Here is a 144,179-nt window from a genome sequence, read left to right as displayed (position 1 = left end):
TTTAGTCACGGCTATAAATGTTGTTGCACATATTACTGTGAAAGAGAATGCTCAGCCGAAATTTTGCTGTTCCAGAACTGCTGCTGAACTTAAAGAATTGCACGGTAGCGGAGCTATTGCGCCCATACAAGCTAGTCAATGGGCAAGTCCACTGGTTTTGCTCCCCAAACCTTCAGGTCGCATTCGCCTCTGTGTTGATTTTAAGTCTACAGTCAACCCACAAACTGTGATTGCTACTTATCCATTGCCACATCCAGAGGAACTCATGGACAGATTAGGCTCTGATCGCTACTTTTCAAAAACTGATTTGCGCGATGCATATCTTCGAATACCACTAGATGAAGAACCGCTTCCACTAAATTTAGTTAGTATTAAGATTCTTTTACAGGGAGTGCAGTGGAGCTGACGCTGAAATCATTAAGTATTTGGTTATATCATCGCTAGTCTCACTGAACTCTTCTGAACTCTACATGTCATGTGTGGTCTGGCGTCTCCTTACCAGGCAACAGGTCCCAGGTTCAAACTAGTCAATTCCCTAAAAAAACACGCTCAGAGCGTCGTTGCGCGAAAGTGGTAGGGAGACACGATATAAAACAACAGACCACGCAGAATGTTAAACATTAATTATGTGATCTACCCATCTAACCTTCAGCATTCTTCTGCAGCACTACATTTCGAAAGCTTCTATTCTCTTTTCGTCTAAACTGTTTATCGTCCACGTTTCACTTCAATACTTGGCTACACTTGTAACGTCCCCTTAGAAAATTTAATGAATTACTGTGCTGATAAACCTCTTACATTATTTTATTTTACAAACAGTTGAGTAGAACTGAACGTACTCAGACATTTCGCTCTTTCCCTATTCTGATAAACACTAAACTGACACACAATATTTTTAGCGCAACGCAATCTGACTTTCAATAATCCCTACAAAAAAAATGACCCTGACTAACAATAACCTATGCGTTTCACAAATCACTTACCTCACAAAAATCTTCGTTACTCGAACTACTGCAATACAGCGAGCGCCACTACTGCCAGCTAAATAAAAGATTCAAACTACTGAAGGCACTAACTACTGATAGGCATAGTTAGCAAATGAAAGATTCTGATAGAGAACAAACAATGTGTTTACCTTAATAGTGTTCAAAAGTAATAATATATGTATATAGCAGTTCACGGCATCCAGTCTTACAAATGTAGAAGTAGTACTAGTAGTTTTATTCATCCGTAGATCTCTTTTTACAAGGATATAGGACATGTCAAAATATTTACGAGCTTAGATCAATTTACAATAAGCTAATTCGTATACACATATATTTACAGACTTCTAGTTAGAGACAATCATTAGATTTTACTCCTGGTATACAATAATTTATTTACAAATAACTCATTAAATAATGTAATGCCACACTATTCACTCATATTTCACTATCAGTCACTGCACACACTATACACACATTGTTTCATAACACTTCACTCACTACATACACACACACACACACACACACACACACACACACACACACACACACACACACAGGTGATCCTTGGGCCATTTTCTGTACTGCAAGTTCCCATTTGCTATCCTGAAAAACTGAGTCAGCATCCCTTCATAATGAGTGAGATGTTGAGCTCAGAAAGAGGAAGAGGTGTTAGTATTGTGCTATGCATAGCTTGAGGGGAGAGTGTCTCTAGAAAGGAAAAAAGAAGAAAAATAATAAAGTGAAGGTGTTATGTGGAATATTGGATGTTTTATAATCATCATTATTATTATTATTTGTTTGTATCACATTTTTTTATCAAACCCCTACTCTGCTTTATCTAAGTAATCCTTCAATGTATAAAATGTATTGCATAACAGGTACTTTTTAGCTGCCTTCTTAAATAAGTGTATTTTTGAAATTTCTTTAATCTCTTTTGGTAATTTATTGTACAGTTTTATTCCTTGGTAGAAAATGCTGTTTTGAGTTTTATGTTTATTTTTTCTTGGTAAATGTAAGTTGAGTCTATCTCTTGTTGCATGGTCATGGACAGAGCTGTTTGTGCAGTAATTGCCAATGTTACTTTTGATGTGTACAACTGACTGGTAAATGTGTTCACATGGAGCAGTTAAAATTCCCAGTGTTTTGAACAGATCTTTACAATGAGCTCGACTACTATTTCTGGTTATTATTCTTATGGCTCTTTTCTGGAGTTTGAAAATTGTGTTCATATTTTGTGGATTTGTTCCCCAAAAAAGAATGCCATAGCTAAGAATTGAGTGTACATATGAATAATATGTAACTAAAAGACACTGCATGTTACACACAGATGATAGAATTCTAAGGGCATAACATGCTGATGACATTCTGTTTGCAAGTACCTTTGTGTGTTCGCACCACTTCAGCTGAGAGTCAATATTCATTCCTAGAAATTTTACATTTGTTACACAGTCTATAGAGGTGCCATCTACATTTAATTTAACATTGTCATTTTTCCTCTTCAAACTGAAGTTCATGGCATTAGTTTTCTTTATGTTTAATGTCAATTTGTTGCTTATTGACCAATCGTAAACTTCCTTGAGAGTTTCATTTGCTTTCTCGGTAAGGAGTTCTCTTGTTCTCTCAGTGACTATAATATTGCTGTCATCAGCGAAGAGAATTTTCTCACCATGAGTAACACTACTGGGAAAGTCATTGATGTATATCAGGAATAGTATTGGTCCTAATATGCTACCTTGTGGAACCCCTATATTAATATGTTTTGGTTCTGATAAGTATTTTACTAAATGTTTAGATCTATTTGAAGTATGTGTTATCTCTACTCTTTGTACCCTATCTGTTAGGTATGATCGAAACCAGTCATTAGCTACCCCTCTTATTCCTAATGCTTCTAATTTATTTAATAGAATCTTGTGGTCGACTGTATCAAAAGCCTTAGAAAGATCCAAAAATATGCCTGTGACACACTCATCTTTATCAAGAGCATTAAGTACAACTTTTGTGAATTCTACTATGGCTGACTCCGTATTTTTGCCACTTCGAAAACCAAACTGTGATTTGCTTAAAAGATTGTATTTATTCAGATAATTCATTAATCTGTCTTTCATAATTGCTTCTATTATTTTTGAGAATGCTGACAGCAGGGAAATGGGCCGGTAATTTTCTATGTCTTCTGCATTACCTTTCTTAAGCAAAGGTACAACTCTTGCCTGTTTTAGCTGCTCTGGAAATGTCCCTGATGTGAAGGATTCATTTATTATATTTGTTAATGGGCCTTGTATAATCCCTATGCATTGTTTCAGTACACACATTGGTACATCATCTAAGCCTTCTGACTTTTTATTTTTTAGCTTTTGAACAGTTTTATTGACTTCATTCTCTGTGGTGTTTAAGTGTTTGGGAGGACTTCTTAATACCTGCTGTTATCCATCTGTTTTTGTGAGATGTTGATACAGTCATGCATACTTTTGGAAATGCTGTTTCAAAGTTCAATTTAAACAATGTGGAGAATTTGGAGAATTTCATATTCACATTGGTTTCCTTATACACTTCATCCCAGCTTTGTTTTTCTAGTTCTTTTGAAAAATCTTTTATTTTGATTTCTGATAGATGTCGTTTATAGGCTTGTAGTTTAGGGAATGATTCGATGCCTGATTTTACTGTTGTTATTTGACAGAGATGGTCTGATAGTCCGAGATCTTTTACAGCTACATCACATTTTTCCCTGTCTATATTTGTGGCCACATGGTCAATTACTGATGCAGTCATTGTAGTAACCCTTGTTGCACTATTGACCAATAGGGACATGCCAAAACTTTGAAGGATATTTATGAAGGTGCTGCTGGATTCATTTATGATATTAGTGTTGATGTTTATGTCCCCACACAGAATTATGTTGACCTTTGTACTTGAGACTTTATCTAGAACTTCTGTTAATTTATTGAAAAAAGTGTCCACACTACCACTGGGAGATCTATACACACACAAAATGATTAATTTCTTGGTGATATCGAGCCCTGATAATTCAATAGCTGATATTTCAATGTGTTTGTCTTCACTTACTGCACTGAGGTCATGTCTAGATTTGAACTGTGTTCCTTTTCTGATATAAATGCATGATCCTCCACCCCTTGAAGTAGTTCTGCAGTAAGAGTTTGCCCTTTCATACAATGATAATACTACATGTTGGATTTCTGTGTCTCTACACCAGTGCTCAGTAATACAAACTACTGTGCAGTTCAAAGATTGGAGCTCAACTTCTAATGCTTGTATTTTATTTTTTATTGATTGCATGTTTTGATGGAGGATTGTTAAGTCTGTGAAATGCCCCATGTTACTCTTTCCGATGGTTTGTTTTTCTTTGTGACATCTGGTATGTGTGATTTTTGAAGGGTTATAATCTGTCTTGTGAGTGATTGTTTCAGTATTTTTTGAACTGCTAGAGATACTCTTTAGGCAGGGGAACCTGTTGTCTGGATTTATCCTAAAAAAGACCTACTTTTCCTACCTATGACAACAGGTATTTGACCATGTGTGGCCCGAGATCCACCCCCTATACTTTCATGAATCAGCTGTACCAATCTTCCCTTCCCAGTCCTGTTTAGGTGTAGGCCATGCCTAGTGAAACCCCATCTGTTGATAGTCCCGACGGGCACCAGAGAAACATGAGCAAAGTTGGCCGTCCTCAGAGCCATCCCCAGCCCCACATTGATTCGCCTCACAGCTCCATCTAGGCGTGGCTGATCATGACGCCGGAACAGCTCAACAAAGTGTACATTGGTGCCATGAGTCAGGGAAGCTATCTTGTCCAGGTCACCACCTATTTCATATGCCCCATCCCTGTCCAAACTGTTTCCCGCCCCACCCACTATCACTACATGGTCCTCTTTTGTAAAATCCTTACATAAAGACCCTAGGTCCTCTATCACATGACTTAGCCCTGCATTTGGTTTGAAGATACTGGTGGCCTGGTACGCTGCCCCTAAACTTTCCTGTAACTGAGGGCCTACACCTCGCCCATGGCTACTACCTAGCAGCAGCACTTTCTTCTTCCTAACACTTTGTACATTCCTAGGCTTCTTGGCCTCGGTTGAAGTGTGCTGCACATTTCCTGCTCCTCGTTCTACCTGAGGCTCTTCTCCACTTAACTCTGGCAGTGGCAGATACCTGTTTTTGGTGTTGATGATAAAACTATCAGATCGCGTTCTCTTTCTTCCTATCCTCCTACCAGCTGCCAGTTCCCAACCACCCTCCTCCCCCCTATTTCCCTTGATCCTTATCAGTTCCTTCCTTGCTTCCTCCAACTGTGCCTGAAGGGCACAGATTTTCCTTTCCTGCTCCCCAATCAAAATGTTCCTACTGCATACTCTGCAGTTCCAGGAGAGAGCCTCTTCTGTTCTCCCAACATTCTCCCCACTGCATCCCCCCCAGTGAAAATATTTCCTACAAGATTGGCAACAAATCCCTCTACTCACTACCCTATAACAGCTCCCACATTTCTCACTCATGGTCAGTTTCGAAAGAATAGTTAAGTTTAAAGAATGTTTTAAATTTGTCAAGGTCGCGAGATTGTATGTCTGCAAGCAAAAAAAACGACACAAAGATCTTATGTGCGGTGGTTGTTGTTTTTCTACTGATTTAGAGATACAAAAACAGAAGAATGAATTTGTAATTACTTTGCTTTTAGAGAATTTAAGTTATCAGGCGTGTTTGGTCAGGTTTTTAAACGTTTATAACTCGGAAAATTTAGACCTAGATCGCGTCTATCTAACTAGTAAACAATACGAAATGTGTTAGTTAAATACGATTTAGAAATGTTTAATTACACTTTTATTGCGACAATAGACACTGATGAAACTAGTAGCTGTCTTTTTTAAACGATTTTTGCACTATCAAGAAAACTTGAATAGAATTTGTTGTGTTTATGTCACGCAAAATTACGGGTTATGTCGCGATTATCGGGACCACAGCTAAAGAACAAGTTTTTTCAAGAACAAGCTCTGCTTGGACGCTAATATTCAGTTGTGTGACAAGAACGGACACTACAGCAAGTAATAAAAACAAAGAATATTTAAACTTGGCACTATTTCCTCTTAAATAAGTTATTTTAGCGGACGAAGAAAATACCTGTGATCTCACTCGGCGGCCATCTTGTGTACTCTCTCTGATGGACACACGTTCATAGTGGGTGGTGCTATGCCTATGATGGGATAAATGATGTCTGTGGGAGTTGGTTTGAGGCATCCTGTGGCAATACGTACAGTTTCGTTTACGGCGACGTCAACTTGCTTAGTGTGAGCAGAGTTCCTCCAAACTGGCGCCGCAAATTCCGCTGCTGAGATACTCAGCACCAGACCCGCGGTGCGCAAAACATGTGGTTGAGCTCCCCACGATGAACCTGTTAGCTTCCGCAGTATGTTGTTCCTGGCACAGACCTTTGTTTTGGTGTTGCGACAGTGCTGCTTAAAAGTAAGTGCTCTGTCCAATGTTACTCCCAGGTATTTTGGGCTGTTTGTATGTTTCAGCTCTTCCCCTTGCCACATGACTCGGAGTTTCTGTTTGGCTTGTTTGTTCCTAAGATGGAAGGCGGATACTTGAGATTTACTAGGGTCTGGTTTGAGATTACTGCCGTCTGAATAGGTAGCAAGTTCGGTTAAGGCTCCTGTGAGATTCTCCTCCACTTGTTCAAAGGTTTTATCCTGTGTGGCCACTGCTGCATCATCAGCATATATGAACATTCGTGTCTGGTGGCTGATGGGAAGATCACTGGTATAGATGTTAAATAATATTGGAGCCAAGACACTACCCTGTGCAAGTCCATTTTTCTGTGTCCTCCATCGGCTGTTTTTAGATTGTAAGGTTACATAGTAGCGTTTGTTCTGTAGCATGCATTTCACGAACATAGAAAGGGTGTAGTCCTTAGTGACATTATACACTTTCTGGGTAAGCACCAAAAACAAAGATGACAAAACAACTCTCCGAAGAGTAATCAACATAAAAAACCTAAACAGCCTACTTACAAGTGCGTTGTGAACATTCATTTGGACTTGTTTAAATATTTGCGTTTGCCTTTTGGCAATGATTCCGCACCCGCCATTTTCCAATGGTATTTGGTACAGCTGACTGCACACAAGTACCAAACTGTTCAATCTATTCAGACGTTATTGTCGTAGCAAGTCGTACGCCAGAAGAGCACATTGCAAATTTGCATGCTTTGTTCTGTTTCTTATCAGATCCAGGACTAAAGTGTAGATTGGACAAATGTGATTTTTTTAAAAAACATGAGTTGCAGTATATTGGTCATGCCATAAACAGTCAAGGTGTTGAAAGTATCTAACCAAAATTGTTTCTTTTTTTTTAATTAGTGAAAGTATCAATGAGAAAAATTGTTCCAAATTAATTATTCAACAAACCTTCATCTGAGAACTTGTTTCTTGCACTCCTCCATTTTTCCAGTAACGAAACATGTATTTGACTCAGCAAACAAGTTTAAGAGGATGATGCCGTTTGTGCAATGGCATTAAGATGGTACTGAATAATTAACTTTTGACCCTGATGTTTACTTTATGAAATTATATATTGCCTTGAATAATGCCAGTTGTGCAACGGCATAAAATTTTTTATTGAAATAGCTTTGCTCTGATAACTCTGAGACATCCCCTTAGAAAAATTTTAAATGACTGTGCTGAAATACCCCTTACGTTATTTGATTTTCAAACAGCTGAGCAAAACTGAATATGCTCAGACGTTTCTCTCTTTACTTATTCTGGTCATCAATAAACTGAAACACAATATTTTTGGCGCAACTCAATCTGACTTTCAATAATCCCTACAAAAAATGGCCCTGACTAACAATAACCTATACCTTTCATGAATCGCTTACCTCACAAAAATCTTCGTTACTCGAACTACTGCAATACAGCGAGCGCCATTACTGCCAACTAAATAAAAGATTCAAACTACTGAAGGCACTAACTACTGATAGGCATAGTTAGCAAATGAAAGATTTTGATAGAGAGCAAACAATGTATTTACGTTAATAATGGTCCAGAGTCATCATATATATATATATATATAATATATATATATCAGTTCATGATAACCAGTATTACAAATTAACTCGTTCTGACGGACACATCCAGATCGTCTGCTCCCAAAACTCCGCCATCTCTCTCCCCACATCCACCACTGCTGGCGGCTCACCTCCAACTGCACAACGCTACGCGCTGTTCACACCCAACTGCCCAACACTACAATAGCTAATATTCTAACAATGCAAACCAGCTACAGACTTCACACAGCACGGTCAGTGATTTCCATATAGAGCGCTACGTGGCGTTACCAACATAAAAACCTAAACAGCCTACTTGCAACTTTAGTTATACCAAAATCGATTTCAAACCAGGAACTGCATATATATATATATATATATATATATATATATATATATATATATATATATATATATATATATATAGCATAGAAGCCTCATTTTGTTTGCGTTCTTTCATTGGTGGGTAACTTTGCTAATCATTTTCATATTCAGTACAAGCAAAGGATGTGGATTATGATTCGGGCTGTTAGATTTAAACACAATGTTTGATCTCAATGTACTGGGTGATCAAAAAGTCAGTACAATTTGAAAACTGAATAAATCACGGAATAATGTAGATAGAGAGGTAAAAATTGACACGCATGCTTGGAATGACAATGGGTTTTACGAGAACCAAAAAAATACAAAAGTTCAAAAAAGTGAAAGATCTCTTGCGCGCATCGTTTGGTGATGATCGTGTGCTCAGCCCCCACATTCGTCATGCTTGGCCTCCCTGGTCTCCAGACCTCAGTCCGTGCGATTACTGGCTTGGCTTTGGGGTTACCTGAAGTCGCAAGCGTATCGCGATCGACCGACATCTCTAGGGATGCTGAAAGACAACATCTGACGCCAATGCCTCACCATAACCCCGGACATGCGTTACAGTGCTGTTCACAACATTATTCCTCGACCACAGCTATTGTTGAGGAATGATGGTGGACATATTGAGCATTTCCTGTAAAGAACATCATCTTTGCTTTGTCTTACTTTGTTATGCTATCTATTGCTACTCTGATCAGATGAAGCGCCATCTGTCGGACATTTTTTGAACTTTTGTATTTTTTTGGTTCTAATAAAACCCCATGTCATTCCAAGCATGTGTGTCAATTTGTACCTCTCTATCTACATTATTCAATGATTTATTCCGTTTTCAAATTTATACTGACTTTTTGATCACCTGGTATACAGGGTGTCCCAGCTATCTTGTCCACCCAAAATATCTCTCGAACAATAACAGCTATTGGAAAACGATTTTCACCGGAATCAATGTAGGGCTGGGGCCCATGAATGTACATATTTGGAAACATTCTAAAACGAAATCATATGTGTTTTTTAACACAAACTTATGTTTTTTTTTTAAAATGGACCTCCTATATCTTTTCTTCAGCAATCCATAGCATGACAAAGCACATACACAATGGCGTTGATTGCATCGCAATATTCCCATTACATCCCGAGATATTAAGACGCGAGGTTGACGCTTGAAACACCCGACATGCGCTGCTAGCGCACGTCCTGAGGCTCAGGCGTGAACCCCATGCTGCCCGTAATCGCGATGTGATTGACATGTGTAATCACACCTCCATACTTATCAAGAGGGACACTTACTTGTCAATCACATGGCGATTACGGGCAGCATGGGGTTCACGCCTGAGCCTCAGGACGTGCGCTAGCAGCGCATGTCGGGTGTTTCAAGCGTCAACCTCGCGTCTCAATACCTCGGGATGTAATGGGAATATTGCGATGCAATCAACGCCATTGTGTATGTTCTTTGTCATGCTATGGATTGCTGAAGAAAAAATATAGGAGGTCAATTTAAAAAAAACATAAGTTTGTGTTAAAAAACACATATGCTTTCGATTTAGAATGTTTCCAAATATGTACATTCATGGGCCCCAGCCCTACATTGATACCGGTGAAAGTCGTTTTCCAATAGCTGTTATTGTTCCAGAGATATTTTGGGTGGACAAGATAGCTGGGACACCCTGCATATTGTTAAATTTGAAGTCATACACTAAAACTACCATTTCCAACATTTTTGTAGCATGAATTACTCTTACAAAAAATTTTAAATAACGCTTACTGCGTCAAACCTTGGACATATAAATCCTAACTCTGAACATTATCTAACAAAAACCAATTTGAAATCATTATATATCTTCACTCATTTACGTGCTAGCTTGCCCAGGGTAACTGCGCAGCGCGAGTCCTACCTTAAAGCTGTCACCACACGTCTGCTTCCTCTAGGCACCTAGCTGTAACCCTTCGGTTTTTTTACTGCGCGCGCCCGGCTCTCTTAACCATCAAAGATCATCCTCCTCAAAGATATTACACTCATTCCACCTTGCGGTTGGCAACTACCGACTTTATTTTCTAGATCTACCCTGATCAGACCTTAGCACATACCTTTCAGTGTCTATCCTCTTCAGTCACATATGTTAGCCATACGTAACATGCCAGATCCGCGCAATGTCACAGAACTGCAGTCAGTTTTAGGGAAACTGTACTATTATATTTGGTTCATACGGAATACTGCACAAATCGCAGCTCCATTGCATCGCTTGCGTCACAAGAACGTCCCCTTTGTTTGAACAAATGAGTGCCAAGAAGCTTTCCAAAAACTTAAAGATGCATTGCTCAGTGATCGATCCTTGATTCACTGTGACCCTGACGTGCTAGGCGTGTTGCTAGTTGACGCTTCCTCTTACGGAGTCGGTGCAGTGCTTTCGCACAGATTTCGTGACAAAGACAGGCCTATTGCTTTCGCATCAAAAGTGTTGTCCAAAGCTCAGTGTAACTACTCACAAATAGCGAAAGAGGCATTGGCTGTTGAATGTGGTGTCACCAAATTCCACCACTATTTGCATGAGTCTGAGAAAGCAGAGAATTTTGCACAGTCGTTTTAAACGTAGTCACTGCCCCGCTGACAAACAGAAATTATACGAAATGAAAACAGCCGTCAAAAGGTCAGTGCGAGATTCTTTTAACGAATTTGAAAGCAATATTTTATCGGCAGATTCTAAAAATAACCCCAAAAAATTTTGCTCGTATGTAAAATCTGTGAACACTACTAATAATAACCCACTAAAGAGACAGCCTACATTACACCTGTCCATCCTCTGCTGGAATATTTCTGCGCAGTGTGGGATCCTTACCAGGTAGGATTGACGGAGGACATCGAAAAAGTGCAAAGAAGGGCAGCTCGTTTCGTGTTGTCGCGCAATAGGGGTGACAGTGTCGCTGATATGATACGCGAGTTGGGGTGGCAGTCACTGAAACAAAGGCGGTTTTCTTTGTAGCGAGATCTATTAACGGAATTTCAATCACTATCTTTCTGTTCCGAATGCGAAAATATTTTGTTGACACCCACATACGTAGGGAAAAAAGATCATCATGATAAAATAAGAGAAATCAAAGCTCGAACGGAAGGATTTAGGTGTTCATTTTTCCCACTCGCCATTCGAGAGTGGAATGGTAGAGAAATAGTATGAAAATGGTTCGATGAACGCTCTGCCTGGCACTTCAGTGCGAATTGCAGAGCAACCAAGTAGATGTAGATGTAGAGTGGAAGTGTTGGAGTGTTTCACAGACCCCACGAAGCCTTGGACTCAAGTTGTCAACAAGGCACTGTACAAGCTGCTGGTGGTCCAATAATCGTGAGGACAGTGTTTACATGGAATGGCCTAGGTCCTTTGGACCGAGTGAACCCATGATTGACTGGAAATGGCTATGTTCGGCTACTTGGAAACCAATTGCAGCCGTTCGTGGACTTAATGTCCCCAAACATCGATGGAATTTTTCTGGAGGACAACGCGCAGTATCATCGGGCCACATTTATTCATGATTGATTTGAAGAATATTCTGAAAAGTTCGAGCGACTGATTTGGGTACCCAGGTTGCCCAGCACGAATCCCATCGAACATTTGTAGGAGATAATTGAGAGGTTAGAGCTGACAACACTTTCGCAGGTATTTACAGCTATAGAGCCAGCATAGGTCAATATTTCTGAAGGGGAGTTCCACGTTGAGTTGCTACACGACGCCGGGAAAAGAAGGTTCGACGCGACATCTGGAGGTACGGCTTTCAAATGGATCTGAGCACTCTGGGACTTAACTGCTGAGGTCATCAGTCCCTAGAACTTAGAACTACTTAAACAGCAACAGCAGCAAACCTCAAAGTTTTTACTTCTTCTCTGTGAATTTCAATTCCCAACCCAAATTTGTCTTTCTTTTCTTCACATCTGAGGACATCATACATTTCCATACCCGAGGCAGGATTTTAACCTGCGACCATAGCGGTCGCGCGGTTCCAGACTGTAGAGCCTAGAACCGCTCGTCCACCCCGGCCAGCTACCTGGAGGTATCCCATGACTTTTGTCAACTCAGTGTATTCACTCTTGGACATTTCCCGCCGATATAAACTGACGATTTCTTGATGTCTCAGAATGTGTCCTATCAACCGATACTTTATTTTAGTTAAATTATGCCACAAATTTCTTTTCTGTTCAGCACCTCATCAGTTATGCAATCAGCCTATCTAATCTTCACCATTTTTCTTTAGCACCACGTTTCAGAAGCTTCTATTCTAGTTTCGTCTAAACTGTTTATCATCCATGTTTCACGTCCATAATGCCTACACCCCATACAAATACTTTAAAGTTCATGACAATTAAATCTATACACATTGTTAACAAATTTCCCTCCTTCAGCACCATTTTTCGTATCATTAGCAGTGTACGTTTTTATCCTCTCTACTTCGTCCATCATTACTTATTTGCTGCCCAAATCACAAAACTCATCTACTACTTTAAGTGTCTCGTTTCCTAATTCCCTCAACGTCACCTGATTTAATTTGACTACATCCCATTATCCTTGCCTCACTTTTGTTGATGTCCATCTTATACCCTCGTTTCAAGAGACTGTTCAGTTCTGTTCAACTGCTCTTCCATGTCCTTTGCTTTCCCTTGTAGAATTACAGCAACAGCAGCAAAACTCAAAGTTTTTACTTCTTCTCCGTGAAGTTCAATTCCCATCCAAAATTTGTCTTTCTTTTCTTCACATCCTGCTCAATATACAATTTCAATAACATTGGGGATATGTTTACAACTCTGTGTCACTGCCTTCTCAACGACTGCTTCCCTTTCATGCCCCTCGTCTCTTGTGAATGCTGCCTGGTGTCGGTACAATTTGTAAATAGCCTTTCGCTCCCTCTATTTTACCCTGCTAACTTCACGATCAGTATCACGATTTACTCTCAATCAATATTCAGTACTCACGAGGCTGTTCACTACATTCAACAGATCTTGGGATTCTTCTTCAGTTTCAATGAGGATAGCAATGTCATTAGCGAATCTTCTTACCATTTATAGCCTTTCATCCCGAATTTTAACAGCACTCTCGAAAATTTCTTTTATCTCCGTCATTGCTTCTTCTACATACAGACTTGAATAGTAGGGGCGAAAGACTACGTCTGCACATAACATCACATTTAATGCGAGTACTTCGTTCTTGGTGTTCAGTTCTTATTTTTCTGTCTTGGCTATTATACATGTTACACGACGGGCGCTTGCAAAGTCCGTGCAAAGTCCGAGATATGGCACCACCGGCGCGTATCGAGGTCATGTTTAGTTAGTAGCTTGTTTGGAAAGAACGCACACCAAGTTTCAGCCATATTGTTCTATTTCTTTGTGTTTGGCATTGGTTTGAATCAAGGAAGTCGAGCGATTCTCAAAAGATGAACGGAAAAGAATTTCGTGCGGTGATTAAACATACTTTATAAAAAGCTAAACGCCTCAGGATATTGATAAACATTACTCTGTCTCTGCGCCTTCGATTAGAACAGTTTACAAGCGGCTTCAAAATTTTCGGAGTGGCCATATGGGCACAAGTGATGCTGAACGTTCTGGACACCCTGTGGAGGTTACGACTCCAGAAATCATTGATAAAATCTATGATATGGTGATGGATGACAGAAGAGTTAAGGTGCGGGAGATTGCTAGTGCTGTGGGCATGTCGAATGAATGGTACATAATATTTGGCACAAACATTTGCACATGTGAAAGCTATCCGCAAGATGGGTTCCGCGATTGCTCACGCTTGACCAAAAACAGAATCGTGTGAAATGCCGCAAGGATGGTTAGCAGCTGTTCAGGAAGAATCCGTGAGTCTTTAAGAGTCGTTTCGTCACTGTGGATAAAACATGGATACATTACTATACCCCTCAGACCAAACAACAATCTAAACAATGGGTTACCAAGGGAGAATCTGCACCTAAACAGGCGAAGACCATTCCTTCGGCCGGAAAGGTTGTGGCGACTGTCTTTTGGGATTCGGAAGGGATAAACCTCATCGACAATCTGGAAAAGGGTAAAACTATTACAGGCGCATGTTATTCATCTTTATTGGACCCATTCAAAACCGAGCTGCTAGAAAAACGCCGGCGATTGGACCGCAAAAAAGTCCTTTTCCATCACGACAATGCACCAGCACAAACCTCAGCAGCTGTGGTCGCAAAATTAATGGAACTAGGATTCCAACTCGTTTCACATCCCCCCTATTCTCCATACTTGGCTCCCTCGGGTTATTATTTGTTCCCCAATTTGAAGAAATGGCTGGCGGGACAAAGATTTAATTCAAACGAGGAGGTGACTGCAGCAACTAACAGCTATTTTGCAGACATGGACAATTCCTATTATTCGTAAGGGGTCAACAAATTAGAACAGCCTTGGACGAAGTGTATAAGTCTGAAAGGAGGCTATGTCGAAAATTAAGAAACGTTTACCACAAACACGTAAGTAGTTTTTATTTGTGCACAGGCTTTTCAAACGCCCCTCGTACGCTCCCTTCTTTCGCTACAGCGCATGTGAGCATTTCAAACAGCATCACCGTCTCCAAAGGCTGTTCCTAGTAATCCTACGAACGTGTCTTGGTTTTTTCTGAATTTTGCTTCGACGATCTAGTGAAACGTCCCCTTAGCAAAATTAATGAATTACTGTACTGATAAACCTCTACGTTATTTGATTTTCAAACAGCTGAGCAAAACTGAACGTACTCAGACATTTCTCTCTTTACTTATTCTGATCAACACTAAACTGACACACAATATTTTTAGCGCAACGCAATCTGACTTTCAAAAATCCCTACAAAAAAATGGCCCTGACTAACAATAACCTATACCTTTCATGAATCACTTACCTCACAAAAATCTTCGTTACTCGAACTACTGCAATACAGCGAGCTCCACTACTGCCAGCTAAATAAAAAATTCAAACTACTGAAGGCACTAACTACTGATAAGCACAGTTAGCAAATGAAAGATTTTGATAGAGAACAAACAATGTATTTGCCTTAATAGCGTTCTCTCAAAACTCCGCCATCTCTCTCCCCACATCCACCACTGCTGACGGCTCACCTCCAACTGCACAACGCTACGCGCTGTTAACATCTAACTGCCCAACACTACAATAACAAATGGCAACAATGCAAACCAGCCACTGACTGCACGCAGCACAGCCAGTGATTTTCATACAGAGCGCTACGTGGCGTTACCAACATAAAAACCTAAACAGCCTACTTACACTAGTGCAACGTGAGAACTGACTCTCTAATGCCGTTACCTCTCCTCAATCCAAACTGGTCTTCCTCTGAAGATCCTCAGTTTAGTTTTCCATTATTTTGTAGATTATTCGTGTCGGCAACTTGGATGCATGAGCCGTTAAGCTGATTGTGCGACAATTGTCACTCTTATCTTCGGGACTGTGTGGATAGTATTCTTCCGAGAGTTTTAGTACCATGCGTGCAGTGTCACGAATACTACACGGCAACTTGAGTGGCCCACGTAAAATGTAAACAGCTTCTCAGAAAAGTTCGTCGCCCCAGTACGACGCTTGTTGACCACCATTTAAGACGAAAAATTGCGGAAAAAAGAAGTCTTTAGAGGAAAATAATGTCGTGGAGCAAGGCCTCTTGCAGTTTTAGTGCCTCATTTATCGCTCGATTTCACTCTCCCCCTCTATTTTTTTCTCGGGTTTCCTTTTTTCGTCGTCCCGTGTCTGACTAGTTTCGCGGAGATGAGAGATTAGCCGACTGCTACTCACACAAGCGTTCCCAGAGGTCAGTGGGCGCAAAAACAAAATAGAACAAGGAAAGGAAGTGTGAAAAAAGACGACGGGGCAGCGGTAATTGGCCCCGGACCGCAGCCACTAGCGAAGTTGGCCAGGCGCCTGGAATGCCCACCGGCGCCCGAGGAGCAGAGAGATGTCGCAACCCGTTTTTCGGAATGCCTCGCTCCAACCAGAGCGTCGGCCATTTTGCCGATTAAGCGGCGAGCCGTGCTGCATGAATTATTCATCTGACAGAGAGATAGAGAGGGGGGGAGAGGGAGGGGGGGTTAATGGCCCTTAGCTGCTGTAGTGGCTACAAAGGCAGCAACCAGTGCGGGCTTAATGCGAGAGGCTACTAGCAGAGTATAAAAGAAATTATTCAGATAGTGAAGGGAGACGAAAATTTAATAGTAATGGGTGACTGGAATTCGAGTGTAGGAAAAGGGAGAGAAGGAAACATAGTAGGTGAATATGGATTGGGGCTAAGAAATGAAAGAGGAAGCCGCCTAGTAGAATTTTGCACAGAGCACAACTTAATCATAGCTAACACTTGGTTCAAGAATCATGAAAGAAGGTTGTATACGTGGAAGAACCCTGGAGATACGAAAAGGTATCAGATAGATTATATAATGGTAAGACAGAGATTTAAGAACCAGGTTTTAAATTGTAAGACATTTCCAGGGGCAGATGTGTACTCTGACCACAATCTATTGGTTATGAATTGTAGATTAAAACTGAAGAAACTGCAAAAAGGTGGAAATTTGAGGAGATGGGACCTGGATAAACTGACTAAACCAGAGGTTGTACAGAGTTTCAGGGAGAGTATAAGGGAACAATTGACAGGAATAGGGGAAAGAAATACAGTAGAAGAAGAATGGGTAGCTCTGAGGGATGAAGTAGTGAAGGCAGCAGAGGATAAAGTAGGTACAAAGACGAGGGCTGCTAGAAATCCTTGGGTAACAGAAGAAATATTGAATTTAATTGATGAAAGGCGAAAATATAAAAATGCAGTAAATGAAACAGGCAAAAAGGAATACAAACGTCTCAAAAATGAGATCGACAGGAAGTGCAAAATGGCTAAACAGGGATGGCTAGAGGACAAATGTAAGGATGTAGAAGCTTATCTCACTAGGGGTAAGATAGATACTGCCTACAGGAAAATTAAAGAGACCTTTGGAGAGAAGAGAACCACGTGTATGAATATCAAGAGCTCAGATGGCAGCCCAGTACTAAGCAAAGAAGGGAAGGTAGAAAGGTGGAAGGAGTATATAGAAGGTTTATACAAGGGCGATGAACTTGAGGACAATATTATGGAAATAAAAGAGGATGTAGATGAAGACGAAATGGGAGATACGATACTGCGTGAAGAGTTTGACAGAGCACTGAAAGACCTGAGTCGAAACAAGGCCCCCGGAGTAGACAACATTCCATTAGAACTACTGACGGCCTTGGGAGAGCCAGTCATGACAAAACTCTACCAGCTGGTGAGCAAGATGTATGAGACAGGCGAAATACCCTCAGACTTCAAGAAGAATATAATAATTCCAATCCCAAAGAAAGCAGGTGCTGACAGATGTGAAAATTACCGAACTATCAGTTTAATAAGCCACGGCTGCAAAATACTAACGCGAATTCTTTACAGACAAATGGAAAAACTGGTAGATGCAGACCTCGGGGAGGATCAGTTTGGATTCCGTCGAAATGTTGGAACACGTGAAGCAATACTGACCTTACGACTTATCTTAGAAGAAAGATTAAGAAAAGGCAAACCTACGTTTCTAGCATTTGTAGACTTAGAGAAAGCTTTTGACAATGTTGACTGGAATACTCTTTTTCAAATTCTAAAGGTGACAGGGGTAAAATACAGGGAGCGAAAGGCTATTTATAATTTGTACAGAAACCAGATGGCAGTCATAAGAGTCGAGGGGCATGAAAGGGAAGCAGTGGTTGGGAAAGGAGTGAGACAGGGTTGTAGCCTCTCCCTGATGTTATTCAATCTGTATATTGAGCAAGCAGTAAAGGAAACAAAAGAAAAATTTGGAGTAGGAATTAAAATTCATGGAGACGAAGTAAAAACTTTGAGGTTCGCCGATGACATTGTAATTCTGTCAGAGACGGCAAAGGACTTGGAAGAGCAGTTGAACGGAATGGACAGTGTCTTGAAAGGAGGATATAAGATGAACATTAACAAAAGCAAAACGAGGATAATGGAATGTAGTCAAATTAAATCGGGTGATGCTGAGGGAATTAGATTAGGAAATGAGACACTTAAAGTAGTAAAGGAGTTTTGCTATTTAGGAAGTAAAATAACTGATGATGGTCGAAGTAGAGAGGATATAAAATGTAGACTGGCAATGGCAAGGAAAGCGTTTCTGAAGAAGAGAAATTTGTTAACATCGAATATAGATTTATGTATCAGGAAGTCGTTTCTGAAAGTATTTGTTTGGAGTGTAGGCATGTATGGAAGTGAAACATGGACGATAAATAGTTTGGACAAGAAGAGAATAGAAGCTTTCGAAATGTGGTGCTACAGAAGATAAGGTGGATAGATCACGTAACTAATGAGGAGGTATTGAATAGGATTGTGGAGAAGAGAAGTTTGTGGCACAACTTGACTAGAAGAAGGGATCGGTTGGTAGGACATGTTTTGAGGCATCAAGGGATCACATATTTAGCATTGGAGGGCAGCGTGGAGGGTAAAAATCGTAGAGGGAGACCGAGAGATGAGTACACTAAGCAGATTCAGAAGGATGTAGGTTGCAGTAGGTACTGGGAGATGAAGCAGCTTGCACAGGATAGAGTAGCATGGAGAGCTGCATCAAACCAGTCTCAGGACTGAAGACAACAACAACAACTAGCAGAGTATTGTGCGACGGGCACACGAAACAAAAAGTAGTGCAGTAAACCACCGAATATCCGCGCCCTTTTACTCCCACTTTTTCTTTTACCCAGGACAACAACAACAATAAAGTATCTAACATAAGGGCCGGCCGTTGTGGCCGAGATTGTCTTCAACCGAATGGGTGTAGGTTAGGAACTGGATTCCTAGTAGAGAGGGAATGGATTGGGTCACGTTCCCGACCCTAACCTCACCTGTAAGTCACACATGAAAAACAAATCAGTAGTACAGCAGATAAAATAATATGGCGAGAAACATCTGGTGTCTGGTATAAAGGAAGATCTTGAACTCCGTATAGATGCGCTTAGAAGGGTGGAAGTGACAAAAATAACAAGGCAGTGAAATATTTTGCGATGCCGCTGTTCGGGACTTCTCTTCTGTCCATGTAATTTACCCTGGAAGGAACACACATCAAGGATTTACTGAATGATTAATTTGGGTCTGGGAAATGATGGTGATGAACCTCAGGCTGCAGAAGAAGAAAATGTGCATGATGAACTGCCACCAGTTGAAGGTGACAGTGAAGGTACTAAATTGTTCTACTACTAAAGACTCAGCTTTTAATGCTGTAATTTATGACTGCAATTATCTGTCACCTTATTTATGTCATTTCATTGTAGCCATTTTTGTTACTGTTTTCGGTGAAAAAAAAATAGCGGTTCTAGACGCTTCAGTCTGCAACCTTGCGACTGCTACAGTCGCAGCTTTGACTCCTGCCTCGGGCATGGATGTGTGTGATGCCTTAGGTTAGTTAGGCTTAAGTAGTTCTAAGTTCTAGGGGACTGATGACCTCTGATGTTAAGTCCCATAGTGCTCAGAGCCGTTTGAACCACCTAACATAAGAAATTTTTGCAGTATCAATACTGTAATTTTGAGTAAAATGGTTCAAATGGCTCTGAGCACTATGGGACTCAACTTCTGAGGTCATTAGTCCCCTAGAACTTAGAACTAGTTAAACCTAACTAACCTAAGGACATCACACACATCCATGCCCGAGGCAGGATTCGAATCTGCGACCGTAGTGGTCTCGCGGTTCCAGACTGCAGCGCCTAGAACCTCACGGCCACTTCGGCCGGCTAATTTTGAGTAATAGAGTAGTTTTTATGTAATATATTTTGTCACAGTTCTGTAAATATTTTCTTACGAATGAATATGATTATGTAATTTAAATGCAACATCTAAAAAAGAATCACCTAATAACATGTGGGAAAGACGGTGGTCCAGTGAGGGCAATCTGCTATTGTGAACAATCGAAGAGTATATTTGAGGTAGGCGAACAATGTCACTGAGCGTGAGCCTGCATAATACACAATGTATCAAAATCAATTATCGGATTTCAAAAAATCTATTATGTTACTTGAGATATCTGCGTGAACAACGTACTGCTGGAAAGAGCAAATTCAGTTTTACGTGGTTCCCGCTGGGCAGCAACAGTGTGCGCCCACTTCAGTTGTAGTAAAACTGGTTTCGGGACAACAGAAAGCGTTTTGTGTCCCACGTTTTGCGCCTTACGGGTCAGTAATAACTGTTCAGCGTGACTTTCGTACTAGGTGACGTGTGGATCCTCCTACAGCACAGAGCATTAGACGATGGCGTGAATAATTCCGAGAAACAGGTTGTTTGTGTAAAGGCAAATCTTCGGGCCGTCCCCGAGAGTGTGACACACTCGTCGAACGCATCCGCCATAGTTTCACACGGAGACCGCAGAAATGCGTTCGCCGTGCAGCTCAACATGTCTCCGATGTATGTCTGTCGTGTGCTGCGTCGGCGTTTCCACATGAAACCGTACAAAATCCAGCCACTGCAAGTTCTTCTTGAAGGTGACACACAACAACGTGTGGAGTTCTGTAATTTCCTTCTTGGCAACATGGAGGATGGCAGTTTTCTTCCAAGCTTAGTGTTTCGTGGCGAGGCAACATTCCATTAAAATGCAAAGGCGAACCGTAATAATGTGAGAATATGGGGTACGGAACAACCACACGAAGTTGTACAACAGGAGAGGGACTCTCCAAAATTTAATGTTTTTTTGTGCAGTTTCACGGGAAAAGGTGTACGGTCCACTTTTCTTTGCCGAGAACACTGTTACAAGAAGCACATATCTCGATACGCTTCAGAACTTTCTTTTCCCACAGTTGGAGATTGATTCGTACGACTTCATTTACCAACAGAATCGGGCATCGTCACACTGGCATCTGGAAATGCGGGAAATTTTGAATAAAAGGATTACTGAACGATGGATAGGTCGCACTGGGCCACATAATTCAACCTTACATTACTAGTCTCCAAGGTCACCGGACATGACTGTGTGTGATTATTTCAAAAATGGTTCAAATGGCTCTGAGCACTGCGTGACTTAACATCTGAGGTCATCATTCCCCTAGAACTTAGAACTACTTAAACCTAACTAACCTAAGGACATCACACACATCCATTCCCGAGGCAGGATTCGAACCTGCGACCGTAGCGGTCGCGCGGTTCCAGACTGAAACGCCTAGAACCGCTCAGCCACACCGGCCGGCCGTGATTATTTCTTACGGGGGTTTATAAAAGACTGTTTATGTACACTACCAACAACAATGAAGGAACTGAGACAACGCATAACAGCTACTGTGGAAGGTGTAATTTGGATACTGCACTGACATATGCCGTGCATCTCACGGTTCAAAAAGTGGTTCAAATGGCTCTGAGCACTATGGGACTTACCATCTTTTGTCAGCAGTCCCCTAGAACTTAGAACTACTTAAACCTAACTAACCTAAGGACATCACACAACACCCAGTCATCACGAAGCAGAGAAAATCCTTGACCCCGCCGGGAATCGAACCCGGGAACCCGGGCGTGGGAAGCGAGAACGCTACCGCACGACCACGAGCTGTGGACTACGTCTCACGGGGCAGCATACTTAAACACCTGTGAAAAGGTGTGAAAAAAACTTTTTGTGTTTCCCGTTTATCAAAAAACAAAATTCAGTCTATAGGTTTATTCGTTTCAGAAATATAGACGAGCAAATCGGATGATTCCTTTTTTTTTTTTTTTTTTTTTTTTTTTCCTACACCCTGTACAATTTGTAAGTAGGCTGTGTAGGATTTTATGCTGATAACGTCACCTAGCGCTCTGTACGAAAGTCACTGACTGTGCTATGTGTGCAGTCAGTGGCTGGTTTGCATTGTTGGAATATTCGCTATTGTAGTGTTGGGCTGTTGGCTGTCAACAGCGCGTAGCGTTGCGCAGTTGGAGGTGAGCCGCCAGCAGTGGTGGATGTGGGGAGAGAGATGGCGGAGTTTTGAGAGCGGTCGATCTGGATGTGTGTCCATCAGAGACAGTAAATTTGTAAGACTGGATGTCATGAACTGATATATATTATGACTTTTGATCGCTATTAAGGTAAATACATTGTTTTCTATCAAAATCTTTCATTCGTTAACTATGCCTATTAGTAGTTAGTGCCTTCAGTAGTTTGAATCTTTTATTTAGCTGGCAGTATTGGCGCTCGCTGTATGGCCGTAGTTCGAGTAACGAAGATTTTTGTGATGTAAGTGACTCATGAAAGGTACAGGTTATTGTTAGTCAGGGCCATTCTTTTGTAGGGATTGTCGCAAGTCAGATGGCGTTGCGCTAAAAATATTGTGTGCCAGTGTAGTGTTGATTAGAATAAGTACAGAGAGTAATGTCTGAGTACGTTCAGTTCTGCTCAGCTGTTTGAAAAGCAAATAACGTAAGGGGTTTTCCAGCATACTAATTCATAAATTTTTCTAAGGGGGCGTTTCTAATTGAGTGTGGCGCGAGCTTTCGTGCAGCTGAGTCTGACAGAAGTGCTGTGGCATAGTGGCTGCTGTAATCCGTTCATCATAAGAATAAACCGGACGTAAACATTGCACTATGTATTCTTCCGCGTTTGCTGGACTACTGTCAATTTACTTAGTCATGAACCATATCGAAACGACCTGATGATAACGAAAATAATTAAGAACACGAGTTAAAAGCAGTATTTTCATAATTTATGCGATTAGAAATGCACAAAGAACCTTTAAATTGCATTACAGTAAAGCGCATGGTGAAGTCATACTGTTATAAAATAGCGTTAATTTTTTATTAGTTATTGAATCTAACGGGAGAAGCGCAGGAAAGTGGGAGTTTTGGGCGGGAGACACTAAAATACGTTAGAAAAAATAAATGAATGACAAAGAAAACGAAACAGTAGCATAAAATGTTGAAAAACCGACACCCTAAATTCTAAAAGAAAAGCCATCACATGACAAACGAATATCTACAAAAAACAAAAAGGATACCGGAATCGATAACTAGAATTATCCTATGTAGGTAAATTCCAGTTACACGGTCCAACAGCCTCATGATCCATATGTAAATTATTTTTGCAGTAGTATGTACTGAAACGTAATACCATTTCTACATTTGTGATTGCTCTCGAAAATTGCTGCGGTGTATAACAAAACTGGAATCAGCAACTAAAACTGACCATCTATTTAGGTCAATTCTGGTTACCGATTCCAGTATTAGTAACTTTTTTGCTGTAGTTCAGAGAGCACTTACAAATGTTGAAATCATATTAGCCTACATTTTAGTGCACGCACGTGCTGAAAAAAACTATGTAACTAATGAACTATAGAATGGCTAGAATCGGTAACTATAACTGACCTATATACTAAGTTACCGATTCCAACTTTTCGATGGTTCATAATTGTGGACATTTTTGCAATAAATGTTTTTGTAGGATTTCTAGATTTATTGATCTTAGAACTAGCACGAAAAACTAATAAATATTGTAGGTACAGTAATGAAGATAGCAATGCCATATGCAGAAATCTTGTAGAACTTGAGTGCACACACACCTGTTGTTAAAACGATATAAATAACGAACAGTGGAATGGGTTAAGTCAGTTCCAGTTACCGAATCCAGTATGTATTAGACTTTCATAGAACATGTATATTGCAAATGATCAAAGATCGTTCTGCCTGCACGTCTTAAGAAACAGGGCGCGGGAGTTGCTGGTAATATCTTTTTTTTTTTTTTTGTAAATTACATACATAGATAATGGAAACAAAAATCCTTCTTACGGCACTTGCGACGTTTTAAGATGCCGCTATGTGTGTTATAATCCGACCATCATAAGAATAAACCAGATGTAAACATTGCACTGTGTATTTTTCCTCGTTTACTGCAACTTCATTGGATTTCCGTTTTATGTGGGACTGCAGCCAAGCTGTCTCGAGTAGGTGCTTTACGCGCATATCGAGTTAGCGATAATATTGGACAACAGCTTTATCGGCGTATTTAACTTGGACGGCACTGGCAGGTCAGCTGGTACAGCTAGCCTGGTGTAGCGTGGCCAGCTGCAGTTCACACGTAAAAAGAGACGAGCAGAAGAACGATACAGCTTCGAATGTCATTTAATATTTAAGCAGAATGAAATAATACACTGCGAATCTCCCTCAATACTCTATGTTGTAATTAAACACAAGAATGATGAAAATTCCTGACTTAACCACAGAGTAATTTTTCTGCATAAGCTGTGTGTACCGTCAGAAAGTGTCGAAGAATTTCATTCTATAGTTAAATACTGAAGCCATTGATGGTATTACAGTCAATCGTCTGGCACTCACTCAGCTCCTTCCTTATCCGAGTCCGAGAAATACATTTCAGTTCTGGAAGTGTCACCTGGTACATGGGTAACGAGCCTATCAACAACAGAATCCACAAAGCCAAACAGGCGCAGCATTTTCTCCTCTTCTTTTATAAGACGTGCCGTTCTATACCCCGCCAGCGTTCGGCAGTGACGTGTGAAAAAGCTGTGCGCGTTAGTTTCGGTTCGTCTGGCAACTTAACAATCTTGTTACTTCTCGGGCCAAACCCCGCAGCTTGGCTCCAGATCAGTTCTGTTGGGCTCATATTGTAATCGTACAGTTGACGTTGTTGTTGTTGTTGTTGTTGTGGTCTTCAGTCCAGAGACTGGGTTGATGCAGCTCTCCATGCTACTCTAACTTGTGCAAGCTTCTTCATCTCCCAGTACCTACTGCAGCCTACATCCTTCTGAATCCGTTAGTGTATTCATCTCTTGGTCTCCCTCTACGATTTTTACCCTCCTCTCTGCCCTCCAATACTGAACTGGTGATCCCTTGATGCCTCAGAACATGACCTACCAACCGATCCCTTCGTCTAGCCAAGGTGTGCCATAAATTTCTCATCTCCCTTATTCTGTTCAATACCTCCTCATTAGTTATGTGATCTACCCATATAATCTTCAGCATTCTTCTGTAGCACCACATTTCGAAAGCTTCTATTCTCTTCTTGTCCAAACTACTTATCGTCCATGTTTCACTTCCATACATGGCTACACTCCATACAAATACTTTCAGAAATGTCTTCCTGACACTTAAATCTATATTCGATGTTAACAAATTTCTCTTCTTCAGAAACGCTTTCCTTGCCATTGCCAGTCTACATTTTATATCCTCCCTACTTCGACCATCATCAGTTATTTTACTCCCTAAATAGCAAAACTCCTTTACCACTTTAACTGTCTCATTTCATAATCTAATTCCCTCAGAATCACCCGACTTTATTCGACTACATTCCATTATCCTCGTTTTGTTTATGTTGATGTTCATCTTATATCCTCCTTTCAAGACAGTATCCATTTCGTTCAACTGCTCTTCCAAGTCCTTTGCTGTCTCTGACAGAATTACAATGTCATCGGAGAACCTCAAAGTTTTATTTCTTCTCTATGGATTTTAATACCTACTCCGAATTTTTCTTTTGTTTCCTTCGCTGCTTGCTCAATATACAGATTGAATAACATTGGGGAGAAACTACAACCCTGTCTCACTCCCTTCCCAACCACTGTTTCCCTTTCATGCCCCTCAACTCTTAAACTGCCATTTGGTTTCTATACAAATTGTAAATAGCCTTTCGCTCCCTGCATTTTACCCCTGCCACCTTCAGAATTTGAAAGAGAGTATTCCAGTCAACATTGTCAAATGCTTTCTCTAAGTCTACAAATGCTAGAAACGTAGGTTTGCCTTTCCTTAATCTAGCTTCTAAGATAAGTCGTAGGGTGAGTATTGCCTCTCGTGTTCCAATATTTCTACGGAATCCAAACTGATCTTCCCCGTGGTCGGCTTCTACTACTTTTTCCATTCGTCTGTAAAGAATTCGCGTTAGTATTTTGCAGCTGTGACTTATTAAACTGATAGTTCGGCAATTTTCACATCTGTCAACACCTGCTTTATTTGGGATTGGGATTATTATATTCTTCTTGAAGTCTAAGGGTATTCCGCCTGTCTCATACATCTTGCTCACCAGATGGTAGAGTTTTGTCAGGACTGGCTCTCTCAAGGCCGTCAGTAGTTCCAAAGGAATGTTGTCTACTCTGGGAGCCTTGTTTCGATTCAGGTCTTTCAGTGCTCTGTCAAACTCTTCACGCAGTATCGTATCTCCTATTTCATCTTCATCTTCATCCTCTTCCATTTCCATAATATTGTCCTCAAGTACATCGCCCTTATATAGACCCCCCTGTATACTCATTCCACCTTTCTGCTTCATTTACTGCATCTTTATGTTTTCTCCTTTCATCAATTAAATTCAATATTTCTTCTGTTACCCAAGGATTTCTACTAGCCCTCGTCTTTTGACCTACTTGATCCTCTATCTTCACTACTTCATCTCTCAAAGCTCCCCATTCTTCTTCTACTGTATTTCTTTCCCCTGTTTCTGTCAATTGTTCCCTTATGCTCTCCCTGAAACTCTGTACAACCTCTGGTTGTTTCAGTTTATCCAGGTCCCATCTCCTTAAATTCCCACCTTTTTGCAGTTTCTTCAGTTTTAATCTACAGGTCATAACCAATAGATTGTGGTCAGAGTCCACATCTGCCCCTGGAATTAAAAACCTGGTTCCTAAATCTCTGTCTTACCGTTATATAATCTATCTGAAACCTGTCAGTATCTCCATGCTTCTTTCATGTATACAGCCTTCTTTTATGGTTCTTGAACCAAGTGTTAGTTATGATTATGTTGTGCTCTGTGCAAAATTCTACCAGGCGGCTTCCTCTTTCATTTCTTAGCCCCAATCCATATTCACCTACTACGTTTCCTTCTCTCCCTTTCCCTACTACTGAATTCCAGTCATCCATGACTATTAAATTTTCGGCTCCCTTCACCATCTGAATAATTTCTTTTATTTGATCATACATTTCTTCAATTTCTTCGTCATCTGCAGAGCTAGTTGGCATATAAACTTGTACTACTGTAGTAGGCGTGGGCTTCGTGTCTATCTAGGCCACAATAATGCATTCACTATGCTGTTGGTAGTAGCTTACCCGCATTCCTATTTTTTTAATTCATTATTAAACCTACTCCTGCATTACCCCTATTTGATTTTGTATTTATAACCCTGTATTCGCCTGACCAAAAGTCTTGTTACTCCTGCCACCGAGCTTCACTAATTCCCGCTATATCTAACTTTAACCTATCCATTTCCCTTTTTAAATTTTCTAACCTACCTGCCCGGTTAAGGGATCTGACATTCCACGCTCCGATCCGTAGAACGCCAGTTTTCTTTCTCCTGATGACGACGTCCTCCTGGGTAGTCCCCGCCCGGGCATCCGAATGGGCCGTTTTGGTTAGTGTTACAAGGCCAGCTCAGACAGTCATCCAGACTGTTGCCCCTGCAACTACTGAAAAGGCTGCTGCCCCACTTCAGCAACCACACGTTTTTCTGGCCTCTCAACAGATACCCCTCCGTTGTGGTTGCACCTACGGTACGGCCATCTGTATCGCTGAGGCACGCAAGCCTCCCCACCAACGGCAAGGTCCGTGGTTCATGGGGGGGGGGGGGGGGGGGGGGGGGGAATTAGATGTGTCTTATGTGATTTTTCGAGTACATTTCTAGTTGTCTTCAGTCTGCTTTAAGGCAGCGAGTACTGGGTGGGAGTATAAGAGAGAAGCAGTCGCCCTGTGGGCTCTTTCTTTGTAGGAATTCGGTATCGAACGAAAACTAGTTTTCCGCAGGAGTAGTACCGGAATGAAATTATCCATGTCTTGAAACAAGAGTAGTGTAGAAAAGCAGCACAGCACTTCGTCTTCAGGCCACAAATGGCACATCGGGATCATCCGACCGCCGTGTCATCCTCAAAGATGCGGATAGGAGGGGCGTGGGATCAGCACACTGCTCTCGCGGTCGTTACGATGGTTTTCTTTGACCGGAGCCGCTACTATTCGGTCGAGTAGCTCTTGAATTGGCATCACGAGGCTGAGTGCACCCCGAAAAATGGCAACAGCGCATGCGGCCCAGATGGTCACCCATCCAAATGCCGGCCATGACCGACAGCGCTTAACTTCGGTGGTCTGCCGGGAACCGGTGTATCCACTGTGGCAAGGCTGTTGTCAAGAGTAGTGTAAATTACTGTCTAAAACTCTCGGTTCCAAAATCTGTTTCTCTGGAGTTGTAGTTGAGTGTTTTCCTAAACAGCTTTTCATATTTGAGTATTTCCCAAAGTATTTGAAATTCTCGAAACTGATTTGGTACCACGTTCCCACGTTATCCATTTTATCAAAATACTGCAGAGTTCAGCTTTTGGTAGGTGCATTGTACCCACTGATTCAGCAAATCTTCCACTTTTGCTGCTTTAACCAACGACTTAAAAATGAACAAGTCCACTCGTAAACACAAGGGGACTGTTAAGTGAATAATCTGCGAAGCCTCGTTCATGTTATCGTTTATTCCGCAGAAGATTTTCTATAGGGAACATAGCGAGCTGCTACTCTCTAGTGGTTAGCCCTGCAGCAGTAGGCCCATTGAAGGAGTAAATGGTTACACGTAACGCTGCATGCTATTCTGAAGATGGCTGAATTTAGAGCTTCGGGCTGTAAGAAGGGTAACTACAACTCTATTCACTTTGTTCAACAGCATCGTTCACCAGCTGTTTTACAATGGAGTTGAATATAATCTTAGCTTTACTTTCACATTCTTTTCGTAATATGTGAGAAAAGGCACACTCAGTCTCTTTAATATTCTCAGATATCTCATTTTTAGTAAGCTGACCCATTTCTGCAGATTTAACAGTGTGTGCTTCTTTTCGCGAAATATTTCTTCAACCGTATGCCCTTTGTACTACAATCTGCAACGAGAAAAATCTGGATTTTTCCATTGTTGGACAACAGTTATTTTTTTTTTCCAAAAAGCTTATTCACTGTTACGGAAGCGCAACTCGATACAGAAATATATTTATAGCATCACGATAGTGCTGCTTTACACTCACTTTCACGTTGGATCACTTTTTTTCATAACCTATATGAAAAAAATTGAGATACTAGACAGGGCGCGTATTAACGTTATACACGCAGTATGTTAGGGATATAAGTTCAGAATCCAGTTATTTTTACTCCTGGCGGAGTACAGTGTATTCAACGACATTAAATCAGTATTTACTTCACTTGCAGACTAATAATTATACACTACTGGCCATCAAAATTCTTACACCAAGAAGAAATGCAGATGATACAGGTATTCATTAGACAAATATATTATACTAGAACTGACATGTGATTACATTTTCACGCAATTTGGGTGCATAGATCCTGAGAAACCAGTACCCGGAACAACCACCTCTGGCCTTGATACGGCGTGTACAGGTACAGCTGCCCATGCAGCTTCAACACGATACCACAGTTCATCGAGAGTAGTGACTGGCGTATTGTGGTGAGCCAGTTGCTCGGCCACCATTGACCAGACGTTTTCAATTGGTGAGAGATTGGAGAATGTGCTTGCCAGGGCAGCAGTCGAACATTTCCTGTATCCAGTTAGGCCCGTACAGGACCTGCAACATGCGGTCGTGCATTATCCTGCTGAAATGTAGGGATCAGCAGGGATCGAGTGAAAGGTAGAGCCACGGGTCGTAACACATCTGAAATCTAACGTCCACTGTTCAAAGTGCCGTCAGTGTGAACAAAAGGTGACCGAGACATGTAACCAATGGCACCCCATACCATAAAGCCGAGTGATACGCCAGTATGGCGATGACGAATACACGCTTCCAACGTGCGTTCACCGTGATGTCGCCAAACACGGATGCGACCATCATGATGCTGTTAACAGAACCTGGATTCACCCGAAAAAGTGACGTTATGCCATTCGTGCATCCAGGTTTCTCGTCGAGTACATCATCGCAGGCGCACCTGTCTGTGATGCAGCGTCGCAGCCACGGTTCCGAGCTGATAGTCCATGCTGCTGCAAACGTCGTCGAACTGTTCGTGCAGATGGTTGTTGTCTTGCAAACGTCCCCATCTGTTCACTCAGGGATCGAGACGTGGCTGCACGATCCGATACAGCTGTGCGGATAAGATGCCTGTGATCTCGACTGCTAGTGATACGAGGCCGCTGGGATCCAGCACGGCGTTCCGTATTACCCTCCTGAACCCACCGATTCCATATTCTGTTAAGTCATTGGATCTCGACCAACGCGAGCAGCAATGGCGCGATACGATAAACCACAATCGCTATAGGCTACAATCCGACCTTTATCAAAGTCGGAAACGTGATGGTACGCATTTCTCCTCCTTACACGAGGCATCACAACAACGTTTCACCAGGCAACGCCGGTCGACTGCTGTTTGTGTATGAGAAATCGGTTGGAAACTTTCCTCATGTCAGCACGTTGTAGGTGGTGCCACCGCCGCCAGCCTTGTGTGAATGCTCTGAAAAGCTAATCATTTGCATATCACAGCATCTTCTTCCTGTCGGTTAAATTTGGCGTCTGTAGCTCGTCATCTTAGTGGTGTTGCAGTTTTAATGGCCAGTAGTGTACCTATTACAAGTAATATGTTTTTAGGATGCAAATAGGACGCTAACATTTATTTTCTCCTGGATAGCGGTCAGGTGTTGAAGTGTGGATGCGTGCAGGCAAGATGGGTAGTCTAATATGACAGGCGTAGTCCACTTCGCGGTGCAGTTAGGACCGTGCAGGAAACAAACAACACACTGAACTTTGTACATATTAAGGTATCAATGATCACAATATCTGTACCTGTATCCCTACTACCCTGTATAGCGTTTTAATATTACTCAACTGCAATAAAAATATTTACGCGTCTTGGAATTTAATCGCTTAATGTTGCCGATTAACACTAATTTCTCTTAAACACATGTCAGACACTTCCTCATCCAATATTTCTTTAACCTCAAAAACATGGTTACTGTGCCATTTTACATTCGAAATGTTAACATAAATTAGACTTATAGTGTCGGACAGCATATCCAGGACATGCACTGGAATACTGCTGACCTCTCAGTCTTTCATTTTAAACTTACCACTCGTGTTGCTAGAGGCGCTTGCAGTCAAAAATCCTGCATTTGCACTCTCCCTAGTGGTATGTATGAAGTTGTGGGTAGCAATTACTAACTCACATCTCTGTATACATAATTTTTTTTTAATCCTGTAAATGTACGGTACGTAGCCGTACTTACAAATTGATTTGTGATGTGAATGTAAAATGACTCGTTCCACATCATTACAAATTATTGTGGAACATGGAATTAACTAACTCTATCACTCGAACGGAGTTTGTTGAAAGGGTTGGAACGGACTCATGTGGCCATAATTTTGGCTAAATAATGTCGTAAATGTAACCAATTTATAGTAGGACGAATCGGTGCTATGCCTACTGTAAATGAGTAAAAGTGCCAGTTAATAAACATCGAGTGGAAAACTGTCGGGATGAAAAGACTCGATACCAAAAAATATTGTTGTTGTCCATGTTGTTGGGGTCTTCAGTCCTGGTTTTGTGCAGCTAACTATGCTACTCTATCCTGTCCAAACCTCTTCATCTCTGATTAACTACTGCAACCTACGTTCTTCTGAATCTGTTTACTGTCCTAATGCATTGGTCTCCCTCTACAATTTTTACCACCTACACTTCCCTCCATTAAATTGACAATCCCTTGATGTCTCAGCATCTATCAAACGATCCCTTCTTTTAGTCGAGTTGTGCCACAAATTTCTTGTCTCCCAAATTCTATTCAGCACCTCATTAGTTACACTGAATATCCAGCCAATCTTCTGCATTCTCCTCTAGTACCACATTTCAAAAGCTTCTATTTTGTTGTTGTCTGTCCCACGTTTCCTTTCCGAGTAACGCTTAATACTTTGTAAGTAGCCTGTTTCTACGAGGCGTATTTTTTTTTTAAAGTAAGTACCGTTTCGAAATTAAAAAGAGAGATGCTAAGATATCTCAATAATTACCTTAATCTACTTTTCTACGTAATTTCCGTCAATATTGAGGCACTTGTCATAACATTGTACCAGTTTTTTAATACCCACCTCATAGAAGTCTGCCGCCTGACTTGTTAATCACTGCATCACCACTGTTTATCGTCTTGAAGACGCTGACCGCCCAGGTGCAGGGACAGATGACAGTCAGTGGGCGCAAGTTCGGGACTGTATGGGGGATGATCTAGAGTTTCCCATCGAAAAGATGTGATGAGATCTTTGGTTTCACTGGCCACATGCGGACGGGCATTGTCTTGCAGCAAAACGATGCCCTTGCTCAACTTGCCACGTCTTTTGTTCTGAATTGAACACCACAGTTTGTGCAATGTCTTACAGTAATCTGCTGCATTGATTGTCTCATTAGGAGGCAGAAATTCCACAAGCCATAGCCCGTCGGTGTGGCCGTGCCGTTCTAGGCGCTTCAGTCTGGAACCGCGTGACCGCTACGGTCGCAGGTTCGAATCCTGCCTCAGGCATGGATGTGTGTGATCTCCTTAGGCTAGTTAGGTTTAAGTAGTTCTAAATTCTAGGCGACTGATGACCGTTGTTGTTGTCTTCAGTCCTGAGACTGGTTTGATGCAGCTCTCCATGCTACTCTATCCTGTGCAAGCTGCTTCATCTCCCAGTACCTAGTGCAACCTACATCCTTCTGAATCTGCTTAGTGTACTCATCTCTTGGTCTCCCTCTACGATTTTTACCCTCCACGCTGCCCTCCAATGCTAAATTTGTGATCCCTCGATGCCTCAAAACATGTCCTACCAACCGATCCCTTCTTCTAGTCAAGTTGTGCCACAAACTTCTCTTCTCCCCAATCCTATTCAATACCTCCTCATTAGTTACGTGATCTATCCACCTTATCTTCAGTATTCTTCTGTAGCACCACATTTCGAAAGCTTCTATTCTCTTCTTGTCCAAACTAGTTATCGTCCATGTTTCACTTCCATACATGGCTACACTCCAAACAAATACTTTCAGAAACGACTTCCTGATACATAAATCTATATTCGATGTTAACAAATTTCTCTTCTTCAGAAACGCTTTCCTTGCCATTGCCAGTCTACATTTTATATCCTCTCTACTTCGACCACCATCAGTTATTTTACTTCCTAAAATAGCAAAACTCCTTTACTACTTTAAGTGTCTCATTTCCTAATCTAATTCCCTCAGCATCACCCGATTTAATTTGACTACATTCCATTATCCTCGTTTTGCTTTTGTTAATGTTCATCTTATATCCTCCTTTCAAGACACTTTCCATTCCGTTCAACTGCTCTTCCAGGTCCTTTGCCGTCTCTGACAGAATTACAATGTCATCGGCGAACCTCAAAGTTTTTACTTCGTCTCCATGAATTTTAATACCTACTCCAAATTTTTCTTTTGTTTCCTTTACTGCTTGCTCAATATACAGATTGAATAACATCGGGGAGAGGCTACAACCCTGTCTCACTCCTTTCCCAACCACTGCTTCCCTTTCATGCCCCTCGACTCTTATTACTGCCATCTGGTTTCTGTACAAATTGTAAATAGCCTTTCGCTCCCTGTATTTTACCCCTGCCACCTTTAGAATTTGAAAAAGAGTATTCCAGTCAACATTGTCAAAAGCTTTCTCTAAGTCTACAAATGCTAGAAACGTAGGTTTGCCTTTTCTTAATCTTTCTTCTAAGATAAGTCGTAAGGTCAGTATTGCCTCACGTGTTCCAACATTTTGACGGAATCCAAACTGATCCTCCCCGAGGTCTGCATCTACCAGTTTTTCCATTCGTCTGTAAAGAATTCGCATTAGTATTTTGCAGCCGTGGCTTATTAAACTGATAGTTCGGTAATTTTCACATCTGTCAGCACCTGCTTTCTTTGGGATTGGAATTATTATATTCTTCTTGAAGTCTGAGGGTATTTCGCCTGTCTCATACATCGTGCTCACCAGCTGGTAGAGTTTTGTCATGACTGGCTCTCCCAAGGCCGTCAGTAGTTCTAATGGAATGTTGTCTACTCCGGGGGCCTTGTTTCGACTAAGGTCTTTCAGTGCTCTGTCAAACTCTTCACGCAGTATCGTATCTCCCATTTCGTCTTCATCTACATCCTCTTCTATTTCCATAATGTTGTCCTCAAGTACATCGCCCTTGTATAAACCTTCTATATACTCCTTCCACCTTTCTGCCTTCCCTTCTTTGCTTAGAACTGGGCTGCCATCTGAGCTCTTGATATTCATGCACGTGGTTCTCTTCTCTCCAAAGGTCTCTTTAATTTTCCTGTAGGCAGTATCTATCTTACCCCTAGTAAGATAAGCTTCTACATCCTTACATTTGTCCTCTAGCCATCCCTGTTTAGCCATTTTGCACTTCCTGTCGATCTCATTTTTGAGACGTTTGTATTCCTTTTTGCCTGCTTCATTTACTGCATTTTTATATTTTCTCCTTTCATCAATTAAATTCAATATTTCTTCTGTTACCCAAGGATTTCTAGCAGCCCTCGTCTTTGTACCTACTTTATCCTCTGCTGCCTTCACTACTACATCCCTCAGAGCTACCCATTCTTCTTCTACTGTATTTCTTTCCCCTATTCCTGTCAATTGTTCCCTTATGCTCTCTCTGAAACTCTGTACAACCTCTGGTTCTTTCAGTTTATCCAGGTCCCATCTCCTTAATTTCCCACATTTTTGCAGTTTCTTCAGTTTTAATCTACAGGTCATAACCAATAGATTGTGGTCAGAGTCCACATCTGCCCCTGGAAATGTCTTACAACTTAAAACCTGGTTCCTAAATCTCTGTCTTACCATTATATAATCTATCTGATACCTTTTAGTATCTCCACAGATGTTAAATCCCATAGTGCTCAGAGCCATTTGAACCACTTTGAACCACAAACAATACTCCTTTTTTGTCCCAAAAAACTGTGCACGTGATTTTCCGGGCAGAAATTCTTTGCTTAAACTTTTCTGAATGAATCTGAATGCTGCCATTCCATGGACTGTTGCTTTGATTCTGGTGTGACATGGGCCACTCATGTTTAATCGCCGGTAACATAAGAAATCTTCACCGTCGTTGTGGTACCGCTCAAGGAAAGTCAATGCACTGTCTAAACGTTTGGTTTTGTGCGCATCCGTCAACATTTTCGGTACCCAACATGCGCACAATTTTCGTTAATTCAAGTGCTCGGTCACAATGTCATACAAAACACTACGAGAAACATTAGTAAAGTCATCCAGCAAGGAGGAAATCGTGAAGCGTCTGTTTTCTCTCACCTTATTGTCCACTTCCTGCACCAAACTTTCATTAACGGCCGAAGGACTTCCACTCCGTTGTACATCGTGCACATTTGTGACGCCATCTTTAAATGCTCTCGCCCACTTTCTTACCATTCCATCACTCATAATGTTTTCTCTGTAGACTGCACAGATATCACGATGAATATCGATCGCTTTTACGCCTTTAGCATTAAGAAATCTTGTAACAGCCCGTACTTCACAGTCGGCGGGACTCACGATTATCGGAGGCATCTTAAAAACTCAGTACACATCGTAAACAAGGAATCAGACTGTAATAGAGGGCATGCGCAGAACGCCGACCGCAACGCCGCGGTCGCGGTGTGGCTAAACGGTACTAAAAAAAAAAAAAAAAACACGCGTCGTAAGTTCGCAGCGCTACAGGCTGTGTTAATATCGCTGACAACGCTGTGCGCCGTCGGCAAGACATTCTGTGCTTGGACGGACTAGCAGTTAGCGAGTGGATAGGGAAGTGTACAGTCATGATATTATTAGTGTAGATTCTATCTTGGTAGGACATGCATTGTAAAGTGAGATGAAATGTTTATACGAAAATACTCAAGGAAATGTATGATGGTGGGTTGTTTTATTGATAATGTTTGGGTAGTGGAATTACTGACAATTATAAAACTTTTAAAAGTGGATGTCATATCAATAAGATAAAATTTGTTTGCTCTTCAACAATATCTTTCTTTCGCTAATCATATGCCTCCTATAGTTAAGAGCCTATAGTAGTTAGAATCTTTTTATTTAGCTGGCTGTAGTTGCTAATTGCTATGGTTCGTGTTATGAAGATTTTCTGTGAGGTAAGTGACTTATGAAAAGGAACGAGGTTAGCACTGTTCGGATTCGTGATTGGAATGCGTTTATTTATTTATTATTTATTTATTTATTTATTTATTTAACCTGGCAAGATTAGGGCCATCAGGCCCTCTCTTACATCTAACCAGGCATTCTACTTATTTTACAGTCATATGTTTTAGTAGGCATGTTAAACTACATCTAATACAAAAAGTGAGATAAACAATTAGAAAGGTACACCTCGAAGAGTACATTATTGAAGAGAAAGATTTTAGATAGGCTGGCAGCAGGGAGTATGAGGGAGACTCATGGTGAAGGGAGGAGAAGAATAGAGAGACATAATGAAACATAATTAAGGAAAATATAAAGGAAAAGGAGACTGCGTGGCTAATAGAGATAGATGAAGAGGAAGGCATCTCAGGAGCAAGATAGGAGACGCTAGCTTTGCTATTTGACAGATGAGAGGATTGGCCTTGCACATTAATTTTGTGGAGAATTTTATGCGGATGATAGTAGGAAATGCTTCAACTTCTTCTTAAAAGCAACAGGAGATTGGATTTTCCTCAAGTTAAGGGGCAGTTTGTTCCAGAGGCGGACAGCGGCAACTGAGGAGGAGTTTGCAAAAGTTTTTGTTTTGTGAGTGGGCACAGCTAGGATACCAGATAAGAGTGACCTCGTGTTTCGATTATGATGGCATTACAGGTTTTTAATCTCTGAGGCTAGGTACTGGGGTGAAGTAGACATAGTGTGGTAGTCAAGCAGTTTGTCCGGCCGCAGCCACCCTAGCTCGGAGTATGAAGCACTAACATGATCATATCGACGAATGTTGCAGGTGTAACGCACACAGGCATTCAAGGTTAGCTCTAGCCGTCTTTTGTTTTCACTACTCATGCCTTGTTGAATCACATCACAATAGTGGAGGTTCGGTAGAACGAGTGCTTGCACGAGCTGGCGTTTCAAGTCCTGTGGGAAGCTGAGATGCTCGTCCAAAGTTACACCCAAGTTCTTCACTGTTTTCTGATATGGTATTGGAGTACCTTCGAGCAGAATAGGAGGTAGCCGTTCGCGGAAATCTGACCTTATTAATTTCTGATGGGCTATTAAGATTACTTGCGTCTTTTTTGCATTTAATTTAAGCCCCAGGTTTTTCGCCCAAGTCACTACTGAAGACAGATCATCATTCATCAGAGCGATTGCAGTGTTTACGTCTTCAGGTCTGACGCTTAGGTAGAGCTGGAGGTCGTCGGCATAGAAATGATGTTTACAGGAGGACAAGACCGACGAAATATCGTTGACATATAAAGAAAACAGAAGTGGTCCTAAGACTGATCCTTGTGGCACTCCCGAAGAAACATGTTTAGGCAATTAACAAGAGTTGGAGCTAGTTTCATATTTGTTAATTTCATATTCTTTGCATTTGTATTATTGTTAGGGTTTCTTGCAATTCAGGGTCATTCTTTTGTGTTAATTATTGGAAATCATGTTGTCAATATATAGCAGATTGCGTTGGGCTTGTATATTGTGGGTAATAAATGAATAGGTTAAGTTTTAATTGTCTTTGTCAGGGAAAATTCTGTAAGTCAGTGTTTAATAAATATAATTAAAGAGGTAGTTTCGTCTTAAATTTATTAACCGAAATGTGTGGACACTTTTTCCGTGTCCCTGTGACGGGAGGTTGTTGGCGCTTCATAGCAGCCAACACTGGCGTGTCACGTTTATTATGTCGAATGTTCTACTGTGATTTGCATTACATGTAGGGTTTTTGGGGTCACATGCCCTTGAAACAAACTCATTGTCGCGATGCAGGTTTTGTGGAAATGAGATGAAACCTTTTCAATAAAGATATGGAAAACAGTTACAGCAAGAATAAGAAGGGACAGGGTGACAGAACATGCGTTAAGTATCACAGAGTAAATTCCATGCTACTGGATGGAGCTGTGGAATATAGGAACTGTATGGAGAGACACAGATTGGAATAGCTCCATCAGATAACTGACGGTGTGAGGTGCAAGTGGTTCCCTGACATGATGAGGTTCGCCCAAGTCAGGGGCTGCTTTTAACGACTTAGAAGACTGGTGACTCAAAAACAAAACAAAAAAACCGGTAGTACGCAGATAGGCAGGTGATTCTATTGCATCCTAATACTCTTGAGCTTTACCGTCAGATGGAGATATTAGTGCGAGTATTTTTTCCATCAGGGTATGATGTGTTTTTGTTTGAAGGGATTCGGTTGTTGTTGTTGTTGTTGTTGTTTTTGTGGTCTTATGTCCAGACTGGTTTGATGCAGCTCTCCATGCTACCCTATGATGTGCAAGTTTCTTCATGTCCCAGTACCTACTGCAACCTACATCGTTTTGAATCTGCTTAGTGTATTCATCTCTTGGTCTCCCTCTACGATTTTTACCCTCCACGCTGCCCTCCAGTATTAAATTGCTGATCTCTTGATGCCTCAGAACATGTCCTGCCAACCGATCCCTCCTTCTAGTGAAGTTGTGCCACAAATTTCTCTTCTCCCCAATTCTATTCAGAACCTCCTCATTAATTTTGTGATCTATCCATCTAATCTTCAACATTCTTCTGTAGCACCACATTTCGAAAGCTTCTATTCTCTTCTTGTCCAAACTACTTATCATCCATGTTTAACTTCCATATATGGCTACACTCCATACAAATACTTTCAGAAACGCCTTCCTGACACTTAAATCTATACTTGATGTTAACAAATTTCTCTTCTTCAGAAACGCCTTCCTTGCCATTGCCAGTCTACATTTTATATCTTCTCTACTCCGACCATCATAAGCTATTTTGCTCAGCAAATAGCAAAACTCATCTGCTGCTTTAAGTGTCTCATTTTCTAATCTCAAGTCTCTCAGCATCACCCGACTTAATTCGACTACATTCCATTGTCCTCGATTTGCTTTTGTTGATGTTCATCTTATATCCTCCTTTCGAGACACTGTCCTCTCCGTTCAACTGCTATTCCTGGTCCTTTGCTCTCTCTGACAGAATTACAATGTCATCGGCGAACCTCAAAGTTTTTATTTCTTTCTCCATGGATTTTAATACCTACTCCAAATTTTTCTTTTCTTTCCTTTACTGCTTGCTAAATATACAGACTGGATAACATCGGGGTAGGCTACAACCCTGTCTCACTCCCCAACCACTGCTTCCCTGTCGTGCTCCTCTACTCCTATAACTGCCATCTGGTTTCTGTAAAAATTGTAAGCAGCCATTCGCACCCTGTATTTGACCCGTGTCACCCTTAGAATTTGAAAGAGAGTATTCCAGTCAACATTGTCAAAAGCTATCTTCAAGTCTACAAATGCTAGAAAAGTAGGTTTGCCTTTGCTTAATCTATCTTCTAATATGTCGTAGGTTTAGTATTGCCTCGCGTGTTGCAACATTTCTACGGAATCCAGACTGATCTTCCGCAAGGTCGGCTTCTACCAGTTTTTTCATTCGTCTGTAAAGAATTCGTGTCAGTATTTTGCAGCGTGACTTATTAAATTCATAGTTCAGTTATTTTAACACCTGCTTTTTTGGGACTGGAATTATTACATTCGGTATCTCCCGAAAAAGTGAATTCAGTGATAAAGCCCTCATTAAATGTTAGAGTAGGAACTTTTCTGCGAAAATATTCTAGAAAAGTAGTAAAGACATTTGGAAATTTGTGGTAAGGACTATGGGACAAAACTACTGAGGTCATCGGTCCCTAGGCACTACAATCTCATGTAAACTAAGTTACGTTAAGGACAACACACACACACCTGTGCCCGAGGGAGGACTCGAACCTGTGACGAAGAAAGCCGTGCGAACCGTGAGAAGACGCTATAGCCCGTACGGCTCCCCCGCGAGGCTAAGCAGTAACGTAGGCGAGATCAGCGGAACGTGCAATTGTACTGCAGACACGTCCATTACAAGAATGAGATTTTCACTCTGCAGCGGAGTGTGCGCTGATATGAAACTTCCTGGAAGATTAAAACTGTGTGCCGGACCGAGACTCGAACTCGGGACCTTTGCCTTTCGCGGGCAAGTGCTCTGCCAACTGAGCTACCCAAGCGCGACTCACGCCCCGGCCTCACAGCTTCAATTCTGCCAGTACCTCGTCTCCTACTTTCCAAACTTTACAGAAGCTCTCCTGGTAGAGCACTTCACCGCGAAAGGTAAAGTCCCGAGTTCGAGCCTCGGTCCGGCAGAGTTTTAATCTACCATGAAATCTGACGTCTATTACAACCTCACAACCTCCTCCTTGCATATAACAATGGACGGTGCTACGAAAGCATTACCTGGCGCTGTTAACCCGGCATTTGAGAACAACGACCGGTTTGGCCTCTCCACTTCACAGAACAGTTTTTTGTAGTCACTAAATGTAAGAGATGGAACTGATCCCCCGTGGTAGACAACAGGTCCGAACGCTGTTGCAGAGGCAACGGAGAAAGCATTCAAAGTTCAGAAGAACGCGAAATCCCGAAGATTGGCTAAAATTTACAGACGCGCGAAATTTGGCACGGACTTCAATGCGAGATGCCTTTAATAGGTTCCGCAACGAAACATTGTCTCGAAATATGGTAGAAAATCCGAAGAAATTCTGGTCGTATGTAAAGCACACAAGCGGCAAGACGCAGTCAATACCTTCGCTGCGCAGTGCCGATGGTACTGTTACCGACGACTGTGCCGCTAAAGCGGAGTTATTGAACGCAGTTTTCCGAAATTCCTTCACCGGGGAAGACGAATGGAATATTCCTGAATTTGAAACACAAACAGCTGCTAGCATGAGTTTCTTATAAGTAGATACCTTAGGGGTTGCGAAGCAACTCAAATTGCTTGATACGGGCAAGTCTTCAGGTCCAGATTGTATACCGATTAGGTTCCTTTCAGGTTACGCTGATACAATAGCTCCCTACTTAGCACTCATATACAACCGCTCGCTCACCGGTAGATCTGTACCTACAGATTGGAAAATTGCACAGGTCGCACCAGTGTTTAAGAAGGGTAGTAGGAGTAATCCATCGAACTACAGACCTATATCATTGACGTCGGTTTGCAGTAGGGTTTTGGAGCATATACTGTATTCAAACACTATGAATCACCTCGAAGGGAACGATCTATTGATACGTAATCAGCATGGTTTCAGAAAACATCGTTCTTGTGCAACGCAGCTAGCTCTTTATTCGCACGAAGTAATGGCCGCTATCGACCAGGGGATCCCAAGTTGATTCCGTATTTCTAGATTTTGACACCGTTCCACACAAGCGACTTCTAATCAAGCTGCGGGCTTATGGGGTATCGTCTGTTGTGGGACTGGATTCGTGATTTCCTGTCAGGAAGGTCGCAGTTCGTAGTAATAGACGGCAAATCATCGATTAAAACTGAAATGAAATGCCGTGTGACGAGTGCCTCCCGTCGGGTAGACCGTTCGCGTGGTGCAAGTCATTCGATTTGAAGCCACTTCGGCGACTTGCGCGTCGATGGGGATGAAATGATGATAATTAGGACTGCACAACACCCAGTCCCTGAGCGGAGAAAATCTCCGACCCAGCCGGGAATCGAACCCGGGCCTTTTGGATTGACAGTCTGTCGTGCTAACCACTTTTTTTATTTTTTGGTTATCTCATTTTGTTCATTATAGTTCGTTGCAATTGTTCGTGGCGGACGTCCCCTGACACCTATTGAAGTTCATTATTGATCCATTCACTCAGTTTTTTTTATTACAGAAGGCAGCTAACCCTCTGACCGAACACGCTGAGCTATCGTGCCGGCGTAAAGAAAGTAAACTTTTCACTCGAGGAAAGCCTTGAACCGAGGACATCTCGTTCCGCAGCTGCTCACGCTAACCACGAGACCACGGAGCTCCCGTACCACTCAGCTACCGGGGGCGGACGATTAAAACTGAAGTGATATGAGGTGTTCCCAAGAGAAGCGTCCTGGGTCCTCTGCTCTTCCTGATCTATATAAATGACCTGGGTGACAATCTGAGCAGTTCTCTTAGGTTGTTCGCAGATGATTCTGTAATTTACCGTCTAGTAAGGTCATCCGAAGACCAGTATCAGTTGCAAAGCGATTTAGAAAAGATTGTTGTACGGTGTGGCAGGTGGCAGTTGACGCTAAGTAACAAAAAGTGTGAGGTGATCCACAAGAGTTCCAAAAGAAATCCGTCGGAATTCTATTACTCGATAAATAATACAATTATCAAGGCTGTCAATTCAACTAAGTACCTGGGTGTAAAAATTACGAACAACTTCGGTTGGAAAGACCACATAGATAATATTGTCGGGAAGGCGAGCCAAAGGTTGCGTTTCCTTGGCAGGACACTTAGAAGATGCAACAAGTCCACTAAAGAGACAGCTTACACTACACTCGTTCGTCCTCTGTTCGAATATTGCTGCTCGGTGTGGGATCCTTACCAGGTGGGATTGACGGAGGACATCGAAAGGGTGCAAAAAAAGGGCAGCTCGTTTTGTATTATCACGTTATAGGGGAGAGAGTGTGGCAGATATGATACGCGAATTGGGATGGAAGTCATTAAAGCAAAGACGTTTTTCGTCGCGGCGAGATCTATTTACTAAATTTCAGTCACCAACTTTCTCTTCCGAATGCGAAAATATTTTGTTGAGCCCAACCTACATAGGTAGGAATGGTCACCAAAATAAAATAAGAGAAATCAGAGCTCGAACAGAAAGGTTTAGGTGTTCGTTTTTCCCGCGCGCTATTCGGGAGTGGAATGGTAGAGTGATAGTATGATTGTGGTTCGATTAACCCTCTGACAAGCACTTAAATGTGAATTGCAGAGTAGTCATGTAGATGTAGATGGTCTCATTTTCAGATGCTGTATAAATAATATAGTTTGGGTATTTGCACGCCATTAGTTACGCTAGGTAAAGATAATGCACACAGTTTCTAATATTAATACTTGACCTGTTGTGTTAAACTTTACGATAAAATCATAGTTCTTAATAAGTGTTTTATGAGAGCATTTTAAATTACTTAATTCGGCTAATAACTACATCAGATATTGGAGTAAAGCTCTACACATTCTCTCTCTGCTAGAGTTGTTGATTTTATTACGCCAATGTTTGCGTAACTGGTATATAGAGAATTGCCGTTAGTATGAATGCTAAGGATAGGCAGTTTTAGGCAGCGGGTTACGATGGGTGAAAAAAGATGGAATCCAGATTAGTATGACAACATATTTTTTAAAGTTTCTGTTGATATATCCGTCTTTTTTAACCGTCGAGAAAATGTAAAACACGCGCCGCAGTGAGAAAAGCCGATGATAACCAAGGGAGCACTAATCAACAAATTTCGTTAAAAAATCTATTGTTACAGTATTGAAATACATGGCTAATTTGTGTTCACTTCAATAGCTGACTCTAAGCTAGCCGCGTGAGCCATTGCGAAATTCTTTTCTTGCATAACAAATTCAACGATCTTCTTTTCTCCGTGGAATCTCGTTGTTCTATACAGTTTTTGCTATAAAGTTCTCCGTAGAGTAATGTCATACACTTAATGTGTGCAAGATGTCCAGCGGGCAAGGCCCGCAGACGCAACAGAAACAGACGAAGACTGTTGTGTCCTTTTTTATTCAAACGGCAGCCAAATGAATTGCTCTCGTGCTTCTCGGAATCACAGGCGGGCGGGATGAGTAACGTAGTACAAGGAACGGCGGGCAGATGGCAGTACGAGATTCAGGTGGCAATGTAGTACAAGGAGCGGCGGACAGATGGCAGTTCGATATACTGCTAGTGGGGGTTCTTTATTACCAGCACTTCAGCGAGCCATATTTTACGGTAATTTGTGATAGCAGTGGCGTTGCCGTCAACACAGCCGCAATGTTGCTGTTAACACACGGCAGAAGTGGGCTGGCGCCCAGCAACAGACAGAGAAGTGGTTGCCAGTGACGTATAGCCAAGGTGTTCCCGTTGTTGTACAGCAAGTCCGTAAATGATTTCAATAATGAAAACCGCACCAGTTGTGCTTTGATGTTCAGCACAACGCGTTTCGACCGGTCGGCATTTTGTGATTTATCGACAGGCTCTCTGCAGTGAACGAACAGTGGCGATGGGGTGGGGTGAGACGGGGGAATGAAGGAGAGACCGTGAGCCCGAAGCCATCCTATAGGCTGCACGAAGTTTCATCGCATAGTTCCAAAGCAGTCTTCATCATTACGCCGCTCCCATCCAGTTACAGTTCGAACAATATCGGGCCCTGCTCGATTCCTGCTCGTCTCCACGACGCGACCCAAAGTATTCGATAGCATTTGTCTCCAGTTTCTTGCCATGTCCTCTAGTACTCGATGGCATTTGTCTCCAATTCCTTGCACATCAAGAATTCATTTTCATTTTAAGTGCATTTGTTTACATGCCCACTACTGGCCATTAAAATTGCTACACCAAGAAGAAATGCAGATGATAAACGGGTGTTCATTGGACAAATATATATTATAATAGAACTGACACGTGATTACATTTTCACGCAATTTGGGTGTATAGATCCTGAGAAATCAGTACCCAGAACAACCACCTCTGGCTGTAATAACGACCTTGATGCACCTAGGCTAGAACTGCCCATGAAGCTTCAACACGATACCACAGTTCAAGAGTAGTGACTGGCGTATTGTGACGAGCCAGTTGCTCGGCCACCATTGACCAGACGTTTTCAGTTGGTGAGACATCTGGAGAATGTGCTGGCCAGGGCAGCAGTCGAACATTTTCTGTATCCAGAAAGGCCCGTACAGGACGTGCAACATGCGGTCGTGCCTTATCCTGCTGAAATGTAGAGTTTCGCAGGGATCGAATGAAGGGTAGAGCCACGGGTCGTAACACATCTGAAATGTAACGTCCACTGTTCGAACTGCCATAAATGCGAACAAGAGGTGACGGAGACGTGTAACCCATACCATCACGCTGAGTGACACGCCAGTATGGCGGTGACGAATTCCAATGTGCGTTCACCGCGATGTCTCCAAACACGGATTCGACCATCATGATGCTGTAAAACAGAACCTGTATTCATCCGAAAAAATGACGTTTTGCCATTCGTGCACCCAGGTTCGTCGTTGACTATACCATCGCAGGCGCTCCTGTCTGTGATGCAGCGTCAAGGGTAACTGCAGCCACGGTCTCTGAGCTGATAGTCCGTGCTGCTGCAAACGTCGTCGAACTGTTCGTGCAGATGGTTGTTGTCTTGCAAACGTCCCCATCTGCTGACTCAGGGATCGAGACATGGCTGCACGATCAGTTACAGCCATGCGGATAAGATGCCTGTCATCTCGACTGCTAGTGATACGAGGCCGTTGGGATCCAGCACCGCGTTCCGTATTACCCTCCTGAACCCACCGATTCCATATTCTGCCAGCAGTCATTCTATCTCGACCAATGCGAGCAGCAATGTCGCGATACGATAAACCGCAATCGCGATAGGCTACAATCCTACCTTTACCAAAGTCGGAAACGTGATGGTACGCATTTCTCCTCCTTACACGAGGCATCACAACGTTTCACCAGGCAACGCCGGTCAACTGCTGTTTGTGTATGAGAAATCGGCTGGAAACTTTCCTCATGTCAGCGCGTTGTAGGTGTCGCTACCGACGCAAACTTTGTGTGTCTGTAGCACGTCATCTTCGTGATGCAATTTTAATAGCCAGTAGTGTACATGTTTGGTGATGTTTGTATATTTGCTTTTCTCTCTCTCTTGGGTCGTTTTGCGATTAGACTGCAATCGGAAAATCGAACAAAATAAATCTTTGTGTGTTTTTAAATGCCAGTGTTAGATATGGTATTTTTCTTGTTTGTTTACGTACAGGTATTGTGCCTCCTCCATTACACAGAATATCACAGGTAAATAAACAAAAGTAGCATTCTTAACATTTAAAAACACTCAAAGATACATTTTGTCCGATTTTCAGATCGCAGTCTAACCACAGAAAGATGCAAGAGAAGCAGAAAATCACACATGCAAACATCACCAAACACATTCATATAAACAAATGCACTTGAAAATGAGTAACTTCTCGAAAAGCATTATGCTAAGCACCGAAACGTAAGTAACTGGTGCAGTTTTCATTATTTAACATAGTTGCAGAATTTCCTGAAAATCTACTACGATGAACGAAATTAAGTCTGCAAATGCCTTCCTCCTTCACTCACGACGAGAGCACGGCAATTGACATTACCTTATTTCCCAGGAACATTGATCAGTGGAAGAGGAGTCAAAATTAAGCGAACACTTGTCTCGGCTTATCCGTAGCTATTCGACCGATCTGAAAAATGGCAGTCAAAGTTTTCAAGGTTCTCTACATGTCTTTTGCCGCACACTCTGCGCAAATGGAATGGTGGCTGGTGGTTAACATCAGGCCGTCTTAACTTTGCGTCCTGTGTATGAAAACCAATTACCGGTATCGGTTTCACTTATTTTATTCGGTTTTATTTTTATTGTTTTCATTTACCTATGCATGTCCGTAAAAGTTTACTACACTATTGTTTCTTATCAAATTAGGAAATACAAGGGCGTTATATTAATTGTAAAATTACAACTGGATTTCACAATATGTGTCATACATTTGTTGTATAATATACACTCCTGGAAATTGAAATAAGAACACCGTGAATTCATTGTCCCAGGAAGGGGAAACTTTATTGACACATTCCTGGGGTCAGATACATCACATGATCACTCTGACAGAACCACAGGCACATAGACACAGGCAACAGAGCATGCACAATGTCGGCACTAGTACAATGTATATCCACCTTTCGCAGCAATGCAGGCTGCTATTCTCCCATGGAGACGATCGTAGACATGCTGGATGTAGTCCAGTGGAACGGCATGCCATGCCATTTCCACCTGGCGCCTCAGTTGGACCAGCGTTCGTGATGGACATGCAGACCGCGTGAGACGACGCTTCATCCAGTCCCAAACATGCTCAATGGGGGACAGATCCGGAGATCTTGCTGGCCAGGGTAGTTGACTTACACCTTCTAGAGCACGTTGGGTGGCACGGGATACATGCGGACGTGCATTGTCCTGTTGGAACAGCAAGTTCCCTTGCCGGTCTAGGAATGGTAGAACGATGGGTTCGATGACGGTTTGGATGTACCGTGCACTATTCAGTGTCCCCTCGACGATCACCAGAGGTGTACGGCCAGTGTAGGAGATCGCTCCCCACACCATGATGCCGGGTGTTGGCCCTGTGTGCCTCAGTCGTACGCAGTCCTGATTGTGGCGCTCACCTGCACGGCGCCAAACACGCATACGACCATCATTGGCACCAAGGCAGAAGCGACTCTCATCGCTGAAGACGACACGTCTCCATTCGTCCCTCCATTCACGCCTGTCGCGACACCACTGGAGGCGGGCTGCACGATGTTGGGGCGTGAGCGGAAGACGGCCTAACGGTGTGCGGGACCGTAGCTCAGCTTCATGGAGATGGTTGCGAATGGTCCTCGCCGATACCCCAGGAGCAACAGTGTCCCTAATTTGCTGGGAAGTGGCGGTGCGGTCCCCTACGGCACTGCGTAGGATCCTATGGTCTTGGCGTGCATCCGTGCGTCGCTGCGGTCCGGTCCCAGGTCGACGGGCACGTGCACCTTCCGCCGACCACTGGCGACAACATCGATGTACTGTGGAGACCTCACGCCCCACGTGTTGAGCAATTCGGCGGTACGTCCACCCGGCCTCCCGCATGCCCACTATACGCCCTCGCTCAAAGTCCGTCAACTGCACATACGGTTCACGTCCACGCTGTCGCGGCATGCTACCAGTGTTAAAGACTGCGATGGAGCTCCGTATGCCACGGCAAACTGGCTGACACTGACGGCGGCGGTGCACAAATGCTGCGCAGCTAGCGCCATTCGACGGCCAACACCGCGGTTCCTGGTGTGTCCGCTGTGCCGTGCGTGTGATCATTGCTTGTACAGCCCTCTCGCAGTGTCCGGAGCAAGTATGGTGGGTCTGACACACCGGTGTCAATGTGTTCTTTTTTCCATTTCCAGGAGTGTATATCATTCCATGCAATAATGTTATAAAGACATTAGCACATTATATATCACTCCATATGTATGATTATATACATCAATTAGCCAATTATAACAATAGCATCAATAATATACTGCAGTATGTAAAAGAATAAACTAACAGTTTTGTAGTTGACTTGCTATTTAGTGCAATGTTTGTATCATCTGCAAACAAAACAAAATTAGCATCTGGCAATGTAACAGACATGAGGTCATTAATGTACACAAGAAAAAGCAATGGACCCAAGATGGAACTTTTAGGAACACCACATGTAATTAATTTCCAGTCGCTTTGATTGCTCACTGCACAGGTATTTTGCTGACACCATTTGTTTCCATTTAGATAAGAACCAAACCATTTTGCATCACTGCCAGTGACACCATAATACTTGAATTCACTGAAGAAAGTGCTGTGATTAACATGGTCAAACACTTTTGACAGGTCACAGAAAACGCCAGTAGACTGTTATCTAATGAATTAAGTACATTTTCACTGTACGTTTAAATAGCTTTCTCTATATCAGAACCCATAAGATATCTAGACTGTGACTTGGACAATATATTATTTGCAGTCCGATGCTTAAGGAGATGCTTTTGAAAATTGCAGCAAAAGTGAAATTGGTTGGCAGTTTTGGCAGTTTGATGGTATCTCTTTATTCCACTTCTTGTAAAGAGGCTTAACTTCAGCATATTTTAGCCAGTCTGTAAATGTTCCACTGATAAGAGATTGATTACACAAATGACTTAAAGTAGAACTCAGCTCACATGAGCAGTCTTTGATTAAATTTGTTGGTATATTATCATAACCACTAGAATACTTAGATTTGGAAAATTATTTTTTTGAAAACATACATGAATATGTTTATTATGACTGTTTCAGGTGGTTGTTGAAAGAGGTACACACCTTCCAGGTGGTTGTGTTCAGCACAAACCATAATAATAATAATAATAATAATACCAAGAATGAATATATACACCAAGTATGCAATAATGTTATAAAGACATTAGAACATTATATATCACTCCATACGTAATGATTATATACATCAATTAGTCAATTATAACAATAGCACCAATAATATACTGCAGTATGTAAAAGAATAAACTAACAGTACTGCAGCTCAGAATTCTTTTAATGAGTATAAACACCTTTCTATTAACAAATTTTTCAACTTGCCCTTGAAAAGATTGCCTTGGAGTTGCTTTATATTTTTTTGGCAAATTATTATAGAATTGTCTCCCAGTTACATATGGACTGTGGTCTAGCTGTCTTATTAGTCCATATTCTATGATAGTCACTTTTGGCTCGAGTATTGTAATTATGGGTGTCACTGTTCTTTACACTATTTTCCTCGTTCTCTTTTACAAACATTATGGTCTTAAATATATACAATGAGTGCACAGTCAGTAATTTATAATTTTTGAAATAGTCCCTACAGGACTGGCGTTTGCTTATATTATCAATTATCCTAACTGCTCTCTTTTGAAGCCTGAAAATGCGATCCATATTGACAGTGGGTGCCCCACCCCAGACCTCGATCCCATATTGCAGATAAGAGTGTATTAACCCATAATACACTTGTTTAAGGACAAGGGGAGCTATTATATTTCCAAGGCATTTTAGTAAGTAAATATTACTAGAAACCCTTTACAGGTGGAGCCGATATGCTCTTTCCAAGTGAGGTGTTCATCGATCAATATGCCTAAAAACTTATGTTGGTCAGATGTTTCAACTGTAGAAAGTATGAGTATTATTAAAATGTAGCAAGAACTTTATTACTACAGTCTTGTCCTTATTCAGTGTAAGCTTATTCACTGTTAGATATTCTGTGATCATTTCAAAGTTCTCTTTGTTGCTTTGGAATGCTGCCCGCTCTGTACAGCCCCAGCTAATAAAAGATGTATCAGCAGCATAGTTCACTAGTTTGGAGTTTTGTGGCTGTGTTATATCATTAATATATACTATAAACAAGATTGGTCTAAGTATACTTCCTTGGGGAGTCCACAATTGAGAGTTCTGGATGCTGACTTTACTGTTTGGATCTTACTTTCATTCTTATAATTTAGTTTTGTGCACTGTCTTCTATCACAGAGATAAGAACTTAGTAATTTTAGAGCTACTCCTCTTATCCCATAATTTTCAAACTTGTATAACAGTACTGCATGATTCACAGAATCTAATGCTTTAGACAGATCTTGTTTCCTTCATCCAGCCTGTTCAGTAGTTCATGGAAGAAAGATGCTAATGCTGTTATTGTAGATTATGTTGTGTTTTGTCTAAGGGTTTTTATTTACAGATGAAGGATTCCATTTGATCGAGAATTATTCTTTCAAGCAGCTTGCCAAATGTTGAAGTCAAAGAGATTGACCGGTAGTTATTTATGTCGGTGATAGCCCCCTTTTTATACACTGGTTGTATCTCAGTGATTTTTAAAAGCTCTGGAAAGGTCCCCTGTCCAATTGAACTGTTAATTAGATGAGTTATTGGTTTTACTAACTCATTTTTGCATTCTTTAAGTAATGTGGGTGATATATCATCCCAGCCACTAGATGATTTTACTTTGACTTTTGAGATTATATTCATGACTTCAAACTTGTTTATAAGGAAAACACATCTGGAGTGAATAGCCATCAATATAAGGATGATAAACACTTGTAAAGTGTTGCAGCTGCCAGCGCTGATAATGTCCGTTTGGGGCAAATGTGTTTAGATGTGTGCAACAGTTCTCTGACCCTTTAACATTGCAAGTGGTGACGGATTCATAAGCTTAGCTCGTGATAAATATAAGGGCAAAATACAGGCAGATCACTGCCCTAGAAGTACTGCCTTCCCCAAAGTCTGTGGCAGGACATATTAAGAATCTGGCTGATTGAATCAGGAGTTAACTTATTCTAGAAGTGAAAGATGCAACTGTTGAAAACTGTTGCTCAATTATGTATAATCTGTGGACAGACAGCTATCACTAGACAGTTTACTTGACTGTCACATCCAGCATTATTGAGGAATCAATGAACAAATGGAAACTAAAAAGCACTGTACTTAGAATTACAAGGTTCGCCGATAGTGCCAAGACCGGTGAACGTACCGTTACAGAAATATATGAACAAATGGCAGAGTTACAGATCAGTTCCTCAGAACTAAGTTAGGTTACTTTCATTACAGATCAGGGTTCTAACATGAAGGAAACTGTAAAAGTACAAAAACATCTACCATGCATGATGCACTGTATTAATACAGCAATAAGGCACACATCCAATGAACATTTCTTAATGGATGAGATTCGTGTAGCATATGACTCCATCTTGATGGTATGTAAATTAGTAGGCTTTACGAAACAATCTGGCTTAGTAGAGAGATTAGGGAAAAGCTTCCAGTAGGATGTAGAAACTCAGTGGATCAGTGTGTACACAGATGATTTTGAAGACAAGAATGAGCCAACACCACCATTTGTAATGAGATAGATTTTGAAATCATTAGATCTCTTCCAAGCTGGAGCCAATGTTGTGACAGTGAGTGAGCTAAAGGAAAGAGCAGAACTGTTTATAAAACAGAAATTTCCAAATGAACTACATGACATTCATTATGCAGAAATGTTCTTGCACCCATGTTGCAAGGAATGATCAGTTTTGTGTGAAGAAAGAAGAGAGAAAAATTGATCAAGATGCGCAGCAAATGTTAAATAACACTGTTGATTCTGACAAATTCTAGGAGGAATTACTGATAAGGCACACCTTTTACTTGAGTTTTAATGTTTGGGGATTTCCAGTTCCCTGCCCAAAATCCAATGGTGACCTATTAAAGACTTTTGCACCAGAATATAAAAGTCCAGTCTGAAGGCTAGAATGTATACTCTCTATGAAAATTATTTTTACTTCTAGTATGGTACTTACGAATGCCGCACTTCATCCTAAATTGCGACTTACTATTAACCACAGATAGCGTTTGGGAGTAAATGTATTGAAATGTAAGTGTAAGAATCCTAAGATCGTGAAGAGGTTTCTAGAGATGTTTAACAATCATCTTTTCATAACATTCTTATTAAGCACTTTTGTAGAATAAACATTTTTTGATCTTACCTCTATAACCCCATAAATTTATACCACGGGCCAGTATTGATTGAAAGTGTTTGTAGGCCAAAGGATTAACATGGATTTCTGAGGGCAAGGCAGGCGGAACTGAACTGTCTGGTTAATTTATACACTTGCTAGTGCTACCAGAGTTTGTGCCTACAGATTTCATACACACAGATTCATTACGTGTTTGCCCGTTGATCCCTTCCTCTGGTACATCTAAGTCATTTAATTTGTTTGTGATTGCATAACACAAATTTGTGTAAGATTAAGAGTAAAGCTGTCTGCTGTGAACTGCCTGTGTCTGGTGTGGATGTACCTTCATCAATTAGCTTTTGTTGTGATAATGTACATCCTCACTTACAGTTGGGTTGTAATGTATCCTGCCTCGGGCATGGATGTGTGTGATGTCCCTAGGTTAGTTAGGTTTAAGCAGTTCTAAGTCTAGGGGACTGATGACCTCAGATGTTAAGTCCCATAATGCTTAGAGCCATTTGAACCATTTGTAATGTATCAACATCAGCTGGGAGCTAGGCCATAACACTAACCCCCATAACACTACCTCACTGATGGCAGCAATGCGGCAAAACTGTCACATACTGCTACTTAGGTACCATGTATGAGACCAAAATGTCAAATCTGTAGCTAGCATATTTACACATCTATGCACCTCGACTCGTCAGTTTCCATGTATTAGGGTGGTGCATAAGTTATAAGAGTTTTTCCATAAGTTTAATAAACACAACAGATACACTTAACAGAGGCTTTAGTCATCAGTAATATATTCTCCTCCACTGTTTATAACAGTTTTCCAGTGGTGGGGAATCTCTTCAAATCCACAACTGTAGAAGTCAAGTTGCTTTGATGTGATGAACTCATCGAGCCATGTTTGGAGTGCATTTTCATCTGGAAAGGAAGTTCCTTGAATGTTGCTCGGCAGAGGGTGGGAAAGGTGAAAATCTGAGGGTGCAAGATCAGGTGAATAAGGTGCGTGCGGAATGACTTCTCAGCACGCCTTCATAATGTTTTTTGTGAGTCTATCAGAATGCAGGTGGGTGATATAATGGAGTAGCATCACTTCAGACAGTCTTCCTGGTTGCTGTTCTTAGACTGTGTCTGTAAGACATCTCAGATGTCAACCTTACTTAGTGGCAAGATTACAGAAAACTTCAATGCAGGCTGTAGAAACTAGGTGGAACAGTGTGTACACAGGTGATTTTTAAGATGAAAATAAGCCAACACTACCATTTCTAGAGCCATGGATTTTGAAATTGTTAGATCTCTGCCAAGCTGCAACCAACAATGTGGCACTGTGCAAGCTGAAGGGAAGGGCAGAACTGTTTATAAAACAGAAAGTTCTAAATGAACTACACAACATTCATTATGCAGAAATATTCTGGCACTCCTGTTTCAAGGAATGATTAGTTTTGTGTCAAGAAAGAAGAGAAAAAATTCATCAAGATGTGCAGCAAATGTTAAATAACAATGTTGTTATTAACTGAATAAAAATCTCTCGGTGTACATGCCGCGTCAATTCAGGGTAAAACTCCAAGCTTTCGACCACTACCTCCATGATCGTCGTCAGGGCTAAAACTGACTGTCGTGAACTAGCAAGGCTCCCACTTTTATATGCAAAGGATGGCTTCTGATTGGCTGGAATACTTCATAGCAACAACGATATGGCGTGTGGCGACGTGGTGCCCTCTACTTCCATAGATGTAGTTTCTACCCCGTTTTTCTTGCAGCGCCATCCCTTGAATCAGGAGGTAAAGTGTGGGAAGTTTTTGTCTGCAATTTTTCTTTGTCCAGTGCACTCTTCCAAGTGTTGCTAAGTGCATAACCGTTGTCTCTATTAAAGTTATTATCGCTAAGTCTAATTTCGACTGCTTCCCGGATCACAAAGTCCCAGTAATTCAATGTGTTGGCTATTACTCTGGTTTCTTCAAATAAAATCTTATGCTTGTTAAGCAGGATACGCTCAGCTACTACTGATTTTTCCAAATACCTGTATTTCAGGAGGCGCCGGTGCTCAATGCAGCAGTTGGAAATGGTTCTTACAGACTGGCCCACATAAGGAATAGTATAAATTCCCGGCACTCTTAGGCCGAGACTATCTTTAACTGGTCTCAACATTTCCTTAATTTTCCTTGGTGGTCAGAAAGCTGATTTTATTCCTTGCCTCTTTAGGATTCTGCCTATCTTGCTTGTTGTAGCACCGCAAAAAGGAAGCCACGATATGTGTTGGTCCTCTTCTTGTATATGGCCGGCACTGTGTCTTACTTTCTTGGACAATACTGATTTAATTTCACCGGCAGAAATACCATTCCTCTTTAAAACAGTCATCAAATAGTTAATCTCGGGACTGAGGTGGTCCTTGTCGGAAATAGTCCTGGCTCTGTGTACTAAAGTATTCAGCATAGCTCTCTTCTGAGACGGATGATGGAAGCTGTGGCTATGCAGATATAAGTCTGTATGGGTTAGCTTCCTGTACACAGAATGGCCCAGTCGTCCATCCGGCTTTTGCTCCACCAACATCTAAAAAAGGTAACTTCCCAACCTTCTCTACCTCCAATGTAAATTTTATGTTTGGATGTACACCATTTAAATGCTCGACAAACTGCTGCAGCGTGTCACTGCCGTGTGGCCAGATTAAAAAAGTATTGTCGACGTGTCTGTGAAGCGTGATGGGTGGAGGTGAGCACTGCTCAACGCTCGTTCTTCAAAATCCTCCATGAAAAAATTCGCTATTGCTGGTGACAGTAGCGAACCCATGGCTGTTCCATCCGTCATTTCATAATAATTAACACTGTATAAAAAATAAGTGGTCATCAAGGTATGCCGGAACAACTTCAAAATTTCTGAGGAAAAATGAGCAGCCGGCAGTTGTAATGTGTCATCCACAGGTACTTTGGTGAACAGAGAAACCACATCGAGGCTGACCATGATATCATTTGGGCCTATCTTCATTTGTTTTATGATATCAACAAACATTTTTGAATTCTTAACATGATGTGGGCAGTGACCAAGTATAGGCACCAACAATTTAGTTAAGTGTTTTGCAAGCCTGTACATAGGAGAGCCAATAGCACTAACAATTGGTCTGAACGGGACGTTCTCCTTATGAACCTTTGGCAAAGCGTACAGTCTTGGTGGCCTAGATGCTCTCGGCTGTAAGTTCTTCACCAGTTCATCGGAGAGGCCAGAGCTTTTTTGGTAGCTCCCTTGTCTTCCTGCTGAGCAGCAATGTGGGATCCCGTCTGAGTCTGGTATGGGCTGTCCTCCACTAACAATCCAACTTTCTTGTGGTAATCTGTAGCATTGAGGATTACCGTGGCGTTCCCTTTGTCAGCAGGCAAAACATCTAGACCTTCATCCTTCTGCAACAATTTTAGTCCTTTTCTCTCCTCTCTGCTCGGATGTCGCTAAAATCTGGTTAGTAGCAAGCCTTACATCATCTGCTGCTTCTTGAGGAAGATGACGAACTGCTTGTTCCACTCCACTAATAATCTCAACCACCGGTAACTTACGTGGAGCTGGGGCAAAGTTCAATCCTTTACTGAGAGCCGAGATGATAGCTTCATCAAGTTCCTTGTCAGAGAAGTTGATAACGGTGCGGTGAATGCCGTTGGACCCAGTAGTTCCTTGATCACGGTTAAGCCGCTCAAATGTATCGGCCTTTTTCGCCGTAGTGCTGCTTAAATTGGCTCGTTGGTCTGCCACCAAAGTCATATCCACCCATTCCCAGTACAATGGTGAGAGGACTCCGGCCAGAAATAGATGGCAACTAAATAACAGGCGAGCGTTCATGTCTAGTTCATACCTGGTATGACGTTATAACACTACCGTCTGCTACTGCTGTACCATAATCTTAAAGTTTGAGGCAGGTTGTGAAATAAAACTACCTTGTTATAGCAGTTATGGTATAATGCAACAGAGCAGTGTTACCTTTTGAGAGGAATTTTGTTACGTTGACCGGAAATGGCTTATCGGAAATGAAAGTCAGAATTACGTAAATATTCGAACAGTAACAAACAATATTTTTGCCTAGCTATACTGTTTAAAGAATAAGGAAAACGGTCACCAGCCTAATTAGGCAAGAGAAAGATTAACGTTCTCGTTTAAGAAAGTAGGTATGAGTAACTTTAATGGACAAAAACAACCTATACTTGGCCACACGCGAGTGCAGTTCACTCTAACACGTACATATATTTACGGTAAGATTGAAGCTAACAACTAGAGCAGCACAAACTATTTGCAAAAATATAACAGATACCGAAACACAGTATTACTTTCAAGGCTTATTCAAACTGAATGGTCTTTATAACATTACTATTAACATTTACTGCAGAATCATTAATTGGACACAGGTTAAGTACTAATTTTCAAACACTTTCCTAGTTGACATATAATTATAAATGTTGTTCACTGCAAAATTGAGCTGGTAATGGGTTGAGTCTGTCAGTTAAATAATTTACTATTTAAAATGAAAGTTAATTGGAATTCACTAACAGGTTACTTCTCACTGCCTTTTGAATAAAAATATTATTGTTTTCATAAATAGTGGTAAAGGATAACCTGTGGATCTTATTACACTAATAACATGCACTTTCAATACCCGAAAGAAACTGGTGCTTAGCAAGCCAATATAACTTTCCACAAATGCAATTCACAACTTTTGCTGCAGTGAGACACAATGTTGACAAATTTACAAGGAACTGAATCACCTTTTAACATTTACTACAGACAGCACTATGATCATTAACTAAACAAAACTTTATAAGCCTCAGTTTTATGAACTTTTAATCTTTAAAAGAAACAGCCACGGTCTTCTACTTGCAAGTAAATGATTAAATAGGTGACTTTGAAACCCCACAAAACTATATATTAGACTATTTCCATCACTGGGAGGCTTTCACAAGACTACATTTACTACCTCCCACAATTTCACTAAATCTACAGCAAATCTGAACACTCCCTTCTTACCAAAGATCAAACAACATTATTTAATGTGAGGCTTTCATTTTTTTCCACAAACTAGGACACTCGGTAATCATAGTTCAAATGGAGAGGAACTTGAGGGGTGTTGTGATAGGGAAAAAATCAAGGTATGTACATAAATTCAGTTATGTTACCTTATATTTGAGCACTCTAACACATCCAATAAGCTGATCCTTCACTGTACATTATTATACTATTCCGTTACAGTGATTGCGCAATGCGGTGGCAACTGCATGTTGGTAGGCGGATTTGCAGGCAGAATTGCTGGACTTTGTCTCTTCTTGGTGGCGATGATGGATACCAGTTCCAGAATCGTTCCAGCCATTTATCCATCCATCCATCCGAGGCATTGGAAAGTAACAGAAAAAGCCTCTCTCGGAACCAGGACAATATGCCACTTTTGCGTGGCAGTGCACAGATCAGTAGCTCATCCCCGACTGACTCTTGTTCCACCTTTTCTACCTATGCCAACCACAATTTGCGAGCGCTCCACAGTTCCGTTCCCGAGGGGGAACCACAACAACTTTTACATACAGAATAACTAAGAACCCTGAGTGAGGATCAGCAGTTTACATAACAGCAAACAAACATTTTAAATGAAACTAAACATTTGCACCTATTAGTAGTTCTACAAATAATTATTCACACAGAAATTACAATTATATACAGTAAGTTTTGTTCCCTCCAAATGGGACAAAGAATTTAAATGACAGATATACTACATTGCATAGAATCAAATCATGACATCAAAGTATTAACAAAGAAAGGAGTATACAATTTTATGTTATCGATTCAAACAAACAATATTTACAGAAGCTCAACGATGTAACATTAAATAAAACAAAAACAAAATAAATCTGTACAGCATTAGAGCTAGGACAATGTATCCTCTCTTTCACAATAGCATGGCTGGTCTTTTGTAAAAGGGAAACCAGAGTTTTTGTAAAATTCTGTTTACTGCAGCGGTTCTGATGCGATGTTTGGCGACTGCAAATTTTGGTACTACCTCCTTGTCATGACAGTGTTGTAAAAAAGCCAGATTGCTCAGCAACTGAGACTGTTTCAGGCGCAGCTTCTCCAGGTGACAAACGCTGCGTGCTATATCCTCCCCGTAGAGGAAACTAATATGGCTACGAAGTCTTTCACAACGTATTTCTTGAATAAAAATCTCTCGGTGTACGTGCCGCGTCAATTCAGGGTAAAACTCCAAGCTTTCGACTGAACTGAAGATTTCGTGTCCTCTCTCACAAAAGAAAATATTTCAAAATTGGCGAGCATCCAGCTTGAAACAGGAAGATGAGCTTGAGATATGTATGAACATGGACAGTTAAAACAATGAGTTTACAAACCTATTTTCAGGCTGGAACACAAATGTTTGTGCCCTTTTGAAACTCAGCAAAGATATTTGCTTCTTGCCTGTCAGTAATGCCTCTAGTTGAAGAAATTTTTGTAAAGTTAGGTTGGTGCTGATTCAGAAAAGAAGTTGTGTAGATCTGAGCACACTGATGACATTCCTATCATCCATAGCAATAACAGACATAAATTAAGCTAAATTTAAAGTTTACAAGCAAAGACAGTTGACAACAACTGCTTTCCTGGAATATGGTGTACATAACCAAATACAGTATTGAGAAGTGAAAAATAACGATTGCACACTTATACGGTGGATATTGCTTAGTACATATTAAGTAATGTGAATTGTTGTATAGATATGGCATGAGCAAAGTAACAGAATCAACTGCAGTGTAATATGTTTGGAATATGGGACAAATAAACTAAGGTTTCAAATTAATTTATTGAACTATACTGTACATTATTTCTGTTGCCTGTGCTTTTTCTTTTAATTAAAATAATTTACCATTGTGTACTAGAGTGAATAACATAGCTTTCATACAGGAAAATTTGTTAGTGTTTAAAGGCAACTGCCTCACTAAACAGCATATTAAGTTCACATACATTTTTGTAAGCTGACCATATCCTCAGTTTCTGCTTAAAATCTTTTTGTTATTGTTATATGACTGTTGGTACAACACTGTTTGGTTGTTCACATCTCTCTTTGTTGAGTTAAAGCATAGTCAATGTAATTCTCTTTCAATTTTAACAACAGGTGGATCCAGCTTTTTTTAGGTTAACTTACATCTGTTGTGAATTCTGTATGTATACTTAAAAAAAGTAGCAAAGCACTGTTGGTAAACAGTTGGATACAAAATAACACATGGTAATAATGTGTAGTCATTAATACATTAAGCACCCAGGCCCTGAAAAAATAGAACATCTCAAAATGTCGATTCCTTCAGACGTCCACATTATGTAGCTACAAAACATCCAAAAAACTGTTCATAAATCCATAGCTCCTCACAAACATTAGTGCTTTACAGTCTTCTATAGAACTACAACAAAAGAAAAAGAAAACAATACAAGATACACATTTAGCTTTGAAAACAGATGTTACAAAATTAGATTTGAAACACACATGTCAACAACTTGGCCATAATTTATGGCAATCTTTAATGCTAATGAAGGTCATAATGAATACAATAAACTGTATTAATTCGCCAAAGAATGAAGAAGCAATAGAATAAAGGAGAAGAGAACAAACAAACATAAAGGAAACAAACTTCAAAAATAATTCTGCTAAAGGCTGAAGTTTCTGTGTTGGAGAATAACTGACATTGCTGACTTGGAAGTTATATATGAATTGATGTGACAACAGCAAATTGAATTCCTTCATTCAGAAGATACAAATTTTGCTCACCACAAGTGTAAAACACAACTGATATACCATGTAATCATTTAAAATTTCAAGAGGCAAAGATCATACACATGTCAGTCTAGAAAATATGCTAAAAGCACATTTGCGCATCACTCAAACCTATGAAATACATGATAAAAAAATAGAAAAAACCACAAGTATATAAAAAACGCCAACATAAGATGTAAATTTAGACAGTAGAAAATTGTCGCTGACATAAAAATACATTCCATATAATTTTCTACCTTACTGCGGAAGGTTACTCCTCACACGGCTTATCATAACACTCTGCTGCTTATTGCTTCTCTACTGCAGACAAAAGTACTCAACAAATGACTCTAATCTATGACAGTAGTTGAGTGATTCTGGCCAGATTAGTATGAAATAATAATTCCCAGCTTTGGCAGATTGTACCCAAGTAACTGATGAGATCATTGTTATCACCACATGTTTGTGAAATACAGCGTGATTATAATTAAAGTTAAACTTTCAAAATGCTGTAGAAATAACACCACTGGTCAAAACGACTTCAAATTGCAATGGAATATTATCAGAGAAGGGGGAAAACGTATAGCAGAAGAAAAAAGGGTGTGAAAATTGATCAATAATTGGCGCTGTATGTGTCAGAATACGTAAATGAAAACTTCTGTCGTGCACACGACCCATTGAAGTTGATATAAACATGCTCCTTTCACATCTGTGACGTTCACCATGACTGTCTCAATGGAGGATCATGCTCTGCTTGTAAAGCTGTATTACAAGAATGATGACTGTGCACATGTCGCTCTGCAAAAGTTCCAGACACTGAAGAGTGTGAAAAAAGGTGTTGGTCTGATGATTGCCATGGGTCTGCAGAAAATGATTTGGAAATTCAAAAAGACAGGTTCTTTTGGTGTGCAGCCTGGTAGAGGGAGGAAACAAATTGACGTCAGTGGAAGCAGTGGCCACAGAAATGCAGGAGGAGACGAGTGGTGGAGTGCAAACGTGTAGTGCACGGAGAATTGCCTGAACACTGGACGTATTCCTGAGCACGGTGCATAAAATTCTCCAAAACATCCTTCTTTGCTATCAATGCAAAATTACTCATGTGCAGGAGTTGCTTTCTGTTGACCTGCCAGCAAGAGAGGCCTTTGCTTTAGAATTTCTTGCTCGCAGGGAAGTGGACAATGGTTGGCCATGGAGGATTTTGTGGATAAATGAAGCTCACGTCCATCTGACAGGATGTATCAATACACAGAATTGTTGAATACGGGCAACGGAAAATCAACCAGTACCACTTCGTGCTGAAAAGGTCACTGTGTGGTGCGGATTTATGGCATCATTTATCATATTCCTATTTTTTTTTCTGAAGAGACAGGCGCTTCTGGTCCTGTAACCTGTACCGTCACTAGCAAGTGCTAAGAGTGTCTTTTGTGCAACCACGTCATTCCAGCTCTCCAACAGCGTGGATATGTGGACGGCATCATTTTTATGCAAGATGGCACACCTCTGCACATTGCAAATCTAGTTAAGCAGCTGCTGAAGCGCCATTTTGGAAATTATAGAGTTATCAGCTGCCATTTCCCTACAGCCTGGCCATCCCGATCACCTGGTCTTTATCTGTGTGACTTTTGTCTGTGGGGCTATCTGAAAGATGTTGTCTTCAGTGTTCCAATTGCAAATGTAGCTGCATTGAAGGTGTGCACTCTGCAACACATTCTGAACGTGACCCCGGAAACACTTCACTCAGAATGTGGAACATGCTGTTTCTCAATTTCAATTTTTTGCAGAAAACAGTGGACAGCATATTGAACATGTTTTGCGCCAGACACATGGAAATTAATAATCCAATTTGATTTTGACTGATGCTTTTTATGCGGTCTTTGGCCACAGGACAATTAAAAATCGATTTTTCCCATCTGATGTGATATGACCTTGCCGTGGTGGATGGCCTTGTGAACTAACATTACCGCACCTGTACACCCATGCACGACAAACACACACCTTAGGCATTGTTCTATGATTTATTTGTCATTTGTAGTTGACCACTATTAAATTATGATGCTTACAGTGCCATCTATTGTTACATGTTGTAACTACTTATTTTTCTTCTGCCATATACACTTCTGGAAATGGAAAACAGAACACATTGACACCGGTGTGTCATACTTGCTCCGGACACTGCGAGAGGGCTGTACAAGCAATGATCACACGCAAGGCACAGCGGACACACCAGGAACCGCGGTGTTGGCTGTCGAATGGTGCTAGCTGCGCAGCATTTGTGCACCGCCGCCGTCAGTGTCAGCCAGTTTGCCGCGGCATACAGAGCTCCATCGCAGTCTTTAACACTGGTAGCATGCCGCGACAGCGTGGACGTGAACCGTATGTGCAGTTGACGGACTTTGAGCGAGGGCATATAGTGGGCATGCGGGAAGCCGGGTGGACGTACCGCCGAATTGCTCAACACGTGGGGCGTGAGGTCTCCACAGTACATCGATGTTGTCGCCAGTGGTCGGCGGAAGGTGCACGTGCCCGTCGACCTGGGACCGGACCGTAGCAACGCACGGATGCACGTCAAGACCGTAGGATCCTACGCAGTGCCATAGGGGACCGCACCGCCACTTCCCAGCAAATTAGGGACACTGTTGCTCCTGGGGTATCGGCAAGGACCATTCGCAACCGTCTCCATGAAGCTGGGCTATGGTCCCGCACACCATTAGGCCGTCTTCCGCTCACGCCCCAACATCGTGCAGCCCGCCTTCAGTGGTGTCTCGACAGGCGTGAATGGAGGGACGAATGGAGACGTGTCGTCTTCAGCGATGAGAGTCGCTTCTGCCTTGGTGCCATTGATGGTCGTATGCGTGTAAGGCCCCGTGCAGGTGAGCGCCACAATCAGGACTGCATACGACCGAGGCACACAGGGCCAACACCCGGCATCATGGTGTGGGGAGCGATCTCCTACACTGGCCGTACACCTCTGGTGATCGTCGAGGGGACACTGAATACTGCACGGTACATCCAAACCGTCATCGAACCCATCGTTCTACCATTCCTAGACCGGCAAGGGAACTTGCTGTTCCAACAGGACAATGCACGTCCGCATGTATCCCGTGCCACCCAACGTGCTCTAGAAGGTGTAAGTCAACTACCCTGGCCAGCAAGATCTCCGGATCTGTCCCCCGTTGAGCATGTTTGGGACTGGATGAAGCGTCGTCTCACGCGGTCTGCACGTCCAGCACGAACGCTGGTCCAACTGAGGCGCCAGGTGGAAATGGCATGGCAAGCCGTTTCACAGGACTACATCCAGCATGTCTACGATCGTCTCCATGGGAGAATAGCAGCCTGCATTGCTGCGAAAGGTGGATATACACTGTACCAGTGCCGACATTGTGCATGCTTTGTTGCCTGTGTCTATGTGCCTGTGGTTCTGTCAGTGTGATCATGTGATGTATCTGACCCCAGGAATGTGTCAACAAAGTTTCCCCTTCCTGGGACAACGAATTCACGGTGTTCTTATTTCAATTTCCAGGAGTGTATTTTCCCCCTTCTCTGATAATATTCCTTTGCAATTGGACATCGCTCTGACCAGTGGTATTATTTCTACAGTGGTTTGAAAGTTGAATTAATAATCACCCTGTATATTTACAAAGTACTAAAAAAAAAATACAGTGGCAGAATGTATACTGATGCATGAAGAGAATAAGTTGAGATTCACATATGGAAAATGCAGTTTTTCAGTTGCTGGATGTCAAATACACACTTAAGCTGTATTATACATGGTTCTCTCACACGTGTTATAAACTTTCTGTTCACATTTGATACACTGTGTGTTAATTTTTGTGTGGTTTCATATGCGGATTGACGATGGATTAATTCATATATTTCATCTGTTGCAGCACGATGCATAGAGATAATTTGGATATTGCTCAATAATCATTATACAGTTGAAATTGGCCAGCAGCAAATAAATGGAAAATTATACAACCCATAATGGACAATGTTTTCCTTTGAAAAATATAGCGAAGCTGTGGAACCAAGTACAAATAAGATGCTCATTATGATTTTGGCTTTTGTTATAGATAAACTTTGGAATGATTATTAGTTCCTTACTGATGTCTCTATATTCTGACTTTCTGTAAGGAGGACAGGTAGCTTTCACAGGAGACACAACACACCAAGTTTTGAAATCCAAACACTTATAACCAGTCTTGGCAAGGAAACTGCAGTACAGGAATAAAAAATGTAAATGTCGTGTGACTAGAGCCTCCCATCGAGTAGACCATTCGCTGGGTGCAAATCTTTTGATTTGATGCCACTTCGGCTACTTGCACGTCGATGAGGACAAAATGTTGATGATTAGGACAACACAGCACCCAATCCCTGAGCGGAGAAAATCTCTGACCCAGCCAGGAATCAAACCCGGGCCCTTAGGATTGACATTCTGTCACACTGACCATTCAGCTACTGGGGACGGGCAGTACAGGAATGATACCCCAGGAGTATTGCAGTAGATTCACTTGCCATGAACACTTGATCAAATGAGAAAGTCACTTGTGCGAAACAGTGTACACACATATGAAGATAGTTCAGTGCTTAAAAAAAGTCACAAAATGGTTGGGACACAAAAATCAGAGACATTTGCACTAAAACTATGGCTTACTGACTGTCTTCCCGTGTATCATTCATTTTTCAATGTAAAGGGGGATGCGGGATGGGGAGGAGGTTATAGTTATACCATAAATAGCAACGGCCACATACCTTAAGGTGGTTTGAAAGTTTTCCAGGGATAATGTTATATGCAGAGAACTTACAATGCTATAAAACTATAGTGATATACAAGAAGGCTTGCAGAGAATCAACGCTTGGTGCAAGGATTGACAGTTGACCCTCAATATAAACAAATGTAACATATTGTGGACAAATGTTGTTGTTGTTGTTGTGGTCTTCAGCCCAGAGACCAGTTTGATGCAGTTCTCCAAGCAACTCTATCCTGTGCAAGCTTCGTCATCTCCCAGTACCTACTGCAATCTACAACGTTCTGAATTTGCTTAGTGTATTCATCTCTTGGTCTCCCTCCATGATTTTCATCCTCCACACTGCCCTCCAGTACTAAACTGGTGATCCTTTGATGCCTCAGAATATGTCCTACCAACTGATTCCTTCTTCTAGTCAAGTTGTGCCACAAATTTCTCTTCTCCCCAATTCTATTCAGTACCTCCTCATTAGATATGTGCTCTACCCATCTAATCTTCAAAATTCTTCTGTAGCATCACATTCCAAAAGCTTCTATTCTCTTCTTGCCTTAGCTATTTATCGTCGACATTTCACTTCCATACATGGCTACACTCCAAACAAATACTTTCAGAAACGATTACCTGACACTTAAATCTATAATCGATGTTAACAAACTTTTCTTCTTCAGAAACGCTTTCCTTGCCATTGCCTGTCTACATTTTATATCCTCTCTACTTCGACCAGCATCAGTTATTTTGCTCCTCAAATAGCACAACTCCTTTACTACTTTAAGTGTCTCATTTCCTAATCTAATATCCTTAGCATCACCCGATTTAATTTAACTACATTCCATTATCCTCGTTTTGCTTTTGTTGATGTTCATCTTATATTCTCCTTTAAAGACACTGTCCATTCCGTTCAGCTGCTCTTTCAGGTTCTTCGCTGTTTCTAACAGAATTACAATGTCATTGGCAAACCTCAAAGGTTTTATTTCTTCTCTGTGGATTTTAATTCCTACTCTGAATTTTTCTTTTGTTTCCTTTACTGCTTGCTTAATATACAGATTGAATAACATCGAGGATAGGCTACAATCCTCTCTCCCTCACTTCCCAACCACTGCTTCCCTTTCATGTCCCTCGTCTCTTATAACTGCCATCTGGTTTCTGTACAAATTGTAAATAACCTTTTGCTCTCTGTATTTTACCCCTGACACCTTAATAATTTGAAAGAGAGTATTCCTGTCAACATTGTCAAAATATTTCTCTATGACTACAAATGCTAGAAATGTAGGTTTGCCTTTTCTTAATCTAGTTTCTAAGATAAGTCGTAGGGTCAGCGTTGCTGCACGTGTTACAATATTTCTACGGAATCCAAACTGGTCTTCCCTGAGGTTCGGTTTTTCCATTCGTCGGTAAAGAATTCAAGTTAGTATTTTGCAGCTGTGATTTATTGAACTGATAGCTCAGTAATTTCATCAATTAAATTCAATATTTCTTCTGCTACCCAAGAATTTCTACTAGCCCTCATCTTTTTACCTACTTGATCCTCTGCTGCCTTCACTATTTCATCTCTCAAAGCTACCCATTCTTCTTCTACTATATTTCTTTCCCCCATTCTTGTCAATCGTTCCCTAATGCTCTCCATGAAACTCTCTACAATCTCTGGTTCTTTCAGTTTCTCCAGCCCCCATCTCCTTAAATTCTCACCTTTTTGCAGTTTCTTCAGGTTTAATCTTTCATGGTTCTTAAACCAAGCGTTAGCTATGATTAAGTTACGTTCTGTGCAAAATACTACCAGGCAGCTTCCTCTTTCATTTCTTAACCCCATTCCATATTCACCTACCACATTACCTTCTCTTACTTTTCCTACTATAGAATTCCAGTCACCCATGACTATTAAATTTTTGTCTCCCTTCACTATCTAAATAATTTCTTTTAACTCATCATACATTTTATCAATTTCTTTGTCATCTGCAGAGCTAGTTGGCATATAAACATGTACTACTGTAGTAGGCATAGGCTTCGTGTCTATCTTGGCCACAATGATGCGTTCGCTGTGCTGTCCGTAGTAGCTTACCTGCATTCATATTTTTTATTCATTATTAAATCTACTCCTGCATTACCCATATTTGATTTTGTATTTATAATCCTGTATTCACCTGACCAGAAGTCTTGTTCCTCTTGCCACCAAACTTCACTAATACCCACTATATCTAACTTTAAACTATCAATTTCCCTTTTTAAATTTTCTAATCTACCTGACCAATTAAGGATCTGACATCCACGCTCCGATCTGTAGAACGCCAGTTTTCTTTCTCCTGATAACAACATCCTCCTGAGTAGTCCCCGCCCAGAGATCCGAATGGGGGACTATTTTGCCTCCGGAATATTTTGCCTATGAGGACGCGATCGTCATTTAACCATACAGTAAAGCTGAATGCCCTCGGGTAAAATTACGGCTGTAGTTTCCCCTTTCTATCAGTCGTTCGCAGTACCAGCACAGCAAGGCTGTTTTGGTTAGTGTTACAAGGCTAGATCAGTCAATCATCCAGACTGTTGCCCCTGCAACTACTGAAAAGGCTGCTGCCTCCCTTCAGGAAGCACACGTTTGTCTGGCCTCTCAACAGGCACTTAACAAAATTATGACACATTACAACTAGGCACCAACAATCTTTGGGTCAGGTGTCATGAATTATAAATACAGTAAAACAGGACAATATTTATTTATTTATTATGAAAATTAATAGAGTTTTATTCGATATGAATTTTGTAATTGACATTTGAATTCATACACACACACACACACCTGAGTGAAAACAAATTACAGAATGAATGAATATTAAATTTCAAAGGAAAGGAGGAAGTAAATAAAACAGGTCAGAGCATCCCCAACTTGCGCCACTCCTCCTTCAGCTTTGGCAGCTGCAGGCCTTCCCAGTGGCGCACCGGCATCTTGGCGAAGAACCTGCGGAAGAAGCAGCCAGTGACAATGTGGTTTGTGAGGGATAATGCACTCTGACGGGGTGCAGGTGGATATCTGCTGGGTCCTTTTTCAGAGTACCATCCAAGCATTTACCTTAACCAGGGTGTATACGCAGACAAGAAATAAAATTCCTGGATTTACCAATTCAAAATCCACTTTTTCGCAGGTGAATATACACTCCTCCCCTGGTGAAAATACATTTTTACTCGGGTGAAAGTAAACTTCTCCCTATTAAGTGCCATACTTTCTCTCGGAACTGTACAACTTATCAAGTCCGTGAATGTTGAAGGTTTTATATGCCAGTACAGAATTTTCCAGCACTTTAGGAAAAGAGATCCAGCAAAAAACAACACGTTTTGGAAAGATATTTGATATTCGGCAACATTCACACTGCATATTTTTGTATTACAAAAGTATTAACACACGTTCCACCAAAAACAGCACAGTAGTAAAATCAAGGTTAAGAAGCGAATCATAGCTCACGTCACATGATATCACCAGCCAATAATGGCAGATATTTAGAGCACAAGATAAGTTATGTAGTCAGCCAATAGCAACAACACTGTTAAGTAGTGTGAACACACAAATAACAAACATTAATTGCTTATATATCTAAAAACTAAGATGATGTAACTTACCAAACGAAAGTGTTGGTATGTTGATAGACACACAAACAAACACAAACACTCCCAAACACACACAAAATTCAAGCTTTCGGAACCCACAGTTGCTTCATCAGGGAAGAGTGAAGGAGAGGGAAAGACGAAAGGATGTGGGTTTTAAGGGAGAGGGTAAGGAGTCATTCCAATCCCGGGACCGGAAAGTCTTACCTTAGGGGGGAAAAAAAGGACAGGTACACACACACACACACACACACATCCATCCCCACATACACAGACACATATGTCTGCTTGTGTCTGTACATGTGTGGACGGAGGTGTGTGTGTGTGTGTGTGTGTGTGTGTGTGTGTGTGTGTGTGTGTGTGTGTGTGTGTGTGTGTGTGAGAGAGAGAGAGAGAGAGAGAGAGAGAGAGAGAGAGAGGGAAAGAGTGTATACCTGCCCTTTTTCCCCCATAAGGTAAGTCTTTCCACTCCTGGGATTGGAATGAATCCTTACCCTCTCCCTTAAAACCCAAATCCTTTCGTCTTTCCCTCTCCTTCCCTCTTTCCTGATGAAGCAACTGCGGGTAGCGAAAGCTTGAATTTTGTTTGTGTTTGTTTGTGTCTCTATCAACATACCAACACTTTTGTTTGGTAAGTCACATCATCTTAGTTTTTAGATATATTTTTCCCATGTGGAATGTTTCCCTCTATTATATTTATGACATTAATTGCTTAAATATACATAAGGGTAGTTACAAGGAACCTAAGAGCACAGCTTATATTGCACCGGCTGAATATTTAACAAGCGCAACTATAACTTGCACTGCTGTGCACCGAAAATTTCGTAGGTTACCTGGACGAACGTGTGTTCCATCAAGCACTTACTTTTCCTCACAGAATCCAATTATTTGTGAAACTGCTCAAGAACTCCCTCCACATTTTTTTGAAGGATAATTGAAAGGACTAATATGAATATGGAAAACTAACTTTGAAACTTGGTCTTTTTTCGCCTGCATTACCCTTTAGGATATATCAAACACAAATGTACCTGTAAAATTTTAAGTAATGGTAAAAATCGCTGGTCTTTTCAGCCCTAAATTTTTCTAAGTGTTAAGTTTTGAATTAGAGAGTAACGCGCCGCGAGTTAGGAAATTCATCGCACATTCTCACGTGCAACATAATTCATCTTACATGAAAGGAAATTCACTCTGAAAGTAACACTTCTCAAGCCACTGTTCACAATATTTTCGTGCTACCTGTTAGCAATGTAAACAGTTATGACTTCACACAGTCATCTAAATGAGGAAGAAGCATCAAAAGCAGTTTGTTGTTCGCTATGCTGCAGAGTCTTTGACACATTTCGCTCTCGGCAGATGCTTGGGTGTGCACTGTGTTTTGTTGTTGTAAGTGGCACATTTTCTTTGCAACTGAAGTTTTTATTTTGGTGCTGTTCTTTCATTTATGTCTTATTGCTGCAGTATTATTCAGCAGTAGTGGGCTAGGCCAATTCTTTGTTAGAGTATCAGTGCTTACCAGTCAAAATTATAAAAATTTAACTGAAAACTAAAATATGAAAAATTCCCAGAATTCCAAAAATTTCCAGATATTTTCCTAATTTCTCCCGGATGAAAAAATTCCTGGAGTTTCCCCAGATTTCCTGGTTGTCTCCGGACATATACAACCTGCCTTACTGATTTACAGACCACAAAAAACCTAAATCTGTAAAAAAATTAAATCAGGCCTTTTGTGAAACCTGGCGGTCAATTCCTGATTACACAGGGGTATCCAGATGTACAAACGACAGGTGGAAGAACTTAGCCACTGTCTGTAAACGATTTCTAATGTGACTTAAAGTGTATTAAGGCCTGAACTTTTAATGCAAAAACCATTAAAAATTGGGGGTTGCACAATAGCAATGAAGAGTTGAATGTTGAGAGTTATTGGTGGAGACAGGAGACCAAGCAAGTGTTTCAATGAAAAGTGTGAACCAGAAGCTGTAACTGTGACCATAATGGTGATTACAGGACACTCAGCCAAGTGAAGGGGTGGTGAGTGGAGCCGAATTACGAAAAAACGATAAAACACTGAGATGGAATATGCGATGCCAGAAAACAAGATTTGGCCTGGAGTGCCTCAGTCTAGACAGAGCAGAAACAGTGTTCAATATACAGCAGAGGTGGCTTACTTTTGCTGGATGTCACGCAGGACCTCTTTCTCTGTGGGAGTCAGCCCGTCGCGCAGGATCTGCAGGTTGGACTGCAGTTCTCGCACGCTGTTGACGCCGACAAGGTGCGTCGCCTGCCCCTCACGCGTCAGGGCGTGGTGCACCGCCAGCCGTGCGAGCTCCACTCCCCTCTCCTGTGTCAGTGAAATAGAATTGGTCAGAATGGTGTATTCGATCCTATATTTAGTGCAGGACCTGATACATATGTATTTCTCAAATATACAGCTTGTCTTTTCAGTATCAGGCATTTCTGTATGATTCTGAGTAGCTAACTGACACTTTTGGTTACTAACTTTTAGGATTTTGCTTTTCATAATGAGTACTGTTAATAACGTGTGGGGCACATATATATAATGTAAATTTCATAATTTTTCTTAAATTCCTACTTTCATGTAAACAGTGGAAGTGATTTTGATTTCAATACAATATTAAATACGAGCAAGTATTAAAGGCTTTAAAAAGTGAACAACAATAATAATGTATGGGTCAAAAGTTTAGTGAAAATCTTTCAACTTGACAACAGTTCAGCAACTTGTATATCCCTGACCTACCCTAGTAACCCTATTACAGATAGGGGACCTACAGTTTAACATATGGAATCCAAATTGCATGTCATTCTTGGCAATCTGAAGGCCAGTTTAAAGGCAGACTGAAAAATACGTGGTCCAACTGGGATTTGATACTGCAAACTATCAGTTTCTGAACACACGCTTCATCAATAGCCCACTGGGCTCTACTTTCAAAAAGTGTAAAATGTATTACATTGCATTTGACAAAAGTCATAGACAAGAAAATATATTTTATGTTAGTAACCAGAATATACATAAAAATACATAAAAATGTTACATGAGTAAAGAAGTTTTCTCTGAAATTATCTGCATATAATTAAATGAAAAATAGTTACTGTTCAGAAATTATAAATATGTGGCTGACAGAAGCTATGAGTTTTGATCTTGTCTTGTTGGTTGTTGTCTTTATCTGTGCTTGCCTTTTCCCTTTGCCTTTTTTCTGACTTTGGACAGAAATGATGATGACTGACAGCAGATTTTGGTCTGGCACGTTAAAATGGGAAATCAAAATTATTTAGTGTCATTTTTACACAGTAGAACATAGGTCATCAGATTTCGTTGCCTACACCAAGTATTTCAGTGCAATAAAAATTACCTAGTGGCATTAATTATCCCCAAAGTCATAAATTTCTGCATGGCATAATAACCATCTCAGTTGCAATTATTGTGTTTACCTTTTATTCATCATGAGAACAGTAAAGCATGAAGTCATATTGGTATAAAGGTGAATTTTTTCACTCAGCTTGTAACACGGCATTTGGAAAGCTGCTGTGCAGTTACATTTGTAGGAAATTACTCCCACAAGAGGCTATACAAGTCTTAACCTGCTTCACTTTGCTGCCAAACACTTTCTGCAAATTTCATTGTGATATGCTTCTCACATATGCAGTTATTTCAGTTTTTAAGAGACAAAGTGACCATTGGCGATTCTGATCCTCTGCAAATTTTGCAGCTTACAAAAAAACTTCTGGCAGAGTAAGGTCAGGTCAGCGAGGAGCCAATGTTTTTTGAAATGACATTTTCCTCAAAAATTTTTCCCAGAAGACACACAGTGTTAGCTTGCAGGCAGTAGTGCCATCTTGTAGTCTATTTGTCTGCCTCTAGCTGGCCAATGAAATCGTGGATGATTTAACAATAATGTTCACAGTTTCTTCAAAAACTAAAGGACCACTAATTTTTCATCCAGATACTGCTACCCTCACTCCAATTTTCTGCTCACGCAACGGCATTTTAAGCACAGTATGAGGCACATCCATTGACTATACTCTTGTGTTTCTTGTGTTAATGTGAGCAAGCAGGCGGAACTAGGAGTCGTCTGTAAAGAAGGTTACTTCAAGAATATCAGTGGTATTCCCCTCAATAAAAGATGTAAACCAATTGCAGAAATGGATTCACTTTTCACGATCTGCATCATCCAATTTGCGCACTGCTCTCACTTTAAGTGGAACAATTTTAATACTTGTCTAGCCACTTTATGGCTAGTCACAAGACCAGTATCTTTTCCTCGTGCCAAATTGCACAGTTTACTGGGCTCTGGTGCCCACAGTCAGAAATATCCAACAATTTCTGTTCATTAATTTAGATGGTCTTCCAGTTCATTTGGCACCCAACACTGTGTTTGTTGTTGTTGTGGTCTTCAGTCCTGCGACTGGTTTGATGCAGCTCTCCATGCTACTCTATCCTGTGCAAGCTGCTTCATCTCCCAGTACCTACTGCAGCCTACAGCCTTCTGAATCTGTTTAGTGTATTCATCTCTTGGTCTCCCTCTACGATTTTTACGCTCCACGCTGCCCTCCAATGCTAAATTTGTGATCCCTTGGTGCTTCAGAACATGTCGTACCAACCGGACCCTTCTTTTTGTCAAGTTGTTCCACATTCTCCTCTTCTCCCCAAATCTATTCAATACCTTCTCATTAGTTATGTGATCTACCCATCTAATCTTCAGCATTCTTCTGTAGCACCACATTTTGAAAGCTTCTATTCTCTTCTTGTCCAAACTATTTATCGTCCATGTTTCACTTCCATACATGGGTACACTCCATACAAATACTTTCAGAAACGACTTCCTGATACTTAAATCTATACTCGATGTTAACAAATTTCTCTTCTTCAGAAACGCTTGCCTTGCCATTGCCAGTCTACATTTTATATCCTCTCTACTTCAACCATCATCAGTTATTTTACTCCCCAAATAGGAAAACTCCTTTACTACGTTAAGTGTCTCCTCCCAAAATTTCTAAATAGGTAAACAAACCACATTATGATGAAATACAGCTGTTCCCAGAAATTTGTCAGCAAATGTTTCCTGCTCTGAATCTGTGTATTCATCACCCTGTTGAAACATGTGTTTGACAAGACAAATATATACCTCAGTTGAAAGCATCATTATTTAAAAACAGACTGAACACCTAAACCCTACACATTACATCCAGTAACTTTCATCAACTGAACTAAACAGTTATATGGTACACAACAGTAGAACAAATTAAAAAATAATCACATATCGACGAAAGAACAGTTCTGCTGACTGTTTCGAACTTCCAACCTAATCTACATCTGTTGTCCACAGTCCAGTGCACAACAACTTTCCGATCACAATGTATTTAGTAATGATGGGCCTTTTTGATTGTCTCATTTAGGCTTCCTTCATACTTATTGGATTTGAAGTTCAGTACCCAAACACCAATTTCCTAAAACAGTATGACATACTGAGGAAAAAGGATTTAGAGAAAATTTGAACAAAGACACACACAGAATATTTTGTGGTCCTCAGTACTGCTGGATGTCTTCAAATTGCAAGTTCACATGTTTGATTATTGTCACAAGCAAAATTTTTAATTTTAATTGTATTTTATGTTTATTATCAAGGTGGAAAGTTAAAAACAAATATTGAAGCAAAAATTTTTAATAAAAAATTATCTTTCATTTTTAATTATTGAGAACATGGAAATGCAGGTATTCATAATAAGAGGGCAATTCAAAGTTTGAAGAATCGCTACTAGATGTCAGGGCTAGCACAATGAGCTTCCAGTGAACTGGTCATGTGAAGAGATGGATCACATTTTAAAAGTGGGACTGGATGAGAAAATTATCTGCTAGGTGGATGCTACAACTCTTAATCCACGATCAGAAATGCATCAGAATGGAAATGTCTGACCCATTTTCAGAGCAACCAAAAAGATTTTTCATGCTGATTTGTGACCACAGATGAAATACTACTATACCCAGAGACAAATAAATAGTCAAAGCATTGGAAACAAGTTGATTCACAACAACCAAAGAAAGCAAAGGCAATATGGTCAGTTGGAAAGGTCATGATGTCAGATTTCCAGGGTGCGAAAGGGATACTCCCAACAGATTACCTTTCCTCTGGTCACACAAATGTGGGACAATACTGTGCTAACCTCCTGTATCAACTACAGAAAAAGACACATGAAAAAGGCCGATTTAGCAATGAATAAAGTCATTTATCATCAAGGCAATGAGCGCCCACACACTAGTGTCATTGACACAGCAAAAATATGTTAAGTATGAGACGAATTGTTGCCACATCCTCCATATCTGATTTGGCTCAATCACACTTCCATCTCTTCCCCAAACTCAAAATTTTTCTTGGTGAATGGAGATTCTCTTCAAACAAAGAACTGGCAGCCAATGAAGTTGGCAGGTATTCTGCAGGCCTGGAGGGATTTTAATTTTGGAGATGGGATCAAGACATTGGAACAAGGGCATTAAAGTACACAGAAATGATAATGGGGGTGGGGGGGGGGGGGGGGGGGGGGGCAGGAGAAGTTCACTGAGGTAAGTTATTTCCTTCTACTAGACTCTGAGAATTTTTCAAATTACCCTGTAAATTTGTACAACGTTGAGTGATTCTGTGAATAAAGAGCTTGAAATGTTTTATATTAGATGTGTTACAGCACTCATAAATTTTTAAATATTTTTTCTTTCGCCAGCCTGAGAAGTGTGTTGCACTGCCTTAGGAAACTGATGTAAGGGTGCTGACCTTGGAATCAAAAAGTCTTAAGATCTCATTGGAAGATGCCTCGGTCACATTATATATTACAAATCTATTTAACACACACAGGCACTGCTTTCAAATCCCAGATGCACACACAATGAACCCTTTACTCTGCACCTCTTATGTGTACCCTTTCGCCTGCAACTTTTCCGTTTGCCTTCACTCCTCTCCCTGCATCTTTCACTCTGATCTTGCTCCTCTTCCCCTGCACCTTTTACTCTGCATCCTACAGGTCTTACCCTGCATCTTTTAAGCTGCACCTTTATTTCTACACATTTCTTTACTCTGCCATGCCAGTTTCTTCACACCCACCTTGCAGTAGTCGGCCGCCGCCCGGCACACATCCTTCAGCTCCTGGGGCGCCGGGTGCCACGGCTGTGGCCCCGAACTGCTCAGGAGACCCATTGCCACACCTGCAGCACAGATCACGCCCACGCCCTTCTCCTGTGGAAGGGACACACACGGGACTATTCAATCCGTCACTCACACACACAGCATTCTGTAAATCCTGTCACGATGGAAAGCCCTGAGGCGTGTGGAACGCGCCGAGGTAGACATTGATAGGCAGAAGCAACTGCTGCTGGCTACTTCTCTAAACATACTAACAATAAAGTATTATGACTACTGCTAATCTGATCATACAGAGGACCACAAAGAAAAAGCAAAATGTGATCAATTACCATGAGATAACTAACAAAAGAACAATGTTCTCACTAATTTATAGCTTACAACAAGGGAAAAAACTTAAAATAAACAATCAAAATTCATGGGAGAGAACTCCACAGTGTTTTTAATGAAACTGGGGTCTGACAGGCAAAGGGCTATCCCCAGTTCTTTCACTTATTTTATTTTATTTTATTTTATTTTACACGTGTAGTTCTATAGGACAAAACTGAGGAGCAAATCTCCAACGTCATGGAATGTGTCCATACATGAAATTACAACATAAAAGTAATAGCAGATAAATAAAATGTTTATGAAATAAATACAATCAACAACATAACATCGGACTCAGCTTAATTTTTCAAGGAATTCCTCGACAAAATAGAAGGAGTGACCCCATGAGGATAACCTTCAGTTTAAATTTGAAAGCACATGGATTCTCGTATTTGTATTTCTTACTGAAAATGGATGCAGCAGTATACTGCACACCTTTCTGCACAAGTGTCAAGGAAGTGCGATCCAAATAACGATTGGATTTCTGCCTAGTATTAACTGAGTGAAAGGTGCTAATTCTTGGGAATAAGCTGCTATTGTTAACATGAAACAACACTAAAGAATATATACATTGATAGGCCAGTGTCAGAATATCTGGACTAGTGAACAGGGTCGACAAGAGGCTTGCGAACTCACACCACTTACTGCCCGAACTGCCTGTTTCTTAGCCAAAAATATCCTTTGAGAATGGGAAGAGTTACCCCAAAATATAATACCATACAAGACAAGGAAATGAAAATAAGCAAAGTAGACTACTTTTTGTGTTGAACTATCACTTACTTCAGATACTGTACGAATAGTAAAAATGACAGCATTAAGTCTTTGAACACGATATGAAACTTCCTGGCCGAGTTTGAGTCTCGGTCCAGCACACAGTTTTAATCTGCCAGGAAGTTTCATATCAGCGCACACTCCGCTGCAGAGTGAAAAAACTCATTCTTTCAACACGATGCTGAACATGGACTTTCCATGACAGTTTACTATTAATCTGAACACCTAGAAGTCTGAACTGTTCGGTTTCAATAATCGTATGCCCATTCTGAGAAATTAAAAAGTCGGGCTTTGTAGAATTGTGTGTTAGAAACTGTAAAAACCGACTCTTACTGTGATTTAGCGTTAGTTTGTTTTCTACAAGCCATGACCTTATGTCATGAACTGCATTATTTGAAACCAGGCCAATGTTGCACACAACATCCTTTGCTACCAAGCTATTGTCATCAGGACACACAAATATTTTAGAATGACCTGTAATACTACAGGACACATCATTCACATAAATGACATCACTCATATAAATAAGGAACAGGAGTAGCCCCAGCACTGATCTCCAGGGCAGCCCCCATTTGACTGTGCCCCACTCAGACCCCACATCACAGCCATTCTCAACACTGTAAATAATGACCTTTTGCTGTCTCTTGTTAAAGTAAAGTCTCATCAAATGTGTGTTATGGGAATATTGCTGGAAATGGGAAAAGGAATTAGCCTGGTCGGAGGTTCAAAAAACAGTGTTAAGTGTCAACTGCCTCGAATTTGCCAATGACTTTGTGATCCTGTCAAGAAACACATGCACAGCTATGGAATAGATCGACATGCTGGGGGAATAAAAAAGGAGGCACATTAAGCTGCCCTCCAAATTTATTTCGAAAACGAAGTACGTAATTGATGTCAGAACAGCACTTAATCAACTAACACAGAAAAAAATGGACAGTTTCAGATATGTTGGTGGAATAATACAGATGAATACTACAACATCAGAAGCCAATGAAGCAGGAGAGTGAAGGCTGTCACAGCTTTTGTAGGACACATCTTCTATAAAAGGACAAAGATAATCTCAATGCTAAACTCAGGCACTACGACAAAGTGATGGAAACTTAATGTCTATACACAAGCGAATGCCTCAGAATGGTAGGACAGACTGTAATGAGAGAAGGCAAGGAGTTTGAGCATAAGATAATAGACAGGCAGGTTAACCTGCAAGGAAAAAGGAAGGGGAATGAGATAGCGGCCAACTGATTGAATCAATATGGAAATTGTGATTAAAGCTCTATGGACACCTGTTCAGAATGGATGCAACATAACTGACAAACATACCTGAAGTCTCTGATGAATGGTTTGAATATGTATGGAAGGATCTCGACAGTACTGGGACTGAATCAGAAAGATGTCTCAGTACAGATCACTGATACCTTCTAAGTTTAAGTTCATGACCAATTACCAAATGGAACATTACATGTAAATGCTCTTCTGGAAATTGGTAAACAGAAAGAACTGACATTATCTTTTCAGAAAACCAATATACAAATTCTAGCAGTCCAGAAAAATAAGATTCTTGGTTGAGTATGAAGTTGATACACAACATTATAGAATTTATAATGGAAAACTAGTAATAAGAACCTGCAAATGTTTGTAACAGCATTTTATGTGCACAAAAAACTGTAGATAGTATAACAGATTTAAGTCACAAGCAGAAAAAATGTCAATGTTAACAATACAGTGCAAGATTAAAAGCTATACCCTTACAAATTGCCATGCACCTATAAATCGAGACAACCGAATGGCTCTAAACCAAGTAAACTAGTTTTGGATTTTGTAGAAACTGACATCTCCAACATACCTAAAAGCAATGTTAAAATTTTTCTCGGTGACTTCAATATGCAAGTTGAGATGTAAAAATGTTTTAACAATATTGAAGGTGAATATCCAGTACACTTGAGAACAAAAGAAATGGCGAGAAACTGACCAATATTTGTAAAATGTCTAAGAAAAAGCTGATGTCCACACAATTTCCCAAATTTACAGGGAAAGCTAAATCTTGGACATACCTAACTGGAGGTGTGCAGAAAGTTGAAATAAGCAGTTCACATAATATACAAAAAACTGGTGATTTCTCAAACTCGGGAACAATCAAGAATGGGGTGCTGCAAGGTTCGGTCTTGGGGCCTCTTCTGTTCTTAATATATATATATTAATGACTTGCCATTCTATATTCACGAAGATGCAAAGCTGGTACTTTTTGCTGATGATACAAGAATAGCTATCACACCCAACAGACAAGAAACTGTAAACAATGTTTTTCAGAAAATCATTAAGTGTTTCTCTGCAAATGGACTCTCATTAAACTTTGACAAAACACCGTACACACAGTTCTGCACAGTAAAAGGAATGACACCATTAATAAATATAGACTTCGGTCAGAAATTGGTAGCTAAGGTAGAATATTCAAAATTACTAGGTGTATGCATTGATGAGGGGTTGAAATGTAAAAATTGCTATTAGGGTCATTGCAAATTTTGGCGATATACATCTCAGTGAAACATCTCAAACCTGAAATGTGGTGGTTTGTAAAAAGTACAAAGCAATGGTTGTAATGTTATTAACATACAATTTTTTATCAAAATAAACCAGCAGAATGTCTGTATGATTAAAAATTCATTCATTTCCTGATATTTTTGTTTTGTCATATTTGTTCACGATTTATTAGTGCAACATTCTAAATACATGCCCAAGGTTGCTTAAAATTAATATGGGGAAACTAGCTGAGTCATTAGAGTAGTTGACTTTCCAGAGTCTTCACATTTGTCAGAGTAAAGTTCTTTGAATAATCTTAACTTTTCTTTTCTGATGGACATTACTTCACATTAATCATTAATCTGTTAGCTGCTGCAGATGTACTTATTATATGCTGAGTTGAGCACTGCACAAACATGTCTACCTATGCGTTTCTACCTGGTCTGGGGATATGCAAGCATCTTGCTCTGCAATTTCTTCTCCTGTTACTCAAAGATTTAACATCATCAAGACACAAAAATAGCTTTCCGATTTTTCGGCTCATTCACAAATTTATTGTTAGAAATCTGTAGAGAAGTATAGGTGGCTTTTCCTTCAGTAGTTTACAATCTGATCTTAATTACACGTTTCAAACGTTACTATGATTTTCAGGTTCTTTGGCTAAGGAGGAACTATCAGACAAACCTATTGTTGAAACATGAAACTGTAGATGGCTTCAGATTATTGCTTTCAGAATCTTTGAAGTTATTACTACTTACTTTGGCACAGAATAATTCATCCTCACAGATATCTCTCTAAGCTTAGTGCAACCATTACATCTTGGTATTTCGTTTGTAGGATATATTATGAGAAAAACACTTTAAGCATAGTGAGGCACGGGTGGCACTACTTGCTACATAAATTATGTACATGATGTAACAACTTCTCTCTCTCTCTTTTTTTTTTTCCCATCAGTCTACTGACTGGTTTGATGCGGCCCGCCATGAATTCCTTTCCTATGCTAACCTCTTCATCTCAGAGTAGCACTTGCAACCTACGTCCTCAATTATTTGCTTGACGTATTCCAATCTCTGTCTTCCTCTACAGTTTTTGCCCTCTACAGCTCCCTCTAGTACCATGGAAGTCATTCCCTCATGTCTTAGCAGATGTCCTATCATCTTGTCCCTTCTCCTTATCAGTGTTTTCCACATACTCCTTTCCTCTCCGATTCTGCGTAGAACCACCTCATTCTTTACCTTATCAGTCCACCTAATTTTCAACATTCGTCTGTAGCACCACATCTCAAATGCTTCGATTCTCTTCTGTTCTGGTTTTCCCACAGTCAATGTTTCACTACCATACAATGCTGTACTCCAGACGTACATCCTCAGAAATTCCTTCCTCAAATTAAGGCCGGTATTTGATATTAGTAGACTTCTCCTCGCCATAAATGCCTTTTTTGCCATAGCGAGTCTGCTTTTGATGTCCTCCTTGCTCCGTCCGTCATTGATTATTTTACTGCCTAGGTAGCAGAATTCCTTAACTTCATTGACTTCGTGACCATCAATCCTGATGTTAAGTTTCTCGCTGTTCTCATTTCTACTACTTCTCATTACCTTCGTCTTTCTCCGATTTACTCTCAAACCATACTGTGTACTCATTAGACTGTTCATTCCGTTCAGCAGATCATTTAATTCTTCTTCACTTTCACTCAGGATAGCAATGTCATCAGCGAATCGTATCATTGATATCCTTTCACCTTGTATTTTAATTCCACTCCTGAACCTTTCTTTTATTTCCATCATTGCTTCCTTGATGTACAGATTGAAGAGTAGGGGCGAAAGGCTACAGCCTTGTCTTACACCCTTCTTAATACGAGCACTTCGCTCTTGATCGTCCACTCTTATTATTCCCTCTTGGTTGTTGTACATACTGTATATAACCCGTCTCTCCCTATAGCTTACCCCTACTTTTCTCAGAATCTTGAACAGCTTGCACCATTTTATAGTGTCGAACGCTTTTTCCAGGTTGACAAATCCTATGAACGTGTCTTGATTTTTCTTTAGCCTTGCTTCCATTATTAGCCGTAACGTCAGAATTGCCTCTCTCGTGCCTTTACTTTTCCTAAAGCCAAACTGATCGTCACCTAGCGCATTCTCAATTTTCTTTTCCATTCTTCTGTATATTATTCTTGTAAGCAGCTTCGATGCATGAGCTGTTAAGCTGATAATTCTCGCACTTGTCAGCTCTTGCCATCTTCGGAATTGTGTGGATGATGCTTTCCCGAAAGTCAGATGGTATGTCGCCAGACTCATATATTCTACACACCAACATGAATAGTCGTTTTGTTGCCACTTCCCCTAATGATTTTAGAAATTCTGATGGAATGTTATCTATCCCTTCTGCCTTATTTGACCGTAAGTCCTCCAAAGCTCTTTTAAATTCCGATTCTAATACTGGATCCCCTATCTCTTCTAAATCGACTCCTGTTTCTTCTTCTATCACATCAGACAAACCTTCACCCTCATAGAGGCTTTCAATGTATTCTTTCCACCTATCTGCTCTCTCCTCTGCATTTAACAGTGGAATTCCTGTTCCACTCTTAATGTAACCACCGTTTCTTTTAATGTCACCAAAGGTTGTTTTGACTTTGCTGTATGTTGAGTCTGTCCTTCCGACAATCATATCTTTTTCGATGTCTTCACATTTTTCGTGCAGCCATTTCGTCTTAGCTTCCCTGCACTTCCTATTTATTTCATTTCTCAGCTACTTGTATTTCTGTATTCCTGATTTTCCCGGAACATGTTTGTACTTCCTCCTTTCATCAATCAAATGAAGTATTTCTTCTGTTATCCATGGTTTCTTCGCAGCTACCTTCTTTGTACCTATGTTTTCCTTCCCAACTTCTGTGATGGCCCTTTTTAGAGACGTCCATTCCTCTTCAATTGTGTTGCCTATTGTGCTATTCCTTATTGCTGTATCTATAGTGTTAGAGAATTTCAAACGTATCTCGTCATTCCTTAGAACTTCCGTATCCCACTTCTTAGCGTATTGATTCTTCCTGACTAATGTCTTGAACTTCAGCCTACTCTTCATCACTACTATATTGTGATCTGAGTCTATATCTGCTCCTGGGTACGCCTTACAATCCAGTATCTGATTTCAGAATCTCTGTCTGACCATGATGTAATCTAATTGAAATCTTCTCGTTGCTCCCGGCCATAACTACTATAGTTATGTAAAATGACTAATTTCTTATTAAAGGTGATGTTCATAAAACTTTACTGTTCTATCAGTAATTTCATGGCTACTAACATCAAAGAAACATTTAATTTATCCAAAAACAATTTATTTAAAAGATTATTCAGATTTTTAGATCCCTACACAACATATGGAGTTCATATTTTCAATGAGCAATTAGATAGCTTTCAAAATGTTATGCTTCATGTGAAAGACCTCATGCTCCCTTCCCAGTAAACATTTTACTTTTTTTCATAAACATCATGTTTGAAAAATTATTCTGAACTAAAATTTCATCTTCTTAATTGTTTAACTGCTGGTTATTTCGAAGTCCTTATTTTTCTGAATCAAAAAAATGCCCACTTCAACTAAGGAAACTTGTTAGTTTGGCTACTATAAAAAATTCCATATTTTAGCCAATGGTGATGCGATTTGTGAATGCTCATTGAAGTAGAAGCTGGTTTCACAACACAGTTCCTATAGTTTTATTAATTTTCTCTATATCCAACCTACAGTTAAACAAAGTTGCTACTTTGCTCATTATGATTTCGTAACCACTAATTTTCCTCTTTTTCTGCCATGGCCAAAAAACAATAACAAATTTCAAATTTATATGCTCTACTGTAAGCAGGTGTGCTGGATGATGATCCCGTCAAACTGTGGATCTCATTCATTGTGATAACATCACATCACCACTTGTGTCGCTAACAGTCAGTCGGAGGGCAGTTATTATTCTGTGAACATCATGTACTGTCTGTCAATACTTTATATTGCTAAATTTCAGCCAACTGGTACTGTAAACTGAACAACATTTTTGTCAGTGACTACGTAAACAAACCTCACTTCTTGTTCTGTTTCCATCAGAATTGGAATAGAAAAGTGGTACTAAAAATATGTTGCCACTGTCAAATCTTTTGCAGTGTAATGTATGTGCTGAACTGTGGCGAATAATTACCATATTTACTCAAATCCAAGCTGCACTCTAATCTAAGCCGCACCTGAAAAATGAGACTTGAAATCAAGGAAAAAAAAATTCCCGAATCTAAGCCGCACCTGAAATTTGAGACTCTAAATTCAAGGGGAGAGAAAAGTTTTATGCCGCACTTCCAAATCGAAACAAAGTCAGTCTATTGTAATATGAGACACAATTTAGGTAGAATAAAATGACGATACAGCTACAGTGGTTTGGTTCGAGTTGTAAGCTTAGCAGTTAAGCTTTACCAGGTAGCCACTGCTATGCGTCAGGCGTGCTGCTTCTGGTTTGAATCGGTTGCTTATTTTTCCTTTGATCTGATAAGTGCCATTCTCTTTGTTATAGGTGGTTACATCAATCTAGACTGAAAATGCATTATTGTACTGTGTCATGCATTGTTTGTCGCATTCTGATAATAAGTGTTTACGACCTGTCGCCGCTCACAGCATGGCTTGCTTTTGTGCGCGCTACCGCCGCTTACAATAAAAAAAGAGAGGAATCATCTCATTAGCCAAATAATGGCAAGACACTGCTGTTTGTTGTTACTTACACTGCTGCTTTCTTTGCTAATGATCAACAAGAACCAAATAATAGACTGCGTATGATAGACGTTCTGAACGAGAGTTTAGCTAAAATTTTTGAAAATCTTTGCAGATGCCTCTTTTGTACATTACATTGTGCACAGAAACTAGAGTCATCTTAGATTTAAAAATCTACTCAATTGCCGTGCTTCATTTCTGACTGTATCACTATTAGGCATAAGAATAATACGAATATAAACATGACATGATATGTATATTCTTCCGCATTTGCTGCTGTCTCACACTAGTTTCATAGGTTATTATGCAGACAGGATATAAATGAGATAGCAGCAAACACGAAAGAATACATGGCAAAATGTTTATATTTGTATTATTCTTATGTTAAGATAATACTGCATGTGATTCGCAATTCATAAAAGTTCCTATTAGCAACCATCTCTTCTCACATGCAGGAAAAATTCAGAACGTAGAGTTGGCCATATTGACAAACATCCCGAATAGTTTTGCCAGTCGGATTTTCGTAGTACATTGAAATGCTGCTACATTCGAAGATGAACAACAAGGAATTTGTATTTATTTCGTTGGATAATGTATGAAAATGCAGTGGTCGAAACTCGGGGCGGAGAAAAAAGCTCGTCTTACACCTTTTTTTTAAATTTATTTACTGACACATAGGTTTTGGCTCCAGTATTTATCTTTGTGCCTGCAAAACATGCCTGTGTAGCGCTACATATATTCGACGGCAGAAGTTAGTTGTGGCGGCACCTACCAACATTTTTCAGAACTTCCCCTTACTTTGCACTCGATTCTAAGCCGCAGGCGGTTTTTTGGATTACAAAAACCAGAAAAAAAAGTGCGGCTTAGATTCGAGTAAATACACTATACTATATAAATTATTATATACCAGCTTATCATCCTATTATCATATAAGTCAATAAACATGGAAAGGTGTCGAGCTAAATAGTGCCGTGCTACATTCATCATTTCAAACTTTTCATTACCCAAACAACAATCAGATGGCAGATACTGGAAAGCAGCAGAAATATCACGGAGGCCAAATCAGAACAGTCACACCACACCCTGTGATGCCAGTCCTGGTCAATGGTAAGAGCTAAAGTGAAGCTGAATGTAGCAAAATGAGATCACTGTAGGCAAAGTATCCCAACACAATTTAATGGTCAGGGATGTGAAAAGCTACTGAGTTACCGGGAGGAAGGTTCACTGTAGGCTATATATTGTCTAAGTATTCAGGTACCTGAGTGGTGACATGTCTACACTAGTCACTAGAGCTCACAGGTCGGCACGGAGGCCCGAGAACTTGTCAACAGCGCTAAAGGGAAAATCGTGAGGCTGCACTTGAACTTGTACACAGCTCGTGGGGATCAGTGGAGAACGACAAGTTAACTCAGCAGCAGCAGTCTTAAAAGGTACAGTTAAGCACACTAAACTAAAAATGACAGACGTATTACACACCTTGAAGAATGGAAGATGCCGCTGCAGCGTGTCGTCTATGAGCGTGTCTCTCGTGAATGACAGTATTGTGTGCACTTTTACACTTGTGCTCTTCTCGATGATCTCGCGGAGTGGCTCCAGATGGTACCCCGTGATACCGATGAACTTCGCCTTGCCCGCTGCCACAATCTCCTGCAGTGCCGGAAGTGTCTCCTGGATAAGTATGTCTGGGTTTATAGCGAAATCCACATCGTGCACCTGGAAATATCAGAGGGGAAAAATTATTCAGTAGCTCACTGGGGTCAATGGTAATGTAGCATTTTGACACCCAAAGAGAAACGCAACAGTGTCAATACTGAAACTTCCTGGCAGGCTAAAACTGTGCGCACCAGACTGGGACTCGAACCTGGCACCTTTGCCTTTCACAGGCAAGTGCTCAATTGACTGACAGTTGAATGAGTGTGAGGCTCCCAGGTAGATGCTATTTTCCTAGACTTCCGGAAGATGTTCGATACAGTTCCGCACCGTCGCCTGATAAACAAAGTAAGAGCCCACGGAATATCAGAGCAGCTGTGTGGCTGGATTGAAGAGTTTTTAGCAAACAGAACACAGCATGTTGTTATCAATGGAGAGACGTCTACAGACGTTAAAGCAACCTCTGGCGTGCCACAGGGGAGTGTTATGGGACCATTGCTTTTCACAATATATATAAATGACCTATTAGATAGTGTCGGAAGTTCCATGCGGCTTTTCGCGGATGATGCTGTAGTATACAGAGAAGTTGCATTATTAGAAAATTGTAGGGAAATGCAGGAAGATCTGCAGTGGATAGGCACTTGGTGTAGGGAGTGGCAACTGACCCTTAACATAGACAAATGTAATGTATTGCGAATACATAGAAAGAAGGATCCTTTATTGTATGATTATATGATAGCGGAACAAACACTGGTAGCAGTTACTTCTATTAAATATCTGGGAGTATGGAATGATGATATAAAATTAATTGTTGGTAAGGTGGGTACCAGGTTGAGATTAAATGGGAGAGTCCTTAGAAAATGTAGTCCATCAACGAAGGAGGTGGCTTACAAAACACTCGTTCGACCTATACTTGAGTATTGCTCGTCAGTGTGGGATCCGTACCAGATCGGGTTGACGGAGGAGATAAAGAAGAAGAGCGGCGCGTTTCGTCACAGGGTTATTTGGTAACTGTGATAGCGTTACGGAGTTGTTTAGCAAACTCGAGTGGCAGACTCTGCAAGAGAGGCGCTCTGCATCGCGGTGTAGCTTGCTCGCCAGGTTTCGAGAGGGTGCGTTTCTGGAAGAGGCATCGAATATACTGCTTCCTCCTACTTATACCTCCCATGGAGATCACGAATGTAAAATTAGAGAGAACCGAGCGCGCACGGAGGCTTTCAGACAGTCGTTCTTCCCGCGAACCATACGCGGGTGGAACAGAAAAGGGAGGTAATGACAGTGGCACGTAAAGTGCCCTCCGCCACACACTGTTGGGTGGCTTGCGGAGTATGAATGTAGATGTAGATGTCCCACCCTTGAAGCTTTATGAAATATTTTTGCATCTGTTATATATTTAGTGAAGGAATTGTTTATACACACCACCAGCTGTAGCATACATTTTGTTGGAATGTGTCACTAGCTCTGATATGTGTGGACACTTCTGGCACTGGACAAGAAGTTGCTTTAACATCTTACATCCTGATGTAATAATATTTTCTTAAATAGGAAGACATATCTATTTGTATCACAAAACACTAACACACTTTTGATAACTGGACCACACATGGACTATCACTGAGAAGGTGGCAATACACTTCCTACAAGTCCTGTCCAAGTCACTCTTATTACGTGCTCATCACAACTGTTGTGAAAATTTTGGAACTTTTTTGGCAAAAAACACATTCCACTTGCGTGTAGGCTACTAAGTTGCAGATTTATTTTGCCAATTGCACAACTCCACTGACAGTGAGTTCAGTAACCACTGTCAGTGTAACAACATAATCCAATGAAGTATACAGAGCAGCTGATTGTGTATATAATTTGTCCTTCATTACTCACACCAAATATCGGCTCTGTCCAAGGATGTAAAGATTTGAGGCAATTGCTGTAATAAATGAGCAGAGAAGAAGAGAACTGAACACTGATAATATTTATTTAATTTATCCATTTTACTGGTTGTTGAGTTCTGTGTCTTTGGATTATATTACTTTAAATTAAATTTTTAAGGCCGTAATGTCCAATGTACACACTCAACTAATTTCAGGAGTACTTTTAAAACCTGTAAGCAAAGTGCACCTTTGGCTTTAGAGATAATTGATGATGTAAATAAACATGTCAGTCAGCAGTATGGTGAATGCTATGTTGCTTCTGTGCATTATACAAAGAAAAACTGTTTCTGCCACACTCAGAGAAATGCACAAGATAGGAGCCACTACAAACAGAACAGAAAGCAACTTCATGTACCAAGTAATCAATTGTAAATATACAACTCACGAAGTGTACTACACAAACATGTTGTTATTTTACATAGGGAGTTGAGGCATCCAAAATGCAGTTGATGTGTTAACAACACACTAATGAAGACTTAAAGATGTATTACACCAACTGAGATTGGCAGAAGCCCAAAATGCATAGTAGGATTAAATACAAATATACAAGAAGTGGCTGGCTGCTGTATTTCTTACAGTAATAAGACAATTTTTTGCTTTTATATTATTTCTTGGGAAGTAAGTTGTAGTGAGAGACTGAATGTGGCATAGCCCAAGGTATAGGTTAGAGTGAATAGTGACAGGTTCTTTCCTTTTTTTTTAACAAGAATATTTTTGCCATCCACAGTATATATTTATTGTAAATCTTACAATTGCCGTTTTGGCTTTATGCTGAAACACAGCATTAGCTTGTATAGGCAAAAGAAATAAAATAAGAATGACCTTTTATGGCTTTCGTCAGCATTAGTTATACACAGTAACTGCATAAATCATAAAAAAATCTCATTCTGAGAACATTTCATAGAACTGACAGAGAAACTGAGCACAAGTTTAGCCTTTGTAGAACATAGTCTTTAGGACTGCTGTAAATCCACTGATGCTGGGTGCCACTTGCTTTTGACTAGTACAGTGTATGATATTGGCATGAAGGACCACACAAAGCAAGTTCCTTGGAACTCTTTTTCTGCCTGTTTTATACTTAGCACAGACTGTTTACTTTCTCTGTGAGTTTTATGAAATATTATCTAAACAAGATATTGGGTTTTGATCCCTTACCGAAAGACTGTGTGTAATGATGATGTCACAAGCCATATGAGCTCTCATATACTTTACTTATTTATTTATTATAAAACAATTTTTATGTTACTCATGTGCTGTCATAATATATTTTTTATATACATGAATGTTATTACATCATACAGCACATTACTGGCCAGTTTTAGACTGCATTTATTTCCAAATGCATGTGATAAGTTAATACAGGGTGAAAAGGCAAAAACAGTTTTTATCTAAACATCATTGCACTTAGCTAATTACAACTGCTACTATGTTACTTACAGCAGTGTTGGTGAAAAGTGTCATCACATTTTAAGAACCATACGGGGTGTTACAAAAAGGTATGGACAAACTTTCAGGAAATATTCCTCACACACAAATAAAGAAATGATGTTATGTGGACATGTGTCTACTGCTGACAAAGGCCTTCATGGCCGGAAGCTTTAATTGTGTGAATCTTTTTATTGTGCCTATCACGACTCAGCATCTCCGCTATATGGCGAGTAGCAATTTTTCTTCTCTGGTGTTGTTACATTCCATCCTGGATTTTCCATTCTTTGATTTTTACCTTACATTAAAGTATTTACCCAAAACAGCCGCGCTGTGCTGGTACTGCAAACAGTTGAAAGCAAGGGAAAATTACAGCCGTAATTTTTCCCGAGGGCATGCAGCTTTACTGTACGATTAAATGATGATGGCGTCCTCTTGGGTAAAATATTCCGGAGGTAAAATAGTCCCCTATTCGGATCTCCGGGCGGGGACTACTCAGGAGGACGTCGTTATCAGGAGAAAGAAAACTGGCGTTCTACGGATCGGAGCGTGGAATGTCAGATCCCTTAATCGGGCAGGTAGGTTAGAAAATTTAAAAAGGGAAATGGATAGGTTGAAGTTAGATATAGTGGGAACTAGTGAAGTTCGGTGGCAGGAGGAACAAGACTTTTGGTCAGGTGAATACAGGGTTATAAATACAAAATTAAATAGAGGTAATGCAGGAGTAGGTTTAATAATGAATAAAAAAACAGGAATGCGGGTAAGCTACTACCAACAGCATAGTGAGCGCATTATTGTGGCCAAGATAGACACAAAGCCCACGCCTACTACAGTAGTACAAGTTTATATGCCAACTAGCTCTGCAGATGATGAAGAAATTGAAGAAATGTATGACGAAATAAAAGAAATTATTCAGATAGTGAAGGGAGATGAAAATTTGATAGTCATGGGTGACTGGAATTCGACAGTAGGAAAAGGGAGAGAAGGAACGTAGTAGGTGAATATGGATTGGGGCTAAGAGGAAGCTGCCTGGTAGAATTTTGCACAGAGCACAACTTAATCATAGCTAACACTTGGTTCAAGAATCATAAAAGAAGGTTGTATACATGGAAGAAGCCTGGAGATACTGACAGGTTTAAGATAGATTATATAGTGGTAAGAGAGAGATTTAGGAACCAGGTTTTCAATTTTAAAACATTTCCAGGGGCAGATGTGGACTCTGACCACAATCTATTGGTTATGAACTGTAGATTGAAACTGAAGAAACTGCAAAAAGGTGAGAATTTAAGGAGATGGGACCTGGATAAACTGAAAGCACCAGAGGTTGTACAGAGTTTCAGGGAGAGCGTAAGGGAACAAATGGCAGGTATGGGGGAAAGAAATAAGGGTAGAAGAAGAATGGGTAGCTTTGAGGGATGAAGTAGTGAAGGCAGCAGAGGATCAAGTAGGTAAAAAGACGAGGGCTAGTACAAATCCTTGGGTAACAGAAGAAATATTGAATTTAATTAATGAAAGGTGAAAATATAAAAATGCAGTAAATGAATCAGGCAAAAAGGAATACTAATATCTCAAAAATGAGATCAACAGGAAGTGCAAAATGGCTAAGCACGGATGGCTGGAGGATAAATGTAAGGATGTAGAGGCTTATCTCACTAGGTGTAAGATAGATACTGCCTACAGGAAAATTAAAGAGACCTTTGGAGAAAAGAGAACCACTTGTATGAATATTAAGAGCTCAAATGGAAACCCAGTTCTAAACAAATAAGGGAAAGCAGAAAGGTGGAAGGAGTATATAGAGGGTCTATACAAGGGCGATGTACTTGAGGACAATATTATGGAAATGGAAGAGGATGTAGATGAAGATGAAATGGGAGGTATGATACTGCGCGAAGAGTTTGACAGAGCACTGAAAGACCTGAGTGGAAACAAGGCCCCAGGAGTAGACAACATTCCATTAGAACTACTGACGGCCTTGGGAGAGCCAGTCCTGACAAAACTCTACCATCTGGTGAGCAAGATGTACGAGACAGGTGAAATACCCTCAGACTTCAAGAAGAATATAATAATTCCAATCCCAAAGAAAGCAGGTGTTGATAGGTGTGAAAATTACCAAACTATCAGTTTAATAAGACACGGCTGCAAAGTACTAATGCGAATTCTTTACGGACAAATGGGAAAACTAGTAGAAGCCGACCTAGGGAAAGATCAGTTTGGATTCCATAGAAATATTGGAACACGTGAGGCAATACTGACACTACGAATTATCTTAGAAGCTAGATTAAGGAAAGGCAAACCTACGTTTCTAGCAGTTGTAGACTTAGAAAAAGCTTTTGACAATGTTGACTGGAATACTCTCTTTCAAAATCTGAAGGTGACAGGGGTAAAATACAGGGAGCGAAAGGCTATTTACAATTTGTATAGAAAGCAAATGGCAGTTATAAGAGTTGAGGGGCATGAAAGAGAAGCAGTGGTTGGGAAGGGAGTGAGGCAGGGTTGTAGCCTCTCCCCGATGTTATTCAATCTGTATATAGGGCCAGCAGTGAAGGAAACAAAAGAAAAATTTGGAGTAGGTATTAAAATCCATGGAGAAGAAATAAAAACTTTGAGGTTTGCCGATGACATTGTAATTCTGTCAGAGACAGCAAAGGACTTGGAAGAGCAGATAACGGAATGGATAGTGTCTTGAATGGAGGATGTAAGATGAGCATCAATAAAAGCAAAACAAGAATAAAGGAACATAGTCGAATTACGTCGGGTGATGCTGAGGGAATTAGATTAGGAAAGGAGACACTTAAAGTGGTAAAGGAGTTTTGCTATTTGGGGAGCAAAATAACTGATGATGGTCGAAGTAGAGAGGATATAAAATGTAGACTGGCAATGGCAAGGAAACCGTCTCTGAAGAAGAAAAATTTGTTAACATCGAGTATAGATTTAAGTGTCAGGAAGTCGTATCTGAAGGTATTTGTATGGAGTGGACCCATGTATGGAAGCGAAACATCGACAATAAATAGTTTGGACAACAAGGGAATAGAAGCTTTCGAAATGTGGTGCTACAGAAAAATGCTGAAGTTAGTTGGGTAGATCACATAACTAATGAGGAGGTGTTGAATAGGATTGGGGAGAAGTTTGTGGCACAACTTGACTAGAAGGGATCGGTTGGCAGGACATGTTCTGAGGCATCAAGGGATCACCAATTTGGTATTGGAGGGCAGCATGGAGGGTAAAAATTGTAGAGGAAATGGCGAATACACTAAGCACATTCAGAAGGATGTAGGTTGCAGTAGGTACTGGGAGATGAAGGAGTTTGCACAGGATGGAGTAGCATGGAGAGCTGCATCAAACCAGTCTCAGGACTTAAGACCACAACAACACCCAATTATGAGAAAAGATTTTTTCCTAAATTCGTCATTTGAAAAATTCAGGGCCGTCTTATATTGAGAGATTAAACTAATTGCTGCTGAGGTGAACATTTCTCCATTGTTTAGTGGAGTATAGAGGGGTAGTCTTACAATTGAAGGGGGTCAGCTCACATTTAGAGATAAATGTTTTGGCTATCGAGGTCACGTGCAAATTAATTTTGAAGAATGCAGAAGAGCAGTGTCAGGCAAAAAATTCTCGCATTCCAACAGGCTCAAGATTTCCCAATACACTGAAAGCGCTCGACCAATCAAGTGACAATGACTCGTGCATCACTAGTGCATGGGATATGTGATGTCTGCTTGTGTCTGTATATGTATGTATGGATGTGTGTGTGTGTGTGTGTGTGTGTGTGTGTGTGTGTGTGTGAGTATATAGCTATCCTTTTTTCCCCTTGAGGTAAGTCTTTCCGCTCCCGGGATTGGAATGACTCCTTACCCTCTCCCTTTAAACCCACATCCTTTCAACTTTCCTTCTCCTTCCCTCTTTCCTGACGAAGCAACCGTCGGTTGCGAAAGCTGTTTTTTTTTTTTTTTTTTTTTTTTTTTTTTTATCTACCGGCGCTTTCCCGCTTGGTAAGTCTTGGATTCTTTGTTTTTAATAAACTATGAACTTGCCAATACAACAGTATACTGCTATGATTAAAATTTGAAAATTTTGTGAAACACAGGAGGAAATGGCATCATCTTACAAACTTTTGTTGTATTTGAACAGGTTTCGAATAAAAGTTCTCGTACATGTACGCACACCACATTAATGCCACTTTTTGAACACAAATAACATTCAAAAACAGAAATTTTGTCCTTCAAAAAACATTAGTTGATTCGGATCATAGATCAATATTTTATTTGGTTATGAGAAACTGTAATAATTTACTAAGCAGTTTGCAAACGAGAAATTCGGTCGCTGTTCACATATTAGAATATTGGGTGAAATGTTACCAGCTTTTAATGAGCCTTAGAACATAATGGTGACATTCGGTAGAAAAATGTAGGAAAATCAGTCCAGAATGAAGCTTCCGACAAAGGAAGATGATGATATTAAACTACTATAATTGTTACTGTGAGAATAAATTGCAGTGGCAAGAACTGTTGTGGAAATAGTACCGACACACGTCATTAGATCGCAGGATGCGCGAAAGTTTGAGAATTAGATTGAATTGTGATTGCCACTGTGTATTTACTTATTAGCTGGTGTTGTTACATATCACCTGCACACTAGAAGATATTGCAGTCTGTTTTGCACAGTTCCTCAAACTCAGCACTTCGGAAGTGTTGGAAGGGGAAAGTAACAGTAAACTGGCTTAGGGTTAGGATGACTGCAGGGAAGGGCATTGTGAGAGAGTAGCGAATTTCATCATGTTGCTGACCATGGGAATCTGTCAGACGTACTTTGGCTTTTTAGTAACATCTACCACGTTTAAACTACAGTTTGCCTGAATCCATTTGTAGTCGGAATCTGACAAGTACTCAACAATAGTATTTATTTCTGGACAAAACGGTAAAAGTCTAGATGGGGCCAGTGCTGTACCTACACGTTTCTTGCCGCAATACCGTCAGTACTCGCCATGACGTATGACGGGAATGGAAAGGGGTGTGACAGCTGGTTCTACACAACCAAGAGAGTGGCAGGCAGGTGCTATGTTTGGAAGCAAGAGACATTTTAACATTCTCACATCAGCATAGGAGAGAAATCCTACATGTATTTGGAAAAACCTCTTAAAAAGAAAGGGGGGGGGGGGGGGGTTGTCTTACACTCAACTTTGAGAAATGTGGTAGCTTACTGCAGGCATTCGGAAAAAGCCATAGGCCAAAACTGTCCAGTAATAAACTACAACATGTAATAAAGTTCATCTGTAAGTATAAAAAAAAATTCTGAGGGCCTATGGAACACATGAAATGGTTTTGGAGTCAGAAATTACAATGCGGCTGTGGACCCACACACGAGGAAATATTTTATTTCTGTTACATATACTGTTCTGTCTTAGCACCTAACCCACCTGCTGATGGTATAAAGCCAAACACTGCAGCTGTGGCATTTACGATAAGCGTATGTAGTCAACGATGAAAATTTTGTTGTCCAAAGAAACTGATACTAGGGGTTCTCTAATGCAGGATGTGAACCATGGCTCGTCATGCCATAAGGGATATGTTTCCATGCCCCAGATGGGGAAGCCTCTAGTAATAGTGTTCAGAAACCACCATTTCATTTCAGTGTATTTATTTTGTGTCATAAGTAGCAACATCAAAACTTTGCATAAGTGATGAATCTTAAATAGGCATTTCTTTCACAAAAATTAAGAATTTTGGCATTTCCAGCATAAAATGTCAAACAGAAGGGCAGCAGATTACTGATATTTGTAACTCATTAGTTATTTAATTTTGATTTGGATAGTGGAATTTTTTTCTCCTGGCTGAGATTTGTGTATAACCCTAAATTGATCGTTCGTAGTCCATGTAAGAACTGATGTGGTGTCATATGAAAAGAACTCTATTCCGGTAACATTTTTATCCTACCACGTCACATTTTCCAGTACTTCTGCACAATAAATCTTGACATAAATGATACACTTTTGAGAGACGTTAAATGCAATGCACCAATTAAAATACTTACTTCTGTAGAACACAAGTATTAAATATGAAAAACCACTGCATACAGCAATGTAGTTTTACATTCATATCTGTAGTATGATATGCTTTGAAAGTTTCAGGAAATGAGATGTCGGCACAGAAAGCTGTTACCTCTATTCTGACTTGAAAGGTGGCTCCATTAATTTGGGAACAGATATGTTTAGTGATGAAACCAGGATACCAATCCCTTAAGAATTTAGTGCAAAATGAACTTTAATCTTACAAGGAAATGCAGACACTGTCAATGCCTGCTGCTGTGCATAAGAAAATTTGTCCTTTGTGTTTGAATGCAGATTTTGAGGGGCTGTTTTCATACAGTTGTGAAGTGTTGACAAAGTGACTGAATAGCGACTCAGTGAGCTTTAGGTTATTAAAGTGCTTCCTTTTGAAAAAATTTCAACTGTGTGTGGTTGCAGAGTTATTCCTCCTTTAATAGTAGAATTAACAGGTGTAATGTAAATGTTTCTTTTTACCACTAATGTGATATATGTGATGTCAGTAAACATAATGTAACTGTTAGCTATATTTTCAGTTTTGGATGTAAGTGATTGCTATATTTTCAGTTTTAAAAAAAAGGGGGGGGGGGGGGGAGCCATTAGAAAATAAAAACAAATTGGTAAAAAGATAACACTGAAATTGCCCATAAACTACGGTCTTTTCCAGTCCCTGCAGACAGGTATTCTGTCACATCCCAGGCATCTAACCGCTTCATCACTATTTCTAGCTGTAACATTGGAGGAAACCAGTCACAAGTCACCTGTATGATGTCCACATAGTCCAGCTGCAGCAGCTCGAGGCTCTTTGCGAAGCTCTCCCTGGTCCTCTTTGCAGAGAAGTCGAACATAGTGCGCGGCTCCCACTGCGCGTAGCGCGAGACCTTGGTGGCGACATAGTACGCCTGCCGCGGGATGCCCTTCAAGGCCTGCAGAACAGGTAACGGTGGAAAAATGTCAGGATTACTGTAAACACTGGTTGACAATTCTTTTACCCGAAGCTGGATATTTGCTGCAATGTTCAAATAACTGAAGGGAATGCAGCAGGGTGATGTGTTTGGCAGCTGCTGATATTTTGACAAGTGAACTTCTCCTCATTTTCTAGGTACAAATGCTCCAAGACTGCTGTGCGAAGAAATTTAACAAAAACTAATTTCCACATTGCGCTCTTACTCCTCTACTGCTGAGTTTATATAACTTCCGCAAGCAAAAACACATTTGCTGCCTGTAGAGGTGAACAATGTTAAGCCTGAGTTGCTTGGTGAAGTTGGTTAAACTTTGTAGTAGACAAGTGAGACTGCAATATGCACTTCCTTTGTTGTCAAATTTCCTCTCACAGCACACTCATTTCAACTTTCAAAGTGTGACAGTTGTCGAAGACATCACCCAGCTGCATTCCCCTAAGTAGTTTGAACATTTTTTATGCCGGGAAAAATCTAGAGTTTCACATTTTCTGTGATGATTGTACATGACGAATTATAATGATGCACATGACACAGATTAATGGTCCAGAAATACAGGGTGTAATAAAAAAAAAGTATGGCTAAACCTGTAGGAACTATTCCTCACACATAGAGGAATAAAATGTGTTATGTTGACAGGTATCAGGAAATTCTTTATCTCCATGTTGAAGCTCATTTTCTACTCATCTTTATAATCACATTCAACATGGGAAACAATGTATCAGCATTCAATGAACGTTTTCTTACACAAGATGTTCAAAATACTGTCTTAGGGAGCATTGAATGCTTACGTCTACTACTCACGAATGGAGAAGGTACAGAAGGATGACGACACTTCTACTGCAGGAGGACTTTACGCTTTTGACGACAATCCTATTGTAAGTGCAAGACAATTAGTTGCGACAAGTAATTCTACCAGTTATGCTGTATGGCTGTGACAATTGGTCTCTCACTGTGCAAAATGAAAAGCCGTTTCGAGTATTTGAAAACAAAATTTTGAGGAAAATCTTCGAAGCAAAAAGGGATGACATTAGCGGAGAGTGGCGAAAACTGCATAAAGAAGAGGTTCACGAACTCTATTCAAGCCCTGACATAATCGGTATTATTAAATCACGTAGGCTGTGATGGGCAGGTCATGCAGCTCGAATTGATGAGGGCAGGACAGCACGCAGAGTACTGGTAGGGCACCTAGAGGGAAAACGTCCTGTGGGGAGACCGAGGCATAGATGGGAGGACAATGTGAAGGCTGATTTGAGGAGCCTAGGTGTTGAAGGTGAATGGAAGGAAATAGCCCATGGCAGGGACAGACGGCGAAAATATGTTGCTGCGGTAATGGACTCTCGAGTCCAGAATGAACAGTGAGAAAGAAAAAAGTAATGTTAACCACATGAGTGGTAAAGGAAAACTTGATACATCTGTCATGTATGTTGATGGCAGGCACTATCACTAGGCAGTTTTCCTGCACGAGTATGCTTCTGTGAATGGTTCATTCGACAATGTGTCAATCCTCACTTTAGTGCAAATATGGTGTTCACAGATGAGGTTTTGTTTCGACATGATCTGACTGCAAATTTTCACAATCGGCACGTACGGGCTGTCGAGAATAATCACGAAACTGTGCAACTGTTACAAAGATTTACTGTCAATGTTTCGGCTGGCATTGTTGATGACAGTTTGTTAGGGCCTCATGTACTTCTGCCCCAAAGAAACTTTCTTAGAGTTATCTATAACGAAGTACTGTCTGAAAGGAGCTGCATAAATACTCCCCGAACTTGGTAACATTTCAAAGTGGTGCAAAGACTGACAACTTGCTTTAAACATTCAGAAATATCAGATTGCACACTTCATAACATGAAAACAAATAAATAAATAAAAATAAACAAATTAATCTCCTGTGACTATATATTATCAGTGAACCATGGTCAGAATTGTCCAACTTAAGCAAATATCTGGGTGTAACACTTTGTACAGATATCAAATTGAATGATCACATACGTTCAGCCATGGGTAAAGCAGGTGGTAGACTTCAGTTTATTTGTAGAATACTGGGTAAATTCAGTATGTCTACAAAGGAAACGGCGTACACACATGCGACCCATTCTAGAATACTGCTCAGGTGTGTGGGACCCATACAAAATAGGTCTAACAGGGGATATTCAAAACATACAGAGAAGGGTAGCACGAATGGTCACAGGTTTGTCTGACCCATAGGAGAGAGTCATAAAGATGCTGAAAAACTTGAACTGGTGGACTCTTTAATATAAACATAAACTCTCCCAGGAAAGTCTACTTACAAAGTTTCAAGAACCGGCTTTAAATGATGATTGTAGGGACATACTACAGCCTCCTACATATTGCTCACTTACGGATCATGAGGAAAAGGTTAGTTATTTAGAACTCTATATGTGAATGGAATGGGAAGAAACCCTAGTAACTGGTATAATGGGACGTATACCCTCTGGTAGGCACTTCATAGTGGTTTGCAGAGTCTACATGTAAATGTAGAGGATACCTGTCCAGCTAGAAGATGTGCCTCTACAAGTACAACAAAACATGTACTTCATGCACAATGGCGCTATTCCTCATTTCACTGTTAACGTTCGTAGGCTTGTAAATAACATATTTTGTGACAGATCGATAGGCAGAAGTGGGCAAATTTCGTACTCTCCGGACCTAAAACCACTTAATGTATCCCAGATTCAATGTGACAGCAGGTTGTTGCACATATCCTTGGTAACAGGGAAATTTGAACATTTGGGAAAGTATTTCATACTGTGACAATACACTCTTTTCATGGGTGTTTGCAACAATTAATGAGTTGAAGAGTTGTAAAAACTGAACTCTAACATGAAAATAAAGGTCTCGCAAACCCATTTTCCTCTATGTCTGAGAAATGTGTCCCTGACAGTTTGCTCACATCTTTTTGCTACACATTGTGGCAGCATCCAAATCCCAGTCCAGCACACAGTTTTTCCTACTCACATACATCACCACTAAACTTCACCAAGGTGCAAGTAACGCATTATTATTTACCGACATTATTTTGTCTAATACTTTGGTACCAGTTATGCTTTACAGATAAAGTTACTATTGTGTAAAAGCTTGTAGTAAAAACAATATGCAATGTGCACTCATGAGGAGCTAATAAAGACTTCTTTCCAAAAGAATGAAATGTTTCTACACCTGCTTCAGTATCTATACTTCACAACTCACCACACGGTGTGGTAGTGGAGGTTAGTTCAAGTTCCATTATCTTCTCCCTGCATTTCCACATCCATTTGTGAAAGATACCTGTAGGAATGACTGTTAGTAAACCTCCGTATGAGCTCACATTTGCTCATGGTGGTCATTTTATGAGACGAATGTGAGAGGAAGTAATATGTCACCCGACTCTTCTTCGAACATATACTCTCAAAATATAAACAGTAAATTTGTCTGAAATGCACAATGCCTGTCTTGCAACTGGTGTTCAATGAGTATCTCTGTAATGCTCTCTTCCTGACTAAACATCCACTGGAGCGAACTATGCTTCTTCACTGGATCTTCTCTACATCTATTTTCAATGCCATTTCTTACAGCTCCCACACAGACGACAAATACTCAACACTCACAAGGGGAGGCCACGACGTTTGGAATGTTGATTTACTGCAAACTTTGTACACTCGTGGTACTCCATGAGGACAACAAAGTGTTATTGAGAAAATTGCAAGATAATTTCGGTCATCAAATATATGCATGGCCATTTTTACCATGAAGTGGCAGCAGCTGAGTGGTTAGTGTTCAAGCCCCGTAATCATTGGATCAAGTCCCATTCGTCAGTCCCCCCCCCCCCCCCCCCAAACACAGTCATATTCTTTACTATTTATATTACAATTGATATAATGGGAAATATGCATGTAATCTGAAGAACTTTTATTAAATTTACAATGTTATTTGGCAGTCTACAAATTTTTATTATCACAAATAATATAATACACATAGCTATCAACTAGTAAACAACCACGCATGAGGTGATTGTGAATATGTATGGTTGTCTGTGATTTGAGAAATCCCTTATACCTGGAAGGAACCCAAAACTACCTGTTACCTGCAAGTTTTGACTGGCACAGACTGCTTTCAAAAGATGTACAATTAATTGTCACTTTCAACATTATGAGTACAACTTGCAGGATGGTATTTTTCGTAAAAACATGGAAAACAAAGTTAAACGGCACCAGCTGCATCGAATAAACGCTATGTTTCCGCATACACAAGGTCTTTTGAGGTTTTCCATGGAAAAACAAAACTCGTTAACATTTTCAAAAACCTCTCTTTCAGCCGATAACATGGAAGCAAACCATGTGTAATGCAGCATTTCCTTAAATATTGGCACTGATAATTTGCCACGCAATATCAAGTATATTTTAATGGCGTCTTCACGAGAAGCAATTTCTCGTTCTCTTTCGATTAAATAAGAACAGTTTTGAAGACGCTTAATGATATTTTTAACTCGCCTATAGAAATAAACATCGCATGGTTGGCAAACTGGCGTGCATTTCGGAGGTACGACTTAAACCGTATGTGTTCCAAGTCCTTAATCAGCAGTGAAAATTTCATTGTACAAACAGGATTCGTTTGACCCCCACTAACCACTCAGCTGCCGCCACTTCATGGTAAAAATGGCCTTGCACAGGTATATATTTGATGACCGAAATTATCTTGTAGGTTTCTCAATAACACCTGAGAAGTATGAGCTATTGCTTGCACATTTTGTTGTCCTAATGGAGTACTACGAATGTACGAAGTTTGCAGTAAATCAGTGTTACAAATGTCGTGGCCTCCCCTTGTCAATCAAATGAGAAAGTTTCTTCTTTCATGTCTCAATTACACTCCCTTAACGTTTCTCCGATGAATCTCAGTCTGACATCTGCTTTAGCCTCTAGTGTCTCCACACAAATATGGTACACATGGGCAAAATGTTTTCTCACAATTAGAATCAATGTATTGAGTTGGCAACCATACGTATCACGTACTATACAATCTGCGTTTCACGCTTGACTTTTTCAAGTTTCTTGTAGCCACAAGAAGGTGGCAACACTTACAAGAAGCACAGTAGTTGTGCATGAATGAAGATGCTACATTGTAGAAAAGGTAAGAAATAAAAATAGTACTGATACTGAGGAATAATCATGATAACCGTAAGAAAATAAATGAAAATGCTTAACTTATAACATGTTCTAAGTTTGTGCACGCATTTACATATTAATGTACTGTGTAAAATTTGATGTAATCGGACTGTATGATTATGTTTTGAACATTATGAGGCCAGTTATGTTTACATATGAGCAAATAATGTACAACAAATGTAGTTTGTCTTATACATCATATTTGCTGTAAATGGGAAAATGAATAGTTGCATATTCTACAGATCATATTTAAGAATTCAACACTGTTTGTATTGTAAGTGTATGTGGTTTTTAGGTTTGACGAATTCAGACACTACTGGAGCCCATCGGCCCAAATATTTTTTGACTTTACGATTTCTATATTTTATATTGAATACAAACATAGAAGACAAGGATGTGATAAAGGAAATACTCTCCTACTACTTATTTAAACTTGAAATTTCAGAAAAACTGATGTATTATCATCTAAAACAGAAAATATGTCAACATCAGCGAATCTGGAAGAGGAAGAAGACTCAGAAGGATACAAAAGGGAAAGATAGGAAGCAAAGAAGTGTAAACCAATACAAGCCATCCCACCAGTATACGAAATATCTAGGACTGCATTGCATTTGCCAGAAATTTAGACTGGGAGACAAAAGTAGAGATCTAGATGTAGAAGGCAAGGTTGCTCCAGTCATACGTTCGTAAAATGTCAGACTTGTGATGTGTTCCAGTGTTTCACTTCAAAAAGCATATGCTTCAAAAATTTCCACTTAGAGCGTGGAAGCAAATATCCTAAGTTCAGTAATTTTTATATACACATAATAACGTATATTAATATAATAGAGGGAAACATTCCACGTGGGAAAAATATATTTAAAAACAAAGATGCTGTAATTTACCAAACGAAGTCGTTGCTATGTTGATAGAGACACTAACAAACACAAACACACACACAAATTTCAAGCTTTCGCAACACATGGTTGCTTCATCAGGAAAGAGGAAAGGAGAGGGAAAGACAAAAGGATGTGGGTTTTAAGGGAGAGGGTATAGAGTCATCCCAATCCCGGGAGCGGAAAGACTTACCTTATGGGGAAAAAGGGACAGGTATACACTCGCGCACATGCACACACACACACACACACACACACAAATATATACAGACGCAAGCAGACATATGTAAAGGCAAAGAGTTTGGGCAGAGATGTCAGTCGAGGCAGAAGTACAGAGGCAAAAATGTTGTTGAATGACAGGTGAGGTATGAGTGGCGGCAACTTGAAATTAGCGGAGGTTGAGGCCTGGTGGGTAACGGGAAGAGAGGATATATTGAAGGGCAAGTTCCCATCTCCGGAGTTCTGATAGGTTGGTGTCAGTGGGAAGTATTCAGATAACCAGGATGGTGTAACACTGTCCCAAGATGGCATGTTTAGCCACATGGTGATCCTCATTACCAACAAACACTGTCTGCCTGTGTCCGTTCATGCGAACGGACAGTTTGTTGCTGGTCATTCCCACATAGAAAGCTGCACAGTGTAGGCAGGTCAGTAGGTAAATCACATGGGTGCTTTCACACGTGGCTCTTCCTTTGATCTTGTACACTTTCCGATTTACATGACTGGAGTAGGTGGTGGTGGGAGGGTGCATGGGACAGGTCTTAGACCGGGGGCAGTTACACGGGTAGGAGCCAGAGGGTAAGAAAGGTGGTTTGGGGTTTTCATAGGAATGAACCGAGAAATTACGACGTTTAGGTGGACGGCGGAAAGACATTCTTGGTGGAGTGGGGAGGATTTAGTGAAGGATGGATCCCATTTCAGGGCAGGATTTGAGGAAGTCGTATTCCTGCTGGAGAGATACATTCAGAGTCTGATCCAGTCCCGGAAAGTATCCTGTCACAAGTGGGGCACTTTTGGGGTTGTTCTGTGGGAGGTTCTGGGTTTGAGGGGATGAGGAAGTGGCTCTGGTTATTTGCTTCTGTACCAGGTCGGGAGGGTAGTTGCGGATTGCGAATGCTGTTTTCAGGTTGTTGGTGTAATGGTTCAGGGATTCAGGACTGGAGCAGATTCGTTTGCCATGAAGACCTATGCTGTGGGGAAGGGACTGTTTGGTATGGAATGGGTGGCAACTGTCATAATGGAGGTACTGTTGCTTGTTGGTGGGTTTGATGTGGACAGATGTGTGAAGCTGGCAATTGGAAAGATGGAGGTCAACGTCAAGGAAAGTGGCATGGGATTTGGAGTAGGACCAGGTGAATCTGATGGAACCAAAGGAGTTGAGATTGGAGAGGAAATTCTGAAGTTGTTCTTCACTGTGAGTCCAGATAGTGAAGATGTCATCAATAAATCTGTACCAAACTTTGGGTTGGCAGGCCTGGGTAACCAAGAAGGCTTCCTCTAAGCGACCCACGAATAAGTTGGTGTATGAGGGGGCCATCCTGGTACCCATGGCTGTTCCCTTCAATTGTTGGTATGTCTGGCCTTCGAAAGTGAAGAAGTTGTGGGTCAGGATGAAGCTGGCTAAAGTGATGAGGAAAGAGGTTTTAGGTAGGGTGGCAGGTGATCGGCGTGAAAGGAAGTGCTCCATCGCAGCGAGGCCCTGGACGTGCGGGATATTTGTGTATAAGGAAGTGGCATCAATGGTTACAAAGGATGGTTTCCGGGGGTAACAAACTGGGTAATGATTCCAGGCATTCGAGAAAGTGGTTGGTGTCTTTGATGAAGGATGGGAGACTGCATGTAATGGGTTGAAGGTGTTGCTCTACGTAGGCAGAGATACGTTCTGTGGGGGCTTAGTAACCAGCTACAATGGGGCGGCTGGGATGATTGTGTTTGTGAATTTTAGGAAGTAGGTAGAAGGTAGGGGTCAGGAGGTTGATGGAGTCAGGTGAAAGGTTTCGTAGTGGGCCTAAGGTTCTGAGGATTCCTTGAAGCTCCATCTGGACATCAGGAATGGGATTATCTTGGTAAACTTTGTATGTAGTGTTGTCTGAAAGCTGACGCATTCCCTCAGCCACATACTCCTGACGATCAAGTACCACGGTCGTGGAACCCTTGTCTGCCGGAAGAATGACGATAGATCGGCCAGCCTTCAGATCACGGATAGTCTGGGCTTCAGCTGTGGTGAAGTTGGGAGTAGGATTAAGGTTTTTCAAGAAGGATTGAGAGGCAAGGCTGGAAGTGAAAAATTGCTAGAAGGTTTGGAGAGGGTGATTTTGAGGAAGAGGAGGTGGGTCCCACTGTGATGGAGGATAGAACTGTTCCAGGCAGGGATCAATCTGGATAGTGTCTTGGGGTGTAGGACAGTAATCTTTGACGAGGGCTGTTTGGTTGAATCTGAGAGTAGGGCTGAAGGTGAGGCCTTTGGATAGGACAGAGGTTTCGGATTGGGAGAGAGGTTTCGAGGAAAGGTTAACTACTGAATTGGGGTGCTGTGGTTCCAGATTGTGTTGATTAGAATTTTGAGGTTTTGGGGAGATTGGAGCGTATATTATTATATAAGAACATGTAATGGACACTGTTTTGCAAAATTTAGTCTCTGAAATGATTGCATCTTTTGTACATCCTGTACTTTTTTTAGTTTCATGAAAAGCCCTGGAAGATTAAATAAACAGCGTATACAAGTTATTATTTCTGTTCATTAATGTTTTCCAACCCAGAATTCCTAAAAATTCCCACAAACAGCAATAAATGAGCATTTTATACATTTGACTATTTTAACTTCATACAGACCTGATGTATCATATATGATACACAAGCTGTAGGCCATACCCCTTATGTATTTTACAGCTGTCAGAGATTTTTCTTCAATAGCATAATTGAACAGTAGTGAACATCTTCCGCTAGTTAGGCACAAGATGTTACATTTATTTATGTTCTGTATCAACTGTCATCCCTGCACCAACTGTCAATCCTCTGCAGTCTTCTGGCACTGTGATCTTCCTATTTGTAAGTCTTACAGTGGTTCCAACATAATCCACTGAATAATTTCAAAAGAATTTGGTAGCAGGATTTTGATTTTCTGTGTGGGAACTGAGAACTTGTATCTCCAATTTCTGCAGCAACAGGGCTGGCAATAACATTTCATTACCTGGCAACAGGACTCATATACTAGTTTGAGATGTCGAAACAAAGCATTACAATGACTACGGACCACTGGGAATTACTAGCGGCATATTCTTAGCAGTTACGTGACAGCTAGCTGCTATTAATTATGTCATTTGTATGTTGTTTTACAAAAGACCCTGTTTACACATCACTCATAAAAGATTACGGATTAACACTCTCACATTCGGCAATGTCAGGACTGCCAGCCTCCAGGATCCATGACAACAGAGTTCATGTTTCTCGAGGTCCCCCCTCCCCGCCTGTCAGTGCCCTTCATTTTAATTTCTGATAGTTTATTGAGGAGCCGCACCTGTGCCGTCTTTTTCCGTTGTTCAGATGTCATGCCCCCTAGAATTTTCTGTTATTAATTCACCAAAGCACGGAAATTCATCTGTGGTTTTAAAAAGCACTTTCCATTAATTTTTAGGCTGCTGCTTCTCCTTGTCCTACTTTGAGACTAATTTTATCCCTTAGGTGATACGAGTGGAGGCTTTTTATCTTATCTTAGTTTCCACCAGGTCTAGCCCATACTGCACCCAGGGCTTCACATCTCAAGTTACTGAACCAAATAACTTTCTCTTTTCTCAGCCACAATCAGCAGTTAAACCACAGTTTTTAAACACTGATAATTTATATGGAGTAATATTCACATAATTAAGTACTTTAAAATTTGTGACTTACAAAATTCAATAAAATTCAGTTTCAACACTAGGTTAAAAGCACAGAAGTTCCTTGAGAATTCCAGGTTTTTCAAAAGAATGACCATCCAGTAACTTCTTATCAATGCTGAATTTTGCTCAATTTTGCTATACGATGTATATTTTTCAGGCTATTGGTAATAACAGTGCAACTAGATTTTGAGAAGATATTTTCTTTGATAAAATATTGTAAATTTACAAATCCCTAAAACCACATACACTTCAAAATGCGTCCCTCCCCCTAAATATTTTTTGTTTTAACTCTGACATACCTTCTTTGACAGCTCTCATAATACTTTTTCAAACAAACATTTTATTTCTCCAGAAAAAAAGAGTCAGTGTCTCCAAAAAATATCTTTATTTGCCAAAATTGCAAGAAAGGTTAGTATTATTACTGTATTGCAGAATGTTCAAATACTGAAACTTAGTCCTTTCAAAATTCCAGAGGTGTAGCCCCACATTTCATACTTCCAAAGGTACTCTGTCTAACAAAAAAGTGAAGCACTGAGAAGGAGAGAAGAAAATGAAATTAAATTTGATGTGTAAGAGAGAATTTGATATTATTTCAATAATTCTTTAAGCACTGACTGTTAGGGAAATCACAATGTGCCCAAAAATTCCATGGGCAGTAAGTGTTAACAAAATGCTTTGATTAGAAAATTTAATGTATAGTGTGTATCTTAAACCTCTTGGGCTAAATTGAAACAGCTGCTAGTAGGTCCACAGCTGATTACATTCAGCTAGGGAACCAATAATTGGAAATGTGTATTTATATAATAGAGGGAAACATTCCACTTGGGAAAAATATATCTAAAAACAAAGATGATGTGACTTACCAAACAAAAGTGCTGGCAAGTCGATAGACACACAAACATACACACAAAATTCGAGCTTTCGCAACCGGCGGTTGCTTCGTCAGGAAAGAAGGAAGGAGAGGGAAAGACGAAAGGATGTGGGTTTTAAGGGAGAGGGTAAGGAGTCATTCCAATCCCGGGAGCGGAAAGACTTACCTTAGGGGGAAAAAAGGATAGGTATACACTCACACACACATATATCCATCCGCACATACACAGACACAAGCAGACATTTGTAAAGGCAAAGAGTTTGGGCAGAGATGTCAGTCGAGGCAAAAGTACAAGGGCAAAGAAGTTGCTGAAAGACAGGTGAGGTACGAGCGGCGGCATCTTGAAATTAGCTGAGGTTGAGGCCTGGCGGATATCGAGAAGAGAGTATATACTGAAGGGCAAGTTCCCATCTCCGGAGTTCTGACAGGTTGATGTTTGTGGGAAGTATCCAGATAACTCTGATGGTGTAACATTGTGCCAAGATGTGCTGGCCGTGCACCAAGGCATGTTTAGCCACAGGGTGATCCTCATTACCAACAAACACTGTCTGCCTGTGTCCATTCATGCGAATGGACAGTTTGTGAAGCCTTCTATGTGGGAATGACCAGCAACAAACTGTCCATTCGCATGAATGGACACAGGCAGACAGTGTTTGTTGGTAATGAGGATCACCCTGTGGCTAAACATGCCTTGGTGCACGGCCAGCACATCTTGGCACAGTGTTACACCGTCAGAGTTATCTGGATACTTCCCACTAACACCAACCTGTCAGAACTCCGGAGATGAGAACTTGCCCTTCAGTATATCCTCTTCTCGATATCCGCCAGGCCTCAACCTCCGCTAATTTCAAGCTGCCGCCACTCGTACCTCACCTGTCTTTCAGCAACTTCTTTGCCTCTGTACTTCTGCCTCGACTGACATCTCTGCCCAAACTCTTTGCCTTTACAAATGTCTGCTTGTGTCTGTGTATGTGCGGATGGATGTGTGTGTGTGTGTGTGTGTGTGTGTGTGGGCGCGCGAGTGTATACCTGTCCTTTTTTTCCCCCTAAGGTAAGTCTTTCCGCTCCCGGGATTGGAATGACTCCTTACCCTCTCCCTTAAAACCCACATCCTTTCATCTTTCCCTCTCCTTCCCTCTTTCCTGAAGAAGCAACCGCCGGTTGCGAAAGCTCGAATTTTGTGTGTATGGTACACTGCATATGAGCATAAGACAATAAATATGCATTTCCAGCCACTGGTTCCTTATCTCAATACAATCGTGTGACAACCCACTAACACCTGTTTCAATTTTACTCAAAAGGTTTTAGACACCGTATATCATTACTGAAAGTGTAGCTACTGGGCATTTTACCATTTTGTAATTCCTGTGTGATGCTCATTGTCATACATGCACAGTCAGTCTTGGTTGAGCAGTTAACACGTATAGTTACTACGTACCAGACTGCACTTGGTAATTTGTATGTGAACTCCAATGTCAGTTCCACCTATGTATTATTCAGCCATGATTTAGCACTGAAAGAAGTGGGTTACTATGTTATCAGGTACGAAACTCCAAATATATGCAAAGGACCTGATCATTTTCTTTGCTTACATTGATAATAGATGTAATTACATGTCTCATGTTACTACAGGTGTTTCTGATGCATTAACCATTAAATATATATCTTTTCCGGCAATCAGGCTATTTGCCTTTTAACAAAGTACTCGGCAGATTTTACAGGTAGTATATGCAACAAAGTATGTATATTTCACAGTCTATGCAACAGACAGTACATAAATTTCACATTTCAATCATTTCTGATTGACATTATCTTCCTTATATATGCACTTTAGTAAAATCCATGAAGTGCTTTGGGTGTATCACTGCAGACTTCAGAACTGTCTGAGAAGAGACAGCTACTTAAATTTGTAACAACTACTAACATGGACATCTCCAGCTGCTAATAACCAAGGAGGAAATGATAACCTTCTTTCAGGTTATGTCGATCAGTGGTAGTTAGGGTTCTCGGTATAAATTTCCTACAACTGTAATGAGACACCAGCGAAAGACACCAACTGACATGTGTGCAAGATTTGGAATAATGCTAAACTCATTCTGTCATCTTTCCTTCAGTATAAATGCTTGTTCACAGATACAAACAAATGATCATTGGTGAATACTCTTTTTCTAATGTTGGTACACTCCCATTTGCTTCGTTGTGAACAAGGCTTAAGCAACTCGTAGTGGTGACACTAATGATGACAAGTTTCAAAAAAAGTTTAGATAAAGAATAAGAAAAGAAGATAAAACTTTTTTTTCAGAAGATACCATTCCCAAAAAGCAAACATAATTCACAAACACGTAAAGGTGAAAACAGTGGCTTCCATCCTCAGTGAGAGAATTACAGCTACTGCAACTCAACCTCACCTTGCCGAGAACCTCTTCGGACTTGCCGTACAAGGGCGCTGTGTCAATGTAGTTGATGCCCTGTCGGACCGCCTCCCGCACTGCTGCAATTCCCTCTTCTTCGGGGTAGTCTCTGCAACAGCATGCACGTTGTCATTACAGGATAGTTGTTTTGTCTCAGTGCATTGACATACTGTGACATATTCTGATTTTACACAGGGCGTTTTAGGAATGATAGCAAATATTTTAGGAGACGGTAGTATGGACTAATTCCAGTAAAATTCCCCATAATGTATGTCTCATTTTCATTGGTAAAATCAAACAATGAAAACTCCAGGTTTTGCTACTCATAGTAAAGATGGCATTTTGAGTTGCAGACAGGCACAATGGAAAGACAATTACACACTGGATTTTGGACACTGCCTTCTTTAGAAAAGGAAACACACACATTCCCTCAGATAAGCAAGCACATCTCACACACATGACCACGATCTCCAGGAGCTCACACCAGAATGTCAAATGAATGAATGAGTGAGTGAGAGTGTGTTTTCCCTTTCCTACAGAAGGCTTGGGCCAAAAGCTAATGATGTGTAACTCTCTCTTCATTGTGCTTTCTGCAACTCAATGTGTTATATTAATGGTGAGTAGCAATCAATCTTTCCTTATATCGTCAGTTTTCTGTAGTTGCAGAGATACAGCTGCTTCAGATGTAACTGGTTTATTGGGACAACACACAATACAAATTCATATAAGAGTAGACAATACACACTTCTAGTTAAGTACACGATATACTAATTTTTATTATGCTGATATACAGTCAGTGCTTCATTTCTTTGTGTTACACACATTAATAATTATACAACATCACTTGAAATAATTTAATGAACTGCTGAAAATAAAGTTCCATCATCTCATTTCTTATACATACCTACAATTCCTTGCAAACTAACTTTGCATACCCATATATCTGATCAATCAATTCGACATTTTCAAAGCCAGAAAGACAGCGATTCATTTATGTAATGCAGCTTCTGTACAAAATATGCACAGTTTTGAAGCACAAGCCTCGAAATGATAGTGTAAAATGTCATAGTCAATCATTAAAAACGTAAACATTTCGAGCATTAACCATCTGTAACATGGTTTCAAAGATATTTCTTGGAATGACTTGATAAAACTTTAGCATTGAAACATCAGTACATGTAGGCAACTAAAATAGTTAAATGCTAGAGCTGAAACTTATATATTTCAATGACGATTACTGAAACCTAACATTTTACAAAACTCTGTATTGCATTTATTTTAAATTTTGTATTTATTTATTTTTGCTTATCAAAAAGTAATAATTTCAAATGTGTTTTTTTTTTATTCCAGTAGAAATTAATGTCATATGCGAGGCTTTATGAATTATTAAGTCAAGACAATTTAAAATTATAATAATGAAAACTTTTATTTGTAATTGCTACTTGTTTACATAAGCACCAGTGCAATCCTAGATCATTCAGCTGTAGATTTGCTTGTTAGAAAGTCAGTTTATGCGCCAGATTTTGAAGGTGGGTGTACTACTTTTCAACCAGTTTGTTTTTGTGGAACTTTCATGGGGTAACTGATAGGCAGTGTGTCAACTTGCCCAGCTAAGTATTTATGAAGTTTCTGTATATTCCTCCAGTCATCACATTATGCACCACTAAATTCATATTTACTTAATAGTACTGTTGCAGCAGTTCATTTAGCTGTAGATGGGGTGCCATGTTCCCATTTACAAAAAAACTTGGTCATTTTACGTGTTGGTAATCCAGTTTTTGAAATTCGAAGCTATGAAATTGTGCTTCAGTTGACATTTATTGAACTATAGGGGAGGGGGGACACGCAAATTAGGTACAAACTACAGCATGCACACACCTATTCAACATGTAAATGTCACTACAGATATTCAGATTTAGGTTACGACATGTTCAATATGCCTGCCATCACTGGGAATGATGTGACGCAAATGAGTTACAAAATTCTGCATGACCTGTAGAAACATTGATGCTGTCAATGATCTTCTGAATAGCTGCTTTCAACACAGCGATGGTTTTGGGGTTATTGCTATATACCCCCACAAAAAGGAGCCCTGTGTTTTCAGATCTGGTGAATATGGCAGCCAATTAAGGCCCATGCCAGTGGCCTCAGGGTACCCCAAAGCCAGAACACAGTCCCCAAAGTGCTCCACCAGGACGTCAGACACTCTCCTGCTTTGATGGGGTTGAGCTCCCACTTGCACGAATGACATCTTGTTGAAATCTGGGTCACTTTGCATAATGGGGATGAAATTATCCTCTAAAACCTTCACGAAGCATTCGATAGCCATCATCACGCTGTCAAAGAATATCGCACTGATTATTCTGTGACTGGACATTGCACACCACACGGTCACCCACTGAGGGTGCAGAAACATCTCGATCATGCAATGAATATTTTCAGTCCCTCAAATGCACCAATTTTGTTTACTGACGATCCCATCAAAATGAAAGTGAGCTTCGTCACTAAACCAAACCATGCTTGCGCATACTAATTCCCATCATGCCCTGTGGCCAACTATGCAGTTTGAACATTCTAACGCAAACTATTCAGAAGTTATGACAATTTTATCTCATGTAATTCCTAAATGCCATACTGGATGTCCAGTTGATATTGGTTACAGAAGTACAGCTGTTAGAGAGTAACCTAAACAGCTACTCACAGAAAGCTTTAAGTAAAGGCTAATTAAGAGCACAGTTTATTAGCATAAATTCCACATCCAACTTAAGCACACTTTTGAATTCTCTTGTGAAGGCAACATACAGCTTTTCTGAGATTGTCTTTAAGTTCTTTTATGAACACTATCATCTGAAAGGCCAGTTGTTTTTGTGTTACTTCATCATTGTAGACTTCGCCTTTCAGCAGTCCCCACAGGCAATAATCTAAAGGGATAAAGGTCTTGAAACCTTGAAGGCCAAGAAACTTGACCCTATCTGCTGATCCGTCTTCTACATCTATACAGGGTGTTACAAAAAGGTACGGCCAAACTTTCAGGAAACATTCCTCACACACAAAGAAAGAAAATATGTTATGTGGACATGTGTCCGGAAACGCATAATTTCCATGTTAGAGCTCATTTTTTTACTTCCCTTCAAATCACATTAATCATGGAATGGAAACACACAGCAACAGAACGAACCAGCGTGACTTCAAACACTTTGTTACAGGAAATGTTCAACTTGTCCTCCGTTAGCGAGGATACATGCATCTACCCTCCGTCGCATCCCTGATGCGCTGATGCAGCCCTGGAGAATGGCGTATTGTATCACAGCCGTCCACAATACGAGCACGAAGAGTCTCTACATTTGGTACCGGGATTGCGTAGACGAGAGCTTTCAAATGCCCCCATAAATGAAAGTCAATAGGGTTGAGGTCAGGAGAGCGTGGAGGCCACGGAATTGGTCCGCCTCTACCAATCTGTCGGTCACCGAATCTGGTGTTGAGAAGTGTACGAACACTTGGACTGAAATGTGCAGGAGCTCCATCGTGCAAGAACCACATGTTGTGTCGTACTTGTAAAGGCACATGTTCTAGCAGCACAGGTAGAGTATCCCATATGAAATCATGATAACGTGCTCCATTGAGCGTAGGTGGGAGAACTAAAATGAACTCTAACATGGAAATTAAGTGTTTCCGGACACATGTCCACATAACATGTTTTCTTTCTTTGTGTGTGAGGAATGTTTCCTGAAAGTTTGGCCGTACCTTTTTGTAACACCCTGTGTATGCATCTATACTGCAAATCACTGTCAAGTGCACAGCAGAGGGTAAGTCCCATCATACCAGTTTATGGGGGTTTCTTCCCATTCCATTCACATATGGAGTGTGGGAAGAATGATTGTTTGAATGACTCTTTGCGTGCTGTAATGATTGTAATCTTATCCTTATGATCCCAAGTGAGTAATATGAAGGGGTTTTTAGTATATTTCTAGAGTCATTATTTAAAACCATTTCTTGAAACTTTGTCAGTAGAATTTCTCAGGATAGTTTGTCTATCTTCAAGGGTCTGCCAGTCCAGTATCTTCAGTACCTCTCTGACTTCCCCATGGATCAAACAAACCTGTGATCATTTGTGCTACCATTCTCTGTATATGTTCAATATCCCTTGTTAGTCCAACACACTTGAGTGGTGTTCTAGAATCAGTTGCGCAGGTGATTTGTAAGCAATCCCCTTTTTGCTCCGATTCCTCTTCCCCAGTATTCTACCAATAATCCAAATTCTCCACCTGCTTTACCCATGACACTGAGCTTACATTGTAATTCCATTTCATACCCCTACATAACATTACACCTATGTATTAGCACAAGTTGGCCAATTCCAGCAATGACTCATTGATATTATAGTCATAGGATACGGTGTTTTTTTTTTCATTTTGTGAAGTGCTTACGCAGAATGTTAAGTTTAGATGAAGTGTCACCTGGCAACTAGGATATGCAGGGGCCTTGTCATGCTGCAAGAACATAACCATCCTTGTGGCCGAAGTACCATCTTCCAATAAAGCTGGAAGCTAATTTTCAAGAAAGTCTAGATAATGTGGCCTTATAAGATGATGTGTTAATATAACAGGCCCAATCAACTGATTGTCCAACACAAAACACAATGCATTTACAGAGAAATTCGGTTGAGAATGTGTCTCCATAAAGGCAGGTGGGTTTCGTCACACCACTGATTGAGTCAAGAGCATTACTGATACCGTGATAGCGGCTTCATCGCTAGACAGTATTACGTGGTACTTTGCAGTTAGTAAGCGATGAAATTTCAATCATCTACATTCAACTCTTAAAAAAAAAAAGAATTCATTGTAAATAAAGATAGAGGCCATGCATGCTCAATGTCTGTCATATACATATATGTTGAACACTAGTATGCGTAGAAATTTTGCATTTGCTTGTTAAAGGTTTATGTTTTGCCAACTGAATAATGCCTTTTACTTCATTCACATTGTGTTCATTTGTACATTTATATGAGGTATGAGTGCTAGGCATGGCAACAAACTCACAAAGTTTATTGAAAACACAAGTTAGCACTGTTGAATCTGCTGTTCTGTGTTTAGGAAATTATGTACCATATTCTCTACACAAGGCAAGTGTTATAGGCCCTCTACTGTTTCGTATCTATATAAAGGATTTAGGAGACAATCTGAGCAGCTGTCTTAGTTTGTTTGCAGATGACGCTGTCATTTATCACCTAATTAAATTCATCAGGAGATCAAAACCAACTACAAAAGATTTAGAAGAGATATCTGTATGGTGTAAAAATCGGCAATTGGCTGTAAATAATGAATAGTGTGAGGTCATCCAGAAGTGCTAAAAGGAATCGGTTACACTTTGGTTAAATGATAAATTAATCAAATCTAAAGACCGTAAATTCAACAAAATACAAAGGAATTACACTTACAAACAACTTAAAGTGGGAAGAAGACACGGATACTGTTGTGGGGAAAGCAAAATGAAAGACTGTGTTTTATTGGCAGAACATTTAGAAGATGCAAACGAGTTACTAAAGAGGCTGCCTACACTACACTTGTCTGTTCTCTTTTTGGAGTATACCACATGGTGTGGGACCCTTACCAGATAGGACTAATGGAGGCACATTTTGTATTATAGAGAATTGGGGGAGGGGGGGGGGGGGGGGGAGAGCGACACGGACGTGATTCAGGATTTAATGTGGACATCACTAAAACACAGGCATTTCTTGTTGCAACAGGATCTTCTTACGAAATGTCAATGTTACATGAAATATTTATTCTAATTAGTCTACACTATCACCTCCTGAAGCATCTACTATTTCTCCAGAAACACACTCTTTGGCTAGAGCTTAATATGCCTCACACTTATTCAATTTATTTTATACACATATTCTGACAATCCTTTTATGCGCATCTGTTGTTCAGATGTGAAATGGGTCAAAAATGTATACAAACATAAATTGCATAGAATATTAACAATGGCTGTACGGTGGGAAAATAAACAATCTCCATAAACCATTGCAAATAAAATAAAAATACTGAACTGTAACAAAAACAAAAGCAAAGTGCAGAAGCATAACAAAAGAATCAGTGCATATGGTATGACAATAAACACCACTCAATCAAAATACATGTACAAAAACAGCCTATATGTCTCTCTCTCGACCCTCAAGTGGACGCACCTATATATAAAGTGCACCAGCCACAAATAACATTGTCTTGCACCATTCCATTGTTGTTTTATGTTTGCACACCTGCTCCTACTCCTTAATTACTGCTTCACCTAACACAGTGATAAGTTGTGGTGTCATACGTCCAAGTAAGCAACAGTAATATAAAGGTAAACATCAAGCAATGTGAGAAAAAATTCATGACCCATCAAAAAAATGACCCCAATTCCAAGAAAGCAGCAACATCTCACAATGAGGCCAGTGACTACAAGCTAATTTGCGATCAAATACGCAGTTGGCGGGGATCTGACACAACTGCACTATTTATGGCAGTTCCTGAGATTAACCTTCATATACAAGTAGAAAAATAAAGTAGGGGACTTTAAATTATGTACATTTATGTAGTTCGCTTTTATTGGGTATACTTCTTTATGGATGTTATAGTTGGACTCTGGGTAAGATGGAAAGTGATCAACTTGAAGCTGCTAAAATGACAATGATAAGCTGGACAGAAAGAAAAACCAAGTTGGAAATCTAAAAGAAGTAAACGAATTGAAGAGATTTTTAAAGGAAATGGAAAAAGCGCGAAATAACATTTATTGGCCATCTTATCAGACGGCCATCTTCATCACTGATATTCTTGAATGGAATGTGCAGGGAATTAAAAGAAGGAAGAATGAAGTATTTGGAATACATCAAGAGGGGAGGAGGGGGGGACAGGATGCGATAACTACTTGGAACTGAAACAAACAGCCAATGACAGAAGAGTTGTTGCACTTATGAGGAATTAGCCTTTTGAATATCTATATATAGATATGTAACAATGAAAACAATCCATTATTGACAAAATTATTTAATTGGGTCATTATCTATGATCTCTGTAAAGTTTCTGCACAAACTCACTAGATGGCAGGGCTGTGCTAAGCAACACACTGTTTGGGTTCTTGGCATAATAGTTATGGTGTCAGGATGGATGCTGACTGTGAGCAAAGAATGAACATTAACTTCTGTGTTAATCTCGGGAAAACCCCTAGTAAAACGTGGACAAAGATGAGCAAGCATATGCGGGCAATGCATTTTAAAAAATCATGTTTTCAAGTGGCACAAAAGGCTTTGTGAAGGTAGGAATACAGTGCAAGATGATCCCAGAGCTGGTTGTCCATCTACGGCTGATACCAATGTAAATGTGGAGTGTGTAAGGCAGTTATTGCAAGAACACTCTTACGTAACTGTGCGTGCAATATCAAAAGAACTTAATTTGAATCGTGATGTGTTTCACAATATTTTACACAAAGATTTAGGGTAATGGAAACTTAATGGAAAACTCATCTCTCACACACTAACAGATGGACAGAAGGAGGAAAGAGGAAGGAGGAAAGAATTTCCGCTGAACTACTGTATGGACCAGATGTGATCTGATGTTTCTGTCAAGCATCATTGCTGGGAATCAAAGTTGCTGCTACCATTATGACCCTCATACAAAGCGTCAAAGCGCTGAATGACAGAGTCCCAGATCAAAAAGTCAAAAGACAACCTTTGAGAACACAGACAATGTTGATCGCATTTTTTTATAGTAAAGGATTAATTCACCATGAGACTGTTCCTCTACATCAAAAAGTGAAGTACACTCTCCCCTTGCAATTTTCTCTCATTTCCATGAGTGAAAAGGCGACTGAAAGGAAAGCTCCATCAAGACATTGCAGACATCAGACTGTGACAAATGAGCTTACAAGCATCACAGTTGAATATTACCCTGCTAGCTTCCAACACTTCCAGAAAAGTTGACAACTGTTTACATATAGCCAAGGGGAGATGATTTTCCATTTTTTAAAAAGAACCTATCCTGGAACTTTTCTGACAAAGGGAGTATTACACACCCATCATTATTCATCGGCAATACATTATATACACAAACCGTCCTTGAGAACCAGCCTGTCTATTAGTGAAAACCTTGTCAAAATTCCTACAGTAGTTCCCAAGATTAACATTCACATGTAGATTTTAAATTAAATACATATCAATAATGCACTGTTACCATGTAATCCTCTGATGTGGTTTGGAAATGAATTTAAAAAAATTTAATGCTAGACACTAAACACGCTTCTGTACCAAAGTCTGATTTTTGAAATTGCTATCAAAGTCAGTCTTCCCTCTTGTACTGTGATAGTGGTTCTTTTCATTGCTTGTATGATGCACAGGATTGCAACCACAAAGCTCACAATGGAATCAATACATTGGTAAGTGCAATGGGTAAATCTAGTTTCTCAAAATGCTTATGATAGGTGGTTCCCAGGAAAAGTGTGTCCATACTTTGGACAGTTTTTTTCTAGGAAAAGTAAACATTCTGTGATACCTATGGATCACACCAAACAGATTCAAGACATAACAGAGTAGCAGTAGTATAGTATTCTGCTTTACAGCAGGTCTTGTCATGGGTTAAGCCTCTTCCACTTTTATCTGTCCATAGCCAGTCTTTTCATTTCTGAATATTTGCCTCCTTTAATATGGCCCAGCATTTGATATCTTCTTTTCCCTCTTCCCCTTTTTCCCTCCACCATTCCTTCTATTCCTTCCTCCAATAAGCAGTCCCTCCTCAAACACTGTCCAATCCAGTTCCGTTTCCCCTTTCTGATGACTTTCAGCATTTTCTTTCTTCACCAACTCTTCTTAATACTGCTTGATTCCTTAGTTGGTCTTGCATTCCACTTCTTCCATTCTTCTCCACATCCACATCTCTACTGCCTCCAATCTTCTTTCATCTTCCTTCCTCAATGTCCAGGTCTCCGTACCATATAGTGCAAGGCTCCAGATGTGACATTTGGCAAGTCTTTTCCACAGATCTTTGTTTAGTGGTCCACAAAGTAATATCTGTTTCCTCTTGAATCCTTCTTTTGCCATTGCTTTTCTTTTCCTAATTTCTCTTGAGCAATACATTTCATCCATTATTAGACTTCCCAAGTAACTGAATTTATTCACTTGCTCTATTTCCTCTCCCCCTATTTTCATATGGCATTTTCTCCCCTTTCCTCTAATTACCGTGCTTTTCAATTTCTTCTTGTTAATCTTCATTCCATACCCTTCTAATTTTGAGTTTAGATCATCTAACATTTGTTCCATGTCTGTTGCACTGTCTGCCATCACAACCATGTCGTCTGCAAATCTTATACACTCCACTCTCCGGATCCCTATACAAACTCATCTTCTTCCAACAAAACTTTCACTAATAATTTCCTCCAGGTATATATTTAACAGTGTTGGTGATAAACAACAACCTAGTCTTACACCTCTTCCCAGTTCAATTTCTTCACTCATCACACCTCCTATTCTTACTCTTACTCTCTGATTCAAATATAAATTTCTAAATAGTCGTCTATCCCTCCAGTCAACTCCATGTTTCCTCAGGATTTCCATCAGTTTGTCCTATATGACACAGTCAAAAGCCTTCTCAAGATCAATGAACACAACATACACCTTCCTTTTCTTCTCCATGTACCTCTACCCTAACACTCTCAGTAGCCCAATGGCATCTCTAGTTCCCACTCCTCTCCTGAAACCAAATTGTTCATCTCCTATTACACAGTCCTCTGGCCATTTTCCTGTCATGTATATTTGATTACACAATTCAATAAACTCCCTTTTCCCTTCTTTCTCCAATGACTTTAACAGTTGCACAGGAATCTCATCAATTCCCATTGCCTTTCCATTTTTCCATCTCCTTCATAGATTCTTCAATCTCACTAGTTAGTACTGCATTTCCTTTGTCATCATCTGCAACTTTATCTTCTTCTTCTATCCCAAGGTCTTCTTCACTTGGCCGGCTGTCTGCAGCATATAGCCATTCTATATATTCTTCCCATCTTCTCATTATTTCTTGGGGTTCACTCACCATTTTACCGTCACATGCCTCTACTTCCTTTAGTCCCTTGTTTCCCCGAATGTCAAATCCATTGCTTCTTTGTGGAAGTACCCAAAGCAAGTGGACTCTGTGATACTGATGTATCCAACAAGCAAGATTGTTCTAATGATAAAGCAGCTGAGGGCAACTTTTTTTATGATTTGGAGGACATAATGTTCCCAGTGGCAAGACATACTTTCTCCTGATAAAGCATAGCAAATTTCATAAATAGATGCAACATAATTTTTTTCCCCTTTCCTCCAGTGTATTTCATCATGATTGGAAGTAAGTTACAAATAGAGGTCTTAAAACATTATTAACAAGATTTCTAAAGCACAAATGAAATGAAGTCATTTATCATATAAAACTGGTCTAAATGATGCAAATTTTAATGTGAATTAAGTTGGATCACAAAGATGAGAAACTAGTCCAGCAGCTATGCAGGAACCAAAGTGTCAAAATGAAAGGGGAAAGTTTCAAAAGTACATAAGGTTGTTTGGCAGCGAAGTAGCCTTTCACCGTAAATATTCAACACGTACAGGGCATTCCAGGAGGAATGGTTGATATTCAGGGACATGACAGGAATGATCATTCAAAACAAAAAAGTCAAACATAGGCTCTAAAACGCATACCTTAAGAGCCATGACTAATTCTTGATCTTTGATTCTGTGAAACAAATCTCTTCTATGGCAAGCTCTTTGCTTTCCATATTTTGAGAAGTGGTAGTATGGACCAAAACAAGAAAAAATTGTCTAGTAAAAAGGGCTCTAAAATGCATACCTTAAAAGCTATGAAAACTTGCTCATCTTCTAATGAACAAGTACAAATAACTTTTAACGTATGCATTTTAGAGTACGTGTTTACTGGGCTTTTTTTGTTACTTTGGTCCACACTACCACTACTCAAAATATGGAAAGCAAAGAGTTTGCAGTAGAAGAGATTTGTTTCACAGTATCGAAGGTCAAGAATTGCTCATAGTTCTTAAGGTATACGTTTGAGAGACCAAGTTTACTTGACTTTTTTGTTTCATAATCATTCCTGTCATGTACTTGAATACTGACAATTCCTCCTCGAATGCCCTGCATACTGAGGATCCAATAAATGGATGTACAGATATATGTCTTGAAAGAATAACTATATGTTGAGAAAATATAAAAATCTGTAGATGATGTAGCTGTGACAGTCTCCAAAGTGCCATAGAAGAAGTGGACAAGGTATTTTCAGAAAGATATAATTTGAAAATAAATACAAAGAAAACTTATTTTTTTTGTATTTAGCAAAGTTGCAATAGCAGCAAACCTACAACAGATCAAGCAAGTAACAGACTTTAAGTACCTGGGTAAGAGAATAACAGCTAATTAAGTGCACAAATTCACATCACAAAACAGCATTCAACGGCAAGAAGCTACTAACATCAAAAATATTAGTTAAAACTCCAGCAATCAGTACATAAAATCTTATTTTACGAGTGTTGCCCTATACAGGGTGTAACTAAAAGGTATGGTCAAGCTTTCAGGAAACATTTGTCACATGTAAAAGAAGAAAATATGTCATATGGACATGGGTCTGGAAATGCTTTACTTCCTTGTTAGATCTCATTTTCTACTTCTCTTCACAACCAGATTAATCACGGGAAACTGGCAGGAAAAGAATTATCGGTACAGTACGTAACACTTTCTTAAATGAAATGTTCAAAATTCCCACCATCAGCAAACATGCACGCATCACCTGCCATCGCATTCAACTAATGATGTATCTGTGAAGAATTGGGAATTGTTTCACACCTTTCTACAGTACAGGCATGAAGACTGTGAATCTTGTATTGGGACTTTGTTTACAAGAGCTTTCAAATGACCCACAAATAAAACTCTAGTGGTCTGATGTTTGGTGACCCGCATTCAGTCTACCTGCTTCGTTTCTGGTACTCGTCATTGAATCCTCTTCTATTGCATGTAGGACAGCCTCTCCTAACTTGAGTGTGTAGTGCCACCATGCAGTACCACCATTGACCGTGCTTCTGGTGAATGTATGTCTCTGAGGTCCTCTGGTTCTCCATAGCAAGGTGTCTGGTGGTAAGGAAAACCATGAGCATACGACTAACGAGCAGCCTTCCCAATGTACTGAGCCATATGGTAACACCGTGTCGGCACATTCCACTAACCTGTAGTTCACTACAGTCGACAGCAACACACTAAAAACGAAACGTGCCTACAGCTCACATTCTGTACTGTAGTAAATGGCTACTACTGTACAGTAGTACAACACGAACGAAGACCACAAGCACAAAAGCAGGTACAAACTTCTCTAGGCAGATCACAAACTCAAATGAATGGCATGTAAACAAATCAACTGAATGGCATGTAAACAAACCTGTAGTGGACACAAAACATCACGTAACTGATGAATGCTGTGCACAACACCAAGATTAAGGTATAGCAGATTTGAACTTGTATTATAGTATTTTGCACTTAGCATGAAAACAGTATTTTTCCACATGTGAGATCCTAAGTGAAACTCAATCTCTCTGGTCCCTAGTACATATTCTGAAAGTCTTGTAAACAGAATTTAGTTACATCCTGTTGTCGTTGTTGTTGTTGTTGTGGTGGTGGTCATGGTCGTCTTCAGTCCAGAGACTGGTTTGATGCAGCTCTCCATGCTACTCTATCCTGCACAAACCCCTTCATCTCCCAGTACTTACTGCAACCTACATCCTTCTGAATCTGCTTAGTGTATTCACCTTTTCCTCTACAATTTTTACACTCCACGCTGCCCTCCAATGCTAAATTTGTGATCCCTTGATGCCTCAGAACATGTCCTGCCAACCGATCCCTTCTTCTAGTCAAGTTGTGCCATAAACTTCTCTTCTCCACAATCCTATTCAATACCTTGTCATTAGTTATATGATCTACCCATCAAATCTTCAGCATTCTTCCGTAGCACCACATTTCGAAAGCTTCTATTCTCTTCTTGTCAAAACTAGTTATCGTTCACGTTTCACTTCCATACATGGCTACACTCCATACAAATACTTTCAGAAACGACTTCCCGACACTTAAATCTATACTCGATGTTAACAAATTTCTCTTCTTCAGAAACACTTTCATTGTCATTGCCAGTCTACATTTTATATCCTCTACTTCGAGCATCATCAGTTATTTTGCTCCCCAAACAGCAAAACTCCTTTACAACTTTAAGTGTGTCATTTCCTAATCTAATTCCCTCAGCATCACCAGACTTAATTCGACTACATTCCATTATCCTTGTTTTGCTTTTGTTGATGTTCATCTTACATCCTCCTTTCAAGACATCGTCCATTCCGTTCAACTGCTCTTCCAGGTCCTTTGCTGTCTCTGACAAAATTACAATGTCATGGGCAAAACTCAAAGTTTTTATTTCTTGTCCCTAAAATTTATTTCCTACTCCAAATTTCACTTCGGTTTCCTTTACTGCTTGTTCATTAAACATATGGAATACCATCTGGGGTGGGCTACATCCCTGCCTCACTCCCTTCTCAACCACTGCCTCTCTCGCATGCCCCTCCACTTTTATAACTGCCATCTGTTTTCTGTACAATTTGTACATAGCCTTTTGTTCCCTGTATTTTATCCCTGCTACCTTCAGAATTTCAAAGAGAATATTCCAGTCAACATTGTCAAAGGCTTTCTCCAGGTCTACAAATGCTAAAAATGTAGGTTTGTCTTTCCTTAACAAATGTTCTAAGATAAGTCGTAGGCTCAGTATTGCCTTGCATATTCCAACATTTTTCTGGAATCCAAACTGATCTTCCCGCTGGTTGACATCCAGTTTTTCTGTTCTTCCGTAAAGAATTCGTGTTAGTATTTTGCAACCATGCAACTGATAGTTCAGTAATTTTCCCATTTGTCGGCAACTGCATTACTTGGAATTGAAATTATTACATTCTTCTGTAAGTCTGAGGGTATTTTGCCTGTCTTGTACATCATGCACACCAGACTGAAGAGTTTTGTCATGACTGCCTCTCCGAAGACTGTTGGTAGTTCTGATGGAATATTGTCTACCCCCAGGGCCTTGTTTCGACTTAAGATCTTTCAGAGATCTGTCAAATTCTTCTCGCAGTATCATATATTCCATCTCATCTTCATCTACGTCCACTTCCCTTTCTGTAACATTGACTTCAAATCTATACATCCTGTATAGACTTAAAAGCTGCTGTTTTTCTCATAACATACATGTGTACAGTCATGCAGAAGCAATTACCTTAGTTGTCAGTTTGATAATATAACTACTAGCCATATGTTGTAGTTAGTTTACTTTATGAAAGTAGGCAGCAGTAGCTGCTTCCCCCTGTCAATGTATATCTTGACTCATTCCACATCACTGAAGATTATGCTTCATGATGGCACTTATAGAATACAAAATTTGAATGAATGAATGACAATTTCGCTACCTGAAGAACATAATTGTATAATTGTTATAGACTACAAACTAAAGTGTTATTGTATCAAGGTAATATGTATAAAATAATGTTAAACTTTTGTATTAGAAACACAAAAATGTTTCATACTAAATTATGCCCATTTCCTATACAACAAATCACATTTCACAAGCACTGCTCACCCATAACAACCCAGCGGGCCGGCACCCAGACCCAGGTGGGACACCTTGAGACCCGTCGTGCCGAGGTCATTATAGCGCATCGCCTTCACGGCGGCCTCGTCGTGGAAACCAGGAACGTACGTCGGCGGCAGCATTTTTCGCAGTGTCTCGTATTCCTGTTTCTCTGCAAAAGACAGGAGAGACTTGTTGGTGTATCCGGCCTGTGGTTACAAAGTATTGGTGGTAGCAATGTTCCCTTATACGCTCGATAGCATAAGATAAACATCAAGAACTTGTATTTTAATTTATTTGCTTCAGCAATATTTCAATACATTTGTGTAAATGTGTTTCCTTCTCTGTTTTCTGTGAAATTAATCCATTTCTCTCTCCAATATTGCATTCATGCAACATGAAGTTTTCTGTAATTTTTTTCACAAAGTTTTAGACTATGTGCGAAATATAAAAGACACAGACAGAAAACTCGTGAATGCCTTTTAACACATGCATGATGAGCATTGTATAAGTTCATTTTAACTGCATTATATGAAGTTAAACTTTGTAATGTGTGTATGAAACATTGGCAAGAAATGGCTTAATGGGAGACCGGCAACATGGTATAATCTTTCTCAATCGACAGAGTTTTTCAGGGCCGGTCACCGCAATGTCTTTTCTCACAAGACATCTTGCACAAGCCACACATCATGGCAATCAGGTGGATGAAGTATTTCCTGACTTCCAAAGAGCACTTATGTTGGTACCACTCCTTAAGTTTATTAACAAAATTATGATTAACTACATCTACATCTTTACTCTGCAAATCACCAATAAGTGTGTGGCAGATGGTAGTCCCACTGTACCAGTTCTTAGTTTTTTTCCCCCATTCTATTCAAGTATGTGGTGCCGGAACAATGATTATTTGAATGCCTCTGTGGGTACAGTAATTATTAATCTCATCCCCACTACCCCTATGGAAATGCTGTGTGGCTAAGGCCCCCCGTCGGGTAGACCATTCGCCTCATGATGATTAGGACAACACAACACCCATCCCATGAACAGAGAAAACCTCCGACCCAGCTGGGAATCGAACCCGGGCCTTTAGCTATCATATTCTGTCGCGCTGACCACTCAGCTACCAGGGGCGTACACTATCCCTATGGGAGTGATATGTAGAGAGTTGTAATACATCCATAGAGTCATTTAAATCTGGTTCTCAAAACCTTGTTAGTAGACTTTCTAGGATAAGTTTCCATCAATTAAAAAAAGTCTTTCAGTTCAATTGCTTCCGTATCTCTGACACTCTCCCATGAATCAAACAAATCTGTGACTATTCGTGCTGCTCCTCTCTGTATAGGTTCAATATCCCCTGTCAGTCCTATTTGGTATGGGCCTCACACACTTGAGTCATGTTCTAGAACCAGTTACACAAGTGATTTCTAAGCAATCTCCTTTGTACGCTGAACATTTTCTCAGTATTCTACCAATAAACTGAAGTCTATCACCTGTCTTACTCATGACTGAGCCTATGTGATTATTCCATCTCACATCCATGAAACTGTTACAACCAGGAATTTGTATGAGTTGGTCAATTCCAGCAGTGACTCACTGATACTATAGTTGTAGGATACTACATTTTTTTGTTTTGTAAAGTGCAAAATTTTACATCTCTGAACATTTAAAGAAAGTTGCGAGTCTCTGCACCAGGTTGAAATCCTATCAAGATCTGACTAAATATTTATGCAGCTTCTTTCACACAGTACTTCATTACAGATAACTGCATTATCTGCACAAAGTCTGTGGTTACTATTAACATGTCTGCAATGTCATTAATATACAACATGAACAACAATGGCCCCAATACACTTCCCTGGGTCGCACTCCTAGTTACTTGTACATTTGATGATGACTCTGCATCCAAGATAATATGCGGCGTCTTCCCTACAGTACCTGAGGACTCTTCTCCTCAACGTGTTATGTATTTGTATACTATGTTTCTTTGTGTTTTATTAATTCTTGGATTCATTTGTTTATACATGATCTTTTCAGCATTGCATAAACTATGAACTGCATCGTTCAATGACCGAGTAACTTTGGCGCAATGGTCAAGCAGAATCCAACACAAACACAGCTGAACAAACAGAACGAGTTCTGCACCAATACCTAGTATTTCAACATCTTCACTTCACGAACTGCTCACCTGATGTTCGCTGCACACTGCACCACGTGCCTTCCTCCTACCCCGATATATACCGTGCCTGATGCCCGAGTGGTGTTCTCTCTAGACCAGCATGCTACACGGAAATGCCGCCCTAACAGCTATGTGTCATTCCCGATGCAACACCACCTAGATGTCAGCATGCACCTCATACCGTTTTACAAACAAACATAATATGCAAATATTGAACATTATAATTTTTGCTTTAGTTAATTTAATATTGAGCCACAACTTATCTTAAAATAATGTAACAGAAAAGCAAAGCCACGTTTATAGTATTTGGAGATTTACAGAAAGCTTTTGACAATATTGACAGCAGTCTTTGAAATACTGAAAGTGGTAGGGACAAAATACATGGAGCAAAAGGTTATATCCAAGTTGTACAGAAACCAGACTGAAGTTATAAGAGTTGAAGGACATGAAAGGGGCAAAGGAAAACAAGGACAATTTTGTAAAGGGAATTAAAGTTCAAGGAGAATAATTAAAAACATTGAGCTGTGGCTAAGCCATGTCTCCGCAATATCCTTTCTTTCAGGAGTGCTAGTTCTGCAAGTTTCGCAGAAGAGCTTCTGTAAAGTTTGGAAGGTAGGAGACGAGGTACTGGCAGAAGTAAAGCTGTGAGTACCGGACGTGAGTCGTGCTTCGGTAGCTCAGTTGGTAGAGCACTTGCCCGCGAAAGGCAAAGGTCCCGAGTTCGAGTCTCGGTCGGGCACACAGTTTTAATCTGCCAGGAAGTTTCATATCAGCGCACACTCCGCTGCAGAGTGAAAATCTCATTCTGAAAAACATTGAGGTTTGTCGATGATACTGTAATTCTGTCACAGACAGCTAATGACTTGGAAAAAACGTTGGAAAGAATAGACACTGTCTCGGAAAGAGGTTATCAGATGGACATCAAAAAGAGTAATACAAAGTGGCGCACATAAAACAGGCCCGAACCGTAACGCGAACGTGTGTGGGTAGCATTACTGCCACCTTCCAACAGCAGTAGTGTGTGATTAGTTCATACGGAAAGTAGTCGTTATAAACCGTGTAATTCATTGTCATGCCTTACTCCCTTGAAGAACGTGTGTTCATTGTTGAAGAATATGATCAGTCATGAATCCATTAGTTATTCATGACAGTTTTCGTGAAAAGTTTCCTGAAAGTAATATTCCTGCAAAATCAACAATTCAGGATCTAGCGAGAAAGTGACATTCGACAGGCAGTGTTGTTAATTCAAAGAGAAATAAGGCACCGACTGTACGTACACCTGAAGTTGTCACAAACGTGATGGCACACATTGAAAGAAGTCCCTACAAGTTAACACGACAATTATCACAGCAATGTGGAATATCTCACAGGTCCTGTCAATGCATCCCTCACGGCTTAAAAATGAAAGTGGGCAACGGTACGCGCATATATTACTGTAACTGGTTGCTGCGGGACATTTTGATCTGTTCTTCCTTTTTTCGACAGATGAAGCTTGGTTTCATCTGTCGGGTTACGTTAATTCACAAAACACAAGACACTGGGCTGCAGAGAATCCCCATGGCACACTGCAAAAGCCACTACACAATTTAAAAATTGGTGTATGGTGTGCTGTATCTGGTAACAGAATTATTGGGTCATTGTTCTTCAATGAAACTGTCACCACACGTTTACTTGCAACTCTAAAATGAATTTTCGGCTCTGTTAACTCCAAATGAAAAATGTTGTGCATATTTCCAGCAAGGTGTGGCAACTTCTCATACGTCGGATTTGTCCTTAGCTCGTATACATACTGTAGTGTCATGGAATAGTAAAGAGTTGGAAACGTGGAATTTTGTCAAAGTTTCGTTGCCTATGCCAAGAGCCAGAGGCAGTAAGTTAGCTAAGAGGTAAATGGATTGCACATATATCGGAATGTGTCAGCACATAGGGGCAATGGCCTGGTTACAAACAACAGGCGAGAGAGAATTGCTCAGCACGCAGATTTGTGTTAACGGAGACTTTCTTAGAGTGTAAGACAGAGGTATAGCGTCAGCTGTACTGCATTTCACAACTTTGCGTAAGTCTGCAGTAACAACACATAAGTCTGTCGCAAGAACACCTAAGGGGCGAGTATGACAGATGAATCAGCAGTATAAGTGGAACGAATGTGTTCATTACAAACGAGCACGACGTCATGACATTGCTCGTGCTTCCTTTAAATACGCCAGCTTTGATAGCAACAAGGCACTCGCAGTTAAACTTGCAGTTAGTTGTGCACTGGGACACTGCATAGCATTCAGCTCGGTGATCGACATGTTAATCTCTATTAAGGAGATGTTGCAGTAAGGGCGACCCATCCAGCAGCAGACGTGAGGGGACAGTACCAGCTCTGGTCCTCTCTGCTGCCGCTGTCAATCATCAACCCGGGATTAGCAGACATCGCGGCAGACTCGCTCGCCGCCAATGCTTACCACATCAGTGAGCCGTCGTCGAGATCGTGTGGGGCCTAGGCCCCGTGCATCCGCCGCCACAACTGGGTGAGCCGATGATGTTGGGGGACTGCAGCCCGTTTGGTCCGTCACTGCGGAAGAGCCACCAGGAGGAGCAGGGAAGAAGACGGGGTGGGATAGAGTACACTCCGCACTACGTGAACGCCTCTCATGCCGACAGCACCGGGACTCCAACCTGGAGCCTCCTGTCCGCCGCCGAGCCGACCGGCCAGGCAGGTGCCACCAGCCACGTGCAGCCGAAGTATGAAGTAAGGACACTCCTCCGCTACGTCACAGCACGCAGCGCTGCGCTAGCAAGACTGGTGCAGACCAGAGCTGGTGTCATCACTACGAGTCAGCGAGGACTTGGGAAAGGTCGTTGATATCACCAAGCTCAGCCAGCCTGTGTTACACAGGCCACATTGTCCTCGGCAGGAATAAAAGTGTTACGAATTAATAATGTTTCTTTGGCGTTTCTGGCGCGTCCACAGCCATTTCCTAGCACCCTGACAACTGGAGAGGTCACCACTCGGCCTCCAGTCCACCGTAGGCGACCGGGACCACCGGGGCGCCTACAATGCTGATTTTACAGAAGAGAGGACCATTAGTAATGGCTTGTGGCCACCCCGCCCTCCCGACTTGTCACCATGTGACTTTTTACCTTTTGGGATTTACAAAGGCTGTAGTCTACCGCAACAATCCAGAACACTTGACACATTAATAAACAATGTATGTGAAGATATTTACAACATTCCTAAGAGAGTACTGAAAAGTGTTTTCATTAACATGCTTCGACGGGCACAACTTTGCTTGGATGTTGGCAGAGAACATTTTGAACACAGACTTTAAATTCCTTTCTAACATATGCTTATTAAACTAATAAAAGTAAATCTGTTACTTAAACTGTTAATTAAATACTTAATAATGAAACTGTACAATAAATATGTAAGAAAGTGATGATGTAAGTTGATTTTCTTCATTCATATTTCTTTCAGCGCAGGGGCTGGTTTTATGTGCGCCACTCTGTATAATGTACTTGATGCTCAGGGAATTCATAATGAAATGAGACACTAATGTTAGTGGACAAGTTTTACTGTTAGGACAGTGAAATACTTGACAATAGGCAAAGTAGAGAGTATACAAAATGCAGATTGACAGTATTAATAAAAGCATTTCAGAAAAAGATAAAACTGATAACAATGAATATAAATTTAAGTGTTGGGGCGTCTTTTCTGAAAATATTTGCTGGAGTGCAATTATGTGCAGAAGTGAAATATGGATGATAAAAAGTTCAGACAGTGAAGAGAATAGAAGCTTTTGCAATGTGGTACTACAGAAGATTGCCAAAGATCAGACTAGTGCAACTTGACTAAAGAAGGAGTTTTTCGATAGAACACATTGTGAGGCATCAAGGAATTGTCAATATAGTTTTAAATGTCAGTGGGGCAAGTAAGAATAGATGAGGTACACAGGGATGTATATCGTAAGCATGTTCAAACGGATGTAGGCTGCGGTAGTTATGCAGAGGTGGAGAGGCCTGCACAGAATAGACTAGTGTGGAGAGCTGCATCAAAACAGTCTTCAGATTGAAGAACACAACAACTTAATTATTTCTAGAATGAAATTTTCACTCTACAGCGGAGTGTGTGCTGATATGAAACTTCCTGACAGATTAAAACAGTGTGTCCGGCATACAGTTTTAATCTGCCAGGAAGTTTCAACTTAATTATTATTCCTACTGACAGATTACCTTGCTTAACATATCCCCATCATCATATCTGTGTGAACCACTCTCTTCATCCCACAATTTCCTCATCCCTCTTAAAATTATGAAACATAACTCAAATGAATGTAAGTATGAAATCTGATGAAGCAGTTTCCTCATCCCTCTTAAAATTATGAAACATAACTCAAATGAATGTAAGTATGAAATCTGATGAAGCAGTCATTTCATTCATGAATGAAATGCTGTGTGAATAGAAAAATAAAAGATTTTTCTGTGCCTCTACCTACTGCTGCCTAGAGTAACTGTAACGACATTATCACTAGATATGTAGTTACTTTACAGATCCTGTAAACATTCTTCGACTCATGTTTTTATCTATTGACAGTCTCCAGGTAAACATGGGATAGTTGACACTCGTTTCAGCACTATGAAATGCTGATGCGACTGTGTCACAAAGAATATAACCTCCATAAACAGTGTACCATTTTTTTTCTGAAGATGTTACCTGTGGCAGAAGCAGATGGATGGAAAGAGTACACGAACATGGTCCCCCCCTCCCCCAATTACTTTTACATTCACTTAAATAATACATAATTACTGCAACATGCTTAACTGACCAGTAGACTGATATTCTACCCACGTTAGTGAATTAGAGTTACTGAGGTAGTGAAACAAACACCTCAAACATGACTTTCATGGGCCCTTCAAAAACTCCACTGTCTACTGATGATAAAAAACATACTAATCAAGAGTCCACACTCAACCTTTGCAGACACAGTTCAGATGATAGCTGAACATCCTACAGGTGGTTCACAGCTCACAGTTTGAATCTTAACCTCATGAAGGCTCATAGTAGGCCTATGCCATTTCAAACCAGCAACTGCAAGCGTCAAAAGTTGGCATTAATGTTCACACAGTGAATGAACCACAGGATGTAAGATTCTTTTGAGTACAAGTTAAAACAGGGTCAACACATAAATAAACTAATCGAGGAGCCCAATCAGCATGTTACCCATTAGAAGTATCTCCCAATGTCATCTTGGAAAATTTGTTTTTCTCCCAGTAATTTCCATGGTTCCTGCACGATATTTTGATTGCATAACTCACAATCTTCATCAGGTGCTCCCTGATGTGAGTATTGGATTGAAATATCATGCAAGTACTGGCAGAAAACCCAATTTTCTAAGATTGCAATGCCTTGATGGAAAAGCCTGAAGACCTACATCTCCCACTCGTTCCACCAGTCTGCTTGACATCACCAAGATGGTGGACACGCCTATTCCCAGTGTCTATAACATGGCGACCATTGAGTCACTAAATACGCACACAGAAAAAGATATAAAGCACGTGAAATACTTCACTTTAGCAATAAAATGGAACTAATGGGGAAATCACAGAAAGAGGGTTTTGGGTGGGGACAAGCTAAATTCACAACATTCTACAACAAATAAAACAAAAAATAACTAACACAAAATCCTCAAGAATAAAGTGAACAAAAGTGAACCATGACTGAATATTTTATTTGACATATATAGCTGAAACGAATACACCAATACCGAGAATCCATAACTAGCAGAAATATTCTGAAAATCTAGTGACACCAAAATAACTACAACACACTCCATTGTACCTACCACTATAATTACTAAATATGAACTTCAATTAGCAAGACAAAACACTAAATCATGAATTACTCCAACATAAATTTCGATACATCTCAATAAAAATTAAAAAGAAAAATTTTGTTGTATCATCCTAAAAAAAAAGAAAAAAAAAATTCGGGCCCTTCATTTGACCTGTGTTGAGCTAAAGGCAAGAGTGTTCACTTCTTTTGTGTATTTTTACACCCTGACCTGTATGGGAAGAAAACCTAACAAAGTTCTTGTACAACAGAATGTACTCTCTGCCATGCACTTCATGGTGGTTTGTCGAGTACAGATATAGATGTCATATTTTATTTTCCATATTTATTTGTTTATTTATTTGCCTGTAGACAACTGTTGGGTTATATGTGCATCGTCAGATGGTTGTACAAATGATTATACATAAGGTGTATATTTATATAAAAGGTCAGTATGGTTGTATGACATAAATTACAGTTTCTTCAATCACAATCACATTTATAATAATAGAGAATCATACTTTTTCATTACGTAGGAATTAACTTATGCTATAGAATGCTTTCTCTTTCAACCATGTCTCTACCACCATTTTAAATCTATTCTCATGCAATTCCCTCGTCCCATGTGATGTATTGCTGTAAAATGTTTAATCAGCATGTAAAAAATTATTTTGGATTTTACTCAAACATGTCCAAGGAATGTCTAATAAGTTCCTATTTTGGGTTTCATATGAGTGCACATTTGACCTGCTTTCATACATGTGGGCATTCTCTTTGGCATGCATAAGTGCTTTAAGTATGTATAGACTGGGAACTGTAAGAATTTTGTGCTCAATGAAGTATTGTCTGCAAGAAGTTAAATTGCTCACACCAAAATTACATCTAATGGCTTCCTTCGGCCAGAGGAAAACATCGTTTGCCCCAGCAGAGTTTCCCCAAAGATGTATTCCATAATGCAAATTAGTATGAAAAAAGACATGGTATGCCTTAAGTATGCACTCCTTACTGCACAGATTTTCTGTGTGGGTATTCCAGCTCAATTTGGTATCAAGATAAATGCCTAGCAATTTTACTGAATGTCTGAGTTCATTAAGTCCATCATTAATATCTCTAAGGGAAAAGAGGATGTGTTCAGTTTTATTTAATGACAGCCTATTTTCGTGGAACCAGCTACCTTTTCCCTCATGGATTTGTTCATTTGTTTGCAACATTCACATCATTATGCGACGTGATAATGTCAATGTAGATGGACAAAATAATTTTAATGTGGACTTTGTCTCCTTATCCAGGGTTCGGAACAGAGTTGTGTACTCTGATCAGAATGCTTCAACAAGCTCCTTTCTAACATACAGCAAGAAATTGGGAATTCCTACCAAGCCAAAAGAAAATTTAAAAACTTAAGTCAATAGCCATACTTTTGACAAAGTGTCTGGATATACAGAATCAGGGACTGAAAAGTCCTGTTAACTACATGGCAGGTAGTAATGTTTATTACTGTATACATCTGTGAGACCAGCAATGGTGTACCACAAATAGCATTCATTATTTACAGACATAAAAATATTTTCATTGAGAAAAACCATTGTAATCAAGCAAATATAGGGGAACTAATACTATATGAACAGAAAACTTAGAAGGCAGCTTCTTTACTAATTTACTCAATTAAATTTACATAGCAAAGATGTGAACAGCATTGAGCAATACAATGATGTATTAACAATAAAGTAATATATAGTACAAGCTCTACAATAAGATAGTCACACGTTAATGTAAACCTTGACTCATTTTTTCCTTGATGGGGTCTGCGTACATCACGAATGAATGGATAATAAAAACTCACCTTAGAATTTTCAGTCAATATTCGGACCACTCTCTGCGACTGAACTGCGTTAGATACTGAATTGTGCGGTTCTGTGCCACAGCTCTTAAATCCAGCGCCTGGGCAGTCGAACTGCAGATACCAGTTCATACTGAGCGTTATCTGTGAAGAATGATGTAAGAGGGCACCGGACGTACAAATTAATAGAAACGCCACGCCAATGCTAACAGTAACTGCCACTTATCTTACAGACCACTTCAGTAAGACCCTGTAATACTATTTACGTACTCCCTAGCCCACTCAATCAAAAGATGCGATAATATGGTGCAACACTGCCTCTGCTTCGTAATGGGAGGTCAAGACGCCGCTGCTGTGACATTTGTTCTACTTTGCCGCAAGCAGAAAAGAAAGGAATGTGAATGAAAACTTGGAACGAGCGTCAATGACTTACTCACGAAAATTTCTCAAGAGAATTGACATTGCCCAAGTTTTTTTCGCGTTGAACGTCCAACACCTAATACATTACCGAAAATTCTTGTCCCCATGATCACAAAACAACAATCGACAATGAGAGACGCATTTTCACCAAGTTGGTGCTTAACTATTGAGCTACGACTCCTTGCTATTGGCATTTGTTTCGAAAAGTTGAAATTTACTAGTGCAGTTGCACTTCAAATAGGGGTTATGTGACATAGTTACTGAAATGTGTCATTCAATTAGACTTGTTCTAAAGGGTTATATTTGGCTAATATGAATATCTATACATACATCTTCCATCGTGGCTGTATATCGTTCCCTATATTTATATTATACGTTTTCATACTCTTCTGCTCTAACATCCCAAATACTGTTAATGGTGTATGCGTTTCGATGCACTCTCACAAACAACATTCTTTAACTCATTCATAATAATTAATAACTAACTACGCCAACAACAGCGATCATAAATATAAGTCAAAATTCCCAGAGACAATAGCACGCGAATGCCTGGCAAGCATATTGTCAATACTGCCCATTGACGCCACAATATAACCAGGAAGCGCAATATCCAAGTATTTCAAATCTTTTTGATGTGCTCAATATTATTGTGCAACCTGGTATTTAAAACCTACACGTTCAGTATTATTACACACCTGGTAATAATGCGCAACAATTTGGTCTTTAATGTGCTGCTAAACATCGGCTCCTAAATGGTGAGTAATATTACTGGCCGTCGATGGATACGATTCAAGGTTGCACAAAATATTTACGTGTCTCATAAAATTGGATTTTTTGTTGTGCAAACCTGACTGGACTGTATAGTCTGGCTAACAAATCTTTGTCAGCTCATAGTATTGCCCAATTCCAAACTGTTCATTTTGCGCGATTTATCGTGCTGTGTAAACCGAAGTGTGGAAATGGCTTCGAAGTCAGCCGAATGTATGTTTGTCTTAGAATTATTGTAAAGGTTGGTCCACAAGATGCCTTTTTTGTGTTAACTTTGCAAATGCGCATAGATTTTCAACAGCGGAACGATGCATCGAATTTGTGCATGTATAATTTCGTGGAAACGGAGTCCGTGCGTAAAGCCCGGTCCACACGCAACGATCTGTCTGCGCAGACATCGGCGCAGATGTCTGTACATGCAAAAGATCGCTGCAAATGTGGTGTGTTCACACGACACAATCCCCCATTCTACTACTCGCCCGCCATCTGTCGGTGTAGAAATGAATAATCAGTGGCAAGCGACTATGCTCCCCGTAAACGTCAAAATTTAATTCAGTTATTTTGAAATATAGAAATAGAGGAAGTTCTGTTGTGGTCTGTGTTCGCAACTTGTGTTGCAAAAAACATTCAGACCAACCGCAGGAAACAGAGAAAGCGGTCAAAATGGTGTAGACAGTGGCTGCTAAAGCGAAAGCAGTTTCCTCACGTAAATTTACTGCGAGAGCTGCAGGTCGAAACAGTTTTGTTTTACTTTACCTCGTGTTCCATTTCCTCGCACATTGACACTCCAATTTCATCTTCAATTGTACTCCTGCTTGGTCTAGGCGTTTCTTGATCACTAAGAAAGCCAAGCAGATCAAAATACCATAAGGTTGGCTGGTATACTTGATCTACTCTTACACCAGATCTTCTAGATTTCTGAACTTTGGATAACTCTTTTCAGTAAACAATTCGCTAACAGACTTAATTTACTTCACTTGCCTTCATGAACTCATCCTTGAGGACAGCGTAAATAGCTTCACGTGTGTTGGGTATTATTTTACTTAACACTTGTTTCGATACTGCAGTTGAAAATTCTAAATCCTTGTAGCTCCTTCATGTTGCTAGGAATCTTAATGTTACCGCCAGCCGTTCATGTTTGAGAAATTGCCCTTCTCGTACAAGTACTTTTTCTCATAATATAAGGGGTTTCAAGCTTTAAGAGATAATATAAGTTTCGACATCCATCCGCAAATAATTTCGCCAGTTCGAAACGATTTTTTTTCAAATTACCGTTTCTCTGTTTGCCGAGGCGTCAACTGCCCGCAATTTTTCAATTAGAGCATTGTATGCTGCTGTCTTTTTGTCTCGGTCACTATATTCTTTACTTTTAATCTTCCACAAACATTTATATCTCAATGAATTCACTTACAAACTCTCTAGAACACTGACGAGTGTCAGCCATTTTAATGCCCTGTGCGCACAAATACAAATACTTGACTGAGCAAACAGCTGTTTGGCGCCAGATTTGCGGCGATCTCCTGTCCCCACACTCCAACTTGTCTGCGCAGATGTGGTTTGAACCCACAGATTTGAGAGGTTTCGCTAAACCTCCAACTCCAACTTCCAGTTTTGCACACATCTTAGGTACAGACAGATCGTTGCATGTCGACGGGCCTTAATGCACAATCATTGGGAATCTTTGGGCAGACGACAGGTAGCTGAGACCTGTTTGGGTTTGATTGTGTAGCGTTTTGAGCTTGTGGGAGCAGGTTGCTCTTCCATATAGTATTTCGGTGTGTTAGTGAGTGTTTTGACATCGATAATGTTGGCTTCAGAGCTATATGTTCTGTGATATCACAAGAGACAGATTGTATTATTTTTGAGAGTTGTAAAATGTGTCATTTCTTAAGCAATACGCCGATTTACGTCTTACAAAATGTTTTAATAAAGAAGTTTCAAATTCTTATTTGTGTGTGTGTTTGCCTGTGTTAGACACCACCAACAAGCTTATGCAGTGAACTGTAAAGCGTAGGATACCGCAAGTTTCGAAGTAGGAAATAGAGAAGAATAAGGCACAAATTTATGAAAAGTGTATATGAAAAATGTAGGCGAATATTCATTCTATGGAGACTTAGCACAGCAACTGACGAACCTGACATCTGAAGAAAAGAAATGATCGAATATGTGTAGCTCCTCGACATACAAATGAAGAACAGTGTGGTGCAAAAAATACATGGCTGGAAAACACAACCTACACTCTAGTTGATTCTGACACGTATGAAATTCAGAAATTTGTTTTGTAAAATAAAATACAAATGACAAATTGAAAGTTTCTTGACCTTCACATAAGGACTAACGAGCTCTGTTAAGTATTTCTCACCTTAACGAATAATCACTGAAATGCTTCATGTTAAGATGCGAAATAAACATTTTGAGATGGTATATTTGCCCATGGTTACTAGTCAACGAAATGTTATTGCCATCCTTATGACTGAATTTTCTCAAGCAAAAAAAGAAAGAAATAAAGAAAAGAAAACACTTTGTCATCACGTTGTATTTCTCATACATCTGTTATTTAGATCCCGTACTTCATTACTTACAGTCGGTTTTGCGTTTCTTTCTCTGTTGCATTTCATCACAATAAACGCATCACACACTCCCAATCAAAAAAGGGCATCCATAGGACACTGCTTGTGGAATGAAGCAACATGTGGACATGGGAACATCCATGCGTACATGCGTTCTTTCCTCTTGTGCATGGAGTTTTGTTCCCTTATTTCTGCCATCGAGCACGCGGAAAGGGGCATCATGTAGACATATCTTACTGGTTTATCCACACGATGTCTGTTTCTTCGTACAAAATCGCAGATGCGCAGGAATAAAAGCGAAGGCATAAAAATTAGTGGAAAGAACATTCAACAGCATGCGCGTTCCCATGTCCAAACGTTGCCTCATTGTGCAAGCGTTCTGTTATGCAGGTAAGTTGGCAATTCCCCATATTACCTAACACCTGTTTCAACAACTTTTTTATCTCAGTGTATTTCAGTACATTTGGGAAACATCCATGCTTAAAGGGTTGGTTTATAATATTCGTTTATAATATTGTGCAATAACATCAAACACACCTTTGATTACAGACATTATTATTCCATTCCACCCAGGTTCTGTTTTTTAAAACCACTATTTCATTTTCTACATCTCAAAGGGTTACTATTGCAAATTGTTCAAAATATATGTCCCATTTGTATTCTAACCTTACGAAATTTGCCTTGTCCTGATAAGCTGTGACATTCACTTATCGCCTTATTACATAATAAGATGAATTAATTGAAATAATTTGACATCTGAACAGTTTTTACTGCACCATTGTCAAACAGAATTTTCAAGATCTCTTCAATTTCAGATTTGACTCCTAATTCCTGTTTCACAACAGATCACAAAGTTTTCTAGTGTTTGACACACATACATTTTCAGGATTTCTGTTAGATTTTAACTGATGGTGGAACTGTTTCTTCCAAGTTCAAGAGATTTTAAATCTAGGTGTAATCCACTTATGTCTACTTTTTTACGAAGTTTCTGAGGGGAAACTTCAGCAGATACATTAAAGAAACAATTTAAGAAACTATGATAATTTTTAGTGCTTGAACTGTAGTTGTCTACAGGTCAGCTCACAGTGTGGTTTATTCCAGAAAAAAACCATATTACTTTTCGTGAAATTTCTTTTTACTAGTTTTATCAAGGCTGTTGATTTCAGGATATCAATAAATGCAAATGAGTAATAGTAAATACCTAGCTGTCTGCAGTATTTATGTGCATTTTCGGACATATTTTTGTAATACTGTGAACTGTGCAAGTCAGAGATCTACTGTTTAACATTAAATCCTATTTCTGAATTAAAACAAGAGATTTTCTGGATTCATTGCTTTCAGCACATACATGTCTGTTGACAAGTGCTGTAGTGAAAGTATTATCACAACTGCATTAATCTCCGCCATTTGTAAAATGGAGTAATCTGCTTGGAAACTTCAAATCACCTTTTTCTAATAACTCAGTAGTGTCTACTCAAACACAAACCTTATCGAAGCACCAAATAGTAAAGATATTTATTACTTTGATAACTGCACTCTCGTAACTTTTAATTACAAGCAACTTCTAATGTAGAATGTTAATATTAGGAATATTAATGTAGGAATACACACAACATTGTCAGGGTTCTGAGCACATACCATTTAGAATAAAAACACACAACACACTGTCAGGGTTGCTCGTTACTACACATAATGAAATCATACTTGACATAATTTTGTTGTTATGATAGCTATTCACTTCCCACACAGCAAAAAAAGTTATCAATTTTTGGCACTGGCCCTTAACCCCTGAGCAGCCACACCTATGTATAAAGCGCACCAACCACAAATAATTTTTTTTTCATCATTCCATTATTGTTTCACAATTGCTGATTCCTTCTTTATTACTTCAGCTAATGCAGTGGTAAATTGTGTTGTCATACATGTTCTCATAAGTGAGCAGCATTAATATAAAATAAACAGCGAGCTGGATGAGAAAAATTTGCTTTCAGTGCAAGAAAATGACTCAGATTACGAGCTAGCAGCCTAATCTCACAACGAGGAAATTGTCTATGAGATAATTAGTGGTCGGCTAGGATCTGATTCAACTGCACTGCTTCCAGATAAAATACGTTCCTGGATAACATTTGTGTCTCCAAGTCTTATTTCCCTAATCAATATGTTTGTGGTTCATGATTTAACCCTTTGAGTTATCTATTTTTGGGCCAAACGTTTTGTATATGTCTTCCTTGTATTTAACTCATGTCACAGCTCTAATCCCATAACATGCACTATAACAATGAATCCTACCCATATGATTTCAATTGACACCATACTGAGAGCTGTGCAGCTACGCAGAATTTGTGGCGTTCTGTGTGAATGTTAGCACAGTGTGCCACTAGAGAAAGCCGCAAGCTGTGGCGTCACGTTAGTTACCTATGTGAACCTGGATTTAGTTTCCGCACATAAATTTACTGTATTAGTAGCAGGGCGCACCCAGCGACTGGCGTAATTTTCGGATCGATTTGGATACATATAACCATCTTTTGATGCTCATGACTTCTCGTATAACACAGAAAATACCTGTATGAGGATAGCAGTTTCTCCACATATGCGTCTGACGGTGATGTTAAGATTCCTGGCGACAGGAAAGAGCTGCTAGGATATAGCACTTTCTACTGTAACTTCGAAAAAAGGTTTGAGTGAAATTATACCCAGTACATGTTATGCTATGTACAGTTTCCTGAAGTAAAGTACTGTACCCCAATTCTGACAAGTTACAGATAATATTTTTACAGCTTTAGAAGTCTTTGAAACATAGTTTACTCTCAGAAATTAAATACATGGCCATTCAGCTATCGATTAGTTCGCTTCTGAATGGGAATTTTCAATTCCTTGCTTGAAATCTAGCAGCAACCTGTTAAAGGCGTTTGTACCAGATTATAATAACCTATTTTGAACTCTATAAAGATATCCATATTTTGTTTGGAAAGTTTAACTTCTACTAATGTGATAGTGAATTCTACACCTCACCTCTAAATCACTCTTGTTATGAACTACAGTACATATTATTCTAGAAAGTAAGGCAAGTGTGATAATCCCTTTATCTCTGAATGCATTATTTCAATATCTTTCGTTATTAGCTTAACACAATAATGTGATTGCACTCTTCTAAAGAAGAAATAGAGCCTACTTTTTTTTATACCCTGTCGCATGAGACAGTACTGAATGAAAGTATACTAGCAATCCCCGGTCACTAGGTCGAATAGGTTTCGTTACTTTGCCTAGATCCTTGCGTTAACAGAAACAAAGTTTTTACTATCGTTTCCCCATTTGCTGGAGTGTCAGATGCCTGTAATTTCTCTATTAAAGAAATACAAGCAACCTCCTTCTTATCTCTGTTACTGTATTCATGGCTCTTAATTTTCTACAGACGTGTATGACTCCTATGAATTTCGATAAACTCGGCAATGAACTCTCGATAGCACTTACATTTATCTGCCATTTTAAAATTCACTGTGCACACACAGACAAGAAACACTATCGCCTGTCCAAAATTACTTTAGGATTGATAGCAAGGACAGAAGTGGTAGAGTATGGGGCGCTGAAGGCCACCAGCAGGGTCAGGCCACTTTCCACCAATATCATGATGATGATGATGTTTAGTATTGTTGGGCTCTCAACTGCATAGTCATCAGCGCCTATACCAAGTCCCAGTTTTTCACACCGTCCAATTTTTTTACTCAGTCCAATTTAGCCACTGTCACGAATGATGATGGTGGTGACGAAATGATGAAGACATCACAAACACCCAGTTCTCAGACAGAGAAAATCCCCAACCTGGCTGGAAATTGAGCCCAGGGCCCATGATCGAGAGACAGCAAGAGTAGCCACTACACCACAAGCTACAGGCCCACCAGTCGCTCCTCTATCAAAACACTTCCTGCTTGTAGTGGGCTTCACTTTGCTGTCCTACACAGGATCATTGCACCCTATGACTTTCTGTGTGTCCATTTATACAGTTATAGGAGTTATTCTTTTATTTGTTGTTACTGCTATTCTTTGTTACTGTTATTCAGTGTTACCATTACTCACTGTGTAGAACTCAATAATGTCACGAAGATGTTCCTCGCAAGCTATAAGTGGAAAAGTGATTGTCTTATGAGGACATTGAGAGAAATATTTTATATGTTATGTGCCTAATTTGAGAATGAAAATCTTAATGATGGCCTGCAGCTCTCTGTCAACATAGAAATCGACAGAACTGCTGCAGCTTTGAATCTAAACTAAAGCACTATTGTGAAGATTAGGAAGAAAATGTGCGACTAAGCAAAGGCAGCTGAAGAACCATCTAAACATAGCACCTCTGGCAAAAAATGTCGGATTGATAAGTGGATTACCAGTATAGATTTGTTTGCAGAGGTTTATCATTATTCTCACAGAATGGGTGGTTTAATGCTCAGGAAGTTACCCATCACACTTAAAGAACCAGGACTTTTTCAAGGTAGTCACACATCTCTGTCCACAGTTTTCACTATGGACATTTCTGGGCCTTATGCAGTTGGTGGAGCGGTTAGATATATCTGCCCGGCGATGTCGACTTTAAAGGTACATCCGCCATAGCATAAATATCGACGAAGTGATGTGGCTTGCCGAAACGTGGGTTAGTTCTGTTCATGTCATCAAGCAGGGTGGGACAGAACAAACAGCTAATGGAACAAGGGCAATGCATTCTGGCATGTGGGGCCAATGTAGTCTTCTCCATGCACCACCCACTAGGACTTCTCCAAACAGTCTCTTGCTTTTTATTTCAGAGAAAACAGGAGATTATTACGAAGAAATGAACCATGTTACATCTCCAAAGTAGTTCGAAAATTTTCTAATATAAAATTTTGAAAAACAGTTAACATTTATTCCAGGTAATACTGTTTACCATTCAGTTGTTGTTGACAATGTACATACCATGACAAACCGAAAGGAGGAAATTATTGATTGGCATCAGCGTCATAATATCTATGTAAGTGGTTATCTTAAAATGGTGGAGCTTATGGAAAAAATCTATTCATAATCCACAGATTCCTCTATAGGAAATTGATGAGCTGCCAGAAAAACACGGGTTCACAGTCATTACACTACCACCTTACCATTGCCATTTAAACCTAATACAGTTATTATGGGCACAAATTAGACATTGCCAGGAATAATAATAAATGTATCATGTCTGCAATTGAAGCACTCAGAAGGTAAGTTGTCAGGAATGTCACCTATGAAGGGGGCTCAAAACTGTCTAACAAACATTAGCATCATTGAAGGAGCATAGCAGAACGAAGCTTGTTTGGAAAATTCAGAAGGCAATGTAGAAAATGACAATTTCATTAAATCAAAGAGTGACAGTGACAATGATAGTGACGAGATCGACATCGGTGGAGGTATTCAACGGAGCATGGGTGGATTCAGCTATATGTTTGGAGTTTGCATTTAACATCTGCAAGTACCTACATAACAAAATTATGTCCCATAATTTTTGAAAGTTTAATAAGGTCTTGGTAGAACTAATTCCAAAAGAAGTTCATCTCAGGAATTCAGTATTACACAAAATAAATATTACTGGTTACAATATGGCTGCTGTTATACAGAGACCCTGTCATTTGTATCACCTTCGTTCTTCCTAAACAATAGAGGTTCATCTATTGAAGACACGTTTTCCCATCATGTAAGCCATTGAATCTATTTTTCATGTTGAAATTCAGAAGACAGATCAACAAAATTAATAGCAGTTTCATTAAAAACCATAGTGAGCTGTTTCTCACGTCAAAGTTGTAGGAGCACCCAATTAGTAGCTGACTCATGAGCGGATCATTATGCATCTTATTTAAGTCAGATTGTCTCACATTATAGATCTCCGACAGAGTTCTGGTTTCGAACAGAACGAAAATATCATGTATTCTTACGATTTCATTCATTTACTGTATTCATCTCACTTTTGTAACAAGAAAAGTTTATGGCACCTCGAAAATTTTAATATGTCGTGAGAAAACGCATTTTTGTAAACTGCACATACATCGTTGTAACAATATCTTGACGCAGATAAAATTAAAATCAAAACGTAGTGTAACTTTTCCAGAACACATTGACGCGTTTTCCATGTTCATAAAATGAATAGTTTGCCTGTTTGAGCGAGTTGGATGAAATGTGAGGTTATACTTGGGTTCTGTGTAGGTTTAGGCAACTCTATTCCATACCTCCATGTGCTCATGCAGAAGTGTTAATCACAATGTAACATTGGGCAGACTATAGACTGAATGAACAGCTGAATCAAACATGTTTCGTGGGTAATATTTGCGGTGATTTCCTGTCCATAGGCTCCAGCTTGTCTGCACAGATGTAGTTTGAACCAAAAGATTTGAGCACTTTCGCAAAACCTCCAACTCTAACTTCTAAGTTTGTGCAAAACTCATATCTTCTCAACCATCTGTCTGCACATATATTATGTGCACAGGCATTTGTGAAGAGACATCTTTGCATGTGGGCAGGCCTTAATGTAAACACTTCAGTAATCATTTGCAGAAGTTACATGCTAATGGACATAACCATTTTTCATTCTCATTCTCTTTGTCTGCCTGCAAACAAAGTGGAACAATTATAACAGCT

At 40.1% G+C, this 144,179-nt stretch overlaps 1 protein-coding gene across 2 annotated transcripts; it reads right to left on the bottom strand.

Moving 5' to 3' along the window:
* Nucleotides 1–67,671: 67,671 nt before the first annotated feature.
* Nucleotides 67,672–134,771, bottom strand: LOC126295444 (uncharacterized). Of its 2 annotated transcripts, XM_049987943.1 has the most exons (9): nucleotides 134,542–134,701; nucleotides 133,795–133,935; nucleotides 123,976–124,138; nucleotides 109,304–109,415; nucleotides 95,909–96,073; nucleotides 85,578–85,814; nucleotides 75,678–75,809; nucleotides 70,737–70,909; nucleotides 67,672–67,930 (listed from the first exon to the last, which is right to left on the bottom strand). In XM_049987943.1, the coding sequence occupies exons 3-9, from the start codon at nucleotides 124,107–124,109 to the stop codon at nucleotides 67,843–67,845; spliced, it is 1,041 nt and encodes a 346-aa protein (XP_049843900.1). In that variant the 5' UTR covers nucleotides 124,110–124,138; nucleotides 133,795–133,935; nucleotides 134,542–134,701; the 3' UTR covers nucleotides 67,672–67,842. The 2 variants fall into 2 exon arrangements, with proteins under 2 accessions (XP_049843900.1, XP_049843901.1); XM_049987944.1 differs by having other exon boundaries at nucleotides 133,795–134,771.
* Nucleotides 134,772–144,179: the final 9,408 nt, after the last annotated feature.

The sequence above is a fragment of the Schistocerca gregaria genome, chromosome 11 (genome assembly GCF_023897955.1).
Source record: "Schistocerca gregaria isolate iqSchGreg1 chromosome 11, iqSchGreg1.2, whole genome shotgun sequence".
NCBI classification, from domain to species: Eukaryota; Metazoa; Arthropoda; class Insecta; order Orthoptera; family Acrididae; genus Schistocerca; species Schistocerca gregaria.
The sequence above is the reverse complement of the archived record's forward strand: the minus strand, read 5'-3'. Positions and strand labels throughout refer to the sequence as shown.

What these genes read in the sequence shown, in the direction of transcription:
- LOC126295444 (XM_049987944.1), bottom strand. Translation starts at nt 124,109, where the DNA reads ATGCTGCCGCCGACGTACGTTCCTGGTTTCCACGACGAGGCCGCCGTG. An exon ending in CCGAAGAGGTTCTCGGCAAG is followed by an intron (nt 96,074 to 109,303) that starts GTGAGGTTGAGT and finishes CCTGTTCTGCAG; the next exon opens with GCCTTGAAGGGCATCCCGCG. An exon ending in CTGCGTGACATCCAGCAAAA is followed by an intron (nt 67,931 to 70,736) that starts GTAAGCCACCTC and finishes CTTCTTCCGCAG; the next exon opens with GTTCTTCGCCAAGATGCCGG.